Source organism: Oryza glaberrima, chromosome 11, assembly GCF_000147395.1.
Source record: "Oryza glaberrima chromosome 11, OglaRS2, whole genome shotgun sequence".
Taxonomy (NCBI): Eukaryota; Viridiplantae; Streptophyta; class Magnoliopsida; order Poales; family Poaceae; genus Oryza; species Oryza glaberrima.
In genome coordinates, this window is record NC_068336.1 from 24,519,295 (window position 1) to 24,661,770 (window position 142,476).

At 43.4% G+C, this 142,476-nt stretch overlaps 11 protein-coding genes, 1 long non-coding RNA gene and 4 pseudogenes across 13 annotated transcripts; 8 read left to right on the forward strand and 8 right to left on the reverse strand.

Annotated features, from left to right (window-relative positions):
• Positions 1-1,135: 1,135 nt before the first annotated feature.
• Positions 1,136-2,752, reverse strand: LOC127755477 (uncharacterized; annotated as a pseudogene).
• Positions 2,753-4,005: 1,253 nt separating this feature from the next.
• Positions 4,006-5,735, reverse strand: LOC127755233 (uncharacterized). The gene is made up of 2 exons (XM_052280891.1): positions 5,174-5,735; positions 4,006-5,072 (listed from the first exon to the last, which is right to left on the reverse strand). Exons 1-2 carry the CDS (start codon positions 5,612-5,614, stop codon positions 4,896-4,898), a joined length of 618 nt encoding a protein of 205 aa, XP_052136851.1. The 5' UTR covers positions 5,615-5,735; the 3' UTR covers positions 4,006-4,895.
• Positions 5,736-7,394: 1,659 nt separating this feature from the next.
• LOC127755218 (uncharacterized) lies at positions 7,395-8,907 on the reverse strand. Its single transcript, XM_052280877.1, has 2 exons — positions 8,351-8,907; positions 7,395-8,235 (listed from the first exon to the last, which is right to left on the reverse strand). Exons 1-2 carry the CDS (start codon positions 8,828-8,830, stop codon positions 8,002-8,004), a joined length of 714 nt encoding a protein of 237 aa, XP_052136837.1. The 5' UTR covers positions 8,831-8,907; the 3' UTR covers positions 7,395-8,001.
• A 3,296-nt stretch (positions 8,908-12,203) lies between these two features.
• LOC127755065 (calmodulin-binding protein 60 B-like) lies at positions 12,204-18,222 on the forward strand (annotated as a pseudogene).
• A 1,713-nt stretch (positions 18,223-19,935) lies between these two features.
• Positions 19,936-25,858, forward strand: LOC127753877 (uncharacterized). Its single transcript, XM_052279327.1, has 3 exons — positions 19,936-20,128; positions 20,515-20,722; positions 25,688-25,858. Exons 1-3 carry the CDS (start codon positions 20,031-20,033, stop codon positions 25,856-25,858), a joined length of 477 nt encoding a protein of 158 aa, XP_052135287.1. The 5' UTR covers positions 19,936-20,030.
• A 4,324-nt stretch (positions 25,859-30,182) lies between these two features.
• Positions 30,183-31,429, forward strand: LOC127755202 (uncharacterized). The gene is made up of 5 exons (XM_052280861.1): positions 30,183-30,261; positions 30,389-30,553; positions 30,632-30,775; positions 30,847-31,220; positions 31,350-31,429. The coding sequence occupies exons 1-4, from the start codon at positions 30,237-30,239 to the stop codon at positions 31,209-31,211; spliced, it is 699 nt and encodes a 232-aa protein (XP_052136821.1). The 5' UTR covers positions 30,183-30,236; the 3' UTR covers positions 31,212-31,220; positions 31,350-31,429.
• A 4,465-nt stretch (positions 31,430-35,894) lies between these two features.
• Positions 35,895-42,104, forward strand: LOC127755858 (cysteine-rich receptor-like protein kinase 44). Its single transcript, XM_052281481.1, has 6 exons — positions 35,895-36,327; positions 40,192-40,289; positions 40,466-40,673; positions 40,779-41,016; positions 41,334-41,499; positions 41,636-42,104. Exons 1-6 carry the CDS (start codon positions 35,895-35,897, stop codon positions 41,855-41,857), a joined length of 1,365 nt encoding a protein of 454 aa, XP_052137441.1. The 3' UTR covers positions 41,858-42,104.
• Positions 42,105-45,541: 3,437 nt separating this feature from the next.
• On the reverse strand, positions 45,542-49,737 carry LOC127754231 (putative serine/threonine-protein kinase-like protein CCR3; annotated as a pseudogene).
• Positions 49,738-53,233: 3,496 nt separating this feature from the next.
• Positions 53,234-54,978, reverse strand: LOC127755469 (proline-rich receptor-like protein kinase PERK9). The gene is made up of 2 exons (XM_052281148.1): positions 54,496-54,978; positions 53,234-54,365 (listed from the first exon to the last, which is right to left on the reverse strand). Exons 1-2 carry the CDS (start codon positions 54,976-54,978, stop codon positions 53,388-53,390), a joined length of 1,461 nt encoding a protein of 486 aa, XP_052137108.1. The 3' UTR covers positions 53,234-53,387.
• A 5,375-nt stretch (positions 54,979-60,353) lies between these two features.
• On the reverse strand, positions 60,354-61,319 carry LOC127755349 (uncharacterized). Its single transcript, XR_008013002.1, has 3 exons — positions 61,189-61,319; positions 60,958-61,082; positions 60,354-60,408 (listed from the first exon to the last, which is right to left on the reverse strand). It is a non-coding gene; the product is annotated as an uncharacterized LOC127755349 (long non-coding RNA).
• A 15,214-nt stretch (positions 61,320-76,533) lies between these two features.
• LOC127755859 (putative lipase ROG1) lies at positions 76,534-82,219 on the reverse strand (annotated as a pseudogene).
• A 10,630-nt stretch (positions 82,220-92,849) lies between these two features.
• Positions 92,850-96,947, reverse strand: LOC127755234 (disease resistance protein RGA4-like). The gene is made up of 2 exons (XM_052280892.1): positions 95,894-96,947; positions 92,850-95,284 (listed from the first exon to the last, which is right to left on the reverse strand). Exons 1-2 carry the CDS (start codon positions 96,829-96,831, stop codon positions 93,193-93,195), a joined length of 3,030 nt encoding a protein of 1,009 aa, XP_052136852.1. The 5' UTR covers positions 96,832-96,947; the 3' UTR covers positions 92,850-93,192.
• A 9,006-nt stretch (positions 96,948-105,953) lies between these two features.
• LOC127754337 (disease resistance protein RGA5-like) lies at positions 105,954-117,426 on the forward strand. 2 transcript variants are annotated; one of them, XM_052279830.1, is made up of 6 exons: positions 105,954-106,051; positions 106,163-107,077; positions 108,604-110,688; positions 110,896-110,960; positions 115,274-115,710; positions 115,906-117,426. In XM_052279830.1, exons 2-6 carry the CDS (start codon positions 106,212-106,214, stop codon positions 116,923-116,925), a joined length of 4,473 nt encoding a protein of 1,490 aa, XP_052135790.1. In that variant the 5' UTR covers positions 105,954-106,051; positions 106,163-106,211; the 3' UTR covers positions 116,926-117,426. The 2 variants fall into 2 exon arrangements, with proteins under 2 accessions (XP_052135790.1, XP_052135792.1); XM_052279832.1 differs by having other exon boundaries at positions 105,990-106,041.
• A 2,768-nt stretch (positions 117,427-120,194) lies between these two features.
• LOC127755860 (putative serine/threonine-protein kinase-like protein CCR3) lies at positions 120,195-123,918 on the forward strand. The gene is made up of 2 exons (XM_052281482.1): positions 120,195-120,674; positions 122,953-123,918. The coding sequence occupies exons 1-2, from the start codon at positions 120,195-120,197 to the stop codon at positions 123,916-123,918; spliced, it is 1,446 nt and encodes a 481-aa protein (XP_052137442.1).
• Positions 123,919-132,944: 9,026 nt separating this feature from the next.
• Positions 132,945-135,050, forward strand: LOC127754338 (putative serine/threonine-protein kinase-like protein CCR3). The gene is made up of 2 exons (XM_052279833.1): positions 132,945-133,715; positions 133,866-135,050. Exons 1-2 carry the CDS (start codon positions 133,233-133,235, stop codon positions 134,889-134,891), a joined length of 1,509 nt encoding a protein of 502 aa, XP_052135793.1. The 5' UTR covers positions 132,945-133,232; the 3' UTR covers positions 134,892-135,050.
• Positions 135,051-136,738: 1,688 nt separating this feature from the next.
• Positions 136,739-138,615, forward strand: LOC127755861 (putative serine/threonine-protein kinase-like protein CCR3). Its single transcript, XM_052281483.1, has 2 exons — positions 136,739-137,203; positions 137,614-138,615. The coding sequence occupies exons 1-2, from the start codon at positions 136,739-136,741 to the stop codon at positions 138,613-138,615; spliced, it is 1,467 nt and encodes a 488-aa protein (XP_052137443.1).
• Positions 138,616-142,476: the final 3,861 nt, after the last annotated feature.

Genomic DNA, 142,476 nt, shown 5'->3' on the forward strand with positions numbered 1-142,476 from the left:
TCGCCACGATGTCGTCTTTAGAAATGAGCAGCCTTCCCTCCGACGACTCCTTCGATGTTGTCTTGATGAAGCTAATACTTGTGGACTGAACGTGTTCGGCGCCCTGATCGGATTGTGGTTTCAGCTTGGAAAGAAGTTTTCTCCCATTCTATGCAACTCCAACATATGTAATAGCAACGGCGCTGTCGTTTTGCCTGTCCTATGTAACCTCCTTTTTAATGAAACCTCTGATCAATTGAAAATTCAGGTGGGGAATTTTTCCCCTCCGGTGTTTATCCAAAAAGAAAACACCATATACCTTAATTTTATTTATTTAGAAACCCTATCGTTTCCGTTTTTATGTCTTTTTTATTTGTGTTATTATCTTATAGTGGTTATTTTCCTCTAATTAATAGCTCTGTATATGCTAAAAATTTTAGTTTTCTTATGTTGCAGGTCGTATACATCTTTTCTGCGGCCAGCAGTCTCGTTCAGTGTGTGGTGCGCATTGTTGGACCAGAGCGGTTTGCAAAATGGGCTAAACAACTGTGGGCCAAGACGTGTTGTGGTTGATTGGTTCGATGAGGTATATACGAGATACTATAATAAGCTATCTAACGAGAATTAAAAAGGTGCAATATTTGACATATCTATCTTGATTTGTAGGAGGCTGCACTGTTGCAGCGCGTGCTAATGGAGAGTGCTGAAGGAATTTTTTTTTGTTGGGGGTAAATTCACATTATCTAGCTATGATCAATATTTTCTGTTTTGACATTGAATACCAACTTAATTTTTTTTATTGAGTAGTTCGCATACTTATAGTAGTAAGTAGAATTTAATTTGATAAATGTTGCCGGTTTTGTCAAAACACATAGGGTACGATGTGGACTAGTACATGTATGTGTTTGGCATGATGGTTTTGTCCCCAGACCTCTAATGTTCTTGAATCTCGACTCCATGCAGCCAGACTGCCTGTTTCAATTAATTCGAGTTTGCTTAAGGCTGGGTGAATCTGTAGACTTGGAAAAATCGATTTGTTTTGCTATTTGTCTCGCTCTACACACATCTCGGCATGTTTCTAGAAATCACGTTTACCGCCCATGCGCGCGCACGACGGCCATGCTCTGGCTCGCGCGCGCCGTGCGCACGCACAGCCGCATGATCACCATGGTGTGCAGCTGGCCGTGGGCGGCGCGCCCAATCCGGACGGTCGGGGATCAGTGCGACGAACGCCACGCAGCCGCGCCGCGCTCGCCGCCGGCGTGCAGTGGTGACCAGCGCGCGCGCGCGCATGATGACAATACAACGCGGCGATTCGGGAAGCGCCGGAGACAGAATTGAGGAGATGCAATGCAAGCTGACCTGATAGATCTTCATCATGATCATTGTACGTCATGCACGCATGGACAATGTCACAATGGTGGTCCCCCGTTCGTCGGACCACATGGATTAATGGACATGGCGACCATGTCCTTCGTCGGCCTCGTCACTGCCCTCGCCGGCGTAACGGCGTTGCAGAGTACTCTGCAACTGCGAGTCCGTCGTGGACTCGTGGGTTGCTCTTCACCGGCCAAGTGCTCAAACTGCGCGCATGCACTAGCTTGATCGATCAAATGGCAGGTAGAGATGCTATAGAGGGATTTTGCTCAGGGATAAGCAACCCTGGCATGGTGATCCTGACCGATCCTGTCCGCGAGCTACGACGAACGTTCTCGCCACGCCGCGCGCGCGCGCACGACAGCCGGTTCACGGCCATGCCCAGGCTCGCCGCTTTTGCCCGCCGCACGCAGCTGAAGCGGCATGGTCTCCACCGTGTAATGTAAGTCGCGTTTGCCGGCGCAACGAGGGCACCGGGGGTCCGCCTCAGCGATGAGCACGTAGGTGAGGCAGGACGGGCAGGCGGCCGCACGCATGGACGGGCTCGCGGGCGTCGCCGCGCCGCCCGCCAGCGGTGAGCGGTGGCGCTTGCCGATGGAGGAGGAGGACGCCGACGATGACGACGACGTGGCCGGGGGAGGCACGCACGGCGGCGGCGGCGGCGGCCGACCTCCCGGCCGTGGCGCGCTCGAGCGCGGAGCGGACCATGTCGAGCGTGTAGACCGCGGCGGCGGAGGACGGGCAGCGAAGGCAGGTTGAGGTCTTGGTGGCCGACATGGACGCCCTGGAGCCGAGGAGTCAGAAACGTCTTCCCTGACTGCAAGAAGAAGAAAAAAAAATCAATGAACTCCATTTCTTCAAGATTAAACCAAGAACAGGGCAAGATCAGAGCCTCATGAAACTAAATTCAGATGGAACAAGTTTTTTTATGTTCTTCATATGAAGAACAGAGTGCTTAATCTCCTAATATTCGGAAGAAATACAGCATGCAACACATGAACCGATCTCTGATAGTTGTAAACATTGGCAAAATTGTTTCCGATCAAAGCAAAAAACAAATAACCGAACGAATGGAACAGTTCATCTCAAAATTCGTCGACACAAACAGAGGCGCAGAAACATAAACCGAAACTCTGAGGAGCTGTGGAGATGGAGCGGTGGGCGCCGGCGAAGAAGGCCGGGATCACCGACGAGGTGGTGGTGGAGGTGTGGGGGCAGAGGGCGAGGGGCCAGGAGCTCGCCGGCACCCCTTGCCGCCACAGGGATATGGTCCATATGGAGGATGCCGCTGGCCCCGCCCCTACGCCGTGCTGTCCGCGGAGCTCCGGTCGGGGGGCGGCGCTGACCATGCCCGCCGCCGCCGCCTGAGCTCGCCTACTCCGCCGTCTACCCGCGCCGTCCGCTGCCCAGGAAGGAGAGAGAGGGGAAAGGGAAGAAGAGAGATAAGAGAGAGGGAAGAAGAGAGGAGTGAGACTGACATGTGGGGCCCACATGGGCCCCACAATTTTAAAATTATTTTTTGTGTGCAGCTGACATGTGGGGCCACACTTTTTATTATCTTTTCGAGATATAATTGCCACATAAGCGCCACGTCGATGCCACGTGGGATGGAGACCTAGTCAAACAAGTCACGTAAGCGCCACGTCAGCTAAAACAGCCTTCAAAACCGCCGAGGGACCTCGTTTGCTCGGTTTCATAAGTTGGGGGACGGGTTATACCCGGTTTTGCGGTCAAGAGACTAAAAATCGGATTGGGCGACAAATAGAGAGATCGAAAGTGAACTTATTCTTTCAAATACCAAACTGTACAAGTCTGCGCTGCTGCACTAGTCAATGCAGCGATGTCACGTTCAGTTGATGCCGTGTGGTTGGCGATGGAGAAGTTCTGGTATTCTCCGGGAAGACGGGTTCGATCTTGGAATCTTCGGCACGTCCACCTTTGTCAAAATTCACTGCGTCTCGAACTTCCGATCGAATCTCCAAAAATGTAAACAGAAGCATAACCAGCTTTTAAGAGCAAGGTCAATAGTGCAGCCCACTACTAGCTCCAAATCATCTATAGCCAATGTAATAGCCAATTCATACAATAGTTGCTTACTATACTATTAATACCTGGTCCCACCTGTCATACACACATTACGTCTTGGAGTCTGTGCTGCAGCTGGCTACAAATCTGTAGCCCGCTGCTCTTCTCTCTCTTCCTTTATCTCTTTAAAATATGTTTATAGCTGGCTTATAGCCTGCTATTGTACCTGCTCTAATATCATTCCGGAGCATATACATATATACTTAATCACTCTATTTCATATTATAAATAGTTTTAACTTTTGTTCTCTGTTTCATATTATAATAAGTTATTTTTACTTTTTTTCATGTCAAACTTATTTAATTTTGATCGACTTTATAGTAAAATTTACTAACATTGACAAAACTAAATTAATTTCGTTAAATGTAATATTAAATATATTTTGATAATATGTTTGTTTTGTGTGAGAAATGTTGATATATTTTTCTATAAAAACTTTATCAAACTAAAAAAGCTTGATAAGGGGGAAAAAAAATCTAAAGTGACTTATAATATGAAATAGAATGAGTAATTTGTTCAAATTTTTTATTATTATGTAGAGCATCCGAAGATCACACAGACAATTACAACATGACGGAAATTTGACGACTAGACTCGACTACATACATATGTGTACTAAAAACACAACACTACAAACTTACAACACAATACAGTCTTGACAATACAGACATATACGACACGACATAAAAAACTTGCAGTACAGTACATACTTGACAACATAGACATGTAGAACATGACATAACGAACTTACAATACAATACAGTATAGACTCGACAATATAGACATGTAGAACACGACATAAAAAAAACTTGCAGTATAGTACAGACTTGACAACATAGATATGTAGAACATGACATAACGAACTTACAATACAATGCAATACAGTACAGACTCAACAACATAGACATGTAGAACACGACATAACGATCATAACGATCTTACGGTACAGTACAGTACAGACTCGATCATAATGCAACTACCGTATTTATTAAAATATCACGATGAAGCTAGCTAGGAACGGGAGGGTGTATATATATCGAATCTGAATTTGATCAAGAGATTAATGAAACACAGTCGAGATGATATCCAAAACCCATTCCGATGCCACCCAAATGCATGATGTGGAAATCCATGTGTTGTGTGTGTAGCGTCACGTAGACCATGGATTTCCTGATACCCAAAGATATGAAAGAAAATGACGTTTTTTTTTACCTGTTCCGGGAAATCATGCAGTACCCTTAGCGCTTAATCTCGATCGGTGCTCGCCGCCGCGATTCCTTCGATGACGATATATCGCCGCCGCTGCGCCACCGTCGTCGTCAACATCATCACATGAGATGAGATGGTGATTGGCCGGTTTGATCATGGATCAAGCACGAGCTGCGCCCGCGCAGCCGCCGGAGCTTAGATGCTTGCATGGCTTTCCTCCGTCGATCCGTCGCGCGGAGGGTCACTCACATCACGGAGCAGGAGGTGGAGCCCTCCTCCTCTATCATGAAGTGGTGGTGCACATGGCAGATGGGAACGCCGGCGACGTCGTCGACGGCGCGGTGGCGGCGCCGTGGCTGGCCGGCCGCCTTATTATTGCCTCTCCTCCATCTACCGCCCTTTCCTCCATTGTTCTCCCTGACCTGCTTCGAACAGAGTGAATAAGAAGGTTGATCAGCTCAATCGACTAAAGAAAAATAAACTACAAACTAATTTGGATGATCCATGTATATAATATTATTACTGGGTTGTTTGCACGGCGATAATTGTCCATCATGCTGCGGACGGCAATGGCGGCTTGGAGGTCGACGAGGCAGCTGGTGATCCTACCGTTGACGTCGTCGAGCTTGGCGGCGAGCCCGTCGCTGGCCACGAGCCTGTGGAGCTGGAGCCTGGAGAGAAGACCGCCGTTGTTGCTCCTGCTCCGGCGACCGCAGGACTCGGCGAGCTTGAGCGCGTCGTCGATGGCGGCCTTGAGCCTGCACAGGATCCCCCGCGTCGTCGTCGCCGCGTCGCCGCCGCTGGCCGCCTTCCTGTACTCCCTCAGGACGCCTTTGACTTCCTTCGCTCGCAGGGCGAGCTCCCGGCACCTGGCCTTGTTCCGGCGAGCCGTCTTCACCGCCTTGATGGTCGCCGAAACCACCTTCCACATCGCGCCCAGGATGATGTTGCCCGCCGGCTCCATCGATCTTTGAACTAGTTGTTGATCAGAGCAGGCGAGCAGCTGCTTTTGCTTGGTTTCGCTAACGTTGTGTTCATGTGTTGCTCTAGCAGGATGGGGAAGGGTGGACTTATCATGGAGGCCATTGACGGCTGGCCGAAGTGCCGAACGGATTAAAGCCCAATTCTTTCCTAATTAATACGTACATTCTACATTGTTTTTTTGTTTGTAAGCTTTTTAAATTGTTAAATGGTATGTATTATATGAAAACTTTTTATATAAAAGTTGCTTTAAAATATCAAATAAATCAATTATTCAAATTTATAATAATTAAAACTCAATTAATCAAACATTGATAGCTTTTTTTTTTAAATACCTTTGATGACAATTATAAGTTATGCTTCTAAATTTTATCTCAAACTAGGTTTCTAAGTTTTATATTAAAAATTTTGATATCTTGAAATAACTAGCATATAGAAATACCAAAGTTTTATACTTAAAAAATATGTTACTTCCCGATACTTTCTTAAAGATGATAAAATCACTATATTATAAAATATGGGGTTTTGTGTTACCAATGTCCTAAAACCTGTGGTTTTATAAAATTTGCTTCAAAATAAATGATATGTACATAGTAAAATGAATAGTTAAAATTTATGTATAAACGACAACAACATCATCTGTTAAAAAAGTAAGATGAGTATTGTGCTGTAACGTAATATAACCTAGTCGTCCACTCCACGGGTACGGTCAATGGGGGCTTGCACAACGCGGTGGTTAGTTGGATTGGCTGCTTCTGTGTGGTTTCGTGCAGAAATTTGCAAATAACGATAACCAAGGGATATGGACAAGGAGGTAAGACTAGCGATTGCAATGGCTGATTGTATACTTTAGTATTACCTCTGCTTTCTCATGTTTGTTTCAGTGACGGTGATAGGAGTACAGTACAAGAGCTTACCTAAACTACTAGTATCAATTATTGAATCCTCATACCAAATTTCTTCATAACTTTCTGTAGAGCTAATCATGTTCTTGTTATAAAAGGTTGTACGTGGTGCACCACATCAAATACGCTGCAATCCAATATAGATTTGAGTGATAGACAACATTTACTTGCAATTTTTATAATTTCAAAATTGTTTGGCATCCTAAATATACTAGTCTAACCAAACCAGACAATACGTTTGCTAAACATTGTCATTGCTTACCAAAAATAATTGGCAAGGCTCACAATGGCTTGGAACCAAACGGCTCTTAAACTCCGACCCCCATTGATCAAGAGACGCAAAGTTCTTGTCCTCTTGAGAACCAAACGGGTTGGAGCTTGGAATGGAGATTGTTTTTTTTCCCTTGAGAGGACATCACTCGTGTTGTGTATGGCGTTTAAAAAGTCATAAAAAATGATAAGATAAATTAATATGTAATATGTCATTTCACAAACATACATTTTTAAATTTGACTCACACACTTAGAAACAAAAATAACAAATTTAACGGTAAATTATGCGTTTTATTCAGAGTCAAATTTATTTTTTTTTATTAAACTTGTATAAGTTAAATTTTAACTTTCATGTTTGTGGAGTGACATCACATATTTATCTATCTTACTATCTTTTTATTTTTTATGACTTTTTGAGCAATATGAAAAAACAAGGGATCATCCCCTTGAGAAATAAATAGAGTTTCCTGCTTTGAATCTTGTGTACGTACATCACCTTGTCAAAATTCGTTGCGTCCCAATTCATAGCATCATCTTCAAAATCCTCCAAGAACAAAAACGACAGATATATAACCTTATAATATCATTTCGGGGGCATAAATATTATTGATTCAAACTTATTATTACTACTCCCTCATCAGAGCGTACGTCTGAAGAGCATACAGAATTACAAATTGAAGCAAACATGACGGGATACTAGGCCACACAGATACACAGTGTACAGTACAGACTCGACCACAAATTCATAATACAACTACTCCTACTTAGGAGTATTAAACTACTAATTATTACGATGAAGCTAGGAATGGATGGATATTTATATATCCGATCTGAATTTGATCAAGAAATTAAATGTAGTCAAGATGATATACCCAGACCCTATTCCTTGGCAACCCAAATGCATGATGTAGAAATCCATGTATAGTGTAAATCATCACCTAGTCCATGGATTTCTGGATACCCAAATATGCAAGAAAAATGAAGCTTTGATCCGTTCGGAAATCATGCAGTACCCTTTGTACTTGATCTCGACCAGCTCTAGCCGCCGCCGCAACGATTCTTCCGATGTCGCCACGGCGGCGGCGCCGCCACCGTCGCCATCACAGGTGGTGATGGATATATCAAGCACGAGCTGCGCCCCGCGCAGCCGCCGGAGCTCAGATGCTTGCATGGCTTCCTCCGTCCGTGGCTCATCACATCACGGAGCAGGAGGTGGGATCCTCCTCCATGGAGTGGTGGTGGTGGGGGTGGACATGGCAGAGTGGAACGCCGGCGCCGGCGCTGGGGCGAAACTGCGGCTGCGGCGGCGGCGGCCCGGCCGCCTTCTTGCCTCCCCTCCGTTTGCCTCCCTTCCCTCCATTCTGCTGCTGCCCGCCGCCCCTGTTCCATCCATTGTTGCCGTTCTTGCCGGTGTTGATGATCTCCCGCTGCGACCGCGTCCACGAACAATGGAGAGAAGAAGATTGGTCAGCTCAGCTCGATCAATTGGATAAAGAAAAAAAACTAGGATTAGTTTGATGATTCATCATCCATGTGTCTTACTGAGTTGTTTGCGCGGCGTTGATTGGGTTGATCGCGAGAGCCAGCGGCGAGCTTGTCGAGCTTCTTCTCGATGCGGCTGCCGTTCGCGGCCTGGCGGTCGATCTTCTCCTCGATGCGGACGCCACTGGCGGCCTGGAGGTCGACGAGGCAGTTGCTGATCCTGGCGTTGACGTCGGCGAACTTGGCGGCGAGCCCGTCGCCGGTGACGAGCATGAGCGGCCAGGACAGGCAGCCGCCGCCGCTCTGGCAGGACTCGACGAGCTGGAGCGCGTCGTCGAGGGCGCCCCTGAGCCGGCGCAGGATGTTCGCCGCCGTCGCGTCGCCCCTCGCCACCGCCTTGGAGTTGGAGTCCGGTAGGATCTTGGCGACCTGCTGGGCGCGCTCGGCGAGCTCCTTGCAGCACGTCGCGTTCCGGCGAGCCGTGCTCACCGCCTTCGAGATCGCCTGCACCACCTTCAAGATCGCGCTCACCGACTCCATGTGTTTTTGAGTTTATTGTTGATGAGTGATCAGATCACCTGCTGCGCTTGCTTGGTTTCGCTAATGGTTGAGGTGTTCTTGCAAGAGGTGGAAGACGAGTAGCACTCAACTTATTGTCATGGAGGCTATCTATCGATGGTTGGCCAAACGGAGTTGGTGCTACAATGGCACAACTCAACGTCGGAATTGGGATTGGGCTCGTTTTCCGAATTACTAAACGATGCATTTCATATCTAAAAACACTTCATATTATAGTTTGTTTTAAAAAATAAATTAGTTAATTCTTAATTAATCGTGTGTCAATAACTCATTATTTTTTCCGACCACAGCCTTAGGCTTACTATTGCAATAGGATATCATGTCTACTCTCTCCGTCCTGAAAAAAAATGAATCTATAACTGGATGTTACATACTATAGTACTATAAATCTGGATAAATATTTGTTCAGATTCGTAGTACTAAAATGTGTCATATTCAGTATTAGATCGGTTTTTTATGGGACGGAGAGAGTACATGAGAAGGATGCTTTGGATCAGTTTTCCTTTTATTACATGTATATACGCACATACAGCAGTTCAAACGCATATTCACGTATCCACCCATGTGCCCCGAACAGTCTAACACACGCACGCTAATAAGAGTGATAGAAGAGATAATTGTGTCTCATCATATATATACTTCCTCTATTTTTAAATATGTGACGCCGTTAACTTTTCGCATAATGTTTGACTATTCGTCTTATTTAAAATATTTGTATAACTATCATTTATTTGTTGTAACTTATTTTATCATTAAATAAAATAAAATTTTATCTTATACTAAATTTTTAAATAAAATGAATAGTCATATTTTTTTAAAATAAGTCAACAGCGTCGTACCTTTTAAAATAGAGGGAGTAATATTCAATTTGACCATGATCGAAATGGTATGATCCGTGATCAAAGTAGAGTGTTGCATAAAACTGTAACCGAATATTTGCACTCACGCTCGCTCACTCAGGGCCTGTTTAGTTCCCAAATTTTTTTTTTCCAAAAACATCACATCGAATCTTTGGACACATGCATGAAGCATTAAATATAGATAAAAAGAAAAACTAATTGCACAGTTATGGAAGAAATCGCGAGACGAATCTTTTAAGTCTAATTAGTCCGTGATTAGCCATAAGTGCTACAGTAAACCACATGTGCTAATGATGGCTTAATTAGTCTCAAAATATTCGTCTCGCGGTTTCTAGGTGAGTTCTGAAATTTTTTTTCATTCCTGTCCGAAAACTCCTTCTGACGTCCTGTCAAACGTTCGATGTAACACCTAAAAATTTTCTTTTCCCCAACTAAACACACTCTCAGTGGATAATCAGTAGGCTGAGTGGAGAGGAGGATGACTGCAAGTCAACGGTCAATGGAGCTTCGGTTACGCGGTGGTTAGTTGGCGTTGCTTGCTTTCCCCGCGGTTTCTTGAGAAAGTTTGCAAATTGCCAAGAGGATGGACAGAGAAGAAGACTAGGCTACGGCTTAATTATAACATGAAGTTTAACAATTATTCTAACATGAAGTTTAACAATTGATTTCTTCACGTACATCAGTGAGGATGATAGGAGTACGGTGCAGCACTTTTCGTAAACTAGCAATAATTGTGTCTCTTTTGATCCCAAACTTCTTTAATTACAACCTTGTCTAGAGCTAATCATATGCTTGATGTAAATTTGTACGTGGTGACATCTCACACACCACTCCAACTCGCTCTAGTACAATAGATTCAAGTGTTATACATATTCTTACTTGACATTTTTATATACTTTTCAAAATTATATGATGCTTTCCTATGTTAAAATATAGAGCATTTTTCCCATCCTTTAGGAGGTACCACAAGGTACCATGAGGTACCAATCTAATCTAACCGTTGGTTTAGTATGGGTATGATGGGGCTAAAGAAATTGTTGTCTGCCACGTAGCATCGAAGTCGCCGCTAATCACTGCCGTCTGCCGCCGCCTCATCCGTCGCATCCTGCCATCGTGCCGTCGCGGCCGCCGTCGCATCCGCCGTCGCTACCGCCGCCGTCGCCGTCGTCGCATCAAAGCGCCGCCTCCACCCGGCCGCATCCCGCCGTCGCCGCCGCCGCATCCCGCCGTCGCCGCCGCCGTCGTCGCATCGAAGCGCCGCCTCCACCCGGCCGCATCCGCCATCGCATCCCGCCGTCGCCGCCGCAGTCGCATCGGAGCCGCCGCCTCCACCCTGCTGCATCTACCGTCGCATCCCGCCGTCGCCGCCGCAGTCGCATCGAAGCGCCGTCTCCACCCGGCCGCATCCACTGTCGCATCCCACCGCCGCCTCCACCCTGCTGCATCCGCCTTCGCATCCCGCCGTCGCCGCCGTCGCGCCGTGCCAGCCGTCGCATCCTCCCTGCCGGCTCCACCCTGCTGCTCTCGCTGTCACATCCTCCCCGCCGCCTCCACTACGCAGCAGCCGCGTGCGAGCGCGGTACCGAGGGTTAGGTCAGAGAAGTATTGATGCGAAGTTACAATGATACCCTCCCATCTCAAAAACTGAAATGCGGTACCATGCAGTACCACGCGGTATCGAGGGTTTCCTCACCGTTAGATCACACGGAATCAACGGCTAGGATATGGTACTGCCTTCCCTCAAGGACAGTAAAAAAGCTCTAAAATATAAGGATTCTACGTTGTCCTAGATAAAACTTTTCTAACTTTTATCAGGTTTTGTAGAGATAAATATTAACATGCATATACAACATCGAAGAAGTAAACTATGAAAAATACATTTCATAGGGACTAATGTTGCTCTTTTGATAGTCGCATCGAAGGAGAGATAAGGAGAGAGAGGAAGAGAGATGTAGAGAAAAAGAGCAAGTGGACACTAGGAACTAAAATGCAAAATGATTATTTAGAAGTGGGTGTTTTTATTTCTTTTGAAAATGATTGGTGGGAGAGGAGGATGCGTCTAGTGTGAACATGTTAGATCTAATGGTGATGGTGGAGATGGATGGTTGCATGTTTCCACCCCAAATGGGGGTCGCATCTGAAACGTTCCCCACAATATAGTGGTATGCTTACATTTGTATTCAAAAAGTTTTTTTTTCTAATATTAGTACATTTAGATCCATTAGTTACCAGAAACCGTATATGTCATAAATAAACACCAAAACGTATTAGAGAAGCAGGGAGTAATAACTTATCAATGGCACTTGTAAAAATGAGTTACTGAGAGTCCCTCTCAACTTCTCAAGTGAGATTTGAGCTTCGTTTTGTGGGCCTAGTCCACTAGGCGTGGAATACATAGGCTTCAAATTGGGCCGGATTTAAGCCTTGCAAGGCCTTGAGTGGTTGGGCCTTATTTACGCCCGTCGAAACGAGGCCTCGTCTTCGCTGGTTCTGTCACGCAAGCGCTCTACTGGTTGCCGCCGGCGGCGGCGGGTGCGTGTCGCCGCCGGCGAGGGGGAGGGGAAGTACGGCGGGCGGGAAGCGCGCGGCGGCGTGGGCGCTGGCGGTGCCCGACGAAGCGGAGTGCCTCGGCGGCTGTTGAGGAGCTCCCGAAGCCTTGCCACGCCGCCGCCCGCCCGCTTCTGCCGCAACCAATGGCGCGACGAGATCGAGCTTGCCGGCGGCGGCGCCTCCTCCTCCTCGTTTTCCGACCGCTCCGCTCAACATTTGGAGGATGCGGGATGCCTGATATGTGGCCATGAAGTCTGAAGAGGCCAAGGCGAGGGGGAGCGACGCAGAGGTGTTCGGCGAAATGCCGCACAGGGGGAGGGATCGTGACATCGTGTTTCATAGAGACGCGGTCGCCGGTCTCCATCGAATCCACAGTTCTCAGTCCAGGGTCCAGCTTGTCAGTTTAGGAGTCGACGCGCTTCAATCCAAGGAGTTCGGCAGTCGGCAGACGTAGCTGTTGGTGGTAAGTCTTGCACAACCCAAAGCTCCAAAAAAAGTTTCGTTTTTTATTTGCACATATTGTTTGAACCCACCAAAATCAATGGAGAACTATTACGAATATGGGGGCTTCGTGTTAAATTCCAATGGGATATATACTTTGGCGTTTTTTTTGGAAAGTGAAACGAAAGCCCATCTAAAAAGTATCAGCTGTCAAAGAAAACAAAAGAGTATCAGTAGACAAAAGAAAAAGGAATATAGAATCATTTGCACAAGCATAAAAAAAGAATATCATTGGTTCGAACAATACAGGGAATCAAACGCATCCAATGATTCCCTGCACCACATTGCATCGGTTGAAGTTTCATGGAACAGTCATGCCGATGACTCTGTCTCTGAGAAAAGAGTGGCTTCATTTCTGAGAAAAGAAAGCTGTCAATGCTCTGTTTTGTGAAGGGACAAAATCTAGGAAATCTGCGTCAAAGGAAGATTACACGAGTATTCCTGTCCTCCCTGTTCAAACTTCCAAGAAAGAAAGGTATCCTTGTCATGTCCCATATAATAATAGTCTAGCAGTCCAGTGAACTGCAAGAAGCTTCCATCCATCGCAGCACAGTACCACACTCACAGGCAACCTCCTTTCCTTTTCCCCCAACATCTGTGGGCAATGTCTGTAGCCCTGCCTCAGGATCATGAAGAGGACAACGATGAAGGATCGCACAGATCACCGCCGGCGAAGCGATTACGGAGCTCTTGTGATTTTGAGTGAGCTCACTTCTACAAGCTTGCTACACTTATGTTTCACCTTTTGCAGTATTTTGTTTGATCTAATCACAAAAGTAGTATCTTTTATGTGCCATATTCTGTTCGTTTATGTAAATTCTTCTCCCCACCTCGATTAATCTGCTTAGCAAAGGGAAATCGGAACAGTATTTAGTTTCTCCAGTTTATTCTCATCCAAACTCGGCAACCTGTGGTGGTGGTTCAATATGCAAAACCACTTTTAGCCTTGTCTTCAGAACTCCGGTGGGTTCCAAGTTTTTGTTTTCTAGACAACAACCATGTTTGTTGATCACCACTGTAAAAAAAGAAGTAAGTCAATAAATCCCTCTCCTGACAACAGCATCGTAGCTTAGCAGCCGGGAGCTGCCAGGCGCTCGTGCCAACCTTGTGTTCAAGTGTGTCTTGATCCATATTTTCTCACTATCTTATTCCCTCCCGCTATAAAGAAACCCTTCTCTACTAAGAAAATTGGTTATTTATAATCTGTATGTGATTTATGTAAATATAATAATTTAGGGGAAATAGTACACATTGCAGTATATACACCTTTAGTTAGAAGAAAGTATTGCAAAAACACTTCCCAATAAAATGGGCACAATATGCTGTGAAATGGAAAGAAAATAAACAGATGATGACTACCTACAGGCTACAGCTGATCTTTTGACATGAACTTTCACTATTAAGCTAGCCTAGTGAGGTAAGAAATTGAGCTTATTTTCTTTCGCATGCATGACAGTGACAAGCAGACTGAAATGTTCCAGGAGATTCTATGGATGAATCGAATGATGCAGCAGCAAAATGAGAGGATCGAATTCGTGCTTAGGGAGAATCAGGAGCTCCGAAAAAAAGTTTCCAGCCTAACAGAGGTAAGAGCTTACAGCCTCATCAGATGGCTATATGCGGAAAATATGCCATTTGGCGTATTCGCGAAAAAAATATAATTTGTAATTACAACTTTTACAGTTATGTTCGTAGCGACTTAGATGACAATCTTGTCATTAATATATTTTCCTTTGCTTTAAGTTTTTGAGTTGTACATGGAGTTACAGCATACCTGCTTTAAGTTTTTGAATTGTACATGAATTAATAAAAAAAAAGGTTTTGTGCTATTTTAACTGATGTTATGATGTTATATTGTTAACAGACGAAGAAGCACATTTTTGTAGTTCTTCATTTGTAGTTTCACATATGTTGAATTTACACCTATAAACTGACATAGTGTCTATCTCTTTTTATAGAAACATAATGTTTATCTCTGTTGCAAGAATATGCAATTTTATTTACTTTGCTGTAAAGGACTAAAAAACACTGTAGTTGCATCATCTTTCCAGCTTTCCTTTTGTTTTGTTTTTGCTACGTCAGTTGTCAATTGACTAGATATTTTATCCGATGTTGAAACAAAAAAAAGATTATATAAATAGTGGAATCATCTTCTAAAGGTCAAAGCGTTTGGATTTCAGTTGCAAAGAGGTGGGTGGAGTTAGGGAGGTATGGAATGTACTAGCCACAAATTGGGATGTTGTCCCACATGCTGTCGTCACTGTGGGTTTGAGCAATCATGATGATCTTAATTTATTTATGAAGCCCTTCTTATTTCTTTAAAGTCTTAATTGGCTTGTTTGCCTATTGGGGAGGGTTAACAATGATCAAAGGGTTCAGCTTGCTTGGTGGCCTAACTTTGCCCATGGTGTTCGACTAGAATCTCTAATGATGAAAATGGTTGAATTTTGAAGGCTGCAGCAAGGCTCTCGGTGAAATGACATCCAAGGCTTTCACAAGTTCTCAAAAAAGTGCTAGCTAAAATTAAACCGAGCACTTTTTTTCTCGAGAAAGTTGCAAGCTAAGAGTTGAGGGAAAAGAGAACACCTATTTCATCATATCTCATTCTCATATAGTCGTGCATATATGGGATACCTGTATTGCTCTTTGTTATTCTTCTTTGTTTCTTTGAATACATATAAGTAACTGCCATATATTAAAGTTCAACATTGTATGTTTATGATGTCTTTGCACTATTTTTTAGGATGTTACCTGATCAGAACTGCAGCATACCACTTCGATTACAATTTGTGAATTCATGCAATAACGATAAGTATTCAACACACAAAATAGAAGCAGACGACGAGAGCCCCCTTCAGGTAGCCATATATGATCATAACAACAAGATTGTAACAAGTGAACCATTTTTTTCAATGAGAGTTCAGATTGTAGCCATCGATGGTGACTTTGATGATGATCATAAAGGACAGTGGACTGAAGAGTACTTTCATAGTAAAATAGTACCTGGACGACCTCGAAAAGGACATTTGCTGTCCGGGAAGCTGTATTTTAGGCTGCAAAATGGTGTGGGTTATCTCAATGCCAAGTTCCAAGACAATTCTAGTTTTGTTCCAAGCAAAAAGTTCAAGTTGGGTGTTATGGCAGCTGATGAAAGAATCTCAGAAAGAATTCAAGAAGGAATAACTGAATCTTTTGCTGTGAAGGATGTTCGGGGATACTGTGAGTTCATGCTATTCTATTATATTTTTAAGACATTATTTTGCTCCTCTGTGCTGTTATGTCTGTTATCCATTAACCTGGAAGGTGCAAACAGTGTGAGTAGTAAGAACAATTTAGGGATCATGATAACTAGTTGGTAACCCGTGTGAATATTACATAATTTATCAATATGTAAACTTTGTGTTTAGATACTTAAGAACATTTAAAACTTGGCCACCATCCATTTATTTTACAGAAAAAACCTTTTCATACATCAATATTTTTCAAAGGACAAAAGCCAGGATAACTACATGGAATGTCTTTCTCTGCAGTAACAAAGAAGAATCCCAATCCATCCCCACGTGATGCTGTACATAAACTGAGCAAAATTGCAAAGAATGGTGACAGGCACAAGTTACTAGAGCAGAAAGGTATCAAGACAGTGGAGGACTTCTTATCTTTCAACAATAAGAATCCAGATGGTCTGCGTAAAGTATGAGAATGAATTATTAACACTGTTATTTTGCTAACTTATTTGTTCTCCTATACAATATCACCAACAGTTCCTCCTTTTCTTTTCTTTTCTTTTTAATATCACCCTATGTAGATTTTGGGAAAGATATGTGACCAAGATTGGGATTTGATCATTAGTCATGCTCTGAAATGTAATCCAAGACCAGGAATTTACTCTAGTTGCCTTCAAGAGAGTAATGTGTCTCATGAACTTGAGGCATTTTTTAGAAGCAATGGCAGCTATTACCTTCAGGGATCATGCTCAATGCAACCAAGTCATACACCACAAGGTAGGTTTGGCCTGGCTTCTCTTGAGTAATTTGATTGCTTCCATTCTCCATTCATGGTATGCTGCTGGAGGTAGTTCCTTGTTTCTTTGGATATCCCAATGGAAGTTTATTGATTCTTCAAAAACTCACAGAACAACTTGATGTTCAAGGAGCTCGCCAGCAAATTTCTTCAATCGTGTAATGGACTATCATCTGGCGGATTATCCGTGATTGTGCCAAATAGGTCCAAGTTCCAACCAGACACTTCAGACCAAAACTTGATGCATCATGGTAATTGGCCTTTTTCTCTGTGGTGTGTATATTTTGTATGTCATCAGTTTTAAAGGTGGATTTGCTCTGAACTTTCTACAGGACAACTTGAGCGCATCCAAGTTGTCGACCCACAAGTTTCATCGGTAGGAAATGAGGTTATGTCAGTTTCATCCATGGATAACAATATGTTAGAAGTGTCGAGCTCACAGCAACAACATTCTTTGGAGCACATCAATACGGCTGAAATTGATGGTAGCAACTTTATTTCTGTGGCACTTTTTGTTAGTTAATGTTTTAGAATAATAGTCTGAAGTTTGCATGTTGTCATATTTTTCCAATAGGGAATGGATTATCACATGCTAATCCATCTGATTGGAATTCGTTGTTGGACTGGATCCATGGCCACGCAGATGTGCAGTTGGAATCTATGGTTAATGCACAGAGGAGAGAAAATTTGCTGAGTGAATATGTGGGGCGGGGGCAGCATGATTTCACGGGAACTCCTGGCTCAGGAGGTTCCTGCAGTGCAGCTGAGCAAAACTGGGGTCATTCGCCTGTCACTGCAGCAGAGCAAAACTGGGGTCATTCGCCTGTCAGTGAAGCAGGTAGCATGAACTACAATGGGGCTGTCAATGAAGCAGGCAGTTGGAGCCACAGGGGACTTTCTCCTTCACGGGCAGCAGGCAGTAGGAGACACAGGAGACATTCATTTTCACCTGCCAGGGGAGCTGGCAGTAGAGGACACAGGGGAGCACGCAATAGCAGCTACGGTGAACAAGTCTTTGGAGAAGCCAGTAGCAGCAACTACGTATGGTTTACCCCACTGCCACCTGTCTTGTTTCCAGACAATATCAGCAATACAAGTAAATATTTCACGGATCAAGAATAATATACTTCACGGATGAAACGGGTGATGCTTTTATGCAATTATGCCTCAGTTTATTCAGAAGCTATTCCCATCGGATTGATTGTATTCAGTTCAACTTTAAGGGCATATTTGGATGTTTTTTAGTATATTTACAAACCAGAGCTTTCAGTACATTTTATGCATACCATAGTTATATTTTTGCTTTGAGAAAAACCAAGGTGTGTTTAAATTTAGTACAATTCCATGCACTCCGTTGGTGTGTGGCTCTGAGCTGAAATCAGTGACCAACAACCCTGTTTGTTGTTCTTGTTTGTTCCTGTTATTTCCATGGCAAGGATGACGTTTTTTATGAAATGCCGTGCATTCCTGGTAATGCTCTTCTCTCTCTGTGTCTGTTTGTCTGTCTGCTGGAAATCTACATATGTCCAGTTTCAGAAACGAAGAAGGTGCCTAATAAGTTGGAATCATTCCCGTTTCAGAGTTTCTTCAAGCAGAGACAATTTGTAGACCTGTACAGTGCCTGGAAGCTAATCCTAAATTCAATCGGGTTAATTAGATCTATACCATTATAATTTTCACTGTTTTGAAATGTACTTACTATTCACATATTTAGGTACATATGCCATTAAAATTTTATACATATTAAAAATATGCCACTACTTACCTCCTCGAAACATTTGTTGAACCATTTTGCCCATTTCTTCTTTCTTCATCTCCTCTCCCTCTCTCCTGTTCATCTCCTTCTCCTCGCGGTCACCACCAAGCTGAGCACCACCATATGCAGCTCAGACACCACCACCTCCCCGTTCGTCAACACCCACATCCGCGGCCCCTTTCTCGCGCCATCTTCCAACAAGAAACAACACCAGAATGGAACCGCCCGCCAGCGACGCTGCCCACTGGACTGCTGTTCTTTTCTTCCATTTTTCGTCGTTTCATTTGGTGACAAGCATAACAAGTATGTGTGTATTTTATGTTTGGATGACTCTCACACAAACGGATCCTCTCGATCTCTCCATGGGCAAGCTAACACGATTGGATGTTTTCTTATCCATCCAGAATATATTCTATCTCCCATCGATTTATCCAGGTCTTTCACTCATTCGCCCGCTTTGGTGTTGGCTGTTTCAATCGATTCCTCGTTCGCCCCTTTTAATTTGGGAAATTAGGACTAATCTACACCCACTCTCTCCGCCGCCCGAGCTATCGCCGCTGTCGGCGAGGAGGCGCAGGGGTTGAGCCTAATCACATCCATCATCTTTCGGGGGCTGCTAGCTGGCGTGCGCCCCAGCAGCAGCGAGCACTCCCACCTCCCCCTTAGTTTTAACTACCTATATTAGTTATTAATATACTTAACACTAATGATAGTAATTAGGAAAGATTTTGGAAAAAAATTTTGGGAGATTTTTTAGTAACATATTGAAAAATTTTTAAGTTAGATTTGAAAACTTTCGATTTAAGTTTTAAATTTTAAAGTTAAATTTTAAAAACTTTCAACTCAGATTCGAAAACTTTCAACTCGAGAATCGAGATTCGAAAACTTTTAAGTCCAGATTTGAAAAATTTGAAAACTTTCAACTCGAGATTCGAAAACTTTCAACTCGAGATTTAAAAACTTTCAAACTCAAAACATGCTAAAAGATTAAAAAAAATAATCAGAAAAAAATTAGAAAAAAAAAAAGGAGAAAATCGGTAAAGAAAACGGAAAAAAAAAAAAAAAAGAGGAGGCGCGCGCGCCGGCGTGGCCTTTTTGGGCCCGAAACGCGCGCTAGCTTTTCCGTCATCTTGAACCCAAACAGCAACTGTTTGTTTGACCACCAGTAAGAATATAAAACACGAGCCTAATCATCTTTGGCAGTGCTTCTTGACTCGGCTAACCAGACCCGTGTCCATCGACACGGCCGCGTTGCGTCCCTGTGAACGACAGACAGCATCGAGGAGGAAAAACGAGCGATAATTCCTTACCGCGTTATCTCTCCCCTATATAAGTGTATTATAAATCAAATTGACAAGCACGCGTAGTTGTCATCGTCTTCGGTCTTCCTCCTCTTCTGGTGCTACACCTCCCAGTGCATCCACCGCGTTTTGCTTGGATCCGAGCAAAGCTACCTACTTCTCGATCTCCGGCAATGTCGCTCTCTCAGCCTCGGCGGGGCAGGGAGGAGGAGAGTGATGACGGCCGTGTTGGTGGCGAAGGCAAGCGACCTCGGTACTGCTTCTGTTGCCAGTGAGTTGGGTCCCCTATTCATCAGCTGTTTCTTTCATCTGTCACCATCATATGCTTCAATTTATATTCTTTTGTGAATATTGGAATAATAAAGATCCATGCTGAATAAACCTATGAATGAATTGAAAGAGGGGGTTAAAACGGCAGAAAAAAAATATTTAGAGTCACCAAGCAGATAGATCGAGGGTTTTATAACAAGTCCAGAAAAAAAAAGCTTATGTATACAAGATGTTCAGATTAGTTCAAGAAAGTCTTCAGACAATTAATTCGGGGGAAAATCCAGGAGTTTTGATGTCCCTTATGCTTTTCTTGCAAGTTTGTATGGAATAATAAGATGAGACCATTTTCTTATTTGAGAATTTTCTTCTTCTTTATGTGCATGATAGGGAGACACAAGATTTCTACAAGAGCCAGATTGAAATACTCAAGAAAGAAATGCAATGTATGTCAAAAGGTTTCATTGAAGAGCGCAAAGTCTTACAGAGAAAGATGCAACTGTTTTACCAAAATTCCCAGCTGCAGCTCAATGAGCAGATCAGTGAGCAACAGAGGAGGATGGAACAGATCTGGGGGCAGTTCAACACCTTGATTTCGGTAAACACCTACTTTCTTGTTTAATCTTTATAGTTGGAAGCTTCATGGAGTAATTGGCTTTCAAGTTTTGATAGATTCGACTATGTTTGACTGAAAATTTTCTAGGTCTTCTCCCTTATATTCTTAGTGTCATAAGATAAAAGAGATTGTTTTTTTCGAACGGTCAGGCCGTTGCCGACATTTTATATAAAGAAAAAGGTGTCCCATTTTGAGGAGAAAACGGGACCAAAACCTTACAATGCACAGTTAATTAGGGGAAACTGCGCGAAAACCACAACCACAACACTCTAACTAACCTAAGCTAAGAAGACCGTAAGAAATGGCGGAGCCCAAAACAGCCATCGATAAAAAGCTTGTTGTAAGCGACACAAAGGCTTTGACTTCGCGAGGCGAGTGTTATCGTTGCCGGGCTTATCGCCTAGCGACACAGTAGCTTCGACTCCACAGCTATCACATCATCGTTGCCAAAGGCATCGCAGAAATAAGCAAGACACCGACTGTCCACTTTGAGCATCAGCCCAAGCCGTCAAAGCTCCATATCTTGTACGCAGCAAACACCAACACCCCTCGAAGACTACAACGTGTTATCGTTGCCAAGCTTCATCGCACCACAACAAAGCAGCTTCGACTTCACCTAGAAGAAAACGAAGGAAGTTGGACGCTCACCACATCCAAGAACAGAACCCAAGATGCAAAGGCCTCGCCGAATAGCTAGGCTTACAGAGCTTCGACGCAGGGGTCCATAAACGACTATCGTTGCACGGGAAAGGTTCTAGGAAGCGAGGGAAGACGCCATAACGACGCCTCCAGGAAGGGGAACAACGCCTAATGGCGCCGTCGTCGTCAAGCCAACCAAAGGCCAGCCAAGGCTTTCGCCAGCGTCAACCAAAGCCACACAACCCACCCGCACAACGTACGTCGCCAGACCGCCACATCGTTCCTCTAGTCGCCAAGCCTAGCCCACCACCCACAGCTCAGGCAGGCTCACGAGTCCGCCATGCCGCCCCATCCTCTACTACATCGGTTGACCAAGCATGAGACGTCACCGTGGACGCCCGCAGCGCTGCCGACCCAGAGTCAGCCAACCACTGCCATCGCCGCGCGCGCTCGCACTCCGCTACGCCGCTGCCACAAGCACTCACAGCTTTGCTGCGCCGCCGTCACCGTCTCCACGCCAACGAGGCATGCACCCGATCCCCCCGCCTCCGTCGCACGTTCGGCTTCCTCCTCCGTCGCCGGCCTCCTGTAGCCGCCCCAGCGCTGGCAAGGGCGCGCCGGCCGGCCGGCCCCCACCTCACCTTGGCCGCTCGCCGTCGTCGCTTCTGACCGAGGGAGCACCGGATCCGGCCGCCCACAACACCGGACCGAGGGTCGCCGCCGCCTCGCGTCTCCCGGCCCCTCCAAGACCCTCGCCGCCACGGATCCGAGCTCGGCAACACCGGAGCTCGCCAGCAGGCCCGGATCCGGCGGCGCCCGGCGCAACCTCGGCGCCAGCTTCCTCCTACCCCGCCTCCACCTCTTCCCGTGCGCGTGCCTCGATGCCGGTGTTGCTTCGGCCGGCTCCACCTTTGATCCGTCGCGCTGGATCCAGGGGTGACCACCGCCGTAAGCCCCGCCGCCGCCGTCCTCGCGAGCCGCCGGCTTTGCCGCTACTCGCTCAGGCGGCGGCGAGGTAGAGAGGATAGGTGGAGAGGGGCGGCGGCGGCGGCTGTTAGGCTTTCGCCGCCCGAGTCGCTGACGCGGGGGCGACGCGGGGGCCAGGTCTTTCTTTCAGAAGGTTCGGAGTAAGCAAATGCTAAACTCCGATAAAAGAGATTGTAATTTGGGGAATTTACTGTTACAATTGGAGTTGGCCCAATGAGCACTATATTGTATACAAGAACATGAAAAGACTCTAATACCCCTAGATATATATACACTTAACACCCCCACTCAAATAGCATTGCATTTGAAACTAAACACTAGATTAATGACACACTAGGATAAATCCAAAGTCCATGCTTGAAGATGTTGTCGAAGTGTGCAATTCTTGGATGATGACGATGAAGAAGAAAAGATCCATCTCCTCTTCAATGAAGTGGATCTCGGAGCCTTCACAAACTGTTCTTCAGCCCTCGGTACCTTGAAGCCTTCATGAACCGTTCTTCGGCTCTTCATTGATTCAAAGACGTTAACGATGATGGAAGGCCCTTCACAAACTGTTTTTCGGACCTTCATAGATCTGATGACAATGACGATGGTGATGATGATAGACCTTCACAAATTGTTCTTCGGTCCTTCATTAATTGATGATGATGTCAACTCCGATGGGGAGCTGGTGATATGACAGGCTAGCTCCGACGTGGAGCTAGTGAAGATGAAGGCTAGCTCCGATGTGAAACTAGTGATGATGCAGATAGACTGGCAAGACTTTGACGAATTGAAGGATATGCAATGGACTTTGGTGGACTCGATAGTAAACACAAGATATTGATTTGTTGATGACATTGATATACTAGTAAAAGACACAAAGGATGCTACTAGTTGAGAAGAACTGATCAGGAAATCAACCCAATGAAATACTATGAATTAGGTGGTAGTGACAGTAGCAAGCATAAAATAAAAGATGAATTAATTCTTAGCTCTGCTAGTAGAAAGCAGGTAATGACCTGACCGGTGACCAACCCAAGTCATTCGTACGATGCAAAACAGAACAGAGCAGCCAGCAGGATTCGGCTTCACTGACATAGTGTAAGTATGTCACACGGTAACATATCGTGCATCTCAACCATTCAAAACGAATCCAACGGCTGCAATACTTGGGCCCACTTGCAGTCCAAAATAATCCCCAATCCATCCATCCTGACGGAGACGGCGTCACGGCGCCCCCAATCCATCCATCCAACACGCGGAGCATCGTCCTCGTTCGGCCGCCGCCACGAGCCGACTGGGAAGCATTGGTAGCTTACACAGTAAAAGGATCACCCACTAAGCCTGAGCGGAGAGCACCACATTGCACAAGGGATTTTTTAGTGTACCTTTGGATGAATGTAGACCGTTGAGATGAGATCTAAGGGTGGAAATTCGTTGCTACTACACGTAGTATAAGGGTGTAGTAGTGCAGTAGAAGGGTAATATTGGAAAAATTATTGTGGCATTCTTGTAATTCAGCAGTAAGAGAGGGTGTAATCCGTAATTGCACATGTATTGCGATGGGGCCGTCATGTTTCTTTCTTGATGCGTAGAGGGGGAGATTAACCAGCGTCTGCGGCGGCGTGAGGAAAAAGGCCGGCGGCGGCAGATCGCTATTTTTTTTTTTTGATCTTCGACCAGATCGCTACTGGTTACCAGCGTTCGCGTGAACAATAATTTCATGGATTAGTTAGCTCCTGGACATTGCTGAACTACAACAGTGTTGAGATCAACAGAGCATTAGTTCCAGCCTTCCAGGCTGTGCCATTGTTTCTTGCCGCGATTTTTTTCTTCTCCTCTTAATTTCGCATGAAGATGTGCATTTCCCAGTTTCATGAAACAGACAAACACAAGTTAAAAGTTTACAGTTTTATTCCCAGTCCATCTGAAATGAATGGCCAAAGCTCCTGCCATCCGTTTCGGAAAAAAAAATGTCAGCGCAAAAGTTAGTGAAATGCATATTAGATTCTGTTTTTAGAAGAGAATTCATAGCACTGAAATTCAATTTCCATGGGTTTTGAAAATACAGGGCAATGAACTGAAGGGGGGAAAATTATAAGCTAGCAATGCAATATCCAGTACTGTCAGAATTGTGATCTTATTACATTTAAACTACCTTACCCTTTTATTTCTTCTAGGGTTAAATTTGAGGGTACAAAAATCTCAAGGTGTAATCATGAAGAACAAAATATGAGCCACGAATGCAATTTTCAGTACGACTAGACTTCCATGCACTTCCATGCCTTCTGTAATACTGAAAATCTGAATCACAGAAACTGCAACGAATTCGAAACCAAAGCAAAACACTTCATTTCTTCTCCTCGCCGAGATTCTCAACATCAACTGATCTCCATGCGACAATGAATTCAGAGATGGCAATATCAACTGTTCATCTGCTGCAGCGACGAGGGCCGGGGGAGAGCGGAGAGGCAGCCGGCGGGGAGGGCAGCGAGAGGAGAGCACCGATGCAACCTGGAGAGGGCAGAGAGGCGGCCGGCGCATCAAAACATCTTCCCACACCACACCTCTTGTTGCCTCCATATACAATCACTGAAGATACCAGCCATCTTAACTAGCTGCAAAGTATGTTAAAATCAGCACTTGATGCCACAATTTTTAAAATATTATAACATTTCAGAAAAATAATTGAACACTATCATGGAACGAAAATAAAAAAATGACAGCCAGTCGAAGCAAGGGCTCAACATTAATCAATTAATCTGTTTGCATCCTGATTTGCATGCACAGCCCCACTCACAAGCAAGTCAGATCTCACAAGCTTGCAGACCAATTCAGATTCCAGTGATGGCAGAAGTATACAGTAAATCACAGTTTAAGGGCTACATATATGCACCTGCTCAGGCAAGTTCAGGGTTAATTTCCTATAACCAATTAATTATACCCATATATAGATTTATAACACAACTACATTCCCAATAATCGAATGATTACACTCCATTGTGAATCTGACAATTTCTGTTTTCATAAATAACATCAAATTATAAGTTTACTGCTAATAACTCCAATCTAATAGCATATGTAGCATCAAATTTAATCTAGCACAGTTCACACCATTCAAACATTATTGTCTTCATGTAATCGCAGCAAAGATCAAACACCATTCAAACAATCATGTATTCCTCTAATCGATAGCAAATACTTCAGACCTGTCTTTTTCTATTCCATGGCAGCTAGCAAATCCTTAAGACCTTAAACTAGGACGGTAATTAATCGATTAGGGAAATGAATAATCTTGCTCAAAAAGAAGCCTTCCTAAAGTTTTTTGCTGAGCAGCTGCTGCATTACCTGAATAAAAATGGAGAGGTGGCAACGACTCCGATTCCAAATCAGACGAAGGTCAAGGACTCCATGCAAAACGAGGGCAGGTGGCCGTTGGGGAGATCACCGAGAATCCTGGCGTGGGGCAGTGAGGTGTCCGGCGGGGGAAAGCGAAGGGGCCGGTGAGGGGAAATGAAGCGCCAGGGGCCGCGTGGTTCGTCGGCGCCGGACCTTGATGACTAAGGTGGACGGGAGTGGAGGGGGACGACGAGGGCTTTTCGGCGCTCCGGTGGAGGGCCGGCGTGGCAGCGGCACCGGCGGAGCGCTCGGGCTCTGGTGGAGGGGCGGCGCGCTCGCGGTTTTGGTGGATGAGGGCGATGGAGGCGGCGAACAGATGGTAGGGGTCCTGGGAGATCGGGAGTAACGATGAGGAATACTGTGCGAAGGCAAAATTACCAAAATATCCTTCCACCGAAATGAGTATAAAGACTAAAATGCCCATGACAATCAATGGTCAGATATAATCCTGCTACACTACTACACGCTTAAGTGGGGGGCACTGTAAAACGTCCCTTGCACAAAGGTAGGTAAGCATGCACCAACATCACACATTCACCAGATGGAAGAGAATTCCAAGCAGATTCATCCCAGACTCACATGAAGCATTGAAGCAACCAACCTGAGAGGAGAGCATGAGCAAATTGCACACACAAATGCAAAGCATTGGTAGCAATAATGGCACATGTAGTATACTGGGGTCTGATGAAGCATTGCAACCAGCTTTTCAGATGGATAATATAGCAGAAGTAAAGACAAAAATCACAGCACTTCAGAAGGTGCAGTGCAGCACCACACACACGTTGACATTCAGGAACGTTGAAGAAGAGAAGGTCTTCACTTCATTTCTAGAATTACCCAGATCCTCTCAGGTCCTTCATGAAGCCATTCCAAATAAATGGCTTGTCTAATTCCAAATCAATGGTTTGTCTCCTCCTCACGCGCCGAGCTGGGCGGCTGCCCGCCTGCACCAGCGCGACGTCAGGCCCGACGGCCGGCCGCCTCCACGCTCCTCCGGCCGCGGCAGCCCGAACTGGGCGGCTGCCCGCCTGCACCAAGGCCCGGCGGCCGGCCGCCTCCACGCTCCTCCGGCCGTGCACGGCAGGGCCCCGGCTGGCTCTCGGCGACGGCCGGACGCGGGTGAGGCGAGCGCGGGCGCCTCACGCGGCGGTCGCCCGGTCCCCTCCCCACTCGCGGCGAGCCCGACGCTCCGGTCACGACGGCGGCGCGCCTCCCAGTCGGCTCGTGGCGGCGGCCGAACGAGGACGATGCTCCGCGTGTTGGATGGATGGATTGGGGGCGCCGTGACGCCGTCTCCGTCGGGAAGGATGGATTGGGGATTATTTTGGACGGGAGGTGGGCCCAAATATTGCAGCCGTTGGATTCGTTTTGAATAGTTGAGATGCACGGTATGTCACCGTGTGACATACAATCCTATGTCACTGAAGCCGAATCCCAGCAAGACTGGACTTGTTGCTGCACTACTGCTGCTGCTAGCCGGAATACTTGCTTGCCTCAGGACGAATTGGATGAAGATGACTTGCTGCTGCTACTAGCTGATGAAGAGAACCAAAGATTGCTACTGCTGATACTGCAGATCGACAAGCCTAAACGGCCAAACTCCAACAGATCTGAAGAGAAAGAAGACAAAAGAAGCAGGTAGACCTTTGTTTTGATTTGATGCGGCTACTGGTTTGCTTCTTGAAGATGGGGGACGATGAGTGCTGCTGCAGCTAGCTTGATGTGAGGCTGAAAAAGGCTGGTGCTGCTGGTGCTTGAAGATTAAGAGCACGACATGCAGCTTGCTGTTACTAGCTGATGACCGGCTGCTGCTGCTTGTTTGCTTGCTCCTGCTGCTTCACAGGCTGACGACAGCGTGCGGCAGGGGACAACGAGACGGCTGCGGATGATTGGCGGAGAGGAGGTGGCAGCCTGCGGCGGCCTCTCCCGGATGAGGCAGCCCAGATCTGACGGCAAATCAGGCCAATGAGCGACGATGAATGATGACGGATGGCGACGGGCCGCGGACGGACAACGAGCGGCAGCACGGATCTGACGTTGAGCACCGGCCTGGTCGATCTTCCGGTGCTGCTTGTTGATGTTTAACGAATATTTACTGCTGCTCCTTTCCTTTTTGCTTCTTGCTGATGAACTGAACTTTTGCTACTGCTTCTGCTTCGCTCGCTCGCTGCTTGACGAGGGATGAATGGGGACTGCCGCGCCGACGGGAAGGCGCCGACGACGGTAGTAGGATCGGTGGCTGCTAGCTAGTACCTTGCTATGATACCATGTCATAAGATAAAAGAGACTGTAATTTGGGGAATTTACTGTTACAATTGGAGTTGGCCCAATGATCACTATATTGTATACAAGAACATGAAAAGACTCTAATACCCCTGGACATATATACACTTAACACTTAGTACTCATAGTTCTTTACTTCCTTGTGAGAATGCATGGTAACACCAAAGGCTACAAATCTACCAAAGTCACCCAGTCACTGAACGGAAGACTATGGAAAACAGCAATATCTGCAATTATCAGAACTAATGATATGAACCAAAGGACAGCCCAATATAATAGCAACTAAGCTTGATAATTTTTTTGACATTTTTATACTAACAAAATGGGAACTTCAAGGAAACTGAGTCAAGGAAAAAAAATCCTTATGAAAAGCATTTCCGTCATTCCGTGTTTCAATGTCAAAAAACAATCTCATCATTTGAAGAATTTAGCATCTTTGCTGAGCTGAATTTATTTATTGCTCTTTCTGACTAATGATTGTAAATTTGTTTCTGTGACAGGACATAAGTACTCCTGGGGACCATGTTAAGAAACACACTAATCACAGGTAGGAAATCTCTTGTTCTAGAAAATTGAAGTATCAAATCTTTGGCCCGTCGTACACAGGCTTGACACTCAGTAGACTTTATGTAGGTGATTCTAATTAGTTAAAATTTTGGACATAGTATACTTGATCATTTAACATAACTTTTCAGGGGCTTATCTTATCAGAGAGAAATTAGAACGGTGCGACTGAAATTTGAGAACAGATGTTGCAACGACAAGTTCTCCAGACACGTCATAACAGCTGATGACGGCAGTCCTATCAAAGTAGCCATATATGATCATGATAATAAGATTATCACAAAATGGACCTTTATCCTCAATGCAAGTTAGGATTGTTGTCATGAATGGCGAGTTTAACAAGGACAATAAAGTGCAGTGGAATAGAGACTCCTTCCTTCAGAACATAGTATATGGGCGGCCTGGAAAACCACCTTTGTTTGCCAACGAACTTTATCTAAGGCTGGAAAATGGTGTGGCTAACCTCTGTGGTGCCAAATTCCAGGATAACTCGAGTTTTCTTCCAAGCAAGCAGTTCAGGTTAGGAGTCATGGCAGCTGATGATAGCATATCAGAAAAAATCCTCGAAGGAATATCTGAATCTTTTGCCGTAAAGGATGGCCGGGGATTCTGTAAGTAATATTTTCATCCTAGCACCAAAAGTTTAGACAATCATACACATTACTCTTCATATAAATAGCTCTCATTTACATATTTGCATTCTGTCAATCTCTCTAACAAAATTCTTTTGTTGTATAAGCTAGCTAAAGGACAAGTGCAAAACATTGTTATATTCAAGTTCCTAATACCTTTTCAACATGATACTTATTTTCACACCTCATAGCATCTTTACTTTTAATTAGAAGGCCAGTAACTCTTAAACAGCCATACTCAAAAGAGAAAACCCGCAGCATCCAGCATCATTTAGTAATGAGGCCCTAAACTAGAAAAGTGAGGCTTCTCTATCATTTATTATGCCACAATCCTCAATTTGAAGAACTGTTCTTTTATGTAAGGTAAATTTGATCAGTAAATGCAAAAGGTATATGAAACTATCTTCCTTTGTGCATCCTGGCAATGGTCTGCTAGTTGTGAACACAACCTTTTAAACCGAACCTTTTCATCAATAACTGAATCATATGTCTACTAGGCCTCATTCTTCTATATCTAATGCCTGGTGTCTTTCTGTACAGCAACAAAGAAGAGTGAAAATCCTTCTCCCTGTGATGCTGTATACAAACTGACTCGAATTGCCATGAATGGTGATAGGCACAAGTTACTACAGCATAAAGGTATCAAGACGGTGGAGGATTTTTTATGCTTCTTCCATAAAAGTCCCAAAGAACTGCGTAAGGTACGGAATGAATTTCATTATTTATTTCTATTCTGTGCTCCTATAGAATGTAACATGCCACAATAACCTGCATAGATTTTGGGAAATATTTCTGATCAAGATTGGGACATGATCATTAACCATGCTCATAAATGCGAGCCAAGACCAGGAATTTACTCAAGCTACACTGAAGAAATGAATGTCTCTCATGAAAGCAAGCCAAGACCAGGAATTTATTCTAGTTGCACTGAAGAAATGAATGTTTCTCAAGAACATGAATCATTTCATACCAGCAATGGCAATTGTTACCTTAAGGGATCATGCTCAATGCAACCAAGTCCAGCACCAGCAAGTAAGTCTGGCTTGCCTCTTTTGAGTAACTTAATTGCCGCCATTACTCCTTCATGGTTTGCTGTGGAAATTACTTCATGTCAAATGCTTCCTGATTTGTGCCTTGCTTCTGTTGATACCCTGAACAGATTTACCAGTTTCTGAAAATCACACAGAACAAATTGACATCCAAGCAACATGCCAGCAGATTTCTTCAACAAATAATGGACTGCCATCTGGTGCATCATCGGAGAATATTTCGAATAAGGCCAAGTTCCATCCAAATACTTTGGACCAGAGCGTGAAGGCCTGTGGTAATTTGCTTCTTTGAATAATATTGTATCTTCTAAAGGAAAGCTTAACTGCTCAGCTTTACTTTGAATGTTCCACAGGAGAATTTCAGACCATGCAAGCCAGCCAGCAAGTTTCAGCCATCGAAAACGAGGTTCTGTCAGTTTCCTTCATGGATAATAATACCTTAGAAGGGTCTAGTTCCCAGCAGCAGCCTTCTTTGAAGCACAACACAATGCCTGATGGTAACAAATTTATTTTTATGATAGTTCTCGTGTATCAGAAGAACAGTTGTCACAGGTTAGCACATCTGCAGGTGACACCATGGAAGAGTTTCTGGCGTCTCTGGAAAAAGATCTGCTTGAAGATGACTCGCGAAGTGATTTCACTGAAACTTATTGGGGAGATGTCTACAATGCAGTGAAGCAAACTGCTGGACTTCCACGTGTCAACGAAGCACACAATGTGAGCCGGGGTGGAATTTCACCTGCCAGTGAGGTGGGAAGTACAGTTTATGGAGGAATTTCTCCTGCCAGTGAAGTAGGCAGTAGAAGCTGCACGGCATTTTCACCTTCGCCTGTCAGTAAAAGAGGCAGTATAGGCTATTGTGGACTTCCACCTGCAGGTGGCAAAAGCTGCAGGACATTTTCACCGGCCAGCAGCAAGTTTAAGGGACCTTAAGCTTTAAAGGTAGTTTAAGCTATGCAAGTGTAAATTTCAAGGATGAAGAACTTTACACAGTACTGCAGCACTATTATTTTCAAAATGATGTTGCTTTCACATATGATTGGTTGCTACAAACTCGCCTCCTTTTTGCAGCAATGCTGCTGTGCTCTGAAGCCATCCAAGAAGGAGAAATTCAAATCGTGGATCATGAAGGCAAGGGATTTGAAGATGACTAGAAATCCGGGGTGGTGTTGGTGACTGTCTGCTTACTGGAGTTCTGATTATTTTTACTGCCTACATGCATTTTGGCGTTTTGCATTCTGAAGTTGATGTTTTCTTGTAAGCTGGTATCTTGTTATGGGCAGAACTCAGCCCCTCTCATTATTAGATAAGATTGTTAGGCTTTATTAGATAAGGTTTGTTAGGCTTTATTAGTTAAGGTTGTTAGGATGTATATTAGGAGCCGGCTCCATATAAGGAGAGGCACCACAGTCATGTGGAATTAATAAAAAAAAGAAGATAAACCTATCTCTAGTGTCCCCTCTTCTCTGTTCGGCCTCACCTAGGCTTTGGGGCGGCGAGGCTGCAGCAGTCTCTCCCTCCCGTCGAGCACCCAATCCATCGGCACGCATAACATATCTCCACCAGAACCTTTTTTGTTTTTGTTCTGTCTAGCTTTCAGTGAACCTGAGTATAGTCATCCCATCCTAAAAAAGAACAATAGTAAGCTCGTATCAGTTTGAAGATTAAATCTTTCAGAGAGGAACGTAAACCAAAGTTCACACAGACAACAGAACTTGCAATAGCTGGTGTATTTCTCTCATTGAACTATGTCAGAGCGTTTGCTTTGTGGTTGGCATAGTTAAATTGTGTAAGTGCATGCTAACAACCAGCAATGCATAAACTGCTTGCAAAATTGTTTCACTAAATGAACAGCATAGGTATAAAACCAATCTATACATCGCTAGATGAACAGCGTAGTTAATTTGGATGACAACGAAGAAACCACCCGTGCTGTTGAACAGCACAAAACTGAAATGGGGGGTAAGCAAATGGATGCAATTTGGCTATGGGGTTGATCCTATTGCACATTATCATATCCCAATCAATCCTAAAATCCACAAGAAACCCCTACAAAAATGTCTGCAGGATGCAATGGTATGAAGCATTTCCTCTAAAGATCCGTACCCAAGGGCTAAGGCGCCGGGCTTGCTTTGATGCCAATTGGGCATTTCGCTTCACCTCGCCATTTGAAGATGGGTTGGTGCTTGCTTGGTGGTGGCTGCGGCGAGCCGGCGATCTTGTCTCCTCCGGTCCACCGCGACCCTGACGGCTGGCCTCGGGGCGGCGCCTTGCCGCAGCCTTTTCTTCTGCTCCGGCAGCTTCCCGCCTCCCCGCGACCAGACGTCAATCTTCTCTAACCCTAGCCGCCGCACTACTATTTTTGCAAAAGTTACAGAAGCACTGGTACCGATCCGAAAGAGGGCGTTCTCTGCAAATAATAGTGTCTAGTCTTTTCCATTATACTTATACTTATACTTATATCGGTTAAAATTTAAATTTTCAACCTTAAATTTAAATTTCTACTCGGCGCTACTCGGCGCGTTCAGCGTACCAAGCGTTCTTCTTTGGCCAGCACTCCTTTGCTTGTACCGATCTTCTCTGGCACGCGAAGGGCCCTGCTAAGTACAAATTCTTCCTCTGGTTTGCATTTCAGTAGTGCTATTGGACGGCTGATCTCCTCCATAAGCACGACATTGATAGCCACTCGGCCTGCCCATTTTGCGCTCAAGAGCTTGAGACGGCGAACCACATCCTCCTTGACTGCGTGTTCGCTCGTCAGATCTGGTTACGGGTGTTGTCGTCTTCTAGTTGGGCTGCCCTCTCTCCCCTCCGTGGCAGCTGGCTGCAGGATTGGTGCCCATCTCTAGGGCTTGTTTGCCTGATCATCTCCGTGCCAGCTTCGACTCCCTAGTCCTCCTAGTCTCATGGCAACTGTGGAAGGAACGTAACTCCAGGGTCTTTGACTCCGTGCTCTCTTCTGTCGCAGTAGTCCTAGAGTCCATCCTTTCAGAGGGCCGACTGTGGTCGTTAGCGGCCGTTGCTTCCTTTGGGGAATTGTTGGGAGCGTAGAGTGGCTCTGCCCCCTCCCGCTGTTTGGAGTAGAGTTACCGTCGTTTCGAGTTTTTTTCCTTTCCTTTTTTTGTTTTTCTTCCTTCCTTGGCATAGGCCGGTCTGGCTGAGTACGTCGTGTATCAAACTGTATTCTTCTAATATATTGACGTGCAATCCTTTTGCGCGTTCGAAAAAAAAAAGTTTTCTTATCAAAGTTTATTTTTCAGCATTTGATTTTAGATCACGAAGAACACGTATATAAAAAAATTATTTACAAAATTACTTTTCGTTTGCAAGTATGTCCGTATCACTGCAACCTATACAAGCAAAAGAGGGTTCTGTTTGAAAATTTTCAGTTGAGGCCTTCCGCCTCGGGAGGAAGTTTTATTGCCGCGTGGCGTGGAAGACGGCGGCGGCGAGGAGATGGGCAGATAGCCGGCCGCGGCGGCGGGGAGACCGCTCCGGGATCCGGCCATGGTCGCCAGAGTATATGAAGTCCTGCGGTGTTTCCTCTGCTCGCACGGGGAAGAGCGAAGGAGTGGGAGGTTTCCATGGCCGGGAGCTCTCACCTCATCACCTGTTCGATGAAATGCCGCGCAGGGAAGATCAACGCAAGTGGCCGTGCGTTCCATGCCCAGTGTGCTAGTCTTCTTAAAAATCTGTACCTCTGCAGTTTCAGAAACGAGCAAGGTGCGTAAGTTGCGATCATCCTTTTTCATACTCGCCTGTGGTCTACCATACATCTTACATCGTGCTAACTGCTAAGAGCTCAAGCTTGTAACCTGCAGAATAGTGGCAGCAGCAAGGCAGATGATGGGATGCTGCACAGAAATGCATAGGTTGTTAGTTTCATATGCATGTGTTATTTTTTTAGATAAAAGTCTCTGTGTATCCTCGTCGGTGATAATGTGATGGTTGGAAGTTCTGCTCTTCATCTTTTGGTTTTCGCTAAGATATATAGCCATGAATTTACTTTTGCAAGTCCCACTTGCTGTTTCACTGTAACTAGCTATATCAAAACATGCTGTCGCAATCCTTATGTACAAGTATTGAGTAGTGATGTTTCTCGTGATTTTAAGATTAGTGCACAAATTTTTAGTCCCAACTTTTAGCATGTAAACACAATTAAATTCTTTCTTTTTTTTTCTTTTTTTTGCAGGATTTCCCCTGAAATCCTGCAAGCCTGAATGATAGGCTCTGTTAAGTACCAGTCCAATCTTGGGTAGTCTCATGACACTCATCCTTCACCTAATCAAAGTTGCTTGGAATCATTTTTTTAAAGATCTACTCCATTCAATTATTGGCAAAGCATCTTCATATACATATAGTAGAGCATCTTCAGAGTATATAGTAGAGCATCTTCATGTATATATCTAACCATATGAAATTATGATATTCCAGCTTCTTCAGAAGTCATCAAGTCAATACTATTTCCTTGTAGATGTTACTACTAGGTTTTAGTGGAAGCATAAAGGATGATTGCATATGAGAATTTGAAAGTTGTTCAACATGAAGACCATGAGTTGATCGCTGCAGACAAGGAAGTTGCTACCTGTGGTTACCATGTTCAGTGCCAACATGTCCTGCAGCACTAACAAGATCCCATGGTGAGCATGATCTTTCCGTGCTAACTACCGGCATTAGTACAAGGTACTGTAAAAGCACCCATAAAAAATTGATAACGTCGAATAATCGGCAAATCAGTTATCTAGGCCATGCTATGCGAGTCTGCCTTCGTGAGTTGTTTTGCATTATAGAGTTTACATGACATTAGTGCTCTCTGCCTCTCCCCTAGTTAGCAAATTTAACTAGCATTGCTCTCAACCATGGAACAAAATCTCGCGAAGCTATCATCTTGCTATCTTGGGCCATCCTAAGATTTTTTCCCAATGACGAGAAAACGGACCCTGTTCTGAACATGCATAGTCAAACACAATGCAATTTGTTATGAACTTATGACAATTAATTCCATGGATTATAACTACACGCTACTCATTCACACCTTTGGAAGGAGGCTTTACCAGCCCGAATTTTTTAGCTGGTGCCAGTGGGCAAGGACTGGCTATTAGTGTGTCATTGTTTATCTATAGTTGTAGTTGATAAAAATCAAGGGCGATCAATCTGTATAGAAATATTCTAATTAGTGATCACTATGTTGCTGATAGTAGTTGTGTGGTAAACACCAGAAAATGGAGCTAATTATGTATCAAAGAATTCAAATTTGTCAGGTTGTGTGTCCTTTAGTTTATTTCCTCTGCATAATTTATACAAAGACCTGGACCTTGCTATGCTAGCCTCGATGGTCAATTTTGTCCTCAGTTAACCTCTCAATATTATGTATGAATCATGCTGGCTTGGTCTTCCTTGCATAGTGAGCGAGCTATATAGCTGCATAATTCAATTAAGGTTGCTTTGCCTTGGCAAAGTGAAGAAATTAGTAAGACACATACAGGCCAGACCGCCAGAGCTGGTTTGTACGCTTAATTTGTTCGATTAGCTGCATCTTTTGGTTCTTCATATGCATGGATTCATCGGTTGATAATATTTAGTTACTTACCATCACTTTTGGTCGAGTCCAGATCGATGGCATCGTGGAACTGCGTGGGGCAAGCTGCCAACATCGCTCAGTTGGCCGGACTGGGGGCGCTCGAGCTGATCGCCATGATTGGGGAGCGCGTGGAGAAGGTCCGATGGAACAAGGACGAGTGCAGGCAGCTCTCCCTCCGTGCGAACACGTTCACCAGCCTGATGCCGTGGCTGGAAGACGATGCTGAGACGGCGGAGGTGAGGAAGGAGAAGGAGAAGCTCGAAGATGTCCTCCGCCGCGCATGCGTCCTCGTCGAGAGATTTAGCAGCAAGAACTCGGTGTGCCTCTTCCTCTTGGCCGGCAGGCTCGCCGACGAGCTCCGCGCGATGCTCCAGGAACTGGACCGCCAGCGCGGTGACCTTCAGTTGGTCCTCCAGGTCATGGACCGGGAAGACACGCGCCTTCTCAAGATGACTCATGACAGCGTTGGTGCTCAGGTAATTAAGCGTAGTACCTCCACTTTGATCTCACAGTACAAACTAGCATGGTGGCCCGTGTAGATTGCGCGGCTAGCATCACTATATTTTCTCTCATATAATAGCATATATGTTTTCTCATTATATTATTAAAATATATTACAATGACAACATAATTTTAAATTTTGCAATAACTTTACGAAACTACTTATGTGTAATATTCATATTATATTTTATATACGTGTTAGTTATTAATTATTTTTAATATCAAATTTTAGTTCTTTGTAAATTATATATATATTCCTATATGGACTCTAGACTTGTCTTTGAATATTTATTTTTTTTATTCTGAATTTTTATTATTTCTAATTGTATTTCTATGTGAATTCTAAACTCATCTTTCAATATTCTTTAATTTATAATTTTAAATTTCAGTTACTTCTAAATTGTATTCCTATATTGACTTTAAACTCTTCTTCCCATGTTTTTCTTAATTTCGAATTTTAGTTATTTGTAAATTATATTTTTATACGGACTCTAAACACTACTTTTCATTTTATTATGTTTATTCTGAATTTTAGTTAGTTTTAAATTCCTATATGGACTCTATACTCTACTTCTAATATTCCTTATTTTTTAATTTCGAATTTCTTTTTTTTCTTAATTGTATTTCTATATGGACTTTATACTCTACTTCTAATATTCCTTATTTTTAATTCCGAATTTCGATTATTTTTTAATTGTATTTCTATATGGACTCTATACTCTACTTCTAATATTCCTTATTTTTAATTCCAAATTTCAGTTATTTCCTAATTGTATTTCTATATGGACTCTAGTCTCCTCTTCTAATATTCCTTATTTTTTAATTCCAAATTTCAATTATTTATAAATTGTATTTCTATATAGACTCTAGTCTACTCTTCTAATATTCCTTATTTTTTAATTCCGAATTTCAGCTATTTCTAAATTGTATTTCTATATAAACTCATCTTTCAATATTCTTTAATTTTTAATTTCAAATTTCAGTTACTTCTAAATTATATTCCTATATTAACTTTAAACTCTTCTTCCCATGTTTTTTTTAATTTTGAATTTTAGTTATTTGGAAATTGTATTTTTATACGGACTCTAAACTCTAATTTTAATTTTATTATGTTTATTCCGAATTTTAATTATTTTTAAATTCCAATATGAACTCTATTCTCTACTTCTAACATTCCTTATTTTTTAATTTCGAATTTCTATTTTTTTCTTAATTGTATTTCTATATGGACTCTATACTCTACTTCTAATATTCCTTATTTTTAATTCCGAATTTCTATTATTTCCTAATTGTATTTCTATATGAACTCTATACTCTACTTCTAATATTCCTTATTTTTTAATTCCGAATTTCTATTTTTTTTCTTAATTATATTTCTATATGGACTCTATACTCCACTTCTAATATTTCTTATTTTTAATTCCGAATTTCTATTATTTCCTAATTGTATTTCTATATGGACTCTATACTCTACTTCTAATTTTTCTTATTTTTAATTCCGAATTTCAGTTATTTCCTAATTGTATTTCTATATGGACTCTAGTCTCCTCTTCTAATATTCCTTATTTTTTAATTCCGAATTTCAACTATTTCTAAATTGTATTTCTATATGGACTCTAGTCTCCTCTTCTAATATTCCTATTTTTTAATTCCGAATTTCAGCTATTTCTAAATTATATTTCTATATGGACTCTGCTTTTTCTTTTTCTCCGATTAATGTGAGAATTTCTAGGCCATGAGAACGAACGTGAGGCTCTTTTTTCTACTCCTTTAATAATATAATAGATATGGGAATTGAATTTATTTCAGTGAAATTTCAATTTCTGCTCTTATAACTTCCTTTTCTTTTTCCTTAAAAACAAATTAAGAAAGTAATATATATATATATATATATAATACAACAGCTGAAAATTAAATTAAAAATAAAATTAATATATATGCAGCATAAACCAAGTCCAAGGCTGATTATATATGTTATCTCAGGACATTGCACAAGGCGTACCTGTGGGATTATTGCCATTTAATACTCGTGTGCTAGCCAAGTAAGACATTTTGATGTTTGACTCAAAATGCGTGAAATTAAGATTTTTCCTTTTCATTAAGTATGCGTCCAATTATCAAGGTTTTTTTTTAAAAAAATTGTGCAATCAAGCCATTCCCTGTATACAAATATGGCTGGATGCATTCAGACCTCAAAATACAAAATCACTAGTATTAAAAGCATTAAAGTTTGACATGTGAAAAATCATACAAGTAGATTGTCATGAAAGATACTTTCATGTAGTTGTATTTTTAATATTATTTGTAAATATCGAGACCATGTTGATATTGTAAACTGCAAGTAAAAAGAACCAAATGAGTGCTACTTTTGCTACACTAGACACTTGGAATGATTTCCACTAAAGGAAATTAATAATAATTTATATATGGTCAATTAATGTATTGATTTTGTCCTATGATTAGATGGCACCCAAAGTTCATCGCTCTACTGTAAAGCCCATATGAATCACAACCGTGGACTTGAGCTTAGCTCCATGAGAGCTGAGCAGGTGAAAGTTGACATAGACTACATGTAAAATGGCGGAGCTAGGACTTTAACCCTGTGGGATCAATTCCTATTGGTTTGTAAAATGACGGAGCTAGGAATTTAACTTTTCTAGATTTATACATGAAAATCAAGGTTTGTACGGATGTTTTTTAATCTATAGGGTCAGCTGACCCCCACAGCTTATGCATAGATCTGCCAGTTGAAATGAATCATACCTATTATATAACAAGTAAACATGATTTTTATTTTCATTGAACAAACCTTTCATACTTAATTTTTGTTACAGGAAATACTTAACATTTATTACATAAGTCTGATTCTTAAAAACAAGATAGCTTTTATGCTACATGAATATGTGACAATTTGGTTGCTGTAGACCATTTCATGATAAATGCGTATTTTCAGACCAAATAATAATGGGTGGAAGGACTAATATGTAATATTGAAGAAGTTCAGGGAGCATTTGATGAAAGAATTTAGTGTAGAGTTAGTAGGGTGGCAGATTCTTCTTTTAAAATGAATACAGATGTACTCCTATCATTCATAATATATTATATATTGTGTTGTTCAATAATGATAGGGATGGAGTGACAGACGAATTACGAAATTATCCAGTGGTTGGAGTGCCTCTCAGATTTCACACTGTCCAAACGCCAGGTGCTACCTTGTTACTCATCTCTCCAAGAAGATGTCATTCATTTTGCTCTGATTGGGTTGCTTGATTAAGCTTGCTATGTTTCTTCTAGGTAATTAGCTAGCCTCAATCTATCAATCTAATTTTTTCTAAAGGAAAACTGGCAGGAGCTCTGCCTTTTCATTTGAGTAGGAGTAAAAAAAAAAGAACGATGAAAAATGTTTTTTTTTAACGGAATTTTTTTTTGAACGGAAGAAAAATGTTTTGAGATGTTGCATATAGCTTAATAGGTCAACTTCATAAAAGAAAAAAGAACTCCCTGTAAATTAACTGTACCAGTTTTGACAAGAGAAATGGGAGGCTTAGGATGAGGTAGTTACTTCTTCATTTAACCTCGGAAAGTCCCCAGAAGGAAACAGCTGCTGCTCAAGGACTGGGTAATGCCGTAATGGGTTACACACTGAAATTTGTTGTAAAACCATGTCTTCCATACTTTTTCCTTTTGAAGCTAGACTATGCCTTCCATACAGATGCAAAAGTAGTTCCCACGGTGACATGGAAAAAAAAGATGGTCTGAAGTCTGAATTTGAAGTACTAAAAATCAATGTCTCAAGATGCATGTTCCCTGATTCTCCAAATCTGGTAACAGGTCTTATGAAGTTTGCGTTTTCTGAGATACTGAAGGCTACAGATAACTTCTCACTGGAAAAACAGATAGGCCTAGGTGGCTTTAGCTCTGTTTACAAGGTAATGTGTTTGCTTTTGCTCTCTCCCTCTTGCATTTAGCAGTTTAGAGAGTAGTTTTTAGTGAAGTTGCTTTCAACCTCTCCTCTCTAGAGGGTCCAGTTAAATAGCTTCATAGGTTTTTCCTTGTATAAATTAAGATTGGACCATTATTTATACTTTATGTTTGTGTTCTTTAGGGCCAACTGCGTCAAGACATCGTTGCTATCAAAAGAGCATCATTTGAATGGCAAACCCCGTTTCATCATTTAGAAAGTGAAATTGAGCTAATTCCAAAACTTCGGCACACAAACATAGTTAGGCTTCTGGGATATTGCATTCAGAAGAGAGAGAGGATCTTGATCTTCGAATATATGCCAAATGAAAGCTTAGACTCCTTCATATACGGCACGTATCATCTGCTAGCTTTTATATATCTATATGCATATATATATTTTTCTAAAATGTTTCATCTACCCAGTTGTGATATAAGATTGCAAAATGTTTGTGCAGGTAAGAGATCAGAGAGGCCGCTGAACTGGCCTAACCGCTCCCGTATAGTTCAAGGGATAGCTCAGGGAGTCCTATATTTACACAAGCTATGTGGACTACGTATTATTCATGGCGACTTAAAACCAGGCAATATACTCTTGGATTCTGACTTGAACCCTAAAATTTGTGACTTTGGAACATCCAAAACACTAAAGCCAGGTGTGGACATGGACTACACTAATATTGTGGCGGGCTCACGGTAAGATTATCTGTCTATACATACATATCTAGCTATATACTCTGTATTCGATTATTAACAAGATCAAACAGCCCACCCATGGCAACTAGTAATTAATACTAGGAGAAAACAAAAATTAACCAATATAGGATGGATCGATCCAGGATATAACAGTGTGTTGATTTGAAGAGTTGAAGGAGTGCACAATTGTGTTTTACCAAGCAAATTAAGCGCCACAGTTGTACATGAGATACAATTATACTTTCAAGTACATGTGCGGATAGTACTTTTGGTCGTGGAACTATATGAGATTTTATTTTTCCTTCATATCTTTTCAGTGGGTTTATTGCCCCCGAATATAATGAAGAAGGCTGCTTATCCTTCAAGTCAGATGTCTATAGCTTTGGTGCTACGCTCCTTCAGGTCATTGGTGGAAGGAAACTCCCTCCACCTCCAGTAGCCCTAACAGCGGAAAGACTCGATTATGGGCCTCTTAATAAATGGGTAAGTGAATTTCCTATATATATATATATATATATATATATATATATTCTTCTGAGAAGAAAAAAAAAGAAAACTATTTTGCAGTATCAGAGTTTGTTACTAATCTGTAAATTAATGTTCCTTTGTTTTCTGTCAGGCTTGGGACTTGTGGCACGAGGGAAGGACAATGGAGTTCATCGATCCATCTTTAAATGGCGAGCCTCAAACCGAGATAAAGAGATGGGTTCAGATAGCATTGTTGTGCATTCAGAAGAGTCCTGAAGAGAGGCCAAGCATGTCAGAACTTGTTGCGATGCTGAGCTCCTCCAAGTGCGAGTGTGACCAGTTACAAACACCCAGTCAACCAGCTTACTACTGAACTACTGAAGTCTGAAAAAGATGGGATGCTGTCTAGTTTTTTAAAGCTTATAAAGTTAAAGCAGACAAACTATATATCGTCATTTTGTGATCAGGGGCGGATCCAACGTGGGTGTAGGGGGACTCAAGTCCCCCCTACACCCACGAGACCTATGGATACCCTCGGAGCACCCTTTTCGATTTTTTCACCCTGAATGATGAACTAAAGATCTCTAGATGGCTGAAGATTGAATAAACTTTGTAATTGAGTCCCCCATTTTTTTTTCCTGGATCTGTCCTTGTTTGTGATGTGTAAATGTGTTCATATATAGCACATGGATCATCATGTATCTCACTTGATCTCCCTCTCACTATCTCTCTCAATTGGCGGGAGTGGCTTGAGGCCTGGATGGGGGTGGTGGGCAGTGGCAGGAAGAGGTAGAGCTCGATCTGTTGGGTGGAGGTAGGCTCGGGCTGGGGATGATGGCCAGCGACATAGGCAAAGCTTGATCAACAGGTGCGCAGTGAGTGATGGCCGGTGGCTCAAGGCGAGCCATCGCTCACTGCGCGCATGCAAAAAAAAAAAAAAACAAACAAACATGCAGCGAGCGGTGGCCGGTGGCTAAAGGTGAGACTCGGGATGGGGGCGGCGACCGGAAGAGGTAGAGACGGGTTGTAGTGCCTGTATGCCAGTTTATTTCGATCAATTTGACTTATGTAAACCTGGTGATAGCTTTAGTAAAAATCACAGGAAGCGCAAGCCATCACAGACGGTCCACTACAGACATATGCATCTCAAATTGGGCTGAGAAATGGGCCCACGTAAAACTTAATTATAGGCCGGTCCATATTACCGCAATTCGGGCCAATGTCAACCAGGAATAAGTTCACGTTTGGTCCCTCTATTTGTCGTCCAGTCTGATTTTCGTCCCTGAACCGCAAAACCGGGTACGACCCATCCCCCAACTTACGAAAACCAGGCAAACGAGGTCCCTCGGCGGTTTTGATAGCGGTTTTGGTTGACGTGGCGCCTACGTGGCTCAGTTGACTCGGTCTTTATCTGACATGGCACTGACGTGGCGCTTACGTGGCAATTTGATCCGGAAAAATAATAAACCCGTGGGACCCATTGCACATACAAAATAATAAAAATAATGGTGGGACCCACGTGGGCCCAATGTCATCCTATTTCTTCCCTCTTATCTGTTATCTCTATCCTCTCTCTCAGTCCCCGGTGGGAGAGGACCACGTGAGGCTCAGGAAGGCTGACGGCACTCAGGAGGCGGACCTCGCCGTCGCCGCCGCCGCATGCTCCGTGCACTGCCACGCCTACGCGGGGGATGGTCGCCGCCGGCAGCAAGGAGCTCCTCCGCAACGAGGACAGGTTCACCACGGAGGACGTCGTGGCCATGGACTCCCCCCAACATCGTCACCCTCGCTGAGACGCCGACGGCCAGGACATCGCCGCCGCCGCCGCTGCCGACCACCTCAAGGCCATCTGAGCGAGCTAGCTGCTCTCCTCAAGGCCATCCGTGCAGCCCCCGCGTGCCGCCCGGAGATCCTCGGCGTCGAGGCGGCCGCGGCGGAGACGGCTTCCCGCTCCCGCTGCCGCCGCGGCTCCTTGTGGTGCTCGGCAGCGTACGCTTGCGGGTGAAGGTGGCAGAGCAGCATCCCGGACGTGTCCGCCTCCACCCTGGTCGATAGCTGCCTCAACCGCGACTCCACCCAGCCCTGTGAGCTTTGGCCCAGAGAAACAACAAAACACACGCGAGGTCACACACGCACGAAGGAATACACAAGTGATGCAAATACTTCAGTGGACAAACACGAGCTTGCGGCGAACTAGCTACACTTCCACTCTTATTTCTCAGACTCAGTGATTTGTTAGTCAAGCTACAACACATGCAGTACCGATCATTAAGACCAAGCAGTACTTAACTAATCACCACCCACATGGCGCTGGCCTTGACGATCTCCTGGCCGCAGACGTCGTCGCCGACGGCGAGCTGCTCGGTGATGACGCGCAGGGTGGCGTCTGAGGCCGAGCTCGCCGTCGTCGTGCTCGATGGCGCGCAGCATCACCGGGCTGGGCCACTTCCACCGCGCAAAGACGCGGAAGAAGCGTGGGAGCAGCATGCTGGGGAGGTGTTGGGGTAGAGCTGGCACACGCGCGCCACGAGGATAGCCCAGCCGATGCCGCCGAGTAGATGCCCCGCGCCTTAGCCCAGTGCTTCACGCACCGCAGCATGGTGCGGAACGCGGCGGTCTCCGGGACAAGCCGCAGGATCTCGTCGGCCACGCGGATGCTGTTGAGGCTGCGCGCCGTGGCGAGGTCGTCAAGGCCGCGGAGCACCGACCGGTCGCGCTGAGGTCCAGGTTGTCGGGCACCACGGGAGGCACACGCCGGCGTACACGAGATCCACCTGCACGCCGTGGAACCTCATCTGGATCACCGGCAAGGGATGTGGCGGTGGCGGGAGCGGCGGCGGAGTCCGTGGTGGTGGCGCTGCTGGAGAGAGAAGAGAGAGGAAAGGGGATAGAGATGAAGATGCCGAGAGAAGAGGAGGAAATGAGGAGTGAGGATGACATGTGGGACCCACATGGGTCCCACCATTTTTATACTATTTTATGTGTGCAATTGACATGTGGGTCCCACGGGTTTTATTATTTTCCCGGATTAAGTTGCCACGTAAGCGCCACGTCAGTCAAAACCGCTATCAAAACCACCGAGGGATCTCGTTTGCCCGGTTTGCATAAGTTGGAGGACGGGTCGTACCCGGTTTTGCGGTTCAGGGACGAAAATCAGACTGGACGACAAATAGAGGGACATAAAGTGAACTTATTCCCGTCAACCATGACCCCGTTTCGGACCAGCGGATTCGTCTCCACTAGCTAGAACAGCAAAATCCCTTGACGACGACGAGGCCGAGGTGGCGCCGGCGGCGGAGCAGTCGAGCAGATAGTGCAAACAGTCTTGCGCCCGCCACGCCACGCCCGGCCATGGCTCGCGGTCGCCTCGAGCGCTCTTGAAAGTGAGAAGGAGCGAAAGGTTTGACTCGCCGGTATACTGGTATGATTGGTCTTGAGCTCCAAGTGTTCGATGAAATGACTCACAAAGGAAGCCAGCGTCCGTTACTGTCCAGTATATTCTTGGAACTCTGTAGCCTGTACCTATTATCAGGTTTTTGAGAAACATTTCCGGGAAAATACGTCAGTTGCAATCATCCATTGAATACATTCTGAGCCCTATGAACCCCGCTTTAATCCTGCAGGATACTGCTGCGCAGACATGAATGAGATTCTTAGTTTTAAGAGCAGGGAGAAGGTACGGGAAAATACGAAGAAATAGCAGTTGCAGGGCTGCTAAGGTGCCAAGAGAAAACTCAGAACATTCGAGGCCTTTATATTTTGTTGATCTTTTTTTGTGCTAATGGGAGCAAAACCAGTTAAAATTCGTGCGTCTTCAACTATTTCTTACACCGATCTTCATATCTTCCTCACACTCCTACCTGCAAACAGATGAACAGGAAGAGATTGGGAGGCACCTAGCTTAATAATTGAATTCAGAGCACAAGCTGAGAGCAAGGGATCCGGGGGTTGTTAGTTCAGCATAGCTGCACAAGTGGACTAGAAATCAGCAAAAATGATAAGATTTTGTTAGTTGATCACACCACATTGGACCAATGTTTAATTGTGTATGCGCACAAAAGAGAACAGAACCAAACAGCGTTAATTATTACATGATGAGAAATAAATTGCCCATTTCACATAAGCTGTCTTGGGAGCCCAGGCTACGCTACCCGTCGCAACGGGCGAGCTTGAGCGCCTTCTCGAGGTTGGCCACGACTTCCGAAATGGCTGGCCGCTCCTCCCACTGCAGCCGCATACAGCGAGCTGCCGTCTGCGCCACCAGTTCCACCGCTTCCAGCTGCCTCGGCGTTGGCTCCGCTGCTGGCTGCTTATCCAACACCTTCCACAGCTCCCCCGCCTCAATCAATGGCATCGCGAAGGCCGCCAAGCTTTGTAGACCAAACTGGTGCCGCTCTTGCCACTCCTGCCACCATTCTTCTGTTGTCTTCTCCTCTTCTTCTCGTTCACTCTCCTCCTTATCCTCTTCTGTGTTCTTCCTCTCTTGCTCACATTCTTCTCTCTTCTCCTCTTCCACACATTCTTCTGTCTTCTCCTCTTCCCATTCCTCTTTAGAGAAATATGGTCTCTTCCCCGTCAATACCTCCAGCATCACAACACCCAAACTGTAGACATCGGCTGTCGGGTTTAGAGTGCCTGCTATAAGGCACTCTGGGGCCAAGTATCCAATGGTGCCAATAATAACAGCGTCCTGATGGCCTGGGTCTTCCCAGGTGAGCGCCAACCCGAAGTCCGTCAAGCGCGGCGCCCAGTTGCCATCGAGAAGGATGTTGGACGGCTTGACGTCACGGTGGATCACCGGCCGCTCACCGTAGGACTGCATGTACTCGATGGCCCTCGACACACCGAGCAGTATCTCGATGCGCGTCTTCCAGGACGTCTTCACCGGCGACAACGACCGTGGGCCGTGCAGGTGGCTGTCAAGGGAGCCGTTCTCCATATACTCAAGGACGAGTAGGAGCTCTTCCTGCTTTTTCCGAAACGGTGGCTGGAGCTGACGCTTCTCCTTCACACAGCTGCCAAAGACGCGGACGATGTGCTCGTGGCTAAATGAGCGGAGGATGCTGAGCTGTGTCATGAACTCTGTTTTCATTATGTCGGATGTTTCGAGCATGCGTTTGATGGCCACCTCTCGTCCGTCGGGAAGCCTACCCATGTACACCGTAGCGGAGCTGCCTTGGCCAATCTTTCTGTCAAGGGAAAAGTTGTTGGTCGCCGTTGCGAGCTCCTCAAAAGTGAATTCTTTTACTCCATGGATTTCTCTCCAAACAAACTTTGTGGCAACCTAGTATATCGATGAATACACATCGGAAAGAAAAGTGGAATTGAATACCAAATCAAAAGAGTTGCAGTTGGTAGTAGTACAAGTACAAACAATTGAATGCTTGAGTCATCCCATTTCAATGTATACCTGAGCCGGAAAGTATTTTCTACACCTAGATGTCATAGGTATATGTATGTAATTTACACTACTACAAAAATAGTTTTTGCAAACGGGCGGATTGCATTTTCGCATGCGGTTGGCCGGACCGCATGCGGCCAGCGCAACCGCATGCGAAAATCGGATTTTCGTATGCGGCCGCTTAAGCCGGCCATATGCGAAAATGAAAAATCGCGAAAATAAAATAAAAATCCCCCAAAAAAAACCCTAGCCCCATGCGCCCGAGCTCGCCACCACGCCAGATCCGCCGCGCCCGAGCTCGCCGCCGCCACCCGTCGCCGTCGTCATCGCCGAGGTCGTCGTCGCCGCACCCGAGCCGGATCCGCCGCGCCCAAGCTCGCCGCCGCCACCCGCCGCCGTCGTCGTCGCCGCGGGGACATCGTCGTCGCCGCACCCAAGCCGGATCCGCCGCCCCCGAGCTTGTCGTCGCCGCGGGGGAGGGCGCCGGCGCCGGATCCGCGTGGGAGGAGGGCGGCCGACCCCGGATCCACCGCCCCCGAGCTCGTCGTCGCCGAGGGGAGCTCGTGTCGCCGCGGGTGAGGGCGCCGGCGCCAGATCCACATGGGAGGAGGGTGGCCGACCCCGGATCCGCCGCCCCCGAGCTCGTCGTCGCCGCGGGGGAGGGCGCCGCCGCCCCCTGCGTGCCGCCTCTCGAGCTCACCGCCGCCGCCTCTCGAGCCCAGCGCCGCCGGCCTCCGGCTGAGAGAGAGAGGGGGCTGAGAGAGAGGAGAGGATTTGTGAGAGAGAGGAGATGACTGAGAGAGAGAGAAGAAGAAGTAGATAAGGTTGCCGGTTAGTCTAAGTTGAAAAGTTTTGAATGGTTGAGATGGAAATAGGAGGCCGCATGTAAAAATGAAACACTTATTTTTACATGCGGACCACTTAAGCGTCCGCATAAAAAATCGTGTGTTTTTCCAACTTTAAATTGATTTTTATGACATTAAATCAACTCATGTCAAAAAGTTGTCAAAAACAAAGTTGTAGAACTCATTGAGATCTACCAATTTTATTTTGGTCATTTCTTCATCCAAATTTGATTGGACTATACAAAATTTGAATTTTAAAATATAAGATATTCAAATAATTTTTCGGGTAGTAAATGATTTCAAATGGAAAAGTCATCAATAACAAAGTTGTATAACTCATCAAGACCTACAACTTTTGTTTTTGTTATTTTTATATTTGACTTTGTTTGAATAGTTTGAATTTGAATTTCAAAATATGACAACTTCAAACAATATTTTCAAATACTAAATGATTTCAACTGAAAAAGTCATCAATAACAAAGTTGTATAATTTATCAAGATTTATAACTTTTATTTTGGCCATTTCTTCATACGACAAAATGATTCGTAAGATCATTCACAAAATGTATATATGTCTTATATAGTTTATAAAACTATAAGAGAGATATACATTTTGTGAGCAATCTTATAAATAACTTTGTCGGATGAAGAAATGACTAAAATAGAAGTTATATATCTTGATGAGTTATACAACTTTGTTGTTGATGACTTTTTCAGCTGAAATCAATTACTGCTTCAAAATATTATTTGAAGTTTTGAAATTCAAAATTTTAATTGATAAAACAAAGTCACAAGAAAAAAATGGCCAAATAATAGCAGTAAGAATACAATAACATGATAGAGAATGATTTTAGAAACATTTAGAAAAAAGAATCATATAATTTGGAGTTTATATGAGTGAGATACATTAGTTTCAATTTTTTCAAATTTTATTTTGCATACGTCTCCTTAAGTGGCCCGTATGGAAAAATCAATTTTTTCATGTGGGCGCTTAAGTGAGCCACATGTAAAAATGAGCTCATTTTTGCATGCGGATTTTTCCATACGGGCTACTTAAGGGGCCGCATGCAAAAATGACCATTGGTTTTTGCAGACGCCACTCGTTATGGTCCGTTTGCAAAAATTAAAGGGCCTCGTACAGAAAATTCACTTTTGTAGTAGTGTTAAACATTTATATAAAAATTTCATAAAATTTGATAAGATAGACCATGACCATGATAATATAAGGCACTATATTCGATCGATATATGAAGAAACAAAAAATAAAAAAATTTATCTGCACTGTACGGGTATTATTCACTGTCTGATTTTATTTTTTCTCTAGTTGTAGATCAAATTTAGTCCTGCATGTTTGTGTATAGACTTGTATCATCACAAACGATGTTTACTAATTTTTTTATAATTATTTGAGTCACATGCAAATGATGAATACCATGACAGTGTAGAAAATCCTTGTCCATATATACCTGAGCGGCAGGGACTGGATTTAGGGGCACGGAGAAAGCAGGCGTAGATGGTCCGGGCGTGTCGTTTGTTAGTAGGATGTTGTAGATACGTTCGAGACGACGAGTGATGTCCATGTGGCTGATAACGGGGAAGAGCAGGAGATAGGAGTCGATCCTGCTCTGAACATCTCTGAACCTGTCAGCCTGCCTCCTTGCCATCACTAACTGGTACACCGCGCTCTTCTCCTGGCAGGACATCACAAGTTCGATCGTGTGCCTCCCGGAGAGTTTCGTCGAGCCCGGCCAGCGGCCGCTGGACCTCAGGCCGCCGCAGCACATCGGGATCCTGCAGGTGCAGCAGCAGCTCGGCGATGGTGAAGACGCGGCGGGCGAGCTGCTCGCACTCCTTGTTCTGCTGAGCCGTCATCACAGCCTGCATGATCATGGTGATAAGGCCGCTGACGTCCGCCCCGACCAGCTCCGCCACCATTGCCGCGTGCGATGCAACGTCCCACGGTGCCATGGCACTAAGATCAGGATTCTGTTCTTTGTTGCTAACAAACGGAACGATCGACAAAGATGAAATGAAGAGGACGGCTGCCGCGTCTTGAATACTTATCCTCAGCGTCTCTCTGACCTTGCTTATTTTATGCTCTGGTTGCCCACCCTTTTTTTTTTCCTGTGAGGGAGGGGGATAAGGACGTTGCTTAACTTGTTTTGACACAAATTATATGACGGAATCATGCAAGTGCCTCTCCGTCTTGGGTAAATAAAATATGTCCAATAAATTCAGACTACGACATGACCGTACACTGGATTGTCAGGGCATCAGCAATGTATAATACCCACTTAGCTCATAAGGTGGGCCCATGTGGGACCAGTCTTTAAGCTAATAATACTTGCCACAATGTATATATAGCAAAGGAGGCATTAAAATGGGTCCCATCTAAATAAAAAACCATTCCACTCCAACTGCCCATCGCCTCTTCTCCTTTTCATCCGATCCCCTTCTCTCACATTCTTCTTTTCCCGGCGATGGTGCGGTGGAGGCAGTTCGAGCGGGCGAGGTCGGCTCCGTGGCGGCGCCAAAGCTCGTGGGCGTGGTCGTCTCCGGCGGCAGCGGTGGCGTTTGTGGGCGCGGCTGAATCCCGTGTCGGCACTCGCGGGCGTCGCCAGATCTGCCGACGGCCCGGGTGGATTCGGCGCGAGGAAGACGAGAAGCCGCCGGCGACGGCGGCGGCGCTCGTGGGCGAGGTCAGCTCCGGCGGCAGCGGCGGCGCTCGTGGGCGCGGCCGAATCCCGCGTCGGCACTCGCGGGCGTGGCCAGATCCGTCGATGGCTCAGGCGGATTCGTCGCGAGGAAGACGAGAAGGCGGCGGCGGCGGCGCTCGTGGGCGAGGTTGGCTCAGGCGGCAGTGGCGGCGACGGGGCTCGTGGGCGAGGTTGGCTCCGGTGGCAGCGGCGGCGACAGTGCTCGCGGGCGGTGCTGGATCCGGCGGTGGCGTCGGCGACGGTGCTCATGGGCGGCGCTGGATCCGGCGGCGGCGGAGGCGTTGGTGCTCACGGGCGGCGGAGGCGATGGTGTTCGCGGGCGGCGGAGGCGTTTGCGCTCGCGTCGGTGCTCGCAACCGCATCTCTTCCATGGCGGCAAGAAACCATTCCCGAGAGAAAGTAGCAGTGAGAGAGAGAGACTGCGATTTTTTTATTGGTTGTACTGTGCTTGTGGCCGGTCCTTATGCATAAGGATGGCTCATCCTAATGTCACCTATAGAAACTACTCCCACAGTGTATAATGCTTACTTGAGAGGCTTATGACCCCCCTGGCACACATTGTGGATGCCCTAACAAGCGATCTCACTCTCGGATCAGGTTGCTACTACTACACCCAATATTGCATGTCTTTTTTTTTCTTCTTATAAAATTTTCTCTTAAATTACTCATCTGATCTACGATCGATCCATTACACTGTTGTGTTCGTAACCATTTAATCTTTATGACAAGATCACACATAATCTGCTATCTGACCCATTATCACCCCTAGGTGCAAAGGTAAAAAAACAGCCCAGAGCAGTTACCTGATGCTCTCCCCTAGTTTAGCAAATTTAAGCAACGTGCCATTGCTCTGAACTTGCACAATCACAACAGAGCAGAGATAAAACACAGTACAAAATTTTCCAACCGTACCGGTATCATTTTCGAAGAAGTAGTAAAAAATAAAAATTTAGTTTTTCTAATTTCTATATGTGTCGTATTGAAGTTATTACTAAGTAGTTTCATAAATATAGAAAAATCCAGACTGCACCAATACCATTTTCGAAAAAATAATATCATTATCGATAGTTCTTTTTTTTAGGGAAATTATCGATTGTTGTTATCCCTAACTGTTTGTTCTGAACTTGTAACAACAGCACATCGCAATCAAGAAAAACACATACAAAGATAAAATCCATACCCCCTATCCCTATGCCAGTTTATTTCGATCAATTTGACTTGTCCAAACCTGATGATAGCTTTAGTGAAAATCACAGCAAGCCCAAGCCATCAAAGACGGTCCACTACAGACATTTGCATCTCAAATTGGGCTGAAAATGGGCCCACGTAAAAAACTTACTTATAGGGCCGGCCCATACTACAGCACGTCAACCGCGACCCAGTTTTGGCCCAGTGATTCGTCTCCCCTAGAATAGAATCCCTTGACGACGACGAGGCCGCGGCAGCGGCCCCGGCGGCGGAGCAGTCGAGCAGATAGTGCAAGCAGTCTCGCGCCACACCACCCCCGGCCATGGCTTGCGGTCGCCTCGAGCGCTCTTGAAAGAGAGAAGGAGTTAAAGGTTCGACTCGCCGGAGAGGCTATGGTATACTACTGGTATGATTGGTCTTTGAGCTCCAAGTGTTCGATGAAATGCCGTGCAAAGGAAGCCCAGTGTCCGTTACTGTAGTCTGTACCTATTATCAGGTTTTTGAGAAACATTTCCAGGAAAATACGTCAATTGCAATCATCCATTGAATAAATTCTGAGCCCTATGAACCCAGCTTTAGTCCTGCAGGATACTGCTGCAACAGGCCAGGCAGACAGAGAATTCCGCAACACAGACATGCATGAGATTCTTAGGGTGTGTTTAGTTCGCGAAAAGAAAATTTTTAGGTAACACATCGGACGTTTGACTGAATGTCGGAAGGGATTTTCGGACACGAATGAAAAAACTAATTTCATAACTCGCCTGGAAACCGTGAGACAAATTTATTAAGCCTAATTAATCCGTCATTAGCACATATGGGTTACTATAGCACTTATGGCTAATCATGGACTAATTAGTCTCAAAAGATTTGTCTCGCGATTTCTACGCAAGCTGTGTAATTTATTTTTTTAATCTATATTTAATGCTCTATGCATGTGTCCAAAGATCAATATAACGTTTTTGGGGAAAAAATTTAGGAACTAAACAAGACCTTAGTTTTAAGAGCAGGGAGAAGGTGTGGGGAAAATACGTAGAATGAGCAGTAGCAGGGCTGACAAGGTGTCAAGAGAAAATTCGGAACATTCAGAGCCTTTATATTTTATTTATTTTTTTGTGCTAATGGGAGCAAAACTAGTTAAAATTCGTGCATCTTCAACTACTTCTTACACCAATCGTATCTTCCTCGTACTCCTACCTGCAAACAGATGAACAGGAAGAGATTGGGACGCCCGTAGTTTAATAATTGAATTCAGAGCACATGCTGAGAGCAAGGGATCCGGGGGTTGTTGGTACAACATAGCTGCACAAGTGGACATTAGAAATCAGCAAAAAAGATAAGAAGGTTTTGTTCGTTGATCACACCACATTGGTATGCTTAATTGTGTATGCGCACAAAAAAGAGAACAGAAGCAAACAACGTTAATTATTACATGATGAGAAATAAATTGCCTAATTCAAGCAAGTACAATAGCAGGCTATAAGCCAGCTATAAACATATTTTAAAAAGATAAAAGAAAAGAGAGAAGAGCAACGGACTACAGATATGTAGCCAGCGGCAGCACGGACTCCAAGACGTAATGTGTCTATGACAGATGGGACCAGGTATCTATTATATTATTAAGTTTCTACACAACATCGAAGACATCATGTGAGATAAGTAGCATTAAATTTAAGTATGTATAGTGGTGTTTGCATTGAAAGAGTAGTGTCTAATACTAGTTTCTTGATGATGTGGAGTTTATGAAAAACCTGTCTAATGTTTTGAGTTGGGAATGGCCTTAAGGAGGCCAAGCTGTGACCACCTAACTCCCCCGTCCCGCTTTTGCCACTCATGTCGTTCTTCTGTTGTCTTCTCCTCTTCTTCTTCTCGTTCACTCTCCTCCTCTTCTGTGTTCTCCCCCTCTTCTCGCTTCTCCTCTTCATCACATTCTTCCGTCTTCTCCCCCTCGTCCCGTTTTTCTCTAGTTCTCTCCTCCCATTCTTCTCCAAATAAATATGGTTCCTTTCCTGTCAATACCACCAACATCACAACGCCAAAACTATAGACATCGGTTGTCAAATTCAGAATGCCTCTCATTAAGTACTCCGGGGCCATGTATCCAAACGTGCCACAGATTATATTAGTGTCTCCCTCTTCCCCGGTGAGTGCACACCCGAAGTCCGTCAAGCGCGGCGCCCAGTTGACATCGAACAGGATGTTGGACGGCTTGACGTCACGGTGGATAATCGGCTGCTCACCGGAGGACTGTAGGTATTCAATGGCCCGCGACACACCCAGCAGTATCTCCATGCGTGTCTTCCAGGACGCCACCACCGGCGATGACGACGACGTTGTGCCGTGCAGGTGGTGAGCCAGTGAGCCGTTCTCCATGTACTCAAAGACGAGTAGGAACTTGTTCTCTTGCTTTTCCTTCCGGAACGGCCGCAGGAGGTGGCGCCACTTCTCCTCGACCAGCACACAGTAGCCATATATTGAAACAATGTGCTTGTACCGGATGGTGGAGAGGATTGTGATCTCTGCCAGGAACTCCCTCACAACCTGACGTGAGTACATGTACAGCTTGATGGCCACCTCCCGCCCATCTGGAAGCCTTCCCATGTACACCGAACGGAACCTACCTTCACCGATCTTTCTATCAGGGGCAAAGTTGATGCTTGCCTTTGCGAGCTCCTTAAAACTAAACTTTTGGATTCCATGGGGTACTTCCTTCCAATACATCTTAGCAGCATCCTAGTATAGAGATGTGCATATAACGGAAGAAGGGTAAAATTAGAGTTCAGTTCTAAGCTTCCCTTTGGAGCCAAGTACAGAGTGCAATTGAAAGTTTGAGGTTATATTATGTATGCATTTGAATGTGTACCTGAGAGACTGGGACGGGGATTTGGGGCATGGAGATGGGAGACATAGATGGCCCGGCCATGTTGTTTTGAAGCAGGATGTTGTAGATACGTTCGAGACGACGAGTGATGTCCATGTGGCTGGTAACAGGGAAGAGGAGGAGGTAGGAGTCGATCCTGCTCTGAACATCTCTGAACTTTTCAGCCTGCCTCCCTGCCATCACCAACCTGTACACGGCGCTCTTGTCCTGGCATGCCATCACAAGCTCGTGTGCCTCCCGGAGCGTGTCGTCGAGCCCGGTCAGCGGCCGCAGCACCTCGGGATCCTGTAGGTGCTGCAGCAGCTCGGCGATGGTCAAGACGCGGCGGGCGAGCTGGTCGTATTCCTTCTTGTTCTGCCGAGCCGTCGCCTCCGCCTGGATGATCTTGGTGATGAGGCCGCCGACGTCCGCCCCGACCAGCTGCGCCACCGTCGCCGCGTGGCCCAGCCCAGCCCACACCGCCATGTCAGTCTCGGGCTCTCGGCAGGATTGCGTGCTGGCTACAAACGGAGTAACTGACGCGGAACAACGCATGGACAAGGATAAATACAGAGGTTGGACGGGGTCACACAAGACACTGCTGCAATTTGCAGCCGACGTGGATTGGACTTATCAATGTTGATGGCTGCCACTAGCAAGCTGAAACTGATCAGTAATAGGGAGACAAGTTTGAAGAGAGCTTTTAAGGTGCTTGAGAGGTATCAGAAATACCTCCCTTACTACTACTTATTAATCACCCATCTATAGATGGCCAAAAGGCACGAGGCCCGACGGCCCGGCCTATGGCACGTCATTTTGGCCCGGCCCAAGCACGGCACGACCCGACGGAGGTCAGGCCCGTGCCGGCTCGGCCCGACCACCGGGCCGTGCCAGGGCCCCTCCACCGGCATGATGGGCCGGCAGCTAGGCCCGATACACAAAAAAAATAGGGGAGTAAAATTAGACATATTATATGACATGGACAAAAGAATAGGGATCTAGAATAGACTTTTTTATCTATACATATGTCAGCCCAAAGAGGAGGGACAGAAAATAGACTTATTTTAGCTATACATGCGTAATAGCCCAAAGAGGAGGGACGTAAAATAGACTTATTTTAAAAAAGGCCCGATGGGCCACCCATGCCTTCGGGCCGGCACGACAAGGCCCGATAGCTGGTGGGCCGTGCCTGGGCGGGAGGTGCAGCCCATGGGCCAGCACGGCCCGGCATGAAGTGCCGGACCGTGCCCAGCGGTGCCTGGGCCGAGCCGTGCCGGGCAGGCCTTTTGGCCATCTATACACCCATCGTTGATCTGTTAAGGGCAACATAGAAATAGAAAACAATATATTATAAAAGTTGATACTTCCTCCGTTTTAGATTATAAGACTTTTTAGCATTGCTGCTCACATCTATTATATCTATAAAGTAATAGAAAAAAGAGCCTCCACGTTCGCTCTCACGGCCTGTAAATTCTCACATTAATAAAAAAAATAAGAAAAAGAAAAATAGAACTAGATTAGGATTAGTTAAAAACTGAAGAAAGAAAAAAAAAAGGCATAGTAAGGAACTCGAATCGGACAATCGGTCGGGAAAAAAAAAGGAAAACCTATGGTTAAGCGATAGCCTACCTAGTACGTTGCCATATGTAATTATGTGCATGTACGATATATACGCATCTCACCGGCAGACGGTCGGTTTGCGCCTGCGCGTGAGCATCGTTCTCCGCGAATCACGTCTGCACGTCTGCATGTAGTACTATCGTTTGTATTAACCTAAGCATCGACCATGATCAAACCACACAGCCTAAACATGTCAACGGGATCACCTGCTGTCAGGCTAAATATTCCGGGTGAGTACTGCGCCAATTCTTTGATTACATATTTCTTGGGACAGATCTAGAAAATTTATGGTGCCAATATCACAATACACTGGTCATGCTTAAGTCATGGTGCCCTTACAATTGATATATATCGAGCTTTTGTTAAATTTAACGATTTAACCATACGCGTGCCCAGTCTGCCCCTAATTGTTTCGGGTGTCTGTTGAAACGTACTCATTTTCTTTCTATCCTAAAATATAAAATAATTAGCATGATCGTCCGTGCAGATTGTGCAGCTAGCATTATTATATTTTCTCTCATATAATAGCATATGTGTAATATTCATATTATATTTTAGAAATCACTAAAATTTGATATTAAAAATAATTAATAAGTATCACATATATATATAAGACAATATGAATATTACCCATTGGTAATTTGGTAAAGTTAGTACAAAATTTAAAACTATGTTGTCATTTTAATATATTTTATTAATAAGTTGAGAAAAATATATATATGCTATTATACGATAGAAGATATAATGATGCTAGCGCCTTCACGTTCGCTCTCACGGCATAGAAATTCTCATATTAATCGGAGAAAAAGAAAGACAGAGTCCATATAGAAATACAATTTAGAAATAGTTGGAATTCAGAATTAAAACATAAGTAATATTGGAAGAGGAGGCTAGAGTCCGTATATAGAAATACAATTTATAAATAACTGAAATTCAGAATTAAAAAATAAAGAATATTAGAAGAAGAGTATAGAGTCCATATAGAAATACAATTAGGAAATAATAGAAATTCGGAATTTAAAATAAGAAATATTAGAAGTAGAGTATAGAGTCCATATAGAAATACAATAAAGAAATAATAGAAATTCAGAATTAAAAATAAGAAATATTAGAAATAGAATATAGAGTCCATATAGGAATTTACAACTAACTAAAATTCAGAATAAACATAATAAAATTAAAAGTAAAGTTTAGAATCCGTATAAAAATATAATTTACAAATAACTAAAATTTGAATTTTTTTTTAAAAAAAACATGGGAAGAAGAGTCCAAAGTCAATATAGGAATACAATTTAGATGTAACTGAAATTCGAAATTAAAAATTAAAGAATATTGAAAGATGAGTTGAGTCCACATAGAAATACAATTAGAAATAATAAAAATTTAGAATGAAAAATAAATAATATTGGAAGAAGAGCCTAGAGTCTATGTAGAAATACAATTTGTCGACGTTTGATGTCGCGATTCCGGTATTTGCATAGTATGAGGATCGTTGGTACCAAGGTATATGCGAGACTGAGGTAAAAGAGATGGGGACGAGGATTTTTATATAGGTTCGGGCCCCTAAATTGTCATGTAATAACCCTACATCCTGTTGGCCGAAGCCGGTATTGCTCTTATTCACCATAATCACACCAGTACAATATGTGGGGTAGCCTATCTACCTGTTGTCGACATGGCGGTCTGAAGTTCTGACTCGTAGTCGACAACAGGGTAGTCTTCCTCCTCGAATCCGTCCCCGGCGAGATCAGAGATAGCGCTTTCGTCTCTCCTGACAGTATCCGGAGACACCGTAGGGGACTAGCCGTGCCTATCCCTGAAGTCGATATCCAACGTCTTGTCTTGGCGTATGTTGGCTTGTATGTTGATCTTGTGTCTTCTGTTATTCCGTAGATTGTGGTGGGCGTGTCCCCTCTCCTCCTAGGGGGCCTTGTATTTATACACATAGGTGTCCCCTTGTCCAAGTAGAACTAAGGAAACCAATATGGATACAATCCGAGTAGTCCTTGTCGTTTCCATGTAGAACTTTGGTTGTCTTTCCTTATCCGGATCCCCCTCCATATCCGAGGTCAGTTTCCGTATAAGACATGGTATGTGGTGGGTCCTGCCGAGATGTAGTCGACTACTATTAGGTATGTGGTATCCATAACCCTGACAGTAGCCCTCGACTTCAATGCAAATGAACGAATTCATATTCTCAACCGCAGACCCTGGAGTAACTGTTGTCGTGCTCACGTGACCGTTCTCGATGAGTTCAGAGATAACGTTAGACTTCCCTTATCAGCTTCGTATAGGCACCTACAGGGTTTGTCTGAGTCAATCTCCGATGTCAACCAAGAAAGTACACCAAGAAAGTACAGAGCACACAACTAAGTCTCCCGTCTTGCTGTAATCGAGAATTTGGATTGAAGTCAAGAAATTTTATCTCGGCGGGTACACCATTTTTCATTTCGTATTCCTTGTCGAGATCCACCAACTGTTCTCAAGTGATCGAGAAGGCGTAGAATCTGCGACGAAGCCTTGTCAACATTTGTCGAATTCGCCTTAGTCGATCTTGGTGTAGAACCATAGAGACATGGAGTCTTTGTCAATGTAGATTAGAATTTTCGTGAAATCAATACTCGAAAAAGAATATTAGATAGAAATAGCCCCCAAGCGAACGCTCAAAGGGTGACATGTTATAATATGTATGAAAAACTAAAAATGAATTAAATTTACATACCAATGTTTTGTATATGAGCGTCTTCTCTCTTACCGACTTCGATCAGTCAGTTTATTGAGTCATACACTCTCCCTAGCCCCCAGCCTTGTCGTCAGAGAATCGTTCTCGGAGGAGAAGGCTCTTGGACCCTTGACCTGCCTTGGTTGAACAAGCACTGATCCTAGCCCCCAGCCGTAAAGTTGGAAAACTCAATTTCCGATTACACGGCTTGGTTAATACGCACGGCGAGAACTCTTACATGACCAGATCTTACATGGTCGTTTATCTCTACATGATTCGACAAGGTCTTATCTGCTCTGGGCGTCCCTAGCCGAAGTTCCCTTAAGTTCCTCAGAGGCCTTGCCAGGACGGCGTAAAGGGACAGTAGGATTGGTTGGGACAGTAGGATTGGTTTCAACTCTAGGTGTCGTCGTGGTAAGGGATCTCTCGGTAAAACACTTGGCGATATTGTGTACCTGATATCAACTTTGTTGGGGTAGAGGTAGTGGGAGAATCGCTACACCTCTGGTCAAAAACCAGTTGTAGCCCCGACTCGACCACTTGAAGTAAAGGTAGTGGGAGAATCGCTACATCACTGGTCGAGGACCAGGTAGTAGTCGTAACTCGACCACTTGAAGAATCGCTACACCGCTGGTCGAGGACCAGTGTAACACCCCAGGTAACCACGTACCTAGAGTGCCACACTAAAAAAACACTCAAAACCACTAACTCCCGAAATTATTAGAAATTTCGGCAGTCTCTCCTAAAAATACGAATATCCACGACAGGTAGTTATAAGATAGATCAATAACGAATTAACCAACACATTGCTAACCATCCTAGCTCCATAAATTTCACGTGAAAATAAGGACCAGAACTTTAAATGACCGTTACAAGTTCTATACAAAACTTATGCTAAGCAGAATCATAGTCTAAAACTAAATTTCAATTGTGTGCAATAATAATGTGTAGTTCAAGGGTGCTACTCCCGTCCCATGCCGATCAATATCATTAGGTACCTAAAAACCAAATTAAATACAAGAGTGAGTAAAGAATACTCAGCAAGTACAATATTGAACTAGTAAAACATACACAGGTTTAATGTAATAAAAAAACCAATATGAAACATTTGACTTCCTTTAATTTAAAACGAAGGAGGCAAAAAGTAGTAGTTCCCTCCCGGGCAGGTGTGAATATCCTCTTAGCATTACCGGTAAGCCGAGCAAGCGTGATCAGTGCTTCTCAAGGATCAAGAATAAAGATCCAAATCATGACTACGCATGGTACTTGAATAATGTAAACAAAAAAGATTCAAATTGCACTCCCATGACTAGGCATGGTACTTGAATAATATAAACAAAAACTTCCGAAAGAATGAAACATGAATAACGTCGTGAACTTGAACATGAAGTGAAATATGAATATGTAGCATAATACCAAAACCACACAATTGATAATAGGAAGCTTCGAATAATATTTGGGTAAATGAAACCAACAAAGCAACACAGTTTATCCATCACACAAGCCCATCTTGTACTTGCCTTAACTCCTTCGATACTCCGACTCAACTCCTCCAACGTTGGAACCCTCCACACCTGTGAAGCAAAACTATGCATAAACCACTATATTCAACTAACGATGGTTACAAGGTATATTTACTAAAATCGAAACCTAGAACATATAAACTTTTTACCGATTTGTATTACATAACCTATAGCTGTTCCATTACTGTTTTATGCGTAACTCACAAACCATCTAACGGAAACTAGCAAATAATACAACTTCGGACATCTAGACAAAATTGTCTACAACTTTCATGTTGGGCACAAAATCAGATTAAGCCTCTACTGGTCTCAAATTAAATAGAACTAATTACTGTCCTGTTAAAACAGACCGGGCAGCAGTACTGTTTTTGCTGTTTCTCCTAAACCGTTTATCGGAATCGAGCGAAACCAGCGGGGTTAGAAAGACATCGACGATTACTACAAACTTTATTTAGGTCAACTAACCTGAATCCTGACGGTTTAATTCCAGATTTGAAAATACTGTTGTCAGCCTCTAATCAACAACTAAGAAAACACTCAACCGGCAATTTAATCGATTCCCACGTGAAAATTGTATTTCTATGGACTAAGAGGAGTTACCCTTGCAGAGGAGAAAAATCAAATTTGAGATCAATTTATGAAAACCCAGAAAATCCCCAACTTTTGCCTCTTTCCTTTTTTTTCTCCTCGTGCTTCCCCTGATTCCTAAAAACTTCTCCTCCTCTCTGTTCGTTCAAGAAGCACAGCAGCAGCAGACCAGCATCAGCAGCAGCAGCGAGGAATATCAGATCGATGGCAGCAGCAGCAGCAAGGATTGGCGGCAGCACTCACCAAGAAGGAGCCGAGCAGGAGTGGCGCTGGACGCCTGGACGGCGATGGGTGAACCTGCGGCGACGACGCAGCGACGGCAGCAGCGATTTGGGTGATGGCGGCTAGGGCTTGTAGCAGCTGCTGGGTTATCGATCTCTTCCCCTTTTCTTTTTTTTTCTTTTTTTTTTCAGTTGGTTAAATAGATATCCTGATGAAGATCGAACGGCCCACATTAATTCGATCACCGGGACTTTGTTTGGACTCCGATTACTCTAAACTTATAGTCTATTTTGCACTACTCGGCGAGCTCTACGCATCCGCGGTTCCTGATCGCCTATTCAAGTAATGGTTTAAAAATTGAACGTTTGTGCGTTTGTTCTAATATTCCACGAAATATATTAATTTGAAACTCGGGGAATTACAACCAGGTAGTAGTCGTAACTTGACCACTTGAAGTGAGACGAGAGAGATCACTATGTTCCATTGGTTTGAGAACTAGGAGTAGAAGTCTCTTAATCACCTATAGGGGCGCTAAAGTTGGTTTATTATATGTACATCTCATGTGGCCAGCATGACTCACATACCCAACTTATAGCATATCCGGATGTCCGTTCGCAATCATGTCGGGTGATCAAGCCAACGACGTTCGCGAGGAATTATCCGTTAACAACCTTTTCTCGAGTAGTCCAGCCATGGCCGGTGCTATGAGATAGGTCATCGGTCTTCGTTGGTACGTTGGGCGCGACCACTCCGCATTTGTCGAGAATGTTCTCGATAGTGGGGTGTACTCGACCACAACCTACTCGAGTGCTCAATTGTTCCTGAAAATTATTTTCTAGAAGGCAAGACATATAGCAGAGAATATCGAGTATGTACTCAAAAAAACTGCATAAGTCTTCTAGTATTATCAGGATATAGTGAGCAGATTAAATATCAGGCATTATGTAAACCGTAAACAAGCATGATTTATATATAAGAAAATAAAGCGAGCCCCCAGTATTAAACATTTGTCGGTTTAACGTCGGAAACACTCGCACAATAGATATTGTATAAAATACATGCTCTAGGTAAACATAATAAATTATAGATATGACAATATTGTATGATCTAGAAAATAGGTACGATAAATTTCATATAAAATATTGTGTACCTTTGTAGATACATGCCGGATGTATCTACGAAATTAGTAGATCAATTTGCAAAACCAATCTACCAATTACCTTATTGCGTACTCGTTCGACATCATATGATCTGATATCTTTTGGTACGCCGCGTATCTTGAAGCTTGAATGATCTTGATAGACCAAGTTATCGATGGCGATGATGGTTCTGATCTTGTCGGGGCACGTACACTGGTCAGGTTAAATCTCTCCATAGCCGAAGTCGTCGAGTAACTTGTTGTCGGAGAATCCATCTCTTAAACCCATCTCGTCGAAACCCTGAAGCACCAAAATCCCTTTATCTGGCGCGCCACTGTCGATGTTTGATGTTGTGATTCCGGTATTTGCATAGTATGGGGATCGTTGGTACCAAGGTATATGCGAGACTGAGGTAAAAGAGATGGGGACGAGGATTTTTATACAGGTTCGGGCCCCTGAATTGTCAGGTAATAGCCATACATCCTGTTGGCCGAATCCAGTATTGCTCTTATTCACCATAATCACACCAGTACAATATGTGGGGTAGCCTATCTAACTGTTGTCGACATGGCGATCTGAAGTTCTGACTCGTAGTCGACAACAGGGTAGTCTTCCTCCTCGAATCCGTGCCCGGCGAGATCAGAGATAGCGCTTTCGTCTCTCCTGACAGTATCCGGAGACACCGTAGGGGACTAGCCGTGCTTATCCCTGAAGTCGATATCCGGCGTCTTGTCTTGGCGTATGTTGGCTTGTATGTTGATCTTGTGTCTTCTGTTATTCCGTAGATTGTGGTGGGCGTGTCCCCTCTCCTCCTAGGGGGTATTGTATTTATACCCATAGGTGTCCTCTTATCCAAGTAGAACTAGGTAAACCAATATGGATACAATCCGAGTAGTACTTGTCGTTTCCATGTAGAACTCTGGTTGTCTTTCCTTATCCGGATCTCCCTCCATATCCGAGGTCAGTTTCCATATAAGACATGGTATTTGGTGGGTCCTGCCGAGATGTAGTCGACTACTATTAGGTATGTGGTATCCATAACCCTGACACAATTTACAGATAACGAAAATTCGGAAAAAATAAATATTGAAAGACGAGTCTAGAGTCTATATAGGAATATAATTTACAAATAACTAAAATTTCATACTAAAAATAATTAATAACTAACACATTAGTAGTTTCGTAAAGTTAGTACAAAATATAAAATTATGTTGTAATTTTAATATATTTGAATAATACATTGAGAAAATATAAATGCTATTATATGATAGAAAATATAATGATGCTAGCCGCGCAATCTGCGCGGGCCACCATGCTAGTTCATATAAATATTAATGAATCTAGGCACACATGTATATCTAGATTCAGTAACATATATATGAATGTGGGCAATGCTAAAAATTCTTATAGCCTGAAACGGAGGTAGTAATTAATTCCTTTTAGGAAGTCGTACTCGTACTCGTAAAGGAAGTCGTTTAGGACAATGTTTAAGTCAAACCTTGGGAATATAAATCATGAATAACTCACAAGTTGTTGAGTTTAAAAATGTAAAAATTATATAAATAGATTTGTCTTGAAAAATATACTTTCGTAAAAGTATACATATATCACTTTTCAATAAATATTTTTATAGAAACAAGAAGTCAAAGTTGTGTTTTAGAAACCGTGTCGCTGTCCAAAACAACTTTTTTTACGAGTACGGAGGAAGTAACCGTCTCTCTCTTTTTTCGCATCCAGTTTGTTACTTATCTTCGATTCTGCCGTTCACATCGTTTCTAGGTAATTCATTTTTTTTGCTTTTCAGTACATGAGATCATAAATCCTAACACTTGTCCAAAATCCAATTTCCCTAATTAATTCTTCAGGTTCTCATCTAAATTTACAGTCCAAAGAAACACATATAATCCTCTTTCATCCATACACAAACCACAAGTATGGCACGATCAACCAGTATGTTGAATCTTAATTTGTATGTATACAAAATTCTTGGTCATTGTGGATCATCAGTGGTGGCCGGTGGCGTTTCGTCCGTGCGGCACTTGCTGAAGAAATTGTTCTTATCAGCAAGCAGGGTTTATCGATCATAATTCTTTTACTGATTAAAGCCCCACCCTCTAATCTGTATGAAAGTAAAGTTACCAATCTACCCTTCCACCTAAACATCAAGTTAATACCTGGCTCACTTTTTTAATAACTTCTGAGGCATACCTTTTATCACAAACCGTTAGATGGCAAGTAATCAACGGACACCATAACTCCCAAGCACCGGAGGTAGTCTCTGAAATATATGCAGGGAAGCTCTTATAATTTCTTAAGACTTAATTACAGATTTGTAGTTGTGCTAATGGTAGCAAAACCGCCTAGCTGTAAATATTCTCAGTTGGGAAACGGTCCTCAAAACCGCTCAAGAAGGCAAAATAAACAAGAGCGATGCTTCGGTACTCTTCTACTCGTAGTATTACCATTTATGTTTTTTCCCGGCTAGCTAGATCGACATGTGGTTATCCATTATGTTGGTATTGCTCATATTCCATCAAAAAGTAAAAAAAAATGAAGGAAAAATAGTTTATTCACTGCTAAATGACAATTATACCCCTATTTCTTGGGACAATAATGCTCCTTCACATTTCTACTACCGCTAACTAGGGTGGTAGTAGAAAACAATCTGAAACCTTCGATCAAATGAGATTGTGGAGATTATGGGTACCCCATACCTACACGACATGGTTATCCGACTAGTTATAGGGGATAACTCATATCTATGAAATATGTAACAGATCATGACTTGGGTATTACGTTTCCTTATATATTATGGAACGGTCTAAAGTCCTGGTTTGATAATATTGTAAAGTAGATTTAGGAAACTGATACCGTATTGGTTAATGTTTCTATCTTGTAATCCTGCCCCCCCAATCCTATATAAGGTGGGCAGGAGGCCCTCTAGGGGACATGTGCACATATGATCGTCAATCTATACTACACCTGGCGGATTCAAATCCCCGAATAGGAGTAGGGTATTACCTCTCATTGAGAGGGCCCTGAACCTGTCTAAATCCTTGTCTCCGTATCCATCCACTTTTAGGTCTCGTGTGCTACTCCCTTTTATTATTGCCGAATTCATGTTTTGACAGTTGGCGCGTCAGGTAGGGGTGCGTCGAGTTCCCTATCAAGAAGTGCGATGGAACCAATTTTCAATATCGCCGAAGCCGACGGATTTGCGGTGGCCATCGCTGGTCACAACCTATTAGGAGAAAAAGCAAAGCAGCAACCATCGACCACGCTGCGCCGCCCGCGATTTCCATGCCGATCATCGCCGACGAAGAGGTTGCTGCCCCGGCGTCTCCCTGCGATTTTCCTGCGGGAGCAACTGTAACACCCTGAAAATTCGACCGACAAAAATCTAAACTCTAAAAATACGGATTTTCAAAAACTTTAAAAATTAATTGCATCATGCCGATCCTATTCGCTTATTTTATTTGGATTTGATCTCGAAGTTTACTAACCGTGAGTAAAGAATAGTTAATTAGGAATAAACCATAAAAACAAGTTGGTAAAATAAATATAAACTAAAATAAAGATTAGGTGTGGATAGGAATAAATAAAATATTATCGCGACCGTATTTGGATCAATTAAAATACGATGGAATAAGAGTTAACCCTAATTAAAAATTCAAATAGATTAAATAAAAATAAAATATGAGTAATATTAATCTACGGTGAATTCGTTAGTTGAGATAACACAAATATTGAGTAAAATGCATATATGCAAAAATTAGGAATTGTTGAATCAAATTTATATGGAAAATACACAAAAATCGGGATAAATAGAAAAGTCACTGTTCATTGCACTCCAGGTGCTCGACACGGTCCCCCTAGCCCCGCCCCCTCCCCTGCCGCGCGCGCCGCTCGCCGCGCGCCGCCCGCCTGTGCGCCGCTCGCCCGCGCGCCGCTCGCCCGCCGCGCCGCCGTCGCCATCATCGCCGTCGCGTCGCCGTCGGCCTCGCGCCGCGTGCCGCCGCCTCGAGCTCCGTGCCGCCGCCTCGCGCCTTGAGCCGCCGCATATCGCCGTCGCCATCCCATCGCCGTTGCCGCGCCGTCGCCGTCGCGTCCCGCCTCGCGCCGCGCGTGCGTCCCGTCGTCCGCGTCGCTCGCCGCCATCCCGTCGCGCCGTCCCATCGCCGCTGCTGCCGCCCGCCGTCACGTCGTCGCTGCCGAGCCGTCGCCGTCGCTGCTCCGCGCCCCGCGCCGCGCCGCGCGCCGTCCCGTCGCCGCGCGCCGCCGCCACCGCTGTCACATCGCGAGTCGCCGCAGCCGTCGCGTCACCCCGTACCGTGCTGCCTCGCGCCCCGAGCCGCCCGCCCGTCCCATCGCCGCTCGCCCGTCGTCTCGCCCCGTCGCCGCCGCGCCGCGCTACCGTCGCGTCACCGCCCGTCGCGTCCCGCCCCGAGCCGCGCGCCGCCGCTGTCGCCGCCGCCGTCGACGTCCCGTCGCCGTGCGTCCCGTCGCCGCCTCGCGCCCCGCGCCGCCGCGCCGCCGTCGCGTCGCCCCTTCCCTTCTCTTTCTTTCCCCTCCTCTCCCCTATAAAACTCCACCCTCTCCCCATTTTCCCCACCCCATCTCACCCTTCCTCCCCTCTTCCCTCTCCACTGCGCCGCCGCTCTCGTGTCGCCGCGCCGCCGTTCCCGTGCCGCCGCGCCGCCGTTCCCGTGCCGGCCCGCCGCCGTTCCCGTGCCGCCGTGCCGCCGCTCCCGCGCCGCCGTGCGCCACCGTCGCCGCTGCCGCCGCCGGTGAGCCGCCCTCCTTCCCCCTCGCGTCCACCGCCGCCGCCGCTCGGGTGGGAGAGAGCCGAGAGAGAGAGAGGGAGAGGAAAAGAGAGGCCGGCAGAGAGAAAAGAGAGAGAGAGAGAAGGAAAAAGAAAAGAAAAGAGAGAGAAGGAAAAAGAAAAGAAAAGAGAGAGAGAAGGAAAAAGAAAAGAAAAGAGAGAGAGAAAGAAAAAAAAAGAAAAGAAAAAGAAAGGAAGGAAAAAGAAAAGGGAAATAGATAGGAAATTAGAGGGAGATTAGGGAAGTTTAGAAAATTTAAAATAATTAGAATTTAGTTATAGATTAGTTATAGTCGTAGAATTGCGAAATTTAATATAAATTATGGATTATTCTTGGTAATTTCTACAAGAAATCAATTCGCGGTAGTAGTTTAAATGTAGATAATAACTAAACAAATAGATGAATTCTTATAGATTATTATAGATTATTTTTGGGTAATCCCTATAAGTAATCGATTCACGGTAGAAATTCGGTTTTAACTACTAGGGATTTTACCCGTGTATTATATTTAATCATTTAGTCATAGACTAAATTAAATCGTACAATATTTCTAGGATTCCGTCCGATATTTAGCTCGCGATAGAAATTTCTAACCTATTATATGGATATAATGCTCGGTTAGATTAAATTAAAAACTTATGACAACAAAATATTTACACCCGCAAAATAGCTTAGGATATATAAATCGAAATTGGGTTTGCCCTAGTCCGCGAATAGTAAAGTCAATATAAGAGAATCGACTTTCGCGTTCGACTTCCATTTGGATTTATTTGGATTTTACTTGAATTCTAACCGAATTCAAAATCGATTCTTCGCACGTACTTGTAGAGCCCGAGAGAGTTGCGGATCCAAGTGAAGGCCAAGACCCGCAAGACTTTGAGCAAGGCAAGTCATCACTATTCTTTGAACATGTTGATCCCAATTGCGAAATTATTTTGTTTACAAATAAAATTGCATGCAATGATGAACATCCTACTTGTGATTGTGCCATGCCTTGATTATTGTTTACCCCTCATTCCTTCGTAACCATGTTTACGTATGAGTCCCTAGTCAATTATGACAATTGCTTAGGAATGCTATTCTAGAATTATGCATACTCATATTTATCAAATGCTATATGCTTGGGCAATTACCTTTGGGAAGGTAATTGAGATGCGGCATGTGGAGACATGAGCGCCACATTGCCATGATATTGATGACATGATTTGTGAAAGGAGAAATAAAACTAAACAACTGTTTTCGACTGGGGCGGACGGAGGATTTGGGTGGTATCTGGAAAAGGCTAGTACCGTCCCCGGTCAATTAAGGACCGAGCCATGAAGTTAAGCATGAAACGACCCCCGTACAACCGCACTTCTCGAATGGGTATAGACCTAGCGGATTAGATAGCCGAGCGGAGGCAGTATCCCTGCATAGATGGTTCACCCCTGAGTGAGGCAGGTGCGCTACGATGGGACAGCCGTTGAGGTAGGGCCGAGAGGCGTGCCCTACATCGGTGTCGCCATTGGTAGGACTGCCATGAGTGTGTGAGAGAGAGAACTTAACTTGAACTATAATTTAATATGTGTGTGAGACTTCTCTTTCCCGGGAGCGCCAGAACTCCTCTCACTGCTAGAAACATGGACACCTAGAGTGCATGAGGATTTAAGTTCATGGAGCGGGTACTGCCAATGCGAGGTTATCGAAAAGCTTTGCCGTGACGCGTCTCATGTGTTGGGACGAGGCTCATGTGTTGGGCAGTTGCGGAGTGCGGGTAAAGTGTACATCCACTGCAGTGTGAGTAAACCAAATCTATTCGAATAGCCGTGCTCGCGGTTATTGAGCACCGGGACATGTATTACACTTGGCTAGACTCTAAATTCTTAACCTGTGTGGGATGGGATATTGCATGATGATTTTTATGCTGATGGAGCCACTTCCTGAGAGGTGGGAATGTGGACGTCCTCAGAAAACCATAACGACTCGATGGCGGGAAGCTATCCTTGGGATCACAATGGATGGTGGACAGAACCGTCATTGTTTAATATGAACGCTGGTACTAAAATTTGGTTAGTCTGTGCTAGGTCTTAGGCTTGCGAAAAGAATTACGAAACTGGCTTTGCGCAAAGGAACCATAGCTATCCTTTGAATACCCCTATCATGTGCATTTCTTGCTGTGGTGGCTTGCTGAGTACGGTTGGTACTCACCCTTGCAAATATAAAATTAATCAGAAGTGGGAGATGAAGCTTCGGAGGATCCCTATGCCTACTACCAGGAGGGAGATGAAGACGATGGCACTCAGTAGGTCTTAGTTACGGTCGTTGCCTGTGGCAATGGCATGCCGCTGCCTGAATTCCGCTGCCTCATCTATTTCTGCTTTTGGATGTATTCCGGACCGCTCGGTTCGATGATTTAAGAGAATGCCTGCGGGCTTATGATGTAATAATTAGCACTAGACTCTCGTGTATGTGCTTTTGGTATTTCAGCTATGAACTCGTGTGTACCAGACTACTTGATCCAGGGAAATGGTACTGTTTACACGAATGATTCCTGTTATAGAAACGGGGGTCTACAGCAACCCACCCCGGAATCTTCGTCCATGGAGGCCGGAGCCGGGCTTCTCGGGTTCACATCGTCTGCCGTTCAGGCTGACGGCAAACATTGCCGTTGCCTTCATCCCTGCCACACATTCTTCTATCAACAGCTGCATGTAGTGGTCCTACCATTGTGATTAATTAGGGACTACTAATTAGCAGAATCACTTATTTCTCTTAAAAAAAATCAGCAAATAGAATCTCGGCGGTAAAGCGCGCGAGAACAAAAGCAGAGCAGAGGGAAGCTCCTGCTTTTTGGCGCCAAGAATATGGATCGACACCAAATGTCTATTCATCCAGAAACAGAAGAACCAGAACAACAAAATCCTGTATTGATGGAGCAGCCAAACGATCCTACAGGCTACAGGAAGTAGGAAAAGCATGAACAAGGAAATCCTTCATCTATGAAGCAGCCAAATGACTCTGCCGTCGCATCGAACGAGTAAGCGATACAGGCAAATTTCTCTTTGTTTGATCTCTCCTACAGTGTCTTCTACTTTTATCTTATCAAGCCTAAAATTTCGTTTGTTTTTAATCTACACCTATACACTACTCCGTGGCGTTGTTCAAATTTGATCTATTTTACTAACTTCTTCTATAACGTGATTTATCAAAGTTCTTGTTGATATTATTCAGTTAAAAAAATACAACAAACATCTTTTTTTCAGAGCTGCACCTAGTTGGGTTCCTCAGATTGGCATGGCATTCAGTGATACAGAGGAGGCATGGAAATTTTGGGTCACGTATGGAGGTCGGATGGGCTTTGATGTTAGAAAGAAGTATCACAATAAAAATCAAGTAACACAGAAAACTACATCAGCTAGATTTGTTTGCTCCAAACAAGGTTTTCGAGGCAAGGATAAAAGAGATAATTTGACTAAGCATCCTCGAGCTGAGACGAGAATTGGATGCAACGTCCGCATGGGGCTTACACTCAATCAAGTAAACGAAAAGTATGAGATATCTGATCTGGAAGTCATATGCACAATCACATACTGCAAACGCCAGAAACTTCTCACTTAATGCCATCTCAGCGCAAAATAACTGAAGTGCAAGCCTTTGAAATTGAAATGGCAGATGACACTGATATTTAGCCCAGAATCGCTCATGAGTTGGCTGCCCGACATGTTGGTGGGTCATCTAATCTTGGCTACACTTGTCTTGATCAGCAAAATTATTTGCGAACTAAACGTCAAAAGGAGTTGAAATATGGTGAGGCTGGGAGCTTGTTGAATTATTTTAAGAATAAGGCCATAGATAATCCTTCATTTCATTATGCTGTGCAATTGGATAGTGAGGAACAAATAACAAATATCTTTTGGGCAGAGATGATTATAGATTATGCTCACTTTGGTGATGTTGTTACCTTCGATACAACCTTTGGGACAAATAGAGAAAGCCGGCCATTTGGTGTATTTGTTGGATTTAACCACTTTAGAGAAACTGTAGTTTTTGGTGCTGCTCTCATGTATGATGAGACTTGTGACTCATTCTGTTGGCTTTTTGACACCTTTTTGTCATGCCACAATCACAAGCATCCACAAACTATTTATACCGATCAGGATGTTGCTATGGGAAAGGCTATCACAGAGGTATTTACAGAAACTCGGCATGGCTTATGCACTTTTCACATAATGCAAAATGCAAACAAACATATAAATCGTCAGAAGACTAGTGATGGCTCTAATGTCCTTGCTGATTTTAGTGCTTGCATGTGTGAACATGAGGATGTGGAAAAATTTGAGGAAGTCTTTGCTGATATGAGGACAAAAGTTCGCAAAGAGACATGGTTGGATAGTATTTATAAGTTGAAAGAGAAGTGGGCTGAATGCTTTATGAAGAATGCGTACACATTAGGAATGCGAAGTACTCAATTGAGTGAGGGACTGAATAGTGATTTGAAGGAGTATTTAAATTATGAATTAAACATTGTACGCTTTTTCCACCACTTTGACAGAGTTGTACAAGGGAAGCGAGATAAAGAGATCAAATCAGAGTATGAATCCAGGAAAAAATTGCCACGCATCTTAATGAGAATTCCTATGCTATTGCAAACAAGTAAGCTCTACACCCCGCAGATTTTTTAGGCCTTTCAGAAAGAATATGAAAGATCGATGACAGCTTATACAAAAGTATTGGATGAGGGCAGGGCATATATTGTTGGGACAAGATCTCTAGATGATGATTGTACAATTGAAGAAGAGTATATGGTTGTTGGAAATCATCAAGAGAGTATGGTGTCATGTGATTGTCGACAGTTTGAGAGGGTAGGAATACTTTGCAGCCATGCATTGAAGATTCTTGATGTGATGAATATTAAGCAATTACCAGATCATTATGTTCTCAAGAGATGGACACGAGAGGCGCGTCATGGGGTTGTCCATGATATATCCGGAAGACATGTCCTAGAAAATCCTAAACTAGACGCTTCACGTCGATATAAGTTTCTTTCACACAAATTTATCAGTTTGGCGTCTCAGGCTGCAGATTTTGAAGAGTGCTTTGCGTTTGTTGATAATGCTCTTGAAACCCTTGGACAGCAAGTGGAACAAATGGTAGAAGTGAATACAAATATTCAGTCGAATTTAGAGACAGAGTTTGAGATACCTGAAAATGTCTCCCAAGCTATTGGCCTAAAGAAAAAAGAGACCCGGTGTAGCACATCGAAGCGAAAGAAGAATTGGGTTGACAAGCTACATAAAAAAAGAAAGAAAAGCCTAAGGTATGTATGTATGCTAAAAAGAAAAAATAAATGAAATTAAATGTTCATTAGTTATTCTGTTGTAAATCACAATTTAGGTAACCATGGTCCACTGACAGGCTAAGAATGGGAATGAAGTAGCACATCCTGAGCCATTAGAAGAGGACATATTGGAGAATAGTACAAAAGAATCTCACCAGGATTTTGAATTTTTGGGTAGCTATACCCAGCTACTGGCGGTATGCTAACCCTAACTTTTGTTTTTTAAGATTTGATAAATTCCAATTTTTTAACTTATATCAGTTTATAAATTTGCAGGGTGATTCAGATGGATATGAGTTATATTCTGAAGGATTTCACCAGTAGCTTCATTTCACTGCTAGTTTTTGGATGAAAAATACTCTATATGGGACATAGTAGTAGTGCGGCAATGCTGTTTTTGTCAAATGAATACTTAAATATTTTATAAGACATGTACTATTGTTCAAGTGTTTGGATAGCTTCTTAGTACAGAAGCTTGTTTTGCTGTAGTATTTTGCTCTGTTGTGCTATGCTCTGCTTCTGTTCTGTCAGTCGATCCATATTCTTGGCGCCAAAAAGCAGGAGCTTCCCTCTGCTCTGCTTTTGTTCTCGAGCACTTTACCACCGAGATTCTATTTGCTGATTTTTTTTTGGAAGAGAAATAAGTGATTCTTCTTATTAGTAGTCCCTAATTAATCACAATGGTGGGACCACTGCATGCAACTGTTGATAGAAGGATGTGTGGCATGGATGAAGGCAACGGCAATGTTTGCCGTCAGCCTGAACGGCAGAAGATGTGAACCCGGGCTTCTCGGATCGGTGCAAATTGGTCCTTTCGCTGACGGCAAGCATGCATGGGTGGACCTAGCATACGTCTCTACGGGAGATTGATTTTGGATTGCTGCTGATCAGATTGATCAACTAATTACACTAGTAATATGCCCATGCTAACGCTACGCGGTGACATTTGATAACACATAGTACATCAAGGATTGGACCCCAACCTGAGCTTAATCCCATACAATCTGACTATATATCACAAAATTACTCCATATAGTAATTTTCATTACACAAATTTTAAACTTTTCTCTTAAATTTATTAGAACAGGAATTGAAAACTTCTCCCATCCAAACAATCGAACGGAGAGAGTAGTACTTGGCATGAAACCAGCATCCCGAGACTAATAATAGGTAATCCATTGTTCATAGTCTCATCACACGGAAATAAATGGCATGGATTCGATAGTCCATTGTTCACAATCTCATGACAAAAAAAAGAAGAAGAGCTAATTCAAACTAAAATATATGCCACTGCAAATTAGTTCCATCTTGTCCACACCCACAGTTCCATTTTATAATAAACGTGACCCAAAAATGGTATAGCCAGGTGAATACATTCTCCAACTTGATAATCATTTGAATGCAGCTGCAACTTCCTGTTCACAACCTCAGTTATTTCCTATAATTAGGATTTGCAATGCTCTTAGTTACCTACAAGCATAATATTGGTGCTCCATCTTTGGCTTTTTTGTAACATAGAAGATCAGACAGCAGGACATACATGATTTTGCTGTTGACGATTACGATTTGCAAAGCGTAGCAAGCATACTGCATTTTTCTATTCATCAAATAAAACCAAAACTAAACTAATACAATCTACTACGAAACAATGAGATGAGTATTGTGCAGGTTGAATCTCAGAATATATGCGAAAAAATGAGAAATTGACTTAACCTTCTGTGTAGGGAGGGGGCTCGGAGGATGTAGAGCAGGATGTAGGCCAGCGGCTCTAGGATCAAATGACTTCATGCACTCCAGGGTATGTATGCATTTTAGACGGTAATGGGTACAGAGAAGACATGCCTATTCACTGTGCACTCCCACATAATTGCTGGGACGGAATCACCTCCACACCGCCGGGATCACCTCCATGCCTCTATTGTACAGAGGAAATATGAACAGTTGATCTCATTTTGCATAACAAGTAGAAAATAAAATATTTGCAGATTCTAGCATGACAGATAGTGGGATATGCATCATTTCTACTCCAAAGAGAGCCAGCACCATTTCTTAATACAGGAAATATATGATCAAACCCCAAAGGAAACAATGCACCATTTTTAATTTGGATGATTGGCAATGGAGTCCATTGACTCTACATATAATGAGGCATGTTCTGTACACTCAGCATCAATTTCATTCAGAAAACGATGATCTATCTCACAGGTATATGGGTTCGATTATTACATAAAAGCTACACATAATTTTGTCTTATACATTAACAGGTTAGACAAGCACTTAATCATGCATAGGTTTTACAGTGGCAAACAGGGAAACAGATCAATAATAATATAATTCTGACCCATATTCCTCTTAAACTATTTAATTCTGATATATAAGACATTTATTTCTTCGGATGATGTATATTGTACGTTCTTGCAATTGGACTCTGTAACCTGACAAATGAGACGAGGGAATGGCCTGTCGAGGCTTCACATGATTCGGCAGCAATTCCAACAAAGACAATTGATCTGAATTGAGCAATGAAAATCTGTTTAGTTGAGACGTTGTAGAGCTTTAGCAATTTTTGTCAAGTCTCCTGAATGTATAACACATCTGGTTGCCACCTTTGATTGGTTTGAAGGATACATCTCAGGCTGAAGTTGACTGACATGCTAAAGTCCTAGCAATATCTCCTATGCTCTCTACTCAATGCTTCGGGTTTCATAAGATGTTTGCTATTTGACTTGATAGGGCAGCGATGAGGTTGGATAGTTACCGTTTTATTTGATTTTATTGAGACCTCATCTAACTAAATATTTCACGTTATCATTTCAAGTAGTTTACATAATATTTAACCCAGGGCATCCCACAACATGTGAATTGTAAAATATTTATAGCGCGGAATAACATTTCTTACCGGCTATTCCATCTTATATATTCAGCCCAGTAAAAGGAATAGGAGAAATTGTTGTCATGTCCTGATTTCAAACCCAAAGAAATCTGTTTTTAAGTGGAGCATATCATCATGAAATTTTAGTAGCATGACATTCAAAGTATCCTCACCATACAATTTTTTTTTACCAAAATTAGTGACTAAAATTAGCAGCTGAGTTCTATCTCATCGTGAACATGACTTCACCGACAGTTCCAATGATTTCCCAAACAAGGAGAACAAGTCATTTCACCGAAACCCCCTAAAATCTCATATCTAAATAGGATTTAACTTTAAAGGATCGCTTCATACGTAGAAGATTCCTGCTACTAAAATTCCATGATGTCATAAAGATTAAATCAGAGATAAAAGTCATACAGATTTATATTTATCATGATTGCAAGGAAATTAACCAGTCCCAGCTAACCATTTAGCGCAGGATTACAAGCAATTCTTTCTCTGCTTTAAGCCACCACTAATCAGTGACTTGGCGCTACTTTTGTTTCAGCATTCTAGACGATTTCCCCCACGTTCTGAATGAGTCAGCACTCTATAGACCGCAATTCAATAATTTCAGAAACTGGAAAAATATTCAGCTGTCTCAAATGCAAAAGCGACAGTTCACATATTCCCGAGACAAATGTCGTAATTTGTAGTTGGTTTGATTTTCTGAAAATCACTTGCATAGACAGAATGGATAAAACCACCTACAAATTACAATGCAACCCCAAATTTCCAGAGAATTCCAGCAAGCATGTCACCACTATGAAACAACATTTTCTGCTTTGCACCTCAAGTATCTTTTTCTCCTTGGATCTCTTTAAACTACATTCTCCTAGGTTGTAAATGCAATTACTTGTACTCTTGTTCTGTAAAATGGCAATTAGCAATCTATCATGCTTTTTAAGAACTTAGATGTGTTTGTAGAGTATATTGAGAGAAAATATGTGTTTGTTTCCCTGCCGCAACTGTATCATGTCACAGTTTCTTAGTCTTACGACCCACATGTCACACTCTTAAATTTAGAGCTAACCATGCCACATTTGTGGCCCACAATTTCTTAGCCACACTTGTGCAACCATACCACAATTTGCATAACCTAATTATGTCAAGGTTAGGAGTCAACCAAACATCCCCATAATATGGACACAACATCATAAAACAATTCTGCTGCTACCATCTAAGCTGACCTTCCAATATGTATGAATCACAAACTGTTGCAGAATTTTGACATGTTTCATCATTGAATTCTTCTGAGTATTCCTCATGTACAATGTGGGGGGTACTTTTCAGATATCGATTCCTCCCACTGCACATCATGAACAGAAAAAATGAACGTTTTATCAGAAGAATGTTGCTACACGTAAATCTTCCTCTTCTTGTGTAATTGCCCAAGAACAATCAGAACCAATAAAAATACCTTAGGCAGCTCAGTCTTTCTTCTGATAGACGATGTTCTCCAGCCAACAATTTCTGAATGCCATGAATTAGAGAATTGACAAGTAGAAGGTCTAAATTAAGATGGAACATTTTTTAACATTACATCAAAAACCAAACATTTCAAATAATAAGGATACGATCATAGTCGGCATTTGCATAAGCTACTCACCGTCTAAATGCACGCAAAGCAGATCTAAAAAAAAGTGTTAGCAAAGGAAAATAATCAAAGAGAAACAAAGGCATCATAACCTTGCATGAAATAAAGATCACCATAATCTTCAGCCATGCGCTGCAACAATGGTGGTTCTCCCTCATCATCGTCAGTGAGAAAAAGATGTTTCCCAGTTCTCCTAGATATCCGATGGACCACACGAGAAGCAAAATTTTCCATTGCAATGGACCCAAAGAGAAGGGGAACTTAATTCATAACAGTAAGGACAGAGAACAGTTATAGGGGTGGATGCAACGCCAAATGCTCATCGAATATGGCATATAGAATGCAGAAGGGAAAAAAGGGACTTTGAATATCCAGCAAAATCTGAAAACTTTGCTACAAATATAAGCATGCAAATTAGTAAAATGGCTCAACTGCACAAATTACAAAAAAACGTATCTAAAGTCTTTCGTACATGATTTCTCAGAACTTGGAGGAGCAAGGGACAAGAAGCACAAGCCCTTTTTGTGTGTTTATTATAAGAAAACAATGGACATCTAGTACTTAAAAAATTATATATGGGACATTAAATGCTCTGTAGCAAAAAAAAAAAACACTGAGCAGTGGCATATCTGGCACTTAAAAAAAACTATGACCCCAATAGACTGTAAATCCATGATGCATGAAATAAGTATAATACCTAATACAAACAGAAAAATAGATAAATAAAATAAATGAGCAAATTTTGGGGCATTGATTTGAAGACATTTTATCACACATAGACATGATATAACACACCTGCCATCCCCTGATGGTACGTAAAAATTCAGAACTCAAATGACTGTCGAAATGAAAAGGGAATACATAAAAACAAGTCATCAACAATACCTGATTGTTCCCTCGAGACCCAAGGTGAGGTGTTGCTACGGTTATAAAGTTCATTGCTTCCAACCCACAGATGGTTCCTTTCATTCCACCCTTGGATGTGTCATTTGGATGTCTATAAAGCTTTGCAATTGCATATCTTGCTGCTAATCCTCCAACAGAGTGTGCAAGAAAGGAAATCTTAGTGAGTTCTGGCTTTCGACTGATTACATCGATCACCTGAGTAATGGGAGGATAGAAGTGAGACTCCAATACATATGCTTTGCGATGAGCACAAAGGAGTATTATTCGCAACATCGTTTCAACGAAAAATCGCTATGACAGAGCAGCTAACCTCCAGATAATAGCCTCTGAAAGTTCACAGGGAGCGGTTGGCGCAGCGATGTCCCATCGATCTGGCGGTGGCGTGGCGCGGGTGGCGACGGCGGAGAGGTGAAGGGCGAGGACGGCTTCGCGTGTGGCGAGGGCGCGGGCGGCGTGGGCCGCGAGTCGCGTAGGCTCGAAGGGCGAGAGCACGGGCGAAGGAGATGGATTTCACGATTTGGAAGGAAAGTGCGACGTCCGGGCGAGATTTCAGGGGGAGAGAGAGAGAGGGGGGGTGGGGGGCGTGCGGCGACGACGGCGGAGCGGCGGCAGTCGAGGGCGGCAGCGACAGCGGTGGCGTCGCGTGAATACTGGACGACGACGGATGCGAGGACGGCGATGGGGATCGGTTGAGAGCGAGCCGACAGCGGGGATCGGTGGCGGCGAGACGACTGATGCGACGACGGCGGAGCGGCGGCAGTCAAGGCCGTGAGGGGAGCGCGATGTGTGCGTGATTGACGGGGTGAGGGAGGTGGGAGCGATCTGGGAGGAGGAGGCGCGGCGGATGCCGTCGGATGCAAATCATCGGATCATCTTCGACCGTCGGATGTGTGACATGATGAATAATGAATGAGTAAAACCATTTGTTCAACTATAGGGTAGATGGATGTTGCACGCATGCACCTTAATTATATCCAGATCATTAATTTTCTATTACTAATTGGATTGATTTCTGATTACAAATTAATTAATGCTTTTTTGGCTATTTTGTTGGCATGTATTCATGTACTCCGTATCAAACAAGGACCATCGTGGGCAGCTTGTTCGGCTTCATGACGTCATTTCCGCCGAGCAGATCAGATCGATCCACCCGCCTGATGCGCCCCACGGCAGCCTCCACGCTGCAACTGATGCTGCTGCCTCGGCGTCCTCCCTGCGATTTTCCTGGAGTGAATACATGCATGAATTGATCCATCGATCAACGTGCACTATTTACTTATATAATCACGCATATATTTGCATGGACTTCTTTTGAGCTGACCGCATGGCAAATATCGTCACGGCCACAACTAGAACCGTCAATTCATCGGGTTCTTTCCTTTCAACTTATTGTTGTTTATTAGATTGATCTCTAAATGTCAGATTAATCTCTTGGTATTTCCTGTTGTTTAGATGTAATGCTACGGCGCCACTGTTGTCGATTGGAGTTTCCGCCTACACGGCTGGCCTATTATACCACCGTTGTTGGGCGTTTACGACGTCACCGCCGGCCTGTCTCCGTCGCCGCCGACTGGTGTCCTCGCTTATACGGTTGGTTGGTCACACCACCATTCATGGGCGTCCACTTCTCCATCGACCGGCTTGCCTTTGTCGCCGCCGACTGGTGTCTCCTCCTACACGGCTGGCCTATTATGTCGCCGTTGTTGGGCGTCTACGACGTCACCGCCGGCCTGCCTCCGTCGCTGCCGACTGGTGTCCTCGCCGTCCTGCCTCCGTCACCACTGACTGGTGTCCTCGCCTATACGGTTGGTAGGTCACACCATCGTTCATGGGCGTCCACTTCTCCATCAACCGGCTTGCCTTCGTCACCGTCGACCGGTGTCTCCGCCTACACGGCTGGCCTATTATGCCGCCGTTGTTGGGCGTCTACGACGTCGCCGCCGGCCTGCCTACGTCGCCGCCGACTGGTGTCCTCGCCTATACGGTTGGTTGGTCACACCACCGTTCATGGGCATCCACATCTTCACCGACCGGCTGGCCTTCGCCGCCGCCGACTGGTGTTACCGCCTGCACGGCTGGCCTATTATGCCGCCGTTGTTGGGCGTCTACGACTTCACCGCCAACCGCCTAGTCTGCTTCCACGACCAGTGTTTTTATTGCCATTGATGGACGACTTCGTTCCAACATCGGCTACTTCTATTGTCATCGAGGGAATACGAAAAAGCTAAGTCATCATTTATTATTTATATGATATTTTCCTTTTCCTCTGCCTCACTAGATCAACTGGTTCGCCGTTGACTAGCGAGTCAGGGGCTACAGATGTTATATCATATTTTTCAATAATTTTCATAATATCTATCTTAATTGCTTGCGAAATAATCCGAGTACAAAAGTGCCTATCGAGTTATGGAGTTCTATCTTCCTATGCTTTATGTTTGGTTTGTCGATGGATAGTTGCCTTTGGGCCGATTCCTAGCACCCGGGAGCTCGTTGGATGGACCGAGTAACGCAAGGTGCTAAGTATTATTCGGAATAAATCAAAAGCATAGAGATAAGATAAATTTATTTCTGCTCTTAATAATTGCAAAGTACCCGAATAGTAAACTTTGATCCGTGAAACTTTGTTCCATTAATGACGAACTCATGTCACTCGTATGCATGTTTGGGAAGAGCCTAGGCTGACTCCCGATGCTTGGGGACTATGACTAGTCGGGTAGAGTGTTTACACGTAATGAGTCATCTGGTCGGGGAAATCAAAATTGACAAAAGGAGAAATATATATTTATAAACATTTTAAAATACTTGAATTTTCCTCAAGTATTATATTTACATCAGATACTACTCATCCTATATGTTTGTTCTGCAAGATCCAGATCCAGATATGCACAATAGAGATTCAAGGCTTTAAGCTTATCTCCTACGTTTTAGGAATGGATCAGTCAGAACATCACCACCGGCTTGCCGTCGTCGCCGCCGACTGGTGTCCTCGCCTATACGGTTGGGTGGTTACATCGCCGTTGTTGGGTGTCATCTCGTCTTCACCGACCGGCCTGCATTTGTCGCCGCCGACTGGTGCTTCCGTCTGCACGGCTGGCCTATTATGCCGCCGTAGTTGGGAGTCTATGTCTTCACCGACCGGCCGCCTCGTCCGCTGCCGACTGGTGTTTCTGCCTGCACGGTTGGCCTATTATGCCGCCGTTGTTGGGCGTCTACTTCTTCACCGACCGTCTGCCTCGTTTGCCGTTGACTGGTGTTTTTATCTTCACAACTACGCGTCTTCGCTACTGGTTTGCTTCTGTTGCCGCTAACTCGTGTACACTTCATCACGGCTATAGAACTTTGTCACCATGGTGGAGCAACTTCATCTTCATTGTCTTTGGCACCGGCAAACTCTATTACCTCTACTTTGCAAGATTTGCTACTTCACCAACCACAACGTCTACAAGAGCTTCGACATCTCGGCATGCACTTCCAGATTCGATGCCGTGTTATTTTACTACGACAAGTGGTTTTCCAATTTTCAAGAATTCTACTCGGACATCTTCAACATGTATCTTCACTCAAGCAATGAGTACTCGACGACAAGAGGCTACAGTTTTTGACTCTATGTTCAGTTGTTTCCCAACTAATCAAAGAGTCGAGCGCTACACAAATACATGTATTTGTCTCCAAAATTCGATCAACCAGAAGATTAATCAGCAATCGAATCGATCTACAACCGGGCTTGTTCTCGTCATTTCTACTCTATCAGTGAGATCAAATCCATCGCCGCCGTGCTGCCATGTTTGTTGGTCCATCGGTTTCATCACCAAGGCAAGATTTGAAGCAATCAGCAAGCAGCCGCCGTCGAAGTCATGCAAATATCACCGTCGGCCGAGCCTGTACTTCACCAAGGCAATTCTACTTGGATACGTACGGCAAGACAAGAAGTCCAGGATTCAAATTAAATATACCTGGTCAAACTTGTGGTCAAGGAAATTAATCCATGTGCATCTCCTGTTTGATCACTTTGGCTTGTGCCACGTACATAGAAAATCAGCAATTAACACTTATAATCAGAAGGTTGACCAGGACTGTGCATGTAAAATTGACAATATACATGCATCAAGGTCACCGATCATCACCAGCATCTGTCATCGTCATCAGCTGGTTTCTACGCCTCCACAATTGGTGGATCCCACCGCCGTCATTGATAGCGACATCGTCTTCATCTTCACCACCAGCCGCCTCGTCTGCTGCTACTGCCAACTGGTGTTCTCGCCTGTACGGTTGGTGAACTCCGCCGCCGTTAATGGGCACTTTTATCATCACCCGATGACCTACCTTCGTCGCCGTCACCGGTGTCTCTGCCTTCATGGTTTCAACTTTGGGAATCGTTTTCTTCGTCTTCGCTTTAGAGCATGTGTTCTACTTCAGCAACTCCAATTATTTTACCGGTAATTTTGGCTTCTCCAAGTTTCTCAAGTATCAAGTCCAAGATTAAATCTACATTAAATCTACATGACCTGTCAGGGAGTTTAGAGTTATCAACCAATCGGCTCAGTTTCGATGAGTTGGACAACAGTTTCTACTTTTCTCCAGCACCTCTACTTCATTGGCCCTGACATCTCTACCGTTGCTAAGGGATGACTACGTCCTCGTCGTTGGTTGCTTTTGTCATCACCGACTTTAATCGCTGACTTGTTATTTCGTCTTCACGGTTGGCATACTACGCAACTGCTGAGAGAGGACCTCATCGTAATCATGGATTCATGGTCATGAGTCGATTTCTCATGCTCAATGATTGGACTATTCATTATTCCCCACGAGGGCCATCAGCTGAGTGCTTGCGCCAGTCGGGATTCAATTATCACATCTACTTTGGTATTCTCCATAAGGGATAATTACTCGGATCAGAAGCCACTCAGATGAGATACGCTTGATCTACATCACCCAAAAGATTTATCACTCGGGAGCATGTTACATGCGTCATCCTTTAAAGGGTATCGAAGGCATATTTTTTGGCCTAGGCCTAATATGTCTGCAGCCCATATTTTCAGGTGTGGCCTGTCACGTTCTTTTAGGGACTTAGGCACTTTTTTTGCTTAGGCAAAAGTACGCGTGATCAAGTGCCCAATACCTTAAAATCCTTTTATATCACAGTTACTCAACTTTTTAGGAGTTTGTACAATGCATTTTAAAAGGTGCCCAACAGTGAAGTTTTTCATAGCTGCCCCGCTGACTTTTTTATACAGTCAAGGCACTGTTTGGATTTATCAAGCAATTGATTGGATACAATATCATTGCTTTTTGCCACGTAAGTGTGCATTTTTATTGACCAATATTATGGCTTAGGCTGATTATATATTTCGGTCATTTTCCAGGCGGTTGGTAAATCCTTTATAAGTTTATTTACTCAGATTTTACACCACATATGCCGTATATTTCCGGGTGTGGTGAAACCATGTGTCTTTTAGGGACTTAAGCACATCTGTTAAAGCAGTGTGCGTATGGCGTATGCCTAATACTTTGGAAATTTCCTTATTCACAGCATTCAAGCTTTTTTATAGCTATTTTGCTATGTGAATTTTCAAAGATGTTGTCAACTCTAGGTTGCATGCATCATATTTTACAAGGCAGTCGGTATATCACTCGGATCATGTTATTCAGGGATTCACACCGCATATGCTATATATTGATATCAAATCACTTGGTTGACTATAATTATTAAAAACCACTCGGTTGGTTGGATTATTTACTCCTTGACTATATGTTCAGTTTGCTCAACTAACCATATAGTTGGGGGCTACACCTATTAGGTGCATCTAGTCGATGCACCTAAGTCTACATTCAATCATTTTTTAGCCCTCCACAGTCTTTAGATTTGGTAAAAGTACTCGGGAGACCATGGCAAAGATGATTGAAGCACTCGGCTTTGGAGTAATCTGGTTCGAGAGAATATTATCTTTTCGACTGTGAAGGTCTCAGGGGCTACTGTGGAGATTATGGGTACCCCATACCCATACGGCATGGTTATCCGACTAGTTATAGGGGATAACTCATATCTATGAAATATGTAACAGATCATGACTTGGGTATTACGTTTCCTTATATATTATGGAACGGTCTAAAGTCCTAGTTTGGTAATATTATAAAGTAGATTTAGGAAACCGATACCATGTTGGTTAAGGTTTCTATCTTGTAATCCTGCCCCCCAATCCTATATAAGGTGGGTAGGAGGCCCTCTAGGGGACATGAGCACATATGATCGTCAGATCTATACTATACCCGGCGGATTCAAATCTCCGAACAGGAGTAGGGTATTACCTCTCATTGAGAGGGCCTGAACCTGTCTAAATCCTTGTCTCCGCATCCATCCACTTTTAAGTCTCGTATGCTACCCCTTTTATTATTGCCGAATTCATGTTTCGACAGAGATCAACGATTCAAATTATTTTCTCAGGAGTGAAGCTCAATAAACAAATATTTTGCAGTTTAGGTAGGAAACTCAGACTAGCTTGAGCCATAGTTGAGGGAATTAATCTAAACCTTCCATATATTAATAATACATTGAGTTTCACTCTCTCATTTTTAGAGAGGTATGTACCTTGTACTGGATGTATACTTTTCACGAAATGAAGAAGGTGTCGTACTGTTAAAATATAATTGGAACTCATCATTTTATATTTTATATTTTTCTTTGGGTTTTTTAGAGGTATATATATGGTTGTGTTCCTCCTCCCTGGCACGCAAAACGATATGTGCAGTAACACATGATTAATTAAGTATTAGTTTTTTTTTGAAAATAGATTAATATGATTTTTTAAAAGCAACTTTCGTATAGAAAATTTTTGTAAAAAATATATCGTTTAATAGTTTAAAAAGTGTGCGCGTGAAAAACGAGAGAGATGAGTTGAGAAAGTGAGGTAAATAACTCAGCCTAGGTGGTTGCGACACGGAAGAGGGACATACATACATACATACATTTAGCCCTGCAAATGGGACTTTTTAGATAGAATATGGTCTAGAATTGATGATCGAACATTAGCAGGCTGCCAAATGCTCACTTGATTACTTGATATTAATGTGATGTAATATTTGGATATTTATAGTATTCTTTAACCACAAAATTATCTCCAAACATAAGAAAAATTAGGAATATATTTTGGGGCAATTGCTTATTTGACCCTATTTTAAAAGCTAACTACCAATTTGACCCTATTTTTTTCAGTTTGCTTATTTGACCCCGCTTTTCAAAATCGAAGAGGAAATCTGACCCTATTCCGTTAAGACGAGTTAACACCGTTAACTAAGGGGTAAAATGATGAAAATGCCCCTATCCTCTACCACTCATTCTTATCCTCTCTCTACTCTCTCTCTCTCTAGAGCACTGCGGAGAAGCGGCGGCTCGAAGGCGCGACACGGACGAGCGGCGGCAGCTCGGCGACCAGGCAGCCCTCCGCTGGCGGCGGCGGCGGCGGCAGTTGTGAAGGAGCAGCGGCTCGGCGACAAGGAGGACGGTGGGAGGAGCGGCGGCTCGGCGGCGTGACACGGAGGATCGCCGCTGGCGGCGGATGCGGAGGGCTGCGGACGAGCGGCGACGGCAGCGGCTCGACGACGAGGCGGCCCTCCGCTGGTGGCGGAGGAGCGGCGACTGCGGAGGAGCGGCGGCTCGGCGACAAGGAGGGGCGGCGGGAGGAGCAGCGGCTCGACGGCGCGACGCGGAGGGCCGCCACTGGCGCCGGATGCAGAGGGCTGCAGAGGAGCGGCAGCGGCTCCGCGACAAGGCGGCCCTCCGCTGGCGGCGGAGGAGCGGCGGCTCGGCGACGAGGAAGACGATCGACGACAACGGCGCCGGCACGGATCCCCCCACGGCTGCCGCTCCCTCCCTCCACAGGCCGGCGTCGCCGCTCCTCCCTCCGCGAGCCAGCTCCGCCGCTGCACCTCGCGGTCGCCGCCGCTCTCCCTCCACACGCCACCGCCGCCGCCAGCACTCAGAGAGAGATGGAATACGGGGAGAGAGTAGATATGGATAGGGTTTGGTCAAGGGTATTTTGGTCATTACGAAAAATAATTGCATTTCTTTCTTTTTTAAAAAAATGAAAACTTAACAGTGTTAAAAAACAGGGCCAAACGGAGCGTTCGTTTTAAAAAAGTAGGGTCAAATAAGCAATCTAGAAAAAGTAGGGTCATATTGGTAGTTAAGCTTCAAAACAGGGTCAAATAAGCAATTGTCCCATATATTTTTGTCTTTCAATCTACAACCAACAAAAGAATTAAACTTCTTATTATTTAACAAAAACATTGATCATACTAAACTTGGCTTTCAATGACACCGTGTGCATGTGCATGGCTGCCGAAATCACCCGCCGTTGTGCAAGGAAAGGGGGTATTGGTTAGCCGAGTGAGTTTGGTTGTTAGCTGCTAGGTCTCCTTTCCGGTTGTATGCAGCAAGTGCCAAGCAAGGAGATTGTTTTTGCCTCTTTCTTTTTTACGGCAAGTTTCTCCATCAACAAAACAAACATTGTCAGCCCTTTGTCCGGTTGGGCCATCAGAGTCCAAACATTTTTTTTATTTTGTTGTATAATATTTTTCTTTACAGAGTTTGAGTAGGATTTTTCATGTACTTTTTCTTACTTATACTTTTCCAATCAATCTCAACGGTTAAAATACAAGTCTATCATGATCTAGTAGCGTAGATTATTTTCTTTTTCTTCGATTAATGTAGCAATTTCTAGCTCTCACAGCGAACGTGATGTCTCCTTTCAAAGCTTTTTTAATAATATAATAGATAGATAGACAATTCAATATGTAGGAAAATTAGAAGTTTCAATAATTTTTATTAGATCAAATAGTGATAAAACTAATATTGTAAATAGAAAAACAACTGAAATTAGCTAGAAACTAAAAAACTTATTTTAGTTCATAGATAAAAATCTAATCCATTAATTCTGAATAGGTACCCATTTCATTGATATAAATTAGAAATTTTATATTCTATTAAGGTCATAACTCATAATATTATGTAAGTGGTTCAGGATGATGGTTGGTAGGAATAGTACCGAACAGTCACTGCTCATGGTCTTCCCTAGTCGAAGGAGACAGATGGACAAATGGGTCGGTCAAGGCCTCAAGGGAAGGAGACAGAATGACAGATGGTGACGGCCTGACGCGGCGCGGGAGAGGAATTTTCCTGGAAGTGGAATTTTCAGTCACTGGCTCACAGCCACAGCTTCGACTGCAGCCGATAGACCTTCTTTGTGGGCTGACTGATGGAGAATTTGCCGATGATGGACGTACTTAAGACTAGTAACAATTTGAAACGTGTCAACGGAAGTCGTAATTAGGACAGGTTGAAACAGGACCATGCCATATATATATATGCAGGGAAGCTCTTTTTTTTTAAAAAAAAAAATCGTACCCCTGTCCTGGTGTTTGTTACTTCAAGCAGAGACGGGTTGTAGTTCCTGTATGCCAGTTATTTCGATCACAGGAAACCACTTACATAATATTATGAACTGATAGCTTTAGACCATTGATATAAACAGATCACAGCTTTAGAGAAAATCACAGGAAACCAAACCCATCATTCCATCAAGTTCTTAAAAAAAAAAAAGCAAAACAAAGCCATCACAGGCGGTCCACTACAGCCATATGCATCCCAAATTGGGGCGACAAATGGGCCCAAATAAAACCTTATGGGCCGGCCCATACGGGGATACCGCAATTCTGGATCTCCCTCTCCATGGCGCAGCGATCATTTGCTTCTCTCGCTCCATGGCGCGGCAACGACCGCCTCTCCCACTCCCCTGTGTGGTGGGCACCGGATCCGGTCGGCAGGAGCCTGACCTAGCTCCCCGCTCACTCCTCTCCTGTGAGGTGGAGGCATGGGGGACCAGATCCAGTGACCTCGGGCCTGCCGTGATGGCGAGGAAGATATATGGCCTAGTTCGGTAGCATGGATTCCCAACTCATCTCTCTCGTGTTTCGCGCGCACACTTTTTTCAAACTATTAAACGGTGTGTTTTTTTAAAAAAGTTTATATACGAAAGTGGCTTAAAAAATCATATTGATACATTTTTGAAAAAAAATACTTAATTAATCACACGTTAATAGACCGCTCCATTTTCCGTGCGCTGGAGATATGTTCCCAACTAGCAGCAGCGAACACAACCTATGTATGGACTGTGGAGTTTAGGGACTACCAGATTCAGCTTCCTAGTACACGAGGCTGCTGGATCTAATCGCCACGAGTTTTGGGGCGGTTGGATCCAACCAGATTCACCACAAGCTTAACCATACCTCACTTTAGGAGTAGCAATGTCCGCGGTGGCCTCGGTCTCTAGTGAGCAGCTGAGATGGTCAAGATCAGCTACAAGGTACCCTTACCCTACCCCTAGATTTATCTCCCAACGTAGATCTGATCATGGTCTCCTCGTGGATTTGAGAAATGGTGAGAGTATCTATGGTGGCGGTGGGCATGACCTTTAGTGACTGGCGACGCTGGTGATGGTCTAGGTGGATTGCGATTCTATTTTGTAATATTGTTTTTCTTATGAATGTTGTGATTCTATGATGATTCTGATTCATCTGTTATGGATTTGTGACTCAATTTCTGATTTTCTGTTCGTAATCTTGTTCGAAGCATCGACTCGGTGCTCTTTTTTGTTGGCTCCTGACACCCATATGTGCCCGTTCTCAATCTGGCACTTATGTTTGCACCTCATGAGTGCCGGATCGATAGTGCTGGTTTCTAATCTACCACTTTTGGTCCCTTTGCAACTGGCACTGATCTTGTGTTATTGTATTAGTGAACTTCCACTGAACAAAATATCAGAGATTATGAAAGTTAGAATGTAATTTGCAAAAAGTTGAAGTGCAATAATGTAAAATGTTAATTCCAACTATGTGGACTATGAAATTGACAATGTTAATTTTAAGTCAATGTAGGATGTTTTCTGTAAAACAGCCTAAAGAAACCGAAGACTTGATTTGGCTAATAGTTGGCCTGGTGTGCACTCTACACCTAGCCCCAGATGGATACTTGTATTTAAATCGATAGTTACAGCCAGAGCAAGATAATAGCGAGCTATAAGTAAATTATATGCTTATATAAAAAAGAGATAAAGAAAAGTGAAGAGTGTTGGTTCTCATGCAAGAGTTAGCTCTACGCATACTTAAAAAATGCACTAAATTCATAGTGAAAGAAAGATAGAGAAGAGAAAAAATAGAGCTAACTTTATAACTAATATTATACATGTTAACTCTATATAATTATAGTAAGTAATGGGTTCTATTATTAAACTTGCTCTTACACAGAAAGGACGAAACATACTATACTTATATACTACCATCCTCCTATAATGAAAGAGATTTTAACTATGCAGTAGCTAAAACTCGTTATGTCATGGGAGGGAGGGAGTACTTATACGATACTCTCTCCTCCCTCGTCATACTTGAATATAAGGCATGTGTAATTTTTTCTTAAAGTGAAATGTTATATACTTTTAACTAGCAATTGAGCTGAAAAATATATGTTTCGGTCATACCAGTTAAAAGTTGTCCGTTATACCGAATTAACGACTGACCTACTCGATCTGTTCAGCCATTGACCAATTCAGACAATACCAATCACTTAAAAAAATTCAGACAATACCAAATAATGATATAGGGATACACGATGTTTGTTAATAGAGTTCAGCCGCATTTTATATTTCAGGGGGTCTGATTATGGATGTTATTTTCCGATCTATGGTACATTGTCATCATCATAGTTAAATTATGATGTCCTTTTTTATATAAAGGGTTATCAGGTTATCTGATTTTAGCTTCACCCCTACCAACCATTATAAGAACTATTACCGTTATCTTAAAAATAAAAGTGATTTTGAACTATACATCCGTATAGTTAAAATCCATCGAAATATTTCAGGAGTAGGTGTGAATGATCGGTAATAGTTCTTATATTTTAATGCACACCAAGCACTTTATAAAGGTTAAAAAAATATTTTCGGTTTTAGCTACTAGCTCCTTCCTAAAATATTTTAATGTATTTTAACTGTAAAGGTATATGTCTTTGTCATTAACATGTAAAGCCGATGAACCATAGACCCACCTATCAACGACAAAGGCATGGTATGTGATTTTTTACCACTTCTCTCGTTTACCCATATTATGTCTTCCTTCCATCGGTTCCTCAGACTTCCATCCCTTCCAGCCATTCCCGGTGACGGGAGCAGTAGCATGGACCGCTCAGATTTTTTTTTAGGTGAAAGCGGCAAGAGTATTGCCGAATATATTAAAGAGAAAAGGGTTTTACATAGTGTTTAAAAGCGCGATATTGCAGAACATAATAGAACGACTCGGCCTACACAGCAGAAGGTGGGTAAATGATTGCAACAACAAGCTAAATCAAGGCGGTTGAAAAACGAAAAAGCTTTCTTGTATGTCTTCATTGATCTATTGGGCCGCTCGACTTGAATTCGGTTCTTGATTTCTGAAGATCTTTGCATTCCTTTGCAGCCATATGTGCCACCATGTTATAATTAGGATTCCAACTCGGCGTTGTGATTCTGTTCAGTTGCTTCCATGTGCTAAATCCATCATCCATTGTGCTAAAGAGGTTTGGTTTATCGTCCCCTGTATGTTCTGTGCTGCCGCTACTAGGTGCCAAGTTCTTCTAGTGAAATCGCATTCCCTAGAGAGGTGTTCAGTGTCTTCAAAAGCACTTATACACAGAGGGCATATCCAATCACATTCCCAATGACGGATAAGGAGGTTTTCAGCGGTTAGAGCTCTTTTATATAGCACTAGCCATCCAAAAAAAATCTCTGTTTTGGTAGTGCCTATGCCTTCCAGTTTGCTCTAAAAGTGGGGTTTTGCTGGCAAGTTATGAATTAGAATTTGTAAGCACTTTGTGCTGAGTAGATACCTGTGTTGGTTCTCTTCCAGATTATAGTATCTTCATTTTGTGTTGATAGGTGAATGTTTGATAGAAGATTGCCAAGCTGTACCAGCCTATGTATGGCTTCCCCATTGTCAAGCTGTCTGAAGGAGAACACCCTGTGGTTATTATCGAGCTCGGTTGCTAGGTTCTTGTTTTTTCTTGTTGCCAACCGATAGAGGTTTGGGGCAATTTTTTTGGGGCACATTCCTTGGAGCCAATTATGGACCGCCCAGATTTAAATGGATGTATTTAGTGCAAATGTAATACCAAGGTACAATTAGAGGAAGATAACTGTGTTAGAGCAATGATCTGTATAAATTAATCTGCTGAAAGCCTGAAACTACAAATAATACTACTGTAAATCAGTATGGGAGGGGAAAGACTGGTAGGTTTATACAATTTGTGTTCGGCCTGAATCTGAAAGGTTTTATACAATTAATTCAGAGACTGCAACGACCGTACAGATGGCAGCGCACCATCATCATCTTTTCGGCTCTTCAGTGCTCCACTCCACTGAAGAGAAACATCGTTTAGTGTTACACAAATGGCGAGCTGTTCCGATCGCTGCTTTTCCTACAACACTCAAGAGAAAATCAGGCCGTTGCTCATCCCCTCGGCCATAGTCGTCGTCGCAGTTATCGGTATCTTCCTCACCATAAGCTTCGCCGTCACCCCTCGCATGAAGGCCAACGTCGAGGACGCCCGTCTCAACGCCTTCGACTACCTCGCCGTCGACGGCGGCGGGAACAACACGGCCTCTTCTTCCTTCAGCTACAATCTCTCCGTGGCTCTTGCTATTCGCAACCCCAACAAGGCCATCGGCATCAAGCACACCAAGGCCCTCGTCGCCGTCGTCGCCTTCCACGACCGGCGTCTGCGCAACTCCACCGTCGTGGTCGCGGACGAGGGCTACAAGCAGCGGCCGGGCAAGGTAAAGCTGATCCGCCTAACCATCGACGGGGAGATCTCGTCGGATCTCCTCGGCACCGCGGCAGCAGAGGACTTCAAGAAGCAGAATGCGACGGGCCTGTTCCAGGTAGATCTGCGGCTGTCCGGAGAGATCACCAACCACCCGCTTGTGATCCCTAGGAAGCATGAGTTGGGAACGAGCTGCCCGCTTAGCCTGCAGCTCGCACCGCCGGGTCCTGAGGTCGTCGTGTTCCACCAGGTCAACTGCAACCCTGTTAAGCCGGACAAGATCTATTTCTGACGAATGGGTTTCATTTTCGACACTCTGTGCTCCACCATGTAGTACCGGAGTTGTATTATGATTGCTGAAACTCATATGTATGTGTCTGGATGACATTTGAGGCATTAACTGCTTTGACATCTTACAATAAAATTTAGTTGTAATCTTTTCCCCAGCTAATTTGTTCTGCTTTAACAACACTTGTTCTGCTAAAGCCGGGAAATAATTAAACCGTTCTGCTTTGACATGGTGGGCTTCTACAAATTAATTTTCGGGCAGTAAGTACTGTTGGATGAGCAACCGGATGTAATTGTAAAGATGAACACATTAAAGTACAGATCTACAGACATTTTGAGATGGAAAACCATCTAATATAGGGACTGAAAGCTATCCATCACAGTCGAACACCCGTTTGTAGTTATAACCAGAAATGTACAATTGTGAGCATCAACTGTCGGTAATGTGCCACACAAAATTGTTGGTAATGTGGAGGACATTTATGTTAGAATCTGTTCTATAACCGTCAGCACACCTTCACAAGTTGGCATCACAGTTCTAAGCTACTGAGTAAAAACATGTACGTGGTGTTCACAAGGGTATGTACAGTACAACATAATTGACAACATTGCTCAAGACAGATTGCACCTATATTTACAGAATGGAAACTGATTCCAGCAACCTCAAACCTCCTGAAACATAACTGACAAAATAGCTACTGCAACAAAACATGGTTAGTCCTCTAAACAACGAAACATGCACTCCGTAATCAGATCTTGTGCAACATAGCTCAAGACATATTCCACCTATTTGACATGCACATTCCACCATGTTGATTCCAGCACTCAAAGATCAACAGGTTTTACCTGCACATGTCAGAAATAGAACTCATGCCTAAACAAAACTGAGAAATTCTTGGTACAAGATATTACAAATCCTTCATGCCTCCTCCTTTTCCCCTTGTTCACATGTCTAGTGTGCTGAAAAAGAAAGACACTCATGATGTACTCGGAGGAAATAGCTCAAGAAAAAAGTTACAGATTTCACCTACACTAAAATACTACATTTAAATACAAACTGACTTTAGCACAGCCTCCCATTTTTCGGTCCTTCTTGGCTTCTTCCCTCGTGACATGATCTAGATAAACAGGAAAAATGCAAATATATGGCTCTGCAGTAACCAGCTCATAATTTTCAGTATTACACATGGTCCAGGCCTCAGGGGTCTTCAATTTCTAAAATGTTGGGCCTGTTAGGATGACGCTTTGCTGCTTCTTTCCAACGAGTTATTACTTTTCTCTTGTTGACTACTTTTTGGAGAGCGACTTCCTTGAGCGTCTTGAGTTTTGCGATTTCAATTTTGGAAGGATCCAGTAGTTGAGGTGAGAACAGATGAAGTGAGACAATATGTTTGACAGCTCCAGATTGGATTGTTATGCCAGGTAGCTCCTTTGAGCTCTTAAGGCATATCCGCTTCAGGCTTGGGAAATAGACAGGTTTGGATTGATGTCCATGTTCAGATTCGGATTCGGATTCGGACTCAGGTTCAGGTCCAGATTCTATGACAAGATCACCAAGGTTATCTTCAACCAGCTTAAGATATTTCAATACACCCAATCCTCTCACGCCGGAAATGATGTCTTGTCCCCTCAGATTAGTCAACCAAAAGCACAGCTCCGTGAGACCAGTCAGATCGACGATAAATCGAGGGAATTCCTTGAGCTTACCCTGCAGTTTCAGGGAGTTGAGTGTACCTGGAGCTGCTCGTAGAAAATCCAGGAACTCTGTTTTGCAGCCTCCTACCAAATCGATCGATAGGGAGCGATGACCAGGCGTGTTGTGCACATTACGGATGAATTTCTCGATGGCTTTTGAAACATGAGTCAAGTTTGCTTTGTCTGCAGTGGGTTTGCACTGTATCTTAATCTTCCTCAACATACTCATATGAAACAAGAGCCGTGATATCCCTCTGCTCTTACCGATGACGAATCCAGCCAGTGTTTCCAGCTCTGTTTTCGACAGCTTCTTCCTAAGCCCCTTCCCTAGGAAGTCAAATCTCGAAAGCCGGAACACTCCGAGGAGGTGTTTTAGCTCTGGTAGCAGGATGGCTTCAATGGGCGCCTCGACCGTATTGGCGTTGCTTCCCCTCAAGTCGAGTGTCTGTAATCGTTTCAGCCTCTCTATTTTTCTTGGAACCGCAGTGATACTGCCCCCGAGGCTCAGGTATCTCAGCAGCAGCAGCGGCGTGTCGCATATTTCTTGGAGGTGACTGTTGTCCAGGCCATTGCACTGTTCCAGATCCAACACCCGCAGCAGCTTATAATCCGCGAACTTCACACCAAGTCCCACGGTAACTGCATCTTTCAGTTTGGCAGGGAACACCGCCAGAGTCCGGAGGCGACTGAATAGGGTGCTGCCATCTCTTTCAGCAATGTTCTTGCCGTTGTAATTATGGAGCGAAAGCCGGCGGATGTACTCGTCGGTGCGCGGCTGTTGGTGACAATGCAAAACCCGCATGAAGCCTTCGCACATTGACTTGTGCGAGATGTATTCCAGCATCATCCCAGGGGGTTGGCATCTCTTCACATTTTCATCTATGGGCTGAATGACATTCCTGTCGATGAGGACGCTGAGATTCTTGGCAGCAACATCGACGGGATCAGTGCCGCTGAGCCCGTCCTGTATGAGCTCTTCTGCCATCCAACGTCTCATCAGGGAATTCCTCTTCACGGGGTGACCGCGTGGGAACATGGAGAAGTAGAGCAAACAGGACTGGATGATGGCATCATTATGCAGGCTGTGGTAGTTATCGAATAGCACCCGTTGCATCCTTGCTAATGGGTTGTTGTCGCTGCAGCAGCCGTCGTCACACCCTTTCGCTGATCGGTCGTCCCTGCAGCGATCATCGCAATCGCGGCAGGCCTGTAACGCTTCTTCACAAATCTTGGCTATCACGTTCTCTTTCGCCGATACAGTATTGATCTCTGCCACATTCCTCTTCATGAATTCAGCTATACTAACCAGAGCAAGTGGTAGACCGTCACATCTGTCGATGGCTGATAATGTCTCATTTCTATCCACTTCTGGATATTTCTCCATGGAGGCTACTTGGAAGAACAACTCTTTTGGGTCGTCACAACTAAGTGTTTTGACTTTGTACATGTGACGGCTATCAGAGTTGATGTCATATGCTACTGACTGAACACTTGTTGTCACGATAATTCTGCTGTCTTCCATGTCTGCAGGGAACTCACGTATTATACCGTGCAGTACTTCCCTCCTCTGCACGTCATCGATTACTATCAAGTACCTACAAGTGATAAATTAAGAACGAAAGGTTAATACACATGAATCTGATTTCCAATGAGCCACGTCTTTAAATCTAGAGAACAATTCACTGCACTGGAAAATAAAATCCAAACCATGTACCACTGGAAGGTTTCAAATTAGAGAGAATTCGATAGTTGTCATTTCAAAGAGTGATAGTACTTAAGTATTGCATCTATATTTTTCGCTTTACAAGTGAAAATTCAATGTTTTACTTTATTGAGAAATTCCCTAGTTTTTAATGATAATAAAAAAATGGTTTAGATCTTCATATGTCACGTGTCAAAGTTGATGTGGTTTTGTGAATCTTGGACCATAATAGGTGAGGTTTTATGAAATTTACTCCACTATTAATAAAATAAAATTGTTTTGTCCTTAAACAAAATTTGTATGTAACCTTTAACAAAAGCTAGGTGTAAAACACATAACAAAATAGCATGTGCACAATGCGTGAGTTACTGACTAGTACTAGTAACTAGTAACTAACAATTAAGTCTGTACAAACTATGCCATTTTGATATTTCTCAGTAACTCCAGATAGATAGATAGATAGATAATATCTGTGGATAAACATAAGTAGATAGATAATCACCTGTTGGTCCCTAGGCATGATTTGAGATCGACATTTTCGGCTAGTGGTGTTTCAGTGGAGGCATAGTTGATTTTTGGGCCTTCGTTGGAGCTGCTCCCACCATGAACACCCACCTTCCTGATAACCTGTTGGATGCGTTTAGAGGTACTCGCGGCGTGAACGTCAATCTCTGGGATATTGCTGGATGAACTGGCACCATCTATGCCCTTGCCCTTGCTCTTGTCGACTTGCTTGCCTAATTCCTCGAGTATCTCCTTGAGAACCTCGCCTGCCCTCTTGCCCGAGGCGTTAACCCAAGCATGGCGAGGGAAGTACTCGTCCTTGCTCACGCTAGTGTAAACTTTGTCAGCTAGGAAAGTCTTACCTATGCCACCAAAGCCCACGATACAGATCACCCTGAGCTTCCTCTCCGATTGGCGGTCGGATCGCCGCACCACCAGCTCCCGGAGCTCTTCGAGAGCCCCCTTCATCCCCACCATCTTGTGACGGGACGCTGGAAGGGGAGGAAGCTTGTGGTGGTCGAGGGCGCCTTCCATCGCCACCATCTTCTGACCAGTATTCTTCGGTGGATTATTGGAGGTCGCCGGAGCCGGAGGCTCTTTGCCTATTTTCTCACATCTTTGCTTCAAGCCAAGAATCTGTCCGGAGAGCTCTTGACGGGCTTCCTTCGTCTCCGCCACCCGGAACTGGTCGATCCAGTCTTCGATGTCATTTGCCAGGCGTCTCACTTGTGAAATCCAAACTTTCTGGGAGTTGCTGCCGCTATTGGAGCGATGATCTAGAATGGCAGCATCTATTAACTCGAGCTCATCTCGGATGGAGTCAACATCACGCTGAAGGCCCTCGAACTTCTTCCCTTCCTTCCGTAACCACGAAACGAATTCCGGCAGAACTCTGCTCGCTAATCCGGCGATTATGGGACCGAGGCTGGCTTCCATCCCCCACCCCCTCTCTGTCTCTCCAATTGGCTTATGGCTGGGAAGGATGAAGCAATGAACAGGAAGGGGCTATATCTTTAGGTGCTATTTGCTTTTGTGGTTTGGTAGTGTCCGCGTTGTGATGTAGTTGGAGCTGTTGTGCCTGCTGTGGTCAACTGGGCAACCAGTAGCGGATCTATAGATGTTTTAGAGCCCAGACAAGCTTAATTAACTAAAGCTAGTATATTTGCTAAAAAATTATACTCCGTATTTCATTTTTACTCACTACACGGAATTTTAACGGATTATATGCCACCAAGACCGGATAGCAGCCTGGGGTCATCGAGCGGTAGATCCGCCACTGCAGAAAACGATAAACTACAACTCCTTTGTGTCTGCCGTTGCATAGGGGATCGGCAATTGAGAGAGCTCAGGGCGAGAGCCTTGCTTGGTCTTTGGCCAGTGTTGGTGACTATGATGCTTGTAGGCGGCTAGGCGCCGTCTTCCTCCTTAGGGGTGTCATTAAGTGGCTCTTTTTTCTTCAGTTAAAAACCCAGTACAGATCTTCTAGATGGGCGTTGCCATCATTCTAATATTGTTTTCTCCTTATATGCTTCGCCTAGTAGATCCTAATCTATGGTGGGGGTGTTTATAGTTCGTTTGAGACAGTTGTTTGTCATAGGAAGACAAAGTTGCTCATCCATTTTGTTATGAGCTTGGCGGCGATAACCTATACTAGTATTATTAGTGGTGTCACCACATATTTTTCTTTCTTTTTGCTCTCCATGTGGATTTTGTTGTAATCCCTCTAATTGATCATGCAGTTGTCAGGTTTCAAAACAGGATTCCCTTTAAATTGGGTCAACTCTCTTTTCTTCTTAAATTGAAACATGAACTCCATGTCTTTTTTTCTTGAGGTTTACCAAAAAAATATATGGGCTTTTTCAACACCAAATGTAGAATCTAGAGGTATGAAAAATGATAGATACCCCTAAATACTTATGGGCTGGTTTGGTTTGTAGCATAAATTGGCCTTACCAATTTTTGTCAATGTCAAAATTTGACAAGTTTTGGCATAGCTAATTTTGGCAAGGCAAAGTTATGTTTGGATTGAAGCCAAAATAGCCTAAGTTAACTATTGAAATGGCCTACTTTATTAGGCATGCCAAAATTTGGCTTCAAACCAAATAGACACTAAACACTATTGAAATTGCCAAATATTGGTAAGGCCAATTTAGGCCTCAAACCAAACCAGCCCTATATATCTTATGTAAAATTTAAACTAATTTTGAATCTGGTTCAACTACAGTAATGATTATCAAATTTGTTCAGACTAGTCAAGTTAAAACTGGGAATTTGACATCTCAAATTTATTTTATTAGGAAAATAGAAGTATACCCACATCAAACGTACGTGAAAATCTCATAGCACATCAACGATCTCATCTTTGAAAATTGGACACCACTTATATGCATGTATCAGTTATACTTGCTTATTAGCTTCGAATATATACTTAATAATGTAAAATCAAAGGTGTTTTTGATTCATATTCTGTGATGAACAATTGGGCATTGGAGATTATTGGTTTTGATATTTGGAATTTATTCACGAAGTGGTTTTGGAGATGATTGGATTTCACAGGTGAATATACAGGTACTACTGTGGTTTTATGTGGACCGGTCAGACCGGGCTCTGGTAGCCGGTCAGACCGGCCGGTCAGACCGGCGTGTAATGCGCGGTCAGACCGGCGCAGCCCGCGGTCTGACCGGCCGACACTGTGTCGGTTTCGGTTTCGGGTTGTTTATTTGGATATCCGAGTTTATTCCATGATTATGACTTCTAGATGGATACTATACGTATGTAATACTATTGTTTGCTGCTAATGAGTCAAGTTGGAGATAGCTTGGTCTCGGAATATGGTTTCTTTGTTTATTCCATGTGTAGGTGACTCGATGTCTCGGGAGAGTATTTGCAGTGATGGACCGGGAGTCGGCTTGGGGATAAGACGACGTCCGTGGTGGTCAGAGATCATGCGGGATACTTAGGCTAGAGTTGATGCACGTGGTTGATGGAGTTTCCATATGGCATACGATGGAGTTATTGTGTGCGTATGGGATGCGGAGTCGAATTTGGAAGGAGTCCAAATTTGGTACGATTAGTTATGTAAAGTTTCTTTCTTGTACTAGTGGGTTTCCTAAGGTGTTTAGGACTCCTAGTATGAGTTTGGTTCGTGGCTTTAGGCTGCCTACCTCATGTATAAATAGAGGGGGAGCGTGAGGCTTCCCGGTATCGCTTTAGAGAGCAATTGAGTTGAGTTTTGAGTTAGGGTTTCGAGTTTAGTCGAAATTTTTGTAAGGAGTGCTGTTGGTGCACTTTGTAAACACAGATAGAAGTAATAAAGTCGTCATCCACTTTAAGAGTTCTTCGATTTGTGTTTACCGGGTTTCGGCGGTCTAACCGGCAACTCACCGGCGGTTAGACCGGCGGCAAGCGGCGGTCAGACCAGCGGGAGCACAGCGGTCAGACCGGCGGCAGCGATAGCGAGCGGCAGCTGATCTCGGCGGTCAGACCGGAGATCTTATCTCGGTCAGACCGACGGCAACCAGGCGGTCAGACCGGCAGGGCAACTTCGGTCAAACCGCGATCCGTCGATTTCGAGGGTAACTTTTATTTCCGCTAAAAGTTTTCGGTTTTTGGGTATACCAACCATTCACCCCCCTTTGGTTGGCTTAGTTCTTGTGTTTCGGTCCTACAAATAACATTTACAAGATACTACAAATGGCAATCATCATCGGTATTATGGTCATCAGGGTGCTCTAGTACACACACATAGTACACACACATATAGCTGTGTATACCCTAGTTAGCGCAGAGGCAGGAAGTAATATCACTTTTGTTATCTTAAAAAGAAAGATACTACTACAAAGTTTTTTCATGGAAACTTCAACATATATCTGCAAATATTTGGACTAGTGTATAATATATACAAACTTGGAGTTCAACTCTGCATTTTCAACTGAATCATAATTCCTTGAAGATAGAGGGGCAATATGTAACTTCCGAAATTTAATAAAATTCAGTGCTCATCATGTGAAAGCATCTTTCAAATAAAATTCAGAGGCAGGAAGCATCTTTCACCCATGTTCGGTATGGGGAGATCCAAAAAGAAACCATCATTGTTTATAGGCAAAGCCAACCATGCATCCAGTTGATACCCACGTGGCCAGCTTGTATGACAATAATATTTCTTTTAGAGACGGCAAACTCTATAAACGCAACCTCAACTACTTCCTCTGTTCCATATTTATTTCTAGTCCCTTCCATTTATTTTAAAATAAGTTTATTTTTAAATTAATCATTACATCGAAATTTATAAAAAGTAAGGAACGGTTGTATAGGAAAAAATAAATGAGAAATAGTTATATTGAAATTTGATGAAGTAGGGATATTTTAGTTTTTCTTTTGATATGTATAGGATAGGTGATACTCCTAGCTGGGAACACATCCAAACGGAGGTAATAGGCAGCAAAGCTAGCAGCTTTTTACCGCTCAGCTGATCAGTTATGACTAAAATGCATAAGGCTGCCCATCGCTACAGATTATTGACTACCAGTCAGGGTTCATGCTAACCGCGCTTACCTCGGGGTCGGTAATGACTACCCGCCAGGGTTCACGCTACCACGGTAACCGTGCTTACCTCGGGGTTGGTAATGATAATCGCTGGTGGGTTCGATGAATTTTGCTCTAACTTAAATTTGAAAAAAAAAATCAAAAGGTAATCTATAAATAGTACCTAATTTCTATTGCTATCCTGTGAAAAAAGCTTGTGAAAATGACGAAGTTGATTTCATATTTTGGAGCTCCATCGAAATTGAAAAAAAAAGATGGATTGGGATATGATTTCTACTTTGTTTAAGCGTAAAAAAATATAGCAAATGTTATGCCAAAAACTTTATGTTTTCCTGAATTTTCCACAACTTTTAGAATATGGCCCTGTTTAGATCCCACCCTAAAATTTTTCACCCTATCACATCGAATGTTTGAACACCTGCATGAAGTATTAAATATCGGCTACAAAAATAACTAATTGCACAGATTGAGACTAATTTGCGAGACAAATCTTTTAAGCCTAATTGCTCCATGATTTGACAATGTGGTGCTATAGTAAACATTTGCTAATGACAGATTAATTAGGCTATAATTAGTTTTCTTATTAATGCTCGAACACTCCATATGCGACATCCTATATAATATCCGATGTGACACGCTAAAACTTTACACCCATAGATCTAAACACCCCCTATATCATGTTCTTTTTATTAGCGCGTTTACTGCATTTTTGCTAGGGTCGGTAAACACCGTACCGGTAGGGTGCAACTAGCCACTTCAACATTGCAATTAGTTGACACGTAAATCATGCCACATCAATCCACTAAACACGAAAAGATCAACACACAACTACAACACAAGTATAGCAACTAATAGTACATATCAAACCATCTATGGATTATTACATTCTTATGCTCAACATAAATAAATCATCATGAGGACATATCCGGTGAAAATGAGCTAAGTGTTGAAAACTCGTGAAAATCATACCTAAAAGTTTCGTAAATTCATGAAAAAAATACTAGAGATAGGTGTAGATATAAAATACATTCTCACCAAATCTCAACTCCAAACTCAAGTTCGTTTATGAGAAACAAAAAAGACAAATTTCAGGTGAATAGTGTCCTACTATTCACCTGAAATTTGTCTTTTTTGTTACTCCTAAACGAAGTTGAGTTTGAACTTGAAATTTGGTGAGAATGTATTTCATATCTACACCTATCTCTAGTATTTTTTTCGTGAATTTAAAAAACTTTTAGGTATGATTTTCACGAGTTTTCAACACTTAGCTCATTTTCACCGGATAGGGAAATTTAACTATTTGCCACTCTTGTGACATGGCAATTAACGATTTGCCACACCCTGTCAATGACATGTGGGCCCTCATGTGTCTATGACATGTGGATCTAGTGGCAAATCGTTAAGCAACATCCGTAAGAGTGGCAAAGAGTTAAAAGCCCCGGCCTCATCAGCTGTTGGTTCTTCATCGGCTTGGCCTTCTTCACTTGATTCAACCCCAGCAGCATCAACCTCTTCAGCCTTGAATTCATCGTCCAAAAAGGCATCGACCTCTAGATCAATATCAGCTAGCTCATCATCTCGAGAGGTTAATTACTTTCCTCTTTTTGGCCGATTGTTTCTAAGTTTGCTTTATCTGCTTGCGTTTGCCAATGTTTCTCTTCTTGGGGCTCTCTATGATTGGCTCATTAGTTGAACTATCAAGCAAGGATGTTACTTTTCGAGCATTAAAGCCGATTAGAGAGGGGAGAAACTTTGTTCCTGAAGGCAAAAGTGCAACAGCAACTTTCTATCAATCTCTTCAATGATCCTTTTGCCTTCAGCATCAGTCTCTTTATAAGTTGAACAGTCAAAGGCAGGAAACCCTAGAAATTCGCGGGATCGACGAGAGCAAATTCCGCCGCATTATATAATATAGCAGAATTGGGGGGCATGTGTTAACAACAGAAATTTGCATCAGATTCAGAGAAGAAGAAACAAGATTGAAGCGGATTTGGTGTGGAATCAAGATGGAATCAGAGTCGGACTGCGCATCAGCTGGTATCGCATCGGTTGGAAACAGGACAAGAGATTGACTTAGCCGATATGGCAAGCAGCTGATACAATACAACTTGGGCTCAGTTTGGGCATAGATTGAGATAACTGTCATGGCCAATTAGAGATAGAGCTTGTTTAAGGCAATTGTATCTATTAATTAGGATATTTGAGTCGGTTTATTAGAGATTTTGTAAGAGACCGCCATGTGATCTTTATTGTATCTTATCTGTAGGGAAGTTTGAGTCGTGTCCATAATGGACTAAGTTTGTACTCGTGGGACAAATATGAACCCCAGACCATTGTAATCGAGGAGACAATCTAATACAACTTTGCACATCGCCAACCTTTTTATTTTTCTTGTTTCGACAAGTTCTCTCCACAAGAGGTAACCCGTCTCGATGGCTTTTGCTATCGGGGCTATTATGTCGCTTTAGATATTTTAGTCCTTCTATCATGACCATTGATATCATATGTTTTAGTTAATCTAGTCTTTGCATCTCGATTTAGCTCTATCAGCTGACTCTCGCTTTAAGGTTTCAGCCGGTATCGGCTAAATCGTCATACTAGATTAGATTAGCTAAGGCATCTACCATCTTGAAAAGTGATTAATTCCTTGCTTGTTTAGACTTTAAGTTTCTTTTCATACTTTGAGATGCATCATCCCTAGTCTTGTTTAGAACCCTAAAAACTAATATGGAATTACTCATAATTAGATATAGTATCGGAGTTTCAGCCGATCTTACCTTATATACGTTTCTTTACTTGTTTCATGTATATTCGCCATCTATATAGACAGATCACTCCATAGGAATACATCAAGTCTAGGTCATATCGGCTGGGCTATCAATTTGACAATTGATCTCTACTTGATATATTGCTATAGATTGATTTGCCTATATAGGTTTGTAGTAGAGTATTAGCTGGTACGTTATCTTTATCTATCTTTACTACTCTAAATATTGTTCCATCGACTATTTTTATTATACTGTCTTAAACCTCTTTATCAAATCTTATAGACAATATTACAGCCAATGAGACATGTTTAGAGTTTCGTATTATTTGATCTATCTAGTCTATAGCCGATTTAGTCTAACTACATCGGCTGAAATCACCAACGATATGCTATCGGCCTATCGGCCGATCAACTATCGGTTGACTAATCCTGTTTTATTGTTTCTTTGCTGGTTGCAGGATCAAACCAGCTGGCACGCCCTTAGCACACTCGAGGCAAGCCTTGGACCTGCACTGGAGTTAAGCAGATCTCCCAGGCCGCCGTATTTTCCGTCAATAGGTGCCCCAGTGTTTTCCAGTTTGCACACTACCAACTCCCGGCTCGCCACTGCTAGTGGACATCGCCAACCTCATGCCACTAGGGAGTTGGGGGAAGAGAGGCGGCCATATCTAACCTCCTCCACGCCACCATCCACAGCGGCAACCCACTGCCCCTAAGGTTGTCATCACTGCACAACTTCCACCATCGACTCCACTGCCACATAGGGAAGGCCAAGGTGCACACCTCTGTCCACACCACCTTCGGAACACCTTTGCCACCATTCTCATTAACACGTGGCTATATCTGGGTGTAGAGGCCCCAAAGGAAGCAACCACCCCTAGGGTCGTTGCCACGGATGAGCCAACCTCAGCCACCATCCTCTGCCGCCATCCTCACTGACACACAGCTAGATCGAGGTTCCACTGGAAGCAACCTCTGCTAGGGTCGTTGTCGCCGGTGAACCAACCTCAGCCACCATCTTCGCCACACGCTGGTGGGAATAGATCACACTCCGAGGAAGCTTCCATTGTGGCATCCCCTCTGCCGCTGTCCAACCGTCGTGTTCATCACCACCATGTCCACCACCACCGCGCAGCCCTGCCAACCAAAGCCAGCACTGCCGACTATCGCCACATGGCCATCACATGGCTAGATCTAGACGAGAAGCGCTCCATTGCCGTTGTTGATTGCAAACTAGGGAGAAGCCCCTGTCGCTGCCGCCATCCACAAAAGGGAGAGAGACTCCATCACCGCACCCGTCACTACGAGCGCTGCTCCTCCACTCAGTGCCAACACCGCAACCCCGCTTCCGTCGTCCACCCACCGCCTCCATCACTACCGCATCGCCCACCGACATCGCCACGCCACTCCTCCATCTAGAGCCGATGCAGAAGCCCTGTCGCCGCTGTCCTACCATCCGCGCTACAGCGGCTATCTTGCGACGGTGAAGGTTTCAGGAGGGGCCATGGATTTGATGAATCCTATTATCATGAATGTAGATCGCATTGAGAGTTCGTGTTAAATAAATAATTACTAGCTTGTTTTCATGGTCTTGAACTCTTCATTAGCGGGATCAATTGGTCGCAGGTTGTGTCAGGCTTACGGAAAGGTATACCCTCTACCCTTGGATGTATGCTGTATATCGATACGGTATACCTGTGCGTACACGGATGTTTCCTGTACGCATTAAGGAAATTCATCGTGTAATAGAAACAGAATCCACGGACGGAAGAAGTCGTAGTCGGACTGAACTAGGTCGTTACTGTATCGTGTGGGGTCTGATATCTCCTAGTTCTACTTGGAGATCAACTGACCCGTGGTATAAAAGGGACCCCCCGGGAGGACCTAAGGCATCGAATCTCACCGCCAACACAACCACCACAGCCTACGAAGTCGGAGCCTACAGGAGCCAAGTCGCCGGGTGATCTAGTCGAACCAACTCGACTACGGTCTCGTCGGTATCATCGAGTTCTGCTATTTCCTTTGTAATCTGTGGTTTCCACCATATAATCTCATATCAACTGGATTAGGGCTATAACCTATCAAGGGGCCTGAACCAGTATAATCCTTGTCTTTTATTTGCCTAATGTTGTACTACGTAGATCCTCGTACCAGCGTACCCCAATACCCTCTGTATCCGGTCTACGGGTATCCACCGTCGACAGGTTGGTAGCACCCGCAAATTCCTAGTTTCCTGAGATAATTAACTACTCTCTCTATCCCATAATATAAGGCGCGGTCAAAGTTGTCACAGTCTCCAAAACTAATCTTTAGCTTATAATTTCTCATATACTATAAAGTTATAAAGTTTTGAAGCAACAAAATTATAACCATATGAAAGTACATTTAAATTTCAATCTAATGATATAATATTTAACAAATAAAATTCATTTCATATTATTCTAAGTATTGGTCAAATGTTTTAAAGGTTGAATCTTAAAATACGTGCACACCTTATATTATGAGATGGAGGAAGTATTTGCATTCTTACTAGTGACACTTAAGGATTTGCCATTGGACCTATATATTATAGACACATAAGGGTCCATATATCATAAACTGCAAATGATGAATTCTTAATTTTGGTTACAATATAAATAGACCCTTCACATCTTAAAAGTGGCAAATAGTCGTTTTCTACTCGCTTTTTCTTAGATCTATGGGTAAATGTATCCTAGAAAAAAAATGTCGATGCTTTTCTTTATCTGTACTTTTTAACCAGAGGCCAGGCTAGCCCAGCCTTATCATGAGAGTTCCTCCGTTCCGTGCTCGTGAGAAGTATCTCAATCTCTCGGGTCCGTCTGGGTAGTGTTCCCCTTCCCCCATCCTTGCTTACATGTTCTCTTGTTATTTTGGTGTCGTCTGACCCACGTTTTTGTTCTCTCTTGTTCTTTGGATTGCCTTTCCCCGCTTCAGATGTAGATGATGTTTCGATCCAGAAATTCCTAATTGTCGTCAGGAGGGGATGGAGATCTCGATTTCTTCCACGGTTGCTGATGAGGCGATGGCTTTAACTGCTTCGCGCAGCGAGATGAGTCCGCTCCTCCGGCAACTCCATTCATTGACGGATACCATCAACAATCTGTCTGGAGGTGAAGGTGTTAGTGAGGATGAGATCCAGGATTTCAAGACTGTTCTCGAGGGATTACGCACCAACATCAAGGATCTGTCAGCGGTGGAGAGAACTAGCTTAACGGCTAAGCGCTGGATGCAGGAGGTGCGGGAGCTTTGTTATGACACGGAGGACTTCTTGGATAGAGTTATGAACTCTGGCGCCGGTGTAGACAAAAGTGATCTTATTGAGCATTTTAATCGGATCCAGGGTAAGCAGAAGAAGCGGAATCGCCAGATTGCTGCAGATTTCTCAGGACTAAAAGCTCGTGCGAAGGGTGCGGCGGAAAGATTCATCAGATGCGTCCTTCCGGCACAAACCATCAAACCCAACTGCGAAGAAGCCAGTTCCAGCCAACAACATCCGTTGCCTGCTCAACTCTCCTCTGTCCTCGGCGTCCATGGCCGTATTTCCGATCGATTTGATGGCCTCATGGATCATCTTGTCAAGTTGCTAGCTTTCAACGCCCAACAGCAACAATTCAAAGTGGTGGCTATCCTTGGTTTTTCAGGTGTTGGCAAGACAACATTAGCTAGAAGCCTATATCATAACTATGGAGCGCGATTCGAATGCCGCGCATTCCTGCAGGTGTCTCGAAATCCAGATCTTAGAGGATTTCTCATCAGCATGCTCTCACAAATTAAGGCACCACGGACCCATGCCTCTTCTGATGTGCAGGACCTCTTTGACAATGTCAAGAAACATCTACAAGGGAAAAGGTACGATTTACTGTTCAATACTGAATTGAGATATGAAAAATGTTACTGTATTTGATTAGCTACCATAATCTGATAGTATGGTACACATGTATCAGCATACCAACATTTGGATATGATAAAGGTGTTCTGCTAGCTACCACCAAAATAAAACCGGCACTATCAACCCAACATCCAGCCCAAAAAACACTTTCCCTCTTAAAAGCTAAGAGTGAGAATAAATTAGCCAATGTTTCTGGATTTACTTCATGTTAGCCACTTAGCCTTCTCAGGTACAAATACCCCAAAAGTTATGCCTAAAAGGAGGAATTCAATGGAAATCCACAAATAGGCCCATCAGGTCGTGTGAAATTTTACTATTCCCTCCGTCCCAAAATATAAGGGATTTTGAAGAGATGTCACATTTTCTAGTACTATGAATCTGGACAGACTCTTTGTCCAGATTCGTAGTACTAGGAAGTGTCACATCCCTTCAAAATCTCTTATATTATGGGACGGAGGGAGTAGTAAAATTTCACACGAAACCGTTTTGTCCAAGAGAAGTACTATTTTCAATCCATTTCTTTTTTCTTTTTTTTTTGAGTGGAAATTTTTTAATCCATTTCTAATATTGCATCTTTGACATCATTTTAGAGAATACATCAGTTAGTACTTCTATTAGATCGTTTCCAAATTCTGGTGGTTGTCCCAAAGCTAATTTTGTAAAAAAAAAAAGATTTATGAAGAAAGCATAATGTGCGATACAATAGTGTGTGAGCTATATGCTCACCCCCCTTGGTAATACAGTATGGGCCTGTTCATTTTGGTGCCATTTCCAACCTTACCAAATTTTGGTAAAGTTGCCAAAAAAGTGGCTACATTTAGTTTGCTACCAAATTTTGGTAACCATATAAGAAATCCTACCAAAATTTTGGTATAGTTGCCAAAATTTGGCATTGTCAAAATTTGGTAAGGTTTTTTTGGCATCAAAGTGAACAGGCCCTATATTTCACAACACCACATATATTTTGACAAAAATTATCACAAAACTACACATTTAAGATTAAATTTATCATAGAACTACAGATTTAAGGTATTATATCACAATTTTTTTAAAAAATATAGATTAAGTATATAATTTATAATAAAACTACAGATTGTATATATGCTTCATCTATTTCTTACAGTTCCACAAGTACACACGGCAGTGATTGCAATTTCGGAACGAAATTTCAGAAATTTTGTCCCCCACCGGCAAGCATATTTCTTGCTCGAAATTTTCTCCTTTTTTTCCATTTTTTTTTTGTGAATTTGATCAAAGTTTATTCAAATTCATTCAAAATGCGTCAAATTTTCAAATAATTTTGGCCAAAAAATACCGAAAATTTCAAAATTTCGCTGATTTCATGGGCCCCCAGCAAAAACAGGCATTTCGAGAATGCAAACCCTGACACAGGGTCAGTAGTGTGATCGTCGATTTACTTTTATTGTGTTTCTTTGTCTATTGTTATGTCAGCTTCGTGTATTTGCACGCAAGTGCATTCTTGCAGGTACTTGATTGTAATCGATGGTTTATGGGCCTCCACGACCTGGGATATTATTAGCCGTGCTTTACCGAGGGACAATTGTTACAGCAGAATAATAACAACCACACAAACTGAGGACGTAGCCAAGGCTTGCTGTAGTTATAATTCCACGGATATATTTGAGATGAGACCTCTTAATAATAACCTTCAATTCAGTGGTTTACCATTCGAAACTACAATATTGGTAGCCAATTTGTTGGAATGCAATCCTATGACAGTGGCACAGTGGATGCACCTACAAAATTCCATACCCTCAAGTCTAGGTACCAATTCTACTGCTGAAGGGATGAATGAACTTCTAAGCCTTATCTACAATATTCTTCCACACTATTTGAAGACATGCTTGCTACATTTTAACATGTATCCCGAGGACTACACGATCAGGAAGGATGATTTGGTGAAGCAATGGGTAGCTGAAGGGTTTGTCCATGAAGTAAATGGGCAAGACGCGGACGTGGTTGCTAAAATATATTTTGATGAACTTATCAATAGAGGATTGATCCAACCAGTAGATATCACTTATAATAATGAGGTGCTATCATGTACAGTTCATCACATCGTGTTGGATTTTATAAGGTGCAAATCCAAGGAGGAGAATTTCATTAGTATTATGGACTATTTCCAAGCAAGACCTGGAAATCTGGACAAAGTTCGTCGATTGTCCGTGCAGTTTGGAAGTGTGAAAGGTGCAAAGATACCAGCGGGAAGCATCAGAATGAGCCAAATTCGGTCACTTGTATATTTCGGATTCTTCAAATGTGTACCTTCCGTTGCAGAGTATGGTCTCCTGCGAGTTCTGATTCTTCATGTTTGGGCAGATAAAGACAAGATATGTTTTGACCTCTCTAGCATTCAGGAACTATTTCTACTGAGATATCTGAAGGTTGCATGTAATGTAGGCATCAAGTTTCCATCCAAGATTGGACGATTACAATACTTGGAGACGCTGGATTTAGATGCAAGAGTGGTTGGTTTTCCATTAGATATCGTTCAATTGCAGAATTTATTGCATGTCCGCCTTCCACGTGAGACTAATATGCCCAATGGGATTGACAAGATGACATCACTTCGCAGTTTAGCGTATCTTCAGCTCTCTGATAGCTCAAGAGACAATGTGTTGAGACTTGGCAAGCTGACCAATTTACAGGATCTCCATCTAACCTGTTCTGGAATAGTACAAACTGACCGTGTGGTCATTAATTTGGAATGTCTTTGGTCCATCATGGAGAAATTCAGCAAACTCACATCTCTAATTCTAGATGGTGGTGCTTCAACCACAAGCATCTCCTGTGATGGTTTGAGCATCTTGTCCTCTCCGCCACCAAATCTTCAGAAGCTTGAGTTGTCGCCAAAAACCTGTGTCTTTCCCAGCCTACCTGAGTGGATTGGAGAACTTAGCAAACTGGGCAATCTAAAGATTGCGGTCAGGCACTTACCAAGGAATGAAATTGACATTCTTAAAAGATTGACTACTCTTACAGTTCTGTCGCTCTCTGTCCAGACTACCCCTGCAGACAGGATTGTTTTTGACAAGGGATTCCAGGCAATCAGGTACTTCAAGTTTGCGTGTACTGCACCATGTTTGTCCTTCGTGGAAGGAGCGATGGTTAATGCAGTAAGGCTGAAGTTAGTTTTCAATGCTAGTAGCATAAAACAATACGACCTTACATCTGTTTGCTTCCAGTATTTAACTTCCCTCAAAGATATCTCTGTAAAATTTGGAGACACCAGTTCTTATTTGCCAAGCGGAAGGAATGCAGCAGAGGGTGCACTGGTGGCTGCGGTTAGCAAGCATCCAAGTACCCCTATCGTCAATGTACAATGGCAAAAAGGGACCTTTTCTTGTGACAAAGGAAATAGTGTATCAGCAAAAAGAGGAAAACTTCAGGTCCCAGAGAGTCTGGAAACTGCCGGAAAAGACTCGGATGAACTAGAAGTTCAAGAAACGAAAGAATGGAGTCTTTCTTCCCAGAGGAAACGAACACATGAACAACAAGGACTTGAAGAAAATATTTCAAGGGAAGATACAGGCAAACAAGACAATAACATGTAAGGATTCTTTTCCTTGTAACAAAGAGTAATATGCCCTTCTCCTCATAATGCCTCTTGTGTACTCTCTCTCGTAAGTATCTTGGAGTTACCAAAACTTATAATGTAAAATTTTGATACTAATAGGTATTTTCTGAAGAACTGTAAAATTTCTCCTCATTAGGTATGTGTGTCTCACTTATATGAGTTCAATCGATATTTTAACAGGAGCCCAATTGTTGATGTTGTCCTCGGGAGTTTTAAGCCATCGGAATCCTCTTTCCACAGCACTGGTAATGTTTGTTCTCTTTCTTTCATTTCTCTAGTTGTAATTACACCAACCTTTTATGTTCCAGCAGTCTTTATCTCCCATAGGCCATAGGGTTCAACAGTCCAATCTACTCCCTCCATTTCAAATTAATCGGCGTTCTAACAAGTCTCACACAAACCAAGAAGATGTGGCAGATTATATGGTTACCCTCATTAAATATATCCCAATTATTTTTAAAAAGCAGATGAGCCAATGAGAGTTATGACTGCACTAAGTATAACTGCATTGATGAAGAGTAGGGAGGGAAGATCACCTCTAAAAGTGTTTTCGAATATAAGAACGACGAGTATATATTTTGGTACAAAATTTGAATGCTAGAATGACAAGTAATATGAAACGTAGGGAGTAGGCTAACTAGCTAGTGTGCGTGTGAACCCACTATTTTGTAACAGAAATTTTATGGTCGTGCAGTATTTTCTTAGAGAAATTTTATGGTTATTGAGAAGGTGCAAGTAGATTCCGTTTTCCAATATAAAATCACTTATTTTCTTCTGCATTAATGTTTCATTTATTCACTACCATTTCCTGCCGTAAGCTAGGAGCTATTTGGTTGGCTACCAAAGATTAACACGCTAAATCTTAGGCATGCTATAATATGTCAGCCAAGTGTTATGTCGGTTACTATAATTGTGACATTTCATACATTTACTACTGCTAAACTCATATGTCATATAATCAGCCTTTTGCCAAATGTTTTTCCACTTGTGTCAATGTGTCGTGCAGTAATAGACGTGATGCGAAATCTATTAACCGTTAGAGTAAATTGCGTTCACTGTACACGAACTCGTATGGTGGGTACAAATAAGTACAATAACTTGCAAATTGCTTATTCAGATACAATAACTTGCCTAGTTAGTGCAAACCTGGGCTAAACCAATCCACACAAGTAAAATTGATCTAATATGATACATAATGGTGTGTAATTATTGTTACACATAAAAAATTTATACTGACAATGTATTATTATTATTATTCACATGATATTTTTAAGATTTAGACCAACAAAAAGGCAAAATAATTAAGAATGCCCGATCATAAAAATACACGTGTCTGAACATGAACATGAAAATTAAAATATTCTTTTAGGAGTTAATTGTATAGATAAAAATTGTCTTGGTCTTGAACATATAAATAAACATTAGGCGTGTTATATAGAGTATCAAATTTTCCCAAGAATGAAATAAATACTCTATCCTAGACATGAAAAATAAACTTTTGCACATCTAATTTCTCTTTCTGTTTGGATTCAAAACAAGATATCCAAATCACAGTTATACGTGTATGCTGTTATGTCATTACTATGCGCTAATTTGGAGCAATTTTACTTGTGCGGATCATTTTGGCCTGGTTTGCACCAACTAGCCAGGTTGTTGTATCAAAGTGAGCAATTTGCAAGTTGTTGTATCTACTTACACCCACCACACAAGTTCATGTATTGTAAGTGTAATCTATCTATCTATTATCTACTAAAAGTCGATTAAACTTCCTACAAACACTCTTAAGCCGCCACGTGGCACTCCTACAAACGCTTCTAGGTCGCCATGTGGTGTTTTGATAAATTCTAGAAATTCTAAGAAAAAAAAAAACATCTAACGTCGGTTTTCATTTAATCGGGTGGACCCATTATTTACTACCGTTAGATTTATGTTAAAAAAGTTATCTCCAAACATGAGCTCACCTGGGCCTGTAGGAAGGATGCACGAACGTTGCTTTTCCTTAAAAAAATGTACGTACCTACGTATCCCCAGCCCCCAAATTATTTCCTCCTCTTTTCTATCTATTTTTCTCCTATTTTCATGCTTTATTAGTTAGGAAAGCAAAAAAAAGTGTTAAACAATATATTAAGTAACTATAACATCTAAATCATACCACTAATATTTGATCTTCTTATCTCTTCAGATTATTTTGCATTTAAAGACTCATATTCAGTATAGTTCAACTTTGAAAAGAAATATGTTACTTTATACTATATTTTCTAACTTTTTCGTACCATTCAAATAATTAGAAATATAAAAATAATGATATATGTATATTTTCATTGTATACAACTTGATAATAATTAAATTAGATAATAAAAGTAAAATAAACCTAACTCTGAGTAATGTTAAAAAATACTCCCCCCATTCTAACACTATGATAAGTCAAAATAACATTATAATACGAGTAAAAAAGATAGATTTCAATTAATAAATAATATGTTTCTTCTATTTTTAGTTAATAAATTTATAGCAACTAAAACACTATAACCTATCAAACAATATTATAATTATATGCATGCATACTCTCTCCCCTTCAACACTGTCTTCCTCTCATCTCTCATTAAATTCATTCATCTTCTAAATATTAACTAATTAATAAAAATAATTAATAATTAGAAAGAGAACTGATTATAATTTAAGATATATATATGATTTTTAGTTTATTTAAATTTTCGTTTTATTTATAATCAAATAAATAATTCAAGATCCATATTACTTATATTTTACTATATAAAAATAAAAATATGTCATTTGAACATATACACCAATTCTTTACATGGTAACTGGATAGCAAAAAGAACATAACATTATAGAAAATAATAACAAGTATTATATCACCTCAAATCATTGTATATTCGCATTTAAGATGTCAAGTGGTACGTCTTAAATAAAATTAAACCTTAGAAATTATAAGAAAAAAACATTTGACCACCAGTTTCCCCTTAAATAGATGGATCCACTATTTTTAACCAATTGATATATTTTTAGAAAATTCTTAAGCCACCATGTGTTACACCTTAAAAATTAAAAAAAAAAGATATTAGAAATTTTGAGAAAAAAATCGGATCATTTGTTTTCACTTAAATCCTCTACTTTGCTTTCCCACACATGCACACAGCACAACACTACATGTCCCCCTCCCCTCTTGGCTTGAGCTCTTCACTTTACCCCTTCCTGTTTTTTGTAGCAATAAATAATCAAAAATATGAAAACATGCATAATTTTCAAGCTACACATTTGATTTCTAATCTAACTATTGCTGTATTCATAGTTTAACCAATAATTTAAAGATCTATAATGTCTATAGTTTGAACTGGTATGAAATAAAACAAGAAATAGAAAATGACAAAAGGGACTAAACTAAACTATTTGGATAAAATGTAATAAGTTTTTAAATAAATTGGTTCTTACTTTTTAATAAAATTGGACCAACCATTGCATGTTACATTTTCATAACAATTTTCTTGGATATTAATATCGTAGCATTATGAGTTTCTCCGCATGTTGGATAACATTGACTATATACACTGTTCATACTGTAGCATATGTAAGCCACACTAAGGTAGCAATATATAATTGGTTGAAAAGTTATATTTGTTACTATTAAATTTTAAATTTTTGGATTCATGTTAACTAGCTATTTTCTTTTAAACATGATAGTATAGATCATGTATATAAGAAGGAAGCGATGTCTACAATATATCTTTGTTAATTTATATGTAAGTATGTAATAGCTTGTATATTTATGATACAACCTAAAAGGAGTAGTAACTTGATGGTACAAATAAAACATATTTATATTCAATAACCGTTCTTTAGGATTTGTTAAAAAAGGCCACTAAACATTTAGTTAAACAAGACATAGCACCTTGGTTTTAATTTACACTTAATTTGTTGGACACAGTTTTCCAAACAAACTAAATCTAACTCCACAATGAAGAGATCGTAGATAATTGTTTACATGGATGTATTAAATATTATATATTTTAAAAGCTAACAAATAGTTTGAAAAGAATATTTAAGCAATGTCGATGAAGAAAAATTTGGAGAAATAATTCTTTTGAAACATTGTAGGTGTCATCCGATTGATATTCTGTCTATATAAGTTTTTCAAACGCAATCTATAATACATGCCGGCGCAAATGCGTGGGCTACCTTCCTAGTTTACTCTAATGGTTATTAGGCATGTTGTTAGTATATATGTTTTTTTTAAGAAAGTTCACCCGGGTGGGGGGGATTCCCCACCTGAATTTTTCATTAAAATTAGTATGTATGTTTTTATATCTTTAGAGATCCAATAACATAAAGTAAAGTGCTATGTAATTACTGGCATAATGATGTATCGGTACAACATTAATAATATGTAATAACCGGCATGAATAAGATAAGTTAACCACTGACTACACACCAATACTAAAGCATTGTGTGCCGTGATGATTAACTTCATAGAATTTGATCGAGAGGTCGTGGTCGAGGCCCACCACATGCATGTTTCATTTTTTTTTTTCTCTTTCAGCCACGGTGATGCAGCTGGTCGAGGCAGACATCGGCGGGCTTATCTCCAAGATCTTACATGCGGTTGGCACAGCTCGGCAGAACAAGGAGGAGTGCTATCAGCTAGCTCGCCTTGTGTTGATGATCGAAGACCAGCTAGCATACCTGCAGGATCCGGAGATGATGCAGCGGTCGGAGATCCAGCGACCGTTGGACGGGCTCGACGACACTCTCCGACAGGCTCTTGAGCTTGTGATGTCCTGCCAGAATAGGAATTCGGTGTACCGATTGGTTATGGCCAGGCGGCAGGTCGAGAGGTTCAGGGATGTTCAGAGCAGGATCGAGTCCTACCTCGTCTCCCACTTCAACAGCCACATCAACATCACTTGCAGTCCCGATCGGAGCTACATCGACACATCTGTACCATCTACACGTGCAAGCTCTGAATACGAGTCACAGGTAAATGGATATACTAGTCAAGCTAGCTTTCAGTTTTTCACATGGCTCCAAATGTCCTATCCATTGATCTATTTAGTTCATGATCTAGAAGGACTGTTTAGTTGATTTGGTGTTCTCTTTAATTTGAAGGGAATCATTCATGGCCCCTCTAATTTTCCACCCTTTTTCCCTACAATGTCTGCTTCTCTATTATAGGACGATGCTGCAAAGATCGCTCAGAAGGAACTACATAGAGCCCAAGAGTTCACTTTCGAGGAGCTCGTGGCGGCGACTGACAATTTTACCGCGGACAGAGAGATCGGTAGAGGTGGATTTGGAAGCGTGTACATGGGAATCCTTTCTAACTGGCGGCAGGTGGCCATCAAGCGCAGAAGTCCGGGCTCTAATCAAGGGATGGAGGAATTCCGTGCAGAGGTCACAACCCTCTCCACCCTGCACCACAAGAATATCATCCCACTAGTTGGTTACTGCAAGGTGGAGAAGGAGAAAAAGAACACGGTGGAGGAGGAGCACCTGCTCATCTTCGACTACATGAAGAACGGCTCACTTTCTGACCACCTGCATGGTCCGTCGTCGTTGTCGTCCCATTACTCGCCGGTGGCAGAATCCTGGAAGATGCGTATCAAGATACTGCTAGGCGTATCACGCGCCATTAACTACCTGCACTCCGCTGTGCCTCCGGTGATCCACCGCAACATCAAAACGTCTAATATTCTCCTCGACTCCAGCTGGTCACCGTGCTTGTCGGGCTTTGGGCTCGCGATCAGCTACGACGTCGAGGTGGAAAGTGATTCCTTGCATACCTGTGTAGGTACGGCAGGATACATCGACCCGGAGTATCTATTAACAGCCACTCCGAAGCCAACAAGCGATGTCTATAGTTTTGGCGTGGTGATGCTAGAGGTATTAACAGGGAGGAAGCCAATTTTTCAATGGGAGGAGGAGGAAGAGGAGGTGAAACAGTTAATGTTTTATAGGAAGGGGGATTACACCAGCTTGGTTAAGTTTGCTCTGCCGTTCATCAAGGCGGAGGCGCTGCCGAAGGTGCTGGACAAGCGCCTAGCGGTGCCGCTAACGTCGAGGCAGCTCGAGGCAGCAGACCTGGTGGCAAGCACGGCAGAGCGCTGCCTGGAAGAGAAGGGGGAGGACCGGCCGACCATGTCGGATGTCATGGCCAGACTAAAGTGGGCGCTTGAACTCAGCCATAGCCCATAGCGATGATTTGATTGATTAGACTGCACCACTAAAAGAAATGTGAGGAGATTGCAAATTAAACCAATTTGGCTGCAGTCTATGGGCCTGTTTGGGGAGCTTAGTATTCTGAGAATCAGCTGGTTGGAAGCCAGCTTCCGAGTATCTGGAAAAGCTGGGTTTTCTAGCTTCTGGCTTCTAGTTCATTTTCTGGATGCTGCATCTACAGTTTCTCGGAATCTGACTAAAAGCTGAACTGTTTGGGGGAGCTTCTGATTGTGAGAGAAGCCGCAGCAGCTAGGCGTTCCCCCAAACAGGCCCTTTGTGTAGTCGGGCTCTAAAATTTGCTTTCGATCGGAAGGGATTGCCCAATGCGGTTTTATATGGAGCTAGATAACTAATGCAGAGTTAACTAGCTAGGTGACCTGCACAATTGCGCGGCTAGCACTCATATAAAATTATCTATTTTAAAAATGTTTTTACTTAAAATTTATTTAATTGCTATATATCTCATTGTTTCAAGAATTTGAAAGCCCCTTCTTTATTTGCTTGTTAAATCTACCACTGTTTCTATTCACTCTCTTTGGAACCTTTAAAATTTAGATATTGTAGTTTTTAGAGTTTATTATCTTTGTTGGGTTTCATTTTTATAATTTTTAGAAGTCCCGTCAAACACTACTACTGTACTCCTCTACGACATGTCCGTTGTCTTGTCTCTTTATTATATTGGGATTTTAAAAATCAAACATGATTATCGTTTGGATTCATCTTTCACTTTCTAGAATTCCCACCAAACCATCAGTAGCTTTGCCACTATACTTCTATACGGCTTGCTCGCAACTTCCCCTCTTTATTGTCATTGAGATTTTAAAATCTAACATGATTATCATTGGGTTTTTTTTACTTTTTAGAAGTCCCACCAACTATAACGGCATGGCTGGCGTACTTGATTTTAATCATCATTGGGATTATATTTGGGGCTTTGTTAATAATTTTTAGATGTCCCATCAACCATTACCACTCCTTCTATTTATTCTGTTTGGAATCTTTAAAAATTAGACTTTGTAGTTTTTAGAGTTTATTATCTTCATTGGGTTTCAATTATATAATTTTTAGAAGCCTCGTCAAACGCTACCACTATACTCCTCTACGGTCCGTCCGTTGCCTCATCTCTTTATTATCATTGAGATTTTAAAAATCGAATATAATTATTGTTTGGGTTTATTTTTTTACTTTCTAGACCGAACCGAAGAACCGAACCAATTAGATCGAATCTAAAAGACCGAGACCGAGAAATTCGGTTAGTAGTTTGGTATCAGCCATCAAAAGACCGAATTTATTTCGGATATTTCGGTCATTGGGCTCGGTTAACCTAATTAACCGAGATAACCAAATTGTGGCCCAATAGTCCTAGGAGCCCAATAAGCTCAGTAGCATAAACCCTAATCCCACCCTATCTCTCACTACCGGGGATTCCAAACACATGCGTACGCGCCACCCGCGGAAGTCCGCGCGCGCAGCGGATGGTTTAGTAGCGTAACTAACTCTGGTAGTTAAGGATAATGATAATGATTAAGGAAAGTTTTTAATTTTTTGAGATTTTTTTCTAATGGATTGAAAAAAAATTAAGTTACATTTGAAAACTTTTGACTTAAGATTTAAACTTTGAAGTCAATTTTTGAAAACTTTCAACTCAAACTTTGAAAATTTTCAATTTGCAAAAAAAAATTTGAAAACTTTCAACTCGAGATTTGAAAACTTTCAAGTTAAGATTTAAAAATTTTCAACTCAAGATTTAAAAACTTTTAACTCAAAACATGCTAAAGATTAAAAAAAATCAAAAAAAAGTGTTGGGGGGGGGAAGCGAAAAAAATTGGCAAAAAAGACGGGAAAAAAAGGCGTGGGGAGGAGGCGCGCGCGAATTAGCAAAAGCACTCACTACCTGCCCCACGCATCACGCCCCTCCCTCTCTCTTCAGCGAGTCAGCGCCGCATTCCTCCCCATCCGTTGCGCTTTCGCGCTCACCGCCGCTCGGCCTTCACTGCTCCGCCTCCACCGCGCCGCTTTCGCCCTCGGACTCCAGCCTCCACTGCGCCGGCGCCGGTGCCGCCTCTGCCCTCCGCCTCCATTCCCTCCATCATGCCACGGCCGCCGCCTCTAGCCAGGACGCGTCCACCTCGGCGCCGCCCTTTCACCTGTGCCGGAGACCTAGATGGCTGAGGAGGCCGGTCGGGGATGAAAGCGACGGTGGGAGATCGACGGGATCGACGGGATCTGGAGCTTCAGGTGGAATTGTGGAGATCGATTTGCTTTGATTTGCTTCTTGTTTTTTCTGAATCATGCTCTAGTGGTATCATATTGTAGTTCTTCATCTAAGTTGCTTCAATTCATTGATCTTGTATGGAGTATTTTTTTTGTGATTAATTTTTTTTGCTATTTAAACTGCTGTTATGGCTAGTTCGGTATATGACCGAGACCGAACCGAACTAACCAAAGACCGAAATGCTCAGTCTTGAGTTTTCTTGAAGACCGATCGGTCTTGTGATTGGGAAGACCGAATTTTCCAAAAGACCGAAGAACCGAACCGATTTTTTCGGTTAGACCGAATGCCCACCCTGACCTGAGCGCCGACAGATTCTTATCGAGAGTGGATTTTAAACTCTCGAGAAGATATCTTCTCGTTATTTGCGTGTCACTTAAATAGTCAGCAAAAACTTAAAAAAAAGAGAAGTATTAACGTGTGATATATCACTCTACAAACATATAAGTTGCAAAAAAAACAAATTAAATTACTGCTAGTTAATGTATATTCATAGTCAAATTTGTTTTTTATTACATGTAGAAGTTAAATTTGACCATATATGTTTGTGGAGTGATCTATCACATATTACTCTATCTTATGAAATTTTTTGGTAAGCATTTGAATGATATGCAGATTAGTTTTCCATTTTTATCAACGATAGAGAGATCTCCTGGCTTTGCGCCAAAACTACTGGATGCCTGACAGTGGAGAGATCACCCACGAAGCGCCAATACTCCATTTTTCCACTATGGCTTGGACCAAATTAATCCGCTGAACTGGACTCCTGCTAGTTGTGTCAGCTTCTTCCATTTTCCAACCTTTTCCTCGGTCAGACAAAACTGCTTGACATCGTTCACGTCCTACACTATCCCAATCATCCACCTTCCAGTGATTTTCCTCACCTTACCATTCGTTTGCTCTTCTTGCCACCAAGCAACAAGTAGACAGCTCAATTAATCCTTGCGAGTTTGGAGATCGCCACGGCGAGACCATGTGGAGCGGGCTGGGGCAGGCGGCGACGGTGGCGCAGCTGGTCGGGGCGGATGTCGGCAGCCTCATCTCCGTCATCATGCAGGCGGCGATGACGGCTCGACAGAACAAGAAGGAGTGCGAGCCGCTCGCCCGCCGCGTCTTCATGATCGCCGAGTTGCTGCCGCACCTGCAGGATCCGGAGGTGATGCGGCGGCCGGAGGTCCGGCGGCCGCTCGCGGGGCTCGACGACGCGCTCCGGGAGGCGCACGAGCTCGTGACATCGTGCCAGGGAAGGGCCGCGGCCTACCGGTTGGTGATGGCATGGCGGCAGGCCGAGAGGTTCAGAGAAGTTCAGAGCAAGATCGACTCGTACCTCCTCGTCTTCCCCTTCATCAGCCACATCGACATCACCCGCCGCCTCGATCGAATCTACAGAGTTCTTCTTCCAAACGACGCGATCGTGCCATCCGCATCTGCAGGACTCCCGAATCATGAGATGGTACTACAAATTTTAAGCAATTTTATAGTTCTTGAGGAGGTACAAATTTTAAGCAATCTATCTATTATATACTAAAAGTCCATTAAACTTCCTATAAACGCTCTAACGCCGCCATGTGGCACTCCTATAAACACTCTTAAGCCGCCACATGGCACTATCTAATCTCACCGTTGATTTTCACTTAAATTGGTGGACCCGTACTAACCGTACCGTTGATTTTCGCTTAATTTGTGGACCCACTATTTTACACCATTAGATTAAATTTATTATTAAAAAATAATAACTTCCTCCGACTACATATGGGCTGTCTCCCTACGTAGGTACTACGTACGTATGATTGGAAACAAAAACTTGAGTACGTACATTACTATTGAAAACGAAGCTTTCCTTCTGCTGCCTGGAGGAAAAAAAATTGACGGTCTATTTTATTTTTTACAATATAAAAATAAAATACGGAGTATATTACTTCACAAATATAGATATGTAGTAAAATTAGGATCCATAATAAAAAATATAAAATATCCTATCAACGTGCTTTAAACCATCTTTTAATTTTTTAAAAGAAAATATACTCCTTTCATTCTACCATATAAGGCGCACACATACTTTAAGATTTTACATTTAAAAATTTGACTACCACTTAGTATAATATAAAATGAATTTTATTTGTTAAAAATATATCATTAAATTGAAATTAAAATTTACTTTCATATGGTTAAAATTTTGTTGCTACAAATCTTATAGTATATGAAAAGTTATAAGCTAAAGATTAGTTTTGATGACCGTGCTAACTTTGACCACGCCTTATATTATGGGATAGAGGGAGTATCTAATTTATGATCCTGTTGAATTTTTTAAATATATTATATACTAAAAATCCATCAAACTTTCTACAAACGTTTCTAAATCGTTGCTTAGCGCTCCAATAAATAGAGAAATCGAAGAAATTATTTCACCATTAGATCTATCTTTAAACAAAATCCAACAACCCATCCATAAATCCAATCCCACCCCTAACCCACCACCTCCTGGGCATCCTCTCCCCATCATCATATCACGTACTTAACATACGTACGTCCGTCCCTCCCTGTCTCCTATCTCCTATCGTCGATTACTGTTTCCATCTTTTAGTTTTCTACCTAGCCAAGTTTAAGATTAAATAAAATCAAACATTAAATAACTAACAGCTTATAATCTATCTATCTATCATATACTAAAAGTTTATTAAACCTTCTACAAACGCTACCAATCCGTCACGCGGTATTCCATAAACGCTCCTACATCACTACATAACACTCCAATGAATTAGAGAAAATCATAGGTATTCCAAGAAAAATGTAGCATTTATTTTTACTTAAATTAACTGACCTAATATTTTAGACCATTACATTATCATACTTAAAAAAAATAAAAAAGTAATCTTTCCTTCCTGATCCCCCGCCACGTGAGAGATAAAATGCGTACGTTCGTAAAGTTCACATGGAAAACGTACGACAGAAAATACGTATGTACTACAAACACTCCTAAATCGTTGCTCGACGCTTTAATAAATTAGACAAATCAAAGAAATTTCGAGGAAAAAAAACAAAACATCCAAACTTTAATTTTTATTTAATACAGTGGATCCATCATTTTTCACTATTAGATCTATCTTTAAACAAAATCCAACAACCCATCCATAAATCTCATCTCACCCCTACCCCACCACCTCCTAGGCATCCTCTCCCAATCATCACCTACGTAACATACGTACGTCGGTCCCTCCATCTGTCTCCTATCATCTGTTATATATACTTTCCATCTTTTAATTTTCTACCTAGCAAAGTTTAAGATTAATTAAAATCAAACATTAGATAACCAACACATTATAATCCATCTATCTATTATATACTAAAAGTTTGTTAAACTTTCTACAAACGCTACCTATTCACATGGTACTCTGCAATCATTCCTACATCACAACATGAATATAAAGCTAATAGGTTAGAAAATTATAAAAACAATTAATGCCAATGAAAACAACGGAGAAACCGTGGATATCTTCTCCGGCTAATATTTCGCTCTTATGAGTGTCTCAAACTTAGCGTACGACGCATGCTCGCGTGAACGCGCGGGCTACCTTCCTAGTTTTATACTAAATTTTCTGTACCTCCTTAAGGACTGTAAAATTGCTCACAAATTTTTATTCGGCTTCTTCCGAAATTAATACCATCTCTTGGTGCTTGCTCTGATGAAGAAAAAACTTGTTAATTTGTATGCTTTGTCTTGTGTATCCTAGGAAGGTGAGAGATTCACCATGGCAGAGCTCGCTGCGGCGACCAATAACTTTGCAACTGACAGACAGATCGGTACAAACCCAGTAGCCAGGGTGTACAAGGGATGGCTTGCCGACGGGCGGGAGGTGGCCGTCAAGCAGCTGGTAGGCAACAGCAACCTATCTCTGGCAGTCGAGGAGGAGTTCCAGGCGGAGCTCTCGCTCCTCTCGATCCGCCACAGCCACATCGTCCGCCTCCTGGGCTGGTGCGCGGCGGAGGAGAAGCACCTGGTCGTGTACGAGTACATGAAGAACGGCACGCTCGACGACCACCTGCACGGTGCCCCGTCGTCGCCGTTGTCGTCGTCGCCGGTGACGACGTCGTGGAGAACGCGCATCGAGATACTGCTGGGCGTGTCGCGGGCCGTCGAGCACCTGCAGTCCTCCTCCGGCGGCGAGCGGCGGCGGCCGGTGATCCACCGCGACATCAAGCCGTCCAACATCCTGCTCGACGACGCGTGGGCGCCGCGCCTGACGGACTTCGGCCTGTCGCTCACCTGGGACGAGAGGGAGTGTAGCTCGGAGCTGCCGGTCGTTGGCACGCACGGCTACGCCGCCCCGGAGTACGTCGCGACGGGGTGCATCAGTCCGGCGAGCGACGTCTACGGCCTCGGCGTCGTGATGCTGGAGGAGTTGACGGGGAGGAAGGCACTGTCTCAACGAGCGGTGGTACTGAAGGATGGGTGTACGGGTTTCGCCCCCGAGAGCTTGGTGGACTTGGCGCTGCCAGTGATAAGGTCGGGGAAGGCGCGGAAGCTTCTGGACAAACGCCTGACGCCGACGCCGACGCGGAGGCAGCTCCGGGCGGCGGACATGGTGGCGCGCACGGCAGCGCGCTGCTTGCTGCATGATTGGGTGAAACGGCAGGCCATCTCGGAAGTCGTGGTCGATCTCAAGGCGGCGCTCGAGCTCGTCCGTTTCGACGTGTAGCGACCAGCTTGATATGAATCTGCAAATATTTAGGGGCTGTTCAGATTGTAGCCAAAATAAATATTACTAAATTTTAGCAATATTAAAATTTTAGCAAGTGGATAATATTGCCAAAATTTTGGCAAGATTTCCTATGTATTTACCAAATTTGACAACAAATTAAACGTAGCCATTCTTTTGGCAACTTTGCCAAAAAATAGTATGGTTAAAAATGACATCAAAGTGAACAACCACTTCATATTTATAATAAGTCGTTTCCAATGCAAACCCGCTGCTGCTGTCCAAAACTGGCATATATATTTGTGAAATCAAATGGGACTATCTATAAAACTTTCCAACAGTTTTTTTCTCAAAAGCTTTCAAATATAGAACTCTAATGTAATAACTACATAGTAAATTGAGTGTAACTGCAATGTAACTATACGTAACCAACACCGTTGATATTTTAGCATATTTTTTAATAGGATGAACGGTTAAACTATTTAGAAACGGAGGGAATAAATAATTATAAAAAAGTTTAAAAAATTGACAACACCTATTGATATATAATATATCACTCCACAAACATTTAATTCAAATTCAACTTTTATAAGTTATAAAAAAATAACAAATTTAACCAAAAATATACGTATCCAAAAATGTGGCATTGTCCAAGATTATCACGATTGAATTGCAAGGAAGGAATAACTGACATCTGGAATAAACGAGTGAATTGCTGTTCGGATCCAATGATGATCCATTCCGAAGGCTGTGGTCTCCGTGTGATATTCCTTGCATCAGGCTATGGAGCCGCCGCCACCTACGCCACCATGGTCGCCAGACAAGTTCTTCCTCTAGCTTTAACTCAGTTCTTATACTAAGAATCCCACCTACTCGTTCTTTCCCCTCACACGTTACAGCATTACAAAATAGGACTTAGTTACACGGCCCACTCTGGCCCACAATACTTTGGATTAGTTTTGTAGTACGGCGCAGATTCCCTCCCTCTGCAGCTTCAGGCTCTGCCCTCTCGAGCTCCGCTCCGATACTTTCTACTTGGAGTAAAAAGTAATCTAAACCGTTGATCATATTTAATAAGTAGAAAGTAATCTAAACCGTTGATCATATTTAATTGTATTGTTGTGATATATTTCTACTTCAATCAGAGTTAGTCGTAGTAGAAATATGAAGGGGCATATTCGTCCGGAGATAATAATTCGTATAGGGGTATTATTGTAATTTATCAGTATCTAACTCACCCTCTCCCTATCCTATCATATCCTATCGACGCCATTAAACTCCATCCCGATGCCATTCCCCTCCATCCCCTGCCGGCAGCAGCGTGGAGACCTACCTCGGCCGGCCGTAGCAGCCGATCCCGAGTCCGACATGATGCCGTAACGGCCGTTCTCGCGCGCGTGGTGTTCTTGGAGTGCGCCATGTCCGACGTGATCGAATTTTGTTTTCTCATTTTTCTTAGCCAAGGCACGGGGATGATGAGGCCAGAATTTCTCCTGGCAGATGCGTTGCCGCGAGTTCAGAGTTTCAGCATGCATGGAAGAAGCTAAGAATTCGTGACATTAATTTCTGCAATCATCTGAACGATTCATTTCATCTAATAGCCCTAAATTTTACATCAGGATCTATGTACAAATGGAAAACTGATGGCTGATTATTCCGACACTGTGGCAAGAACTTGCCATGGAGCTCAAGAACGCCCTCTCAACCTCTTCAGGCATCTCTGCTAATCAAGCACATGACATACTCCACCGACGCATCGCACGTCAACGTGATCTTGCCATCGTCGCCGGCGAAGCCAAACTCCTTCTGAGACATGGCGAGGAGCTCACCGAAGACCGCTGTGCCAAGGTACGCCAATAGCACCTTGAACCGCGCCCCGTCGGCTGTCTACACCGCGCAGTGGCCCTTGCCGGCGAGAGACGACGACGCCGTGCTGTAGCAATCGCCAGTGGTGCCTGCTGTGCCCATCTACCGAACCTGATGCGATGCGAACCTAACAAAACATCCCATACCAAAATTATCCCTAAACTATATTAAGAGATTACTTACCGACCCTTTAAAATAAGAGTCTCGCTCCAATGCTTTCTACTTGTAGTAGAAATTAATCTGAGCCATTGATCGTATTTAATCGTAGGTTTGAGATCTAATTCTACTCCCACCAGATTTTATGGGAGTAGAAATGTAGAGGGGTATATTTGTCCAAAGATAATAATTCACGTAGGGGTATTATTGTAATTTGTAATTATCTAACTGTTCACTCTCTAACCGTCCAAGTACGTGATACCAGAGATAACAGGGGATCAGAACGGATTAACAGAATGGCGGTACGGCAAAATTGGGGATCGATATGGGAAAAATAGAAAATAGATTAAAAAATCTGCCGAGATCGGTAGTAATAACCTTGTCTCCAAGTAACAGGGGATCAGAACAGAATAATAGAGCAGAATAATATGGGATATATTATCTCCAAGTACGGGATAAAAAATGGGGATAGATTCCGACAGAATTTACAACCGACGTCGAACAACCATGCGTGTCTTTTTAAAAATCGACCCGTCCGGACGGTCGTGGACTTGATTTGTATTTGTCCAAAATAAACCGTTTCGCCATATTCTAGGAGCGATCGATCGGAAAACAATGGTTTCTTAAAATCGACCCAGTCCGGACAATCGCGGACTTATTTTTTTATTTGTGAGAAATAAACCGTTCCGCTATATTTTATGAGCAATCGACTAGAAAACCATGGTTTTTTAAAATTGTTCCGGTCACGGACTTAATTTTTTATTTGTTCAAAATAAACCGTTCCGCTATATTCTATGAGCGATTGACCGGAAAACCATGGTTTTTAAAAATCGACCCGGTCGCGGACTTAATTTTTTATTTGTCTAAAATAAACCGTTCCGCTATATTCTATGAGCGATCGACCGGAAAACCATGGTTTTTAAAATCGACCCAGTCGCGTACTTAATTTTTTATTTGTCCAAAAGAAACCGTTCAGCTATATTCTAGGAGATATCGACCGCAAAACCATGGTTTTTTAAAATCTACCTTTTTGCGGACTTATTTTTTTATTTTTCCAAAATAAACTGTTCCGCTATATTCTATGAGCGATTGACCAGAAAACTATGTTTTCTAAAATCAACCTGGTCGCGTACTTAAATTTTTATTTGTCCAAAAGAAACCGTTATGATATATTCTAGGAGTAATCAACCGGAAAACCATGGTTTTTAAAATCGACCCGGTCGCTGACTTAATATTTTATTTGTCCAAAATAAACCGTTCCGCTATATTCTAGGAGCGATCGATTGGAAAACCTTGGTTTTTTAAAATCGACCTAATCCGGACAGTCGTGGACTTAATTTTTTATTTGTACAAAATAAACCGTTCCGCTATATTCTATGAGCGATCGACTGTAAAACAATGGTTTTTTAAAATCGACCAAGTCGCGGACTTAATTATTTATTTGTCCAAAATAAACCGTTCCGCCATATTCTAGGAGCGATCGACTGGAAATCTATGGATGGATTTTTAAGATCGACCCGGTTCGGACGGTCACAGACTTAATTTTTTATTTGTCCAAAATAAACCATTCCGCTATATTCTAAGAGCGATCGACCGGAAACAATTGTTTTTTAAAAACCAACCCGGTCATGGACTTAATTTTTTATTTATCCAAAATAAACCGTTCGCTATATTCTAGGAGTAATTGACCAGAAACAATGGTTTGTTTAGAATCGTCTCGGTCGAGGACTTAGTTTTTTATTTGTCCAAAATAAACCGTTCCGCTACACTGTAGGAGCGATCGACCAGAAAACCATGGTTTTTTAAAATCGACCTAGTCGCGGATTTAATTTTTTATTTGTCCAAAATAAACCGTTCCGCTGTATTCTAGAAGCTTTTTTATCGACAAAAAAAACAATGTTTTTTTTAAAATTGACCTAGTCATGGACTTAATTTTTTATTTATACAAAATAAACCGTTCGCTATATTCTAGGAGCGATCGACCAGAAAACCATGGTTTTTTCAAAGAAAATGGCAGTATCTCATACAAAATAATTAAGCCACATAAGAACAATATTTTTCTATATCTTGAACCCAACATATGGAAAGAATCTCTCAAACATGTATCACTTTGGTAAGTAACTATACATTGCTTGCTGTTTATTTCCTGACAAAAATGTCGATCATATGAATTGGCCAAATTGGAATCAAATAGAATGAAATAATGTATCCTGACTACATAAAGTGCAATTCTTCAAAGCTTCTGGTTATTTTGCTGTTACTCCACTAGAAATGTGCAAGGCTTCAAGAACCAAAACATGCTACTGGAGCTCCCTGTTAGAAGTATAAATATGTTAGTTAGACATTAGAGTCAAATATATATATAGAGATAAGATATATCCTAGAGATAGTATCCTAGAGATAAGATAGAGTCTTAGAGATAGAATTCTAGAGATAAATCTACTCTTACTTGTATTGTACTCCAAGTCTCTATTTCCTATGTACTCCTATATATACCCTATGAGAGGGTCGATCCAATATATAAGAAAACATCAAAATACAATATATTAGAATTTTCCACATGGTATTAGAGCCATAGACTAGCGTCGACCGATCTTTGATACAATTCATCCATCCTTCGGCGCTGCCCCAGGGAGACGAGATGAATCTGTAAGCTCTCCCTGGGGCAACGCAAGCTAGCTAGCCTCTTCAATCATTAGCCGAAGAAGCAAGTGCCTAATCAGCCGCCAATTCCATTAATTAGCATTAGATTAGATTAGTTTCTTCATTAGCCACATAAAAAGCGATCCTCCTGAGCGGAAGCAACCATTGTCCATCAATCTTTATAGCCAATTCAAGCGTCATATCGAGCAGCAAGAATCAGAGAAACCGAGCCCGAGGGCAAGCAGCAGCGCGGTGAATCGAGCCCGAGGAGAATTCACACGCATGAATTTGTGGCGGCCACCGGTCGTCGAGATCGACTCCCTCCGCGGCAACAACACATGTCTTCGGATCTACACGGACAACACTCATCATCAGCTGTACGACTACATCGACTCCGATCCGATGGTCTTCATCAACGTGGTAACATGCCGCCACTGACTCGTCCACATAGATGGACACTCGCGTCCTCTGACAGATTAATCTGCAAGACGCTTCATCGACGACATCGACCGCGTCCTACGACCGCGTCACCGACGACGGCATCGATCACGTCATCTACGACGATAACGACTGCATCAACTCGGCATCATCATTGTGATGACCGCTACATGGCGTGAAAGGACCAACCGAAGTGGTGGCCTCATCGCCAACGACGTCCTCTGACATATGTAAGACATCCCTAATGGCATCCTCTGACATCTATAGGGTGCAAGATGCTAACAATTACAGTTTTTGTCTTCACACTATGGCATAAATATTTTTTTTCGCCTTCGGCTATTTGCGGCTACATCAACTACCACGACCACGGCTACTTCATGATCGGCTACATCAACGAACGTCTACAACAAAAATCATTGACGGAAACTCCAGTCAAAAGCGTCCGTGTCATCGCTATCGTCCATGACACTCCCGCTATGACTGCGGGAGGGAATAGAGGAGAGTCAAGGGACGACACAGAAGGGGACGCAGGCACCAAGTGGAGGACCGACCATCAGAGATGCAATCGATGATGATGACTCAAAGAGATGAAGAAATAGAAGATTTCAAATCCAGTCGCAATCGTTCGCTTCGCTCCCGTTACGACTGAGGGGGAATGTTAGAAGTATAAATATGTTAGTTAGAGATAAGAGTCAAATACATATATAGAGATAAGATATATCCTAGAGATAGAATCCTAGAGATAAGATAGAGTCTTAGAGATAGAATCCTAGAGATAAATCTACTCTTACTTGTATTGTACTCCAAGTCTCTATCTCCTATGTACTCCTATATATACCCTATGAGAGGGTCGATCCAATATATAAGAAAACATCAAAATACAACATATTAGAATTTTCCACACTCCCTTCTGTTTCATCATCTCTCACTAAGAACCTGACCCTGCTATGCATGTATACAGAAGGTTAGGAAAGTAAAAGAAGGCATTTGCACGACTGAGAATATTATTGATGGATAAGGTAAAAAAAGGTGTCCATGACAACTAGTCCTGCAAGATCATAAAATGCACAATCTCCTGAGTACTTCTCACAAACTTCTGTAAATTATAGCATGGCTTGATAAGAGAATACAGTGCTCAAGTGGCCTATATGTATTTTCAGAGCTGATCTGAAAAAAAAATGTATTGGGGAAGGTTAAAAATCCTCCTGTTTGCACACTACATATAATAGCTATTGCTGCCATTAATCCAATAAAAAACAATGCCATTAATACAAAAGATACAAAGTTTATGAGACACAATAACCTTATTGGTTATTTGTGTGCAATGTCTCACTGAATGGCATTCGTCTCTTGGATGGAGCTATCCTTTTGCCCTAATCTTGGACTGTCTTCTCTAATGGCTGGTTACAAGCTCAGCACAGCAAGACATTGAGAGAAAGAGACGATGATACAAGCTCAGAGGATCATATTCTTCTGAACAGCAGGCCACTGAAAGTGTCAAAGCAGATCGAAAAAAGAAGGTCAACACTCAGCTGCTGTTCTTTTCCGTCCAGAAGTTATAAGCTGCATGGATTACATGGCATGAAGAAATTTCAGAATAAATGCGGAGATTACCGTGAGTTTAATGTAATAGAAGGAAGGTGGAAAGAGGTACTAACAGATGAAGATAGGTCAGATGTCTTCAGTACTCTCAGTCTCTTAACTGAAGAAACAAACATCCTACATGATTTGGAGTTTCAGACTACCAGATAAGCAATTTTACAGTCCTTGAGAAGGTACTATGAGGTACTAAAAATTTTGTAAAATTTAGTACCTTATAGTATCTAGATATCAAAAGGTATCAAATTTACAATAAAAAAGTGGTACCTCATGGTATCTCCTTAAGAACCGTAAAATTGCTCCTATCAAATAGGAGGCATGGTCTAGTTTGATGGTAGAATTCTTTTTTCTCAGTTTGATAATCATTTGATAATCAATAAAACTGAAAAAAAATTAAGGCAATAGACTGCATATCATTTTTAAGCATTGCTGTTTGCGTAATCAGTATCCAATAAATGTAGTAACTTTGTTTACTACTCTCTGAAAATGCAAGGCAGAACGGAAAACACACCCCCACGGCACATCTCCAACAAGCACCCAGTCACCTTCATAATCTCCAGTTCTATCTAGCAAGCCAGAAATTGCCACACCTTCCTGCCGGCAGTTGTTTGCTCCAGCAGCGAGGGGGTCTCTTTCGGCTTAAATACAACAATGCAAATTGAACACATCGGATCAGATACTGATCTGATAACCCAGCCATTCAAATTTCAAAATACTGAAATTAACGAGGAAATAACTTGCGAACTTTCGAAATAACATAAAGAAACAATTTATGCAATGCCATTGTTCAGTATCAGTGGAAAACTCTGCAAATACTCTCATAAACTACAGTCGCAATTGAATGATTTGTTTTTGTTACAATTAGAGTTGAGGTTCATATACCTGCAAGAAGGCCTCGGAATACCTTGTCAACCGCTAAAGAACCTTTCAATCAGTTTGGCAAAAACTAATTACAGGAAATATATGGGAAAACAAAGACCGCGCCGGGGGCTCAGGGGTGGCGCGACCAGCGCCGCCGCCTGCCGGGAGGACTAGTGGAAACCACGGTGATGCAGTGATCCGTCGGGGGCTCGGGAGAGATGCGGTGCCTGCGTCGGGGGGTCGGGGGCAGCGCCGCCGCCTGCCGGGAGGAGAAGCAGAAATCGCGGTGATGCGTGGGGGGGGGGGGGGGCGAGATGCTTTGCGTCGAGCCACCGATTCCGCCGTACCTGACGAGACAGATAAATCATCCCATTCCAAAATTACCCTTAATTTATATTAACATATTACTAATCTATCCTTTAAGATAAACGGCCGAGATTAATTCTACTTGGAGTAGAATACTGCAAGTATATTGCACTGGAGCACCTCTCTTAAAATAAAGGGTCGAGATTAATTCTACTTGTAGGGTGTGTTTAGATCCAAAGTTTGTAAAATTCCATCACATCAACCTATCATACACATACAACTAACTTTTCAGTCACATCATCTCCAATTTCAACCAAAATCCAAACTTTGGATGGAACTAAATGCAGCCGTAGTATAATACTACAAGTAGAGAGCACCGGAGCGTCACCCCTGCCTCCTCACCCCGGCTCCATCCTGCTGTCGCTCGTCTTGTGCCGCTGGTTCCTTAACACGCGTCTGCTTTCGTTTTCACTCACCCAATCGGCGATATCCTTGGCTCCTTGCCGTTGCGTTACCGGCCTGCGAGAGTGGCATGACTGCGATGCCAAAAAAACACGACAACGGTATATTTTTTAATTCCCTCCCAAACCAGTATTTTCTTACAAATTTGATAAAAAGAACATGTAATTTCAAAAAAAACAATTCTTTGATTAGATGCCGAGCCGAAACAAGACGCGGATTCCAGATTCCACCGCGTGAGAGGATAAGAACGGCCATGGCGGTAATTTCCCTCCCTTGGCAGACGACTTGACTGAGGTGACGTCCCTATGATGGGTTCTATTTTCGTCAAGCATACGGAGTACTCCCTCCGTCCCAAAAAAAGACAAACCTTGGTTTCCGTGCCCAATATTTTACCGTCCGTCTTATTTGAAAAAAATATGAAAAAAAAATTAAAAAACAAGTCACGCACAAAGTATTAATCATGTTTTATCATCTAACACCAATAAAAATACGAATTATAAAAAAATTTTATATAATACAAACAGTTAAAATTGGACACGTAAATATAGGGTTTATCTTTTTTTTTTTGAAACGGAGAGAGTATATGTGGAGCTCAGGAAACCACGCGTCCCTATAGTGGTGATTGATTTATGGAGGTTTTGTTCATAAAACTGTCAGTGACATCCTGTGGGTTTCCTGAGCTCCACATTCTCGACGAAATGCCACTCATGAGATGCGCCATTTCATTTCCGTGTGATCGATGCTACATGGGCGCATAAGCCAGTAGTAGTAATTAATTTCCTCTAACCTTCGCCTATTTTCCATTTCGCTGAGCAGGAAAGGCAACGACCAAGGAAACAACAAGTCTATGGAGTCCACGTCCACACCTTCTTTCCAGGAAGTTTCTCCGTGTGAGGCCTCTGCCTCTCTAAATCACTGAATCCATCTGTGTTTTTGTTACAATCCTGCAATCACTCGAATCCTGCCTGAGTTGCGAGATTGCCATGGCGCTGTGGGGCGGGCTGGGACAGGCAGCGACGGTGGCGCAGCTTGTTGGGGTGGACGTCGGTGGGCTCATCTTCATGATCGTGCAAGCGGCAGCAACAGCTCGGCAGAACAAGAAGGAGTGCCAGCAGCTGGCCGGCCGCGTCCTCTTGATCTCGGAGATGCTACCGCAGTTGCAGTTGCAGGAGGCAGAGGTAATGCGGTGCCGAATGGCCGAGCTGGACGGCGTGCTCCGTGAGGCGCACGAGCTCGTCGCGTCGTCCTGCCAGGCGAGGAGCGCGGCCTACCGGTTGGTGATGGCCGGGCGGCAGGCGGACATGTTCAGGGATGTGCAGAGGAGGATCGACTCGTGCCTTCTCGACTTTAACATCGTGAGCCACATCAACATCACCCGCCGCTTCGATGGAAACTACAACGTGCCGAATCCTAGCGGTGGCACGACCGTAACATCTACATATGCAGGCCCCCGATATAAGTTCCAGGTAATTGAAACGTACATGTGGCCTCAAGCTCAGTTTTACACTTGTACTATTTCATTTCAATGTCGTATTAATTCTTCCATTGGTTCATTATCTCAAAACATTCTCTATGGTCTTTAATTTTTCGTGCCTATTTGTACTAATGCTGCGAAGATCGATTGGGAGTTACCCCGCACACACGGAGTCCAAGAATTCACTTTGAAGGAGCTTGTGGCAGCGACCAATAACTTCAACAGTGTGATTGGTAGGGGTGGCCACGCAACGGTGTACGTGGGAATGCTTCAAGACTTTCGGGAGGTGGCCATCAAGCGCGCGAATGTGTTCTTGCACCCTGACAGCGAGGAGGAATTCAGGGCAGAGATCACAATCCTCTCCCAAGTACGTCACAAGCACATCGTAGGCCTTTTAGGCTGGTGTGCAGTGGATGAGGATAAGGGCCTACCGTTAGTCCGTAAAAAGAAGGAGAAGGCGCGCCTGCTCGTCTTGGAGCACATGAAGAACGGCTCACTTTTCGACCACCTGCATAATCTGCAGTGGTCCTCCTCGCCAGTGAGGGCGTCCTGGAGGATGCGCATTGAGATATTGCTGGGCGTGTCGCGGGCCATAGAGTATTTGCACGACTACGCCGTGCAGCCAATAATCCATCGTGACGTCAAGTCGAACAACGTCATGCTCGACGACACCTGGGTGCCACGATTGGTTGACTTTGGCGCGTCGCTCACCTGGGATGAGATGGAGTGTAGTAATATTGTAGTCAGTGGGACGGCAGGATATATCGACCCAGAGTACATTGAAACTAGTCGTCTGAGACCGACAAGCGATATCTACAGTTCTGGAGTTGTGATGCTGGAGGTATTGACGGGGAGGAAGGCACTTGACTTGAACAGGGAGGACAATGCCAGGAGGTTGGTGCACCTCGCGCTGCCACTCATCGAGGCGGGAGAGCTGCGGAAGTTACTAGACAGTCGCATGGCGACAGAGCCAACGCCGAGGGAGCTCGAGGCGGCGAATCTGGTGGCACACACGGCATCGCGCTGCCTGCAGTTCCCAGGGGAGTGCCGGCCAGCCATGTCAGAAGTTGCCACCAACCTCAAGACCGCGCTCGAGCTCGTCAGTGGTGATGGACTGGAGAGTTTGAGCGGTGATAGTACATCGTTTGCCAATGCCAATTGTCTGTGATCACATCATCTAGTATTAGGTTTTTCCTCTTTTTTGATGGGATCGATTAGCTTTGATTCCTTCCTAAATCCTGGGTATACCCGTAATCCCGTATGCATTGCTCCCTGGCGAAGGTCTGAAGGATATGGCATATATGTATGGATGCTATATACCTAGAACCAAAATCTAACAAAAACAAGTTCAAATTCAGTTCAAACTTGCTTTGAACTAGTTAGTAAAGTAGTTAGTGTTAATATCTAAGTAACTGAAAAAGTTTCATACTCATTTGAATTGGTATATACTCAATTTCAACAATGGTGCCCGGACACCATGGAGCACCAAACAAATTTAATATATATATATATATATATATATATATATATATATATATATGTATATATATATATATATATATATATATATATATATATATATATATATATATATATATGTGTGTGTGTGAATGTAGATACACATGATGCTTGATGGCTTGATGTTTCTTTTACTTGTGTATATGTAGTCGAGTTTTGAACTAATTCTAGAGATATTTATCATGCTGTATAGAAAATCACAAGGAACCGAACAAATTCAACGCATTATATGCTCTTTTTTAATACAAATCGATATAAAAGCCCTTCCTTTCATATCCAAACATGGATATTTTGATATGAAGTAATTTTGAATTTTGTATCAATGATGTACTCATGCTCATGCTATCGTGTGAAAAGTATTTTCTACACCTATGTGTAATAGTAGGTGTATGCATGTGGTTTAGAAAATTATATAAACCTTTCATAAAACTTGAGAACTTGAGAAGATAGATTATGATGATATAAGACATCACACGAACAGGCAGCTCTAAATTTGATCTTAAGAAACAAAGATAACAAATTCAGGTGTAGATCGAATTTAGAGTTGCATGTATTGTGAGGTCTTGTATCATCATAATCCATCTTCTCAAATTTTATAAAAATTTTATATAACTGTTTAAACCGCATGCATAAACCTATACCTAGTGTACTTGGTGTAGGGGGATTCGTATCCTCTGACTTGTAGTTGAAAATTATCTATTATACATAATTTTCTAAATAATGGGTCAGTAGTTGAAAGCCAATTAATCCCTAGCCATTGATTTGAATGGACGGAGTAGATAGAGAGAATGGCCCTGTTTGTTTCCTCTAAAAAGGATGGATTAAGTTTTGGATTTTCGTGGCACGATTTTCAAACCGCTAGGCGGTGTGTTTCGTGTGAAAACTTTCTATATAAAAGTTGTTCTAAAATATCATATTAATCCATTTTTCAAGTTTGTAATAATTAAAACTTAATTAATCACACGTTATTACCATCTCATTTTACGTGAAACACTTAATCTTCATATTCACGAGATTCAACCACCACCAATGTCACACGGTAACATTCCTACGACAAGTAGGAGGATACGAATCCGTGCTACATAGGTTGGCTGTGTGGCTGTGTGAATGGAGCTAAGAGGAAGAAAATCCCTCCAATCAGTAATCAAAAGTTGGGTGTACGACTATAGGTTTCTGACCATGCACTTCTGCATTTCACCAGGTGAACATCAATACTATATTTGAATTTGACCATTGTATTAAGTTCTCTTTTTAGGGATCGAAGTCAATGAGCTCGTGTATGCAACACCCATAGAATCGTAAGGTCCCTTGATTCCATCAACTGCAAACAGGTTGTTAGTAGTTGTTGTGTTCATATATATAAACATTTCAAATTGAAAAACAAAGAGTTTAAGCTAAATAAATCAGCATGCTAAATGTTGTGATGCATGATGAAACTAGCTAGCAAGCAGCAACCACGCAATTCTTGAGAGTTTCGAGAGATTGCCACGGCAAGAGATGTGGGTTGGGCTGGGGCAGGCGGCGACGGTGGCGCAGCTAGCCGGGGCGGATGTCGGCGGCCTCATCTCCATGATTATGCAGGCGGCTGTGACCGCTCATCAGAACAAGAAGGAGTGCGACCATCTCGCCCGGCGTGTCTTCATGATCGCCGAGCTGCTGCCGCACCTGCAGGATCCGGAGGTGTGGAGACCGCTGGCTGGACTCGACGAGGCGCTACGAGAGGCACATGAGCTCGTCACCTCCTGCCAGGAGAAAAGCGCGGTGTACCGGTTTGTGATGGCCGGGCGGCAGGCTGACAGGTTCAGAGACGTTGAGCGCAAGATCGACTCGTACCTCCTCGTCTTCCCCTTCATCAGCCACATCGGCATCACTCGCCGTCTCGATCGAATCTACAAAGTTCTGCTTCCAGACGACACGATCTTGGCTTCTCCATCTGCAGACATTCCCCAGTCCCCTGCGCTGGTATGTACGAACTAATAAACAGATTAGTTGTTAATCGGCCTGATCTCCACCGTTCCTGAAAACTGTTAATACCGGAGGAATTTTACCGTCCTTGAAATGGTAGCTAACTTTTACACTAAATTTTTTGTACTTACTAGAGAGGTAATTTCTAGTACAAATTTTGTTATATCCAAGTGCTAAGTATCTTAAGATAGTAAAATTTAGATATCTTGAGATACTTTTTTAAGAACCATAAAATTTCTTTTACTAAAGATCGTAAGTATATTGAGGTATCAAAATTTTTTTAAAAAAAATCTTGGTATCTGAGTACTTTTTTAAGGAGTATAATTTTTTAAAAATAATATATTAAAATATATAGTACTTTTAATAGTGAGTTTCGTCTTGTGTTGAATGTTATTTTGTCCTAGCAGGAGATTGCAGAGCATATGGCTTTCCATGGAGACGATGGAGACAAGGTGTTCACCATGGCAGAGCTGGCGGCGGCGACCAACAACTTTTCATCTGACAACCAGATCGGGACTGGCGGATTCGGCAGGATCTACATGGGAATGCTTCCCGACGGGCGAGAGGTGGCCGTCAAGCGCAAAAGTGTGGACTCATATCCGGGCGAAGAGGAGTTCATGGCAGAGACCACAATCCTCTCCCAAATCCAACACAAGAACATCATCCGCCTCCTAGGCTGGTGCCGCACGACGGAGAATCGCCTGTTTCGGAAAGACAAGGAAGAGCGTCTCATCGTCTACGAGTACATGGAGAACCGCTCGCTTGACGGCCACCTGCACGACCCACTGTCGTCGTCGCCGGTGGCGACGTCATGGAAGACACGCGTGGAGATACTGCTGGGCGTGTCCCGGGCCATCGAGCACCTGCAGTCCTACGGCGAGCGGCCGGTGATCCACCGCGACGTCAAGCCGTCCAACATCCTGCTCGACGACACCTGGGCTCCGCGCTTGTCGGACTTCGGCCTGTCGCTCGTCTGGGACGAAGCGGCAGACCACGATACCCCAGTCTACGGTACGTATGGATACGTTGACCCGGAGTACTACATCAAAGGCAGGCTGACGCCGATGAATGACATGTACAACTTCGGCGTCGTGATGCTGGAGGTGTTGACGGGGAAGAGAGCATATTTTGGAGAACCAAAGGAAAGGAAGAAGAGGGGAAAACAGTACGTCTTTGGTCGTCACAGCTTGGCGTCCTTCGCGATGCCGCTGATTGAGGCGGGGGAGCTGTGGAAGGTGTTGGACAGGCGGCCGGCAGAGGATCCAACGCCGAGGCAGCTCCAGGCGGTGGACCTTGTGGCGAAGACGGCAGCGCGCTGCCTGAATTTGGAGGGGAAGAACAGGCCGGCAATTTCGGAAGTTGTGGCCAACCTCGAAACGGCGCTTGAGCTTGTCCGATGCGATGAGTAGAGAAAAAAAAAAAGGAAAACTATTTTCATGGCACAGGAAGTTGGATAACCTGTAAACAAGGAGTGCGTCAGGGGGATCCACTCTCACCATATTTGTTCATCCTTGTTGCCGATGTGCTCCAGAAGTTAGTCCAACAAAATGTGCATCCCGTCTATCAGGAAAAATCCTGTGCCACCCTTCAATACGCTGATGACACAATTATTATCTATAAACCTTCAATACCAGATGCCCTTCGACATAAAACTTGCTTGGATCAGTTTGCGCTAGCCACGGGATTAAAGATCAACTTCTCCCATCTAAAGTGAGAAGATGTGAACTCCAGCCAACGATATCTCGTGCGGATAAATACCTTTCCTGCTGGCAAGCCCGTCTTCTTTCATATGCAGAAAGATTGATCTTGGTTAACTCTGTTCCTGACACTGTTCCGATATATTCCATGTATGCACTTATGCTCCCGAAAGGGGTGATTGAAGATCTTAACAAGAAAAGGCGTGCATTCCTTTGGAATGGGGAAGACACCTGCAGTGGCGCGAGATGCCTTGTCGCATGGGACACAGTCTGTACTCCAAAACAAACAGGAGGACTAGGCGTCAAAGAATATTGGCAAACAAAATGAGGCTTTGCTAGTGAAACGACTTCATCATCTACACTCGACTTGCTCCCCCTGGGCCTCGTGGATCTGGGAGGAACATTCTAATTCTGCTCTCGCGGAACATCTGCCTCTAGGCCCCCATTGGGACTCTTTGATGACGTTGCTCCCTCTCCTTCAGACACACTCTTCGGTGATTGTTGGAGATGGAAGTCGCACCTCCTTCTGGCATGATCGCTGGTGTGGAGACTATACCCTCTCCGACAAAATGTAGCCACTATACACGCACTCGTTGGTGAAAGATGCTTCTGTTCGTTAGGTTCTACCCTCCGACATCCGACAGCACTTTGCACCTCGCCTCTCGTCAGTTGCGGAAGAACAATACCTCAATCTATGCCAGCTTATCTCGGAACGGGACGTGCATGCCGGCCAACAAGATGAAAGATACACACATGGGTCAAGTGGTCTCCTGACAACTAAGCGTCTGTATCTCGCCGAATTTGGTTCACAGCCTCCCTGTCCCAATTGGAAATTTGTCTGGGAAAACAAGGCCCCCCTGAAGATCCAATTCTTTGCATGGCTCCTGGTTAGAGACCGTCTCCCTACTAAGAAGAATTTACACAAAAAAAAAAAAAACTATTGTGCCGTCTCCAGAGTGTGATCTCTGCCACCTTACTGAAGAAACAGCCTCACACCTATGCCTTCACTGCCCCTTCGCTCTGCAGTTCTGCGCGAGTCTTGGTATCACTCTTAATATCCCGTCGATTGCAGGCGTTTCAACTCTTATCCCTCCACCATCTATCCCAACTAAACACTTCCGGGTTTTCTATCTTCTATGTTTTTGGAATTAATGGATTCATCGGCATGATGTTGTCTTCAAAAGTGAAGAAATATCGCTCCGTCGGTTGCTTACGAAATGCATTGAAGATGCCTCTCTATGGGCAGAAAGAATTAAAATAGATGATCGGCATTTAATCTCCTCTTGGAAATCCCTCTTCTCAACTTGTATTTGCTCCCTAACTGTGTAACTGAACGCTGTGCTCCTTTCCCCTTTTCCATTTAACTAGTGAACGTGCACGTGCAAGGCACGTTTTCATAACAAATAGAGAACATGTTTAAGAAAATGGATGAAGTATTATACTTACTTGTTAATTAACAGAGGAGTTGTAACGCCCCGATTTTCGTTCGGGATTAAAAATCATTTAATAATGCATTTCCTAGAAATTAAATAAAAAGTTAAGCAATTTATCCAAGTGAAATATTGAGGGAATTAAAAATTTCCTTTAAAAATCATTGGCCGAGAATATTTTGTAATATTCTTTGTGCCCTAAATATTCTCTGAAATTTTCCCGTGAATTTTCGGAGCTCAAGAAGTAAATTTAATAGCACAAAGTTCATTTAACCAATTAGAATAAAAAGAAAAGAAAATAATCTTCCCCTTCCTTGCTTTCGGGCTTGGCCCAAATTCCTCCCCTCCTCCTTCCTAGGCCGGGCTTCCCTTCCTCGGCCCGCTCGGCTCTCTCTCTCCCTCAAGTCTACATTTCCTCCCTAGCCCGTTTTCCCCTCCCCCTCTCTCCGACAGGTGGGCCCCACCTGTCAGCTCCTCCTCCTTCCTCTGGCTGGCCGGCTGCAACCGCCATGGCCGCCTGAGCCGCCCCACGTCGCCGCTTCCCCCGCCCACCTCCTCCACCCTGCGCCGCTCCCGCCCGACCGTGGGACCTCGCCGCCCACGACCCCGCTCCCCTCCCCCACTCCGTCCCGCGAAAAACCGCCGCCACCACCCCCACGACGCCGCCCCACTCCCCCACGAAATCCGCCGCTCCCCGGCCCTCTCCTCGCCCCCTTGAGCTATAAAATCAATCCCCGTGGACTCCTCTTCCTTTTTCCCCGTTTTCCCGAGTCCCCCACGCCCTCTACCGAGCTCTCCACGCCGATCCCCTTCGCCGCCGCTCGCCAGCGATCTCCAGCCGCCCGCCACCGCCGCTCCCGTCGCTGCCGCGCTGCGCCGCCGCCACCTATAGCATCACAGCACCCCACCGCACCCCGGCATCCACTCCATCTCCCTCCTCCACCGCCGGAACCACCTTCCCATCGCGAGGCCGAGCCACTACCGCCACACACCGCCTTCAGCCGGCCGCTGCCGCCGCGTTAGTCGTCGCCGCACCTCGCCGCTTGCGCCGTCGGCAACGCCGTGCCAAGCTCTACCCCGGCCCCTACTCCATCTCCCCTCTCCGCCTCCGGAAAATCGCCGCCTCGCGCACCACCTCTCTCGCGCTGCCGCCATCTCGCCTCCCTCCGTCGGCCGCCTCTCTCCGGCGTCGCCCCGTGGTGAGCACCCCGGTTTCCTCCTCCTCTCCCTCCTAGCGCCGTGCGCTGCCGCTTCCGTGCGTGCGTCGCCGCCGCGCCGTGTGCTCGACCGGCCGGCTGCCGCTGCCCTGCTCGCCCGGGCCGATCGGTCCCCTTTGCCGCGCCTCCCTCGCGTGCGCCGCCGCTCCCCGCGCCGTCGCCGCCGGTGGTCGCGTTGCCGCGCGCCATCGCTAGGTCGGGCCGGCCTAAGCCGTGCCCGTGCCCAGCCGCGCCATCCCGTGGCCGCCCGATCGGCTTGGGCCGATCCGGACCGTCGGTTCCCGTGGACCGGTGGTGGACCGCCTCGGTGGTCCCGGTCCACGGTGGACCGGTGCCCTTGTGCCGCTGACCGGTGGGGCCCGCTTGCCGGCGCCGCCCCTCCCCTTTGATGACGTCAGCAACCCTCTTTTCCTTTGGAAAAATAAATAATAATTGCGTCATAATTCGATGATAATTCTAGAAATTCATTTAAATGGCTCAAAACTTCTAAAATTCATATCTAATTCATTCGAACTCCGAATTGAGCCGTTCAACTTGCAAAATTCATCTAAAATTGAGCTCTACATGTTTGTTTACTTTTTATGTACTATTTCCTTGGTTTTTATTAGAGTTTTTCCTCGTTTTGGGTGCCAGCGTGTAGAATCCGTCGTTTCGGAAGTCCGCGATCGCGAGGAAAAGAGTTCGGAAGATTGTTTTGAAGAAGCAAGGCAAGTCACACATTCCCCTTGAGCATGTTGATCCCAATTTATAAATGTTTTACCGTTTGCAAATAAACATGCATGTCTTGCTAATTACATGGGAATAAGGTTTACCTATCTGCTCGCTTGTGCCATGTTTACTTGATATCTGTCCTTTGTCAACCGGGGGTAATAAATCGACTAGCTCATGTTACTTATGTGACCTAGCTAGAACTATACGCTTAGCCA

What these genes read in the sequence shown, in the direction of transcription:
- LOC127755233 (XM_052280891.1), bottom strand. Translation starts at nt 5,614, where the DNA reads ATGGAGCCGGCGGGCAACATCATCCTGGGCGCGATGTGGAAGGTGGTT. An exon ending in ATCGCCGTGCAAACAACCCA is followed by an intron (nt 5,073 to 5,173) that starts GTAATAATATTA and finishes TGTTCGAAGCAG; the next exon opens with GTCAGGGAGAACAATGGAGG.
- LOC127755218 (XM_052280877.1), bottom strand. Translation starts at nt 8,830, where the DNA reads ATGGAGTCGGTGAGCGCGATCTTGAAGGTGGTGCAGGCGATCTCGAAG. An exon ending in AACGCCGCGCAAACAACTCA is followed by an intron (nt 8,236 to 8,350) that starts GTAAGACACATG and finishes ACGCGGTCGCAG; the next exon opens with CGGGAGATCATCAACACCGG.
- LOC127753877 (XM_052279327.1), top strand. Translation starts at nt 20,031, where the DNA reads ATGTCGCTCTCTCAGCCTCGGCGGGGCAGGGAGGAGGAGAGTGATGAC. An exon ending in CGGTACTGCTTCTGTTGCCA is followed by an intron (nt 20,129 to 20,514) that starts GTGAGTTGGGTC and finishes TGTGCATGATAG; the next exon opens with GGAGACACAAGATTTCTACA. An exon ending in AGTTCAACACCTTGATTTCG is followed by an intron (nt 20,723 to 25,687) that starts GTAAACACCTAC and finishes TTTGCTGAGCAG; the next exon opens with CTGCTGCATTACCTGAATAA.
- LOC127755202 (XM_052280861.1), top strand. Translation starts at nt 30,237, where the DNA reads ATGCAACCAAGTCCAGCACCAGCAA. An exon ending in CCAGAGCGTGAAGGCCTGTG is followed by an intron (nt 30,554 to 30,631) that starts GTAATTTGCTTC and finishes AATGTTCCACAG; the next exon opens with GAGAATTTCAGACCATGCAA. An exon ending in GCACAACACAATGCCTGATG is followed by an intron (nt 30,776 to 30,846) that starts GTAACAAATTTA and finishes GCACATCTGCAG; the next exon opens with GTGACACCATGGAAGAGTTT.
- LOC127755858 (XM_052281481.1), top strand. Translation starts at nt 35,895, where the DNA reads ATGGCATCGTGGAACTGCGTGGGGCAAGCTGCCAACATCGCTCAGTTG. An exon ending in GATGACTCATGACAGCGTTG is followed by an intron (nt 36,328 to 40,191) that starts GTGCTCAGGTAA and finishes ATCTGGTAACAG; the next exon opens with GTCTTATGAAGTTTGCGTTT. An exon ending in CTTAGACTCCTTCATATACG is followed by an intron (nt 40,674 to 40,778) that starts GCACGTATCATC and finishes ATGTTTGTGCAG; the next exon opens with GTAAGAGATCAGAGAGGCCG.
- LOC127755469 (XM_052281148.1), bottom strand. Translation starts at nt 54,978, where the DNA reads ATGGCGGTGTGGGCTGGGCTGGGCCACGCGGCGACGGTGGCGCAGCTG. An exon ending in TCCCCGTCCCAGTCTCTCAG is followed by an intron (nt 54,366 to 54,495) that starts GTACACATTCAA and finishes TCTCTATACTAG; the next exon opens with GATGCTGCTAAGATGTATTG.
- LOC127755234 (XM_052280892.1), bottom strand. Translation starts at nt 96,831, where the DNA reads ATGGAAGCCAGCCTCGGTCCCATAATCGCCGGATTAGCGAGCAGAGTT. An exon ending in TCATGCCTAGGGACCAACAG is followed by an intron (nt 95,285 to 95,893) that starts GTGATTATCTAT and finishes TATCACTTGTAG; the next exon opens with GTACTTGATAGTAATCGATG.
- LOC127754337 (XM_052279830.1), top strand. Translation starts at nt 106,212, where the DNA reads ATGGAGATCTCGATTTCTTCCACGGTTGCTGATGAGGCGATGGCTTTA. An exon ending in ATCCTCTTTCCACAGCACTG is followed by an intron (nt 110,961 to 115,273) that starts GTAATGTTTGTT and finishes TTTCTCTTTCAG; the next exon opens with CCACGGTGATGCAGCTGGTC. An exon ending in GCTCTGAATACGAGTCACAG is followed by an intron (nt 115,711 to 115,905) that starts GTAAATGGATAT and finishes TCTCTATTATAG; the next exon opens with GACGATGCTGCAAAGATCGC.
- LOC127755860 (XM_052281482.1), top strand. Translation starts at nt 120,195, where the DNA reads ATGTGGAGCGGGCTGGGGCAGGCGGCGACGGTGGCGCAGCTGGTCGGG. An exon ending in GACTCCCGAATCATGAGATG is followed by an intron (nt 120,675 to 122,952) that starts GTACTACAAATT and finishes TGTGTATCCTAG; the next exon opens with GAAGGTGAGAGATTCACCAT.
- LOC127754338 (XM_052279833.1), top strand. Translation starts at nt 133,233, where the DNA reads ATGGCGCTGTGGGGCGGGCTGGGACAGGCAGCGACGGTGGCGCAGCTT. An exon ending in GCCCCCGATATAAGTTCCAG is followed by an intron (nt 133,716 to 133,865) that starts GTAATTGAAACG and finishes AATGCTGCGAAG; the next exon opens with ATCGATTGGGAGTTACCCCG.
- LOC127755861 (XM_052281483.1), top strand. Translation starts at nt 136,739, where the DNA reads ATGTGGGTTGGGCTGGGGCAGGCGGCGACGGTGGCGCAGCTAGCCGGG. An exon ending in TTCCCCAGTCCCCTGCGCTG is followed by an intron (nt 137,204 to 137,613) that starts GTATGTACGAAC and finishes TTGTCCTAGCAG; the next exon opens with GAGATTGCAGAGCATATGGC.